Here is a 144,179-nt window from a genome sequence, read left to right as displayed (position 1 = left end):
TCCTGTCCAGCCAGACATGGGGACTGCATCCTTCCACCATCCTTCACACCTACTAATCCTTGATCTGCCAGCTTTGCTTGGATTTCCGCCCCTCCCAGGTTCTATGACGCCCTCCAAATTCTCGAGCGCCATGCACTCCGCCTCGCCTTCCATATCCACCTTCCATCACCATGCGCATCCTCTATGACTTCACCCCATTCCCCAACCTTCTCCTTTTCCTTGAACCCATCTGCAGCCTGTATATTGCCCACCGACTCGATCCCCCTCCCATCCCATGCTGTCCCCCTTCCTTTCCACCCCCAGCCCATTGCCATGTCTTTACTGATACGTCCTGTCTTCTCTCCATCCCCTTTCCCAACGCAACTTCCAGCACCTACCCCTCCCAGATGATGAACCTCGCCCTGATTTCTACCCCTCCTACCAACTCTAACCCCACCTTCCTCCTGCCTCCTGCTTCGGGCTCCCTTTCCTCCCCCTCCCCTGTCCTGAGCTACTTTGCCCCTCCTACACCCCCTCCCTCTCCCATGTTCCGCTTCAGTGTCTCTGCACTCTTTCCTGTAATGTCTTCGCTCTTCGTCCCCCACCCTGCCTGTCTCTTTTGGTGCACCCTCTGTCCCCCCTTTTTCCTCTTACTCCCATCCCCCATACCCCCTCCCCTCTTTTTCCCTCCTCTCCGACCTCCAGTCCCTTGGCAGGACCCTACCAGTGGTTTTTTGTTCTTTTGAGTGTTTCATCGTTTCTAGTGGTTTTGTTTTTTAAGTGTTCACTCTGTGTGAATTTTATACTGTGGCTGACATTTACCTTGTGTTTGACTCCAGTGATTTTAAGTATGCAACGAACTGCCAGCTGTGTTCTGTTAACTTTATAACGACTTTTTAATTGTCCCCCAATGTCCCCATATTAGTGCATATTTTAACTCCCATCATCTCCATTTATTGTGTTTTTATGTTCCCCTTTTTACCCCCATTTTCTATGTAAGAGTTCCGCTTGTGTTTTCTGTTAATGCCATTTGGCTGAATGGCAGTGGACTGTGCCACTGCCAGCCCTCCCCTGCCCATATGGGGCAGGGGAATGAATTTACAATAAAGAAAAAAAAATCTCTCAAATTCAATGCAGTCTTTCTAACGACGACCACACACATTTCTGAAATTGGTTTGGGCTTTTCGCAGTCCTCTAGTGTATTAACAACGATATTTTCGCCAGAAGTATGTAAAGAATTGTATCAACTGTTACAGATTCTTTGAGTAAAGCCTTGTTCAGTGCCTCTAGGGCAGTCGACATGTCTCTGCCAATATTCATGCCTGCAACAGAATGCCCACTGTGTGATAAGCAGTACTATTTCTTTATGGCAAGTTACATGGAGGAAGAATCCCTCTGCCGTTCCAAATCTTTTTATACCAATGAGCTTTTCAGCAGCCACAAGTATCCCAGCTTAACCATCGACAAAATGGTGCCAGATTTGGTGGAATGTTCGTCGAATATTCCTGCTTTCAGGGGTCAGATGCTCCTGGCTGGATGTCATCTACCTACCTGGAGGTTCCAACAACAGAGAAATTACACAAGAGCGCTGCAACATCAAACACTGTCCCTGTCTGCAAGTGTGTCAGTTACACTACTCCATCATGTGTACATTAATTTGTTTTAACCAAAATGAAATTTCGTGGCGGAAGGGAAAAAATTGGCTTTAATTACCTGAACGAAATGGACAATTACATGTTTTAATGTAATTCTGCAGCGGACTGGCTATGTTCCCAGGAATCAAACACTAGTCGTATCTTGGTACGTGGCTAATATCACCCATTTTACGATAGCCACAGCTCCTCCGCATCTGCCTCTACATCTGCATAGATACTCCGCAGGCCACCATACGGTGCATGGCGGGAAGTATGTGAGGCAACATATTATAAATAATTTTATTCCGATGGTTTGTTGTCCTTTCTGTTCTTAACAATAGAGTGCTATTAATTTTGTGGGATTTTTGGATAGCACTGTCTTTTACAGGTGTATGAAAATTATTTGTACAGGCAGCTAGGAAGTGATGGTGAATCTTTGGTCATAATGTACAGTAACTCTACAACAAAGCTCGTTGAAAGTGAAGTAAGACGTTCTAATTTTCGATTTATAAGAGAGGGGAGTCGGGTACTACAAGTCTGTACGTTCAATAAAAGTTCACATGCACGAGTGATATTTTTGTAATTCATTAAAATTTCCCTATCGTGATCAGCACTCGACATGGTTCAGAGACTACTTCTACTCAAAGTTCCAAGTATTTCTAATTATCGCCCCATCTGTTAATTTTGTATAGTTAATTGATCGCTTACAAATGCCAAATGAGCTGCACCATTTGCCTCACGGTTTCCTACATCACTACGGGCGGCACACGATACAAAACATCGATAACGAAATCCTCACTTTCCAATAAATTATTAATCCACAAAAGTTCGCTTTTACACATTTACACAGAATATGCGCTATAACTGATTCGACTGAAAACATTCAAGTAGGACGTCTTGAAAGCATGATGCACACAGTTGCAGATAGAATTCACGCTCATTCTGAAGCCTAGCGAGGTACGAGTGGCCTGAAATAAGTAATGCAAAACATTTTCTCGACTAGTTTCAGTTGAAAAATGCAGAATTTGTTGAGAGACATGGTGGAATATTCCCGCTTCAGCCCCTATAGTTTCCGGAAGTTCCGGTAGGCGGAGGAGCTATAGATACCCCTCAAAATGGCGTCTGTAATGGACGTGTTTACCAAGCAGAGGGCTGTCATTGAGTTTGTCTCGGAGGAAAACCAGAATATTGAAAACATCCATAGTCTTTATAGAATGTGTACGGAGATCTGAGAACGAACAGAAGCACAGCGACTCATTGGGCGAGGCTTCTGTCATCATTGCAGCAAGATCGCACAGAACTAGTCGATCTCCCACGTGTTGGCTGGCCGCACACAGCTGTGGCTCTTACAGTACAGGAACATGTGGACAGTCTCATTCGTGGTGATTGACTGATCACAATCAAATATCTCTTTTTCTACCGGTAGTGCTCACACACTCGTCCACTAGTTACAGTACTCAAAGGTGTGTGCCAGCTGAGTTCCTAGCCACCTAACAGAAGACCATAAGGAACAACGCAGGACCACCTGTGCGCAATTGCTTGCTCGTTACAAAGCTGATCATGCCAATTTTCTGTCGAACATCTTCGCATGTTATGAAACATGAGTCCATCACATCGAACCGGAAACAAAACGACAACCCATGGAGTGGAGTTCCAACTGTTTGGTCCAACGAAGGAGGCATTCCACGGAAAGCAGTACTCGGATGACTAGAGGTTGTTAATGCACCATGACGCTGGCTGAGAAGTCGACAAGCAGGGTAATACTATTCAGGCATACAAGCCCTCCCAATGCGGTAGCGAGAGGCCATCGCACTGGAGTTTATGTTGCAGAACAGTGTTTTGTAGCCAAAAGAATGGGGAATAATATAGTTTATTGGAATCCTGAATAAAACCAACCTACTTTCAGAAAAAAAGTGTTGCATTGCTTATTGAATCCCCTCATACATCATAGGTGACTGGCGATGATTGACTCACCTCCAATACATCACTAAAGTGTTCCTTTTATGGCCTCAGAAAAGAGAACACATTTCCCTATTCCAATTTTTCTATGAACAAAATTGTACTCTGTTTATGTTCTATAAAACTTTGAATTATATAACTCTTAAATTACGACTCCTAGATTTTTTACAGTGAAACAATGTAGATTGTAACATCTGAACTGTAGTTACTCTACCATCTGTACCTCTGCAAAGTTACATGATTGTCTCGTAATTGGGTACATTACATCATTACTTTGTGCAAACGTGGTCCTGTAGTTTCATCATTGTAACTTATTTTTGAAGGCTGTTTAATATACAAACGTTTACCACTTTTAGCACAGAAATGAGGGTTTACTGAATAACTTGAAAATCAAAAGCGGTAACTCCACAGAAACATCCACACTATGTTTTTGTGTTAAATGCAGCCTAATTCCTAAAGTACAACTTCCTTCATTGAATACTACACACTTTTGAAAATTCGTAAAAAAGGTGTTTTGTGAAAACAAATGAGCAGATCGTGATGGAACTCAAAATTCTTCACACTTGTGTGCATTTACATCATCTGGCAAATAATTGTGACATTATTTAAACATGTAATTTCACTTTAAATTTTTGTGGAAAGCTTCGTGTGGCTGCCCGTGCACCTGTGGAGCATAGCCAGCTTGGCCTTGGGACTGGTGATGAGGAAGTCGCGATTTCACTTGCCCGCTACCATTAATACGGAATCACAGCAGTTGCTTTCCCACTTAATTCCCAAATTTATTTTGCGATTAAAGTGTTTTTCCTTGTTATTCAGTTAGTTTTAGTCACTATTCCACAAAGAGAAGAAACACACACTTCACACATGCCAGTACTCATTTATTTCTTTAACGAGTGTAAGCACTTAAGAGAATGTCATAACACGCTTTCATTCACTACTTACATCGGGTAGAGGGGGGGGGGGGCGACCGACACTCGAACTCAGGACTTTTGCCTTTCGCGGGCAAGTGCTCTACCAACTAAGCTCAGTCCGGCAGACAGTTTTAATCTGCTAGGAAGTTTCACATTTTCGCGTCTCTGTCGTAATTGTTCGTTAACAAACTCTTTTCTGTTATTATTATGATTATTTGCGTTATTATTATTTTTGTAACAACGCATATATGAAAAGAGCCGCGAAATATCTGTTAGTAATGATGTGCTTTGAATTTCTTTATCATCATTACCTTTTAACAAAATAAAATATATATATTGAGATCTTATTGTTCTGTATCTGGCCTACAATTAAAGGAACGTTTTTTCGTGACTGTAACTCATTCTAAAAATCAACATATCTTCCCTACTTTATAGTTATTGAAAATTGAAATTACTTTGCTATGAACACTGATGTTACAGTTCGTATGATCGTTCAACAACAAAATTTTTGCAGTGGATTTTGTTTCTCGGTAAAACACCATTCAATACCACGACTAGCGCAAGAACATGAGACTCTTATTGAAAAAATACGTTTTCACTATAAAGTTTGCCAGACCAGAACGGAGCACAGCAAGATTCCTATTAGATTTTGAAGGTACATTAACTTATTTGTACTGTGAATTATATACTATCAGCAGCCCGCGTCAACCTGCAACACATCATAAAATCTGCTGATCTGCACTGCAAGTCTGGAAGCTAAAAGAAATAATATTATTTTACTATTACTTTACCGCTTCCTTGCGGTATGATATACTATATTGGAAGTCGTTTGAATACGCCGCGGCAGCGGCTCTTTCGTTCGCCACGCAGCTCAGAACCACAGATAATATTTATATAACTGAAAAATGTCTCAACAGGATGGGATAATAGGCAAGCAAGCTTTAACAATTAATAATGCAAGTTTTCATTTAAATAACTCTATTAAAACATTTAAGTATTTCAATTGTTACACACCTTTATGAATTCACATGTAATGGCGTACATCTCTTAGTCTCGACAAAGGAATGCTACACTAGCGTTCGCTACTACGACACAGGATATCTTACTCGCTCGACTCCCAGATGAATAAGACAAAGAAATTAATGTTCATCACGTATTATATACTAGTTACTTATTTTAATCTTTGTTCGACATTTATCGTCTGTGGCGGTTTCATTACTCGCCGACGCAGATGTGCTCAAAAATAAATAATAAAAAAAATACATAATTTTATACAATAACACAATATGATACATATAATTTTCTCATTACTACATAATATGTTGTTTTTGTTTCTTACTAGACGTTACAATGCCCCCTGGCAGCAATTGACTAACGTTAAGAATGTTCGGCAATATGCTGCCACTAACGTCTGTTTGGTTATTGTCTGTTACTTCGGTTGGAACATTCACTTTACACTTCTTAGTTCTTTTGCACTGTAGTTTTAATTACACTTTTTATACTGTTCTTACACTTTGCGAGGTGACCGTAAACCTAGTCCCAGGGTCATTACAGTTATCTGGCTCCCCCATTCGGGCTACGTGCGATCAGAAAACCTGGGAAAACTGCGCCGGAGCCATGGTCATCTCGCCTGGTTTGTTTTAATACCCAGTTTGATCACAAAAAGTTCAGACTCTATCCAATGTTCACAGATAACAAAGGCTATTTATGACAACATGTTACACTTTTAGTCTCTTTGTTACCAATATACTTTCTACCCTTTTTCACATTTGTGTTCTGTATTGCAATGAAAGTCACTCATTAAACAGTTTTACAGTAGTATAATGAATCGTCTCTGCACTTACTCACGACAATTGTTTTAAAATGTTCTAGCATTCGTGCAAGTTTACTTCATTAACATGACGCAAACATATTATATCTATACATCACTGAACCAATGAATACTTTGAGTCTGCATCGAGTAACTCAAGAAAAAACAAATGTTTGTCACGTCATTTCGTGTCCAAAAAACCATGTTCATATTAGTGTATTAACCACATAGTTGATAGTTCATTTGAATGACAACAATGTTGTACGGAGCGGGCGGCGCGAAGCAATTGTTGAGTAGCGTTGTCTGGAACGCCGCGTGCCGACGGTCGCTGGGGTCGGCGACCGGCTCTCAGTAACAGCGACGTCGTGCTGACGTGGCGCCCAAGCAGTCGCGAACCGCGCCGAACCATTCGCCGATGTCGGCGAGTTGCAGTGGTTTACCGCGACTGGCTGGCTGGCGGCACGGCACTCGTCTCTGCTTCTCCGCATGGCTCCCCGTCGTAGCGCATGAAACAAACATTCCACAACGGTGTACTGTCTTTAAGGACACAGATTACTAGCTGTGGAAGAAAATGCAATTTGTTTAAAAGCGTTTATTGTTCAGTAAGCCGTCGCTTCACTGGTATGCACAGGATGTTTTAGCGTGATAACAGGTTTCTTGTGGCATTGTGACACTGGTATTCAGGGTTCGTCACACGCACATTGTACTACACACTTTCACTCACTCTCACGGTTGATACACTGTCAGAGCGTCTTTCAACACGCGAAAATGTTTCGGTACACACATGCTAAATGTCTCCGTCGAGCGATGTTTGTTTGAATCGACTCCGAACGGATCAATAACTACTGTTTTTATACACTGTCTATTGTTCATTGAGCACTGCACTATGACAGTCTGTCACTCAACACTTGACCTATATCGACGTATATATTGGTGCAGATACAACAGTCATTTTCTGTCCCTACTACACACAATATTCCGTCCTTTCCTCAATTGTTTATGCACACAGTTTATTTTTAATGCATTTTAACTGTTCTTAGCATAATTCCTACATTGCGTCCATTGTTTTTACCTTATCACAACACACTTTTAATGCTATTACTAGGCGTATATGGCCCTTTTGTAAATTTTTTAAAGGTGTGTGATTTTTTTTTACATAGTTTTCCTTTCCTTATTTCAGTGTAGCTTGCCTGGTTATCACCCATCTAGCAAACAGATTTTACCATGTGCATGACAGCTTGACTTGGGCATATTGCTCAATAAATACTTCATTTAGTACTAGCATTATTTTTAATGATTTTTCCTACATGACTACAGTGTAGGTTCCGCGTTGATTGACTTAATTCGCGTATCGCGTACTGAATATTCAAGGGCGTGTACCAAGTACACAGGCTTCAATTGAAGCTTCGATATATACAAATAGGAGTTTACACGGAACGGGCTTGTTTTTGATTAGATTCTGCTCCAGTGTCGTTCTCAGATCACTACTGGCAGCAAACATCACATCACACAATTGTTTCATATTACAAAGTCAATTTTTGGCTAGTAGAGACTCTCTCTCTCAGGGTTCCTTAAGTCTAATACAATTACAACTGTTACCTTACTATATATACACTCCTGGAAATGGAAAAAAGAACACATTGACACTGGTGTGTCAGACCCACCATACTTGCTCCGGAAACTGCGAGAGGGCTGTACAAGCAATGATCACACGCACGGCACAGCGGACACACCAGGAACCGCGGTGTTGGCCGTCGAATGGCGCTAGCTGCGCAGCATTTGTGCAACGCCGCCGTCAGTGTCAGCCAGTTTGCCGTGGCATACGGAGCTCCATCGCAGTCTTTAACACTGGTAGCATGCCGCGACAGCGTGGACGTGAACTGTATGTGCAGTTGACGGACTTTGAGCGAGGGCGTATAGTGGGCATGCGGGAGGCCGGGTGGACGTACCGCCGAATTGCTCAACACGTGGGGCGTGAGGTCTCCACAGCACATCAATGTTGTCGCCAGTGGTCGGCGGAAGGTGCACGTGCCCGTCGACCTGGGACCGGACCGCAGCGACGCACGGATGCACGCCAAGACCGTAGGATCCTACGCAGTGCCGTAGGGGACAGCACCGCCACTTCCCAGCAAATTAGGGACACTGTTGCTCCTGGGGTATCGGCGAGGACCATTCGCAACCGTCTCCATGAAGCTGGGCTACGGTCCCGCACACCGTTAGGCCGTCTTCCGCTCACGCCCCAACATCGTGCAGCCCGCCTCCAGTGGTGTCGCGACAGGCGTGAATGGAGGGACGAATGGAGACGTGTCGTCTTCAGCGATGAGAGTCGCTTCTGCCTTGGTGCCAATGATGGTCGTATGCGTGTTTGGCGCCGTGCAGGTGAGCGCCACAATCAGGACTGCATACGACCGAGGCACACAGGGCCAACACCCGGCATCATGGTGTGGGAAGCGATCTCCTACACTGGCCGTACACCACTGGTGATCGTCTAGGGGACACTGAATAGTGCACGGTACATCCAAACCGTCATCGAACCCATCGTTCTACCATTCCTAGACCGGCAAGGGAACTTGCTGTTCCAACAGGACAATGCACGTCCGCATGTATCCCGTGCCACCGAACGTGCTCTAGAAGGTGTAAGTCAACTACCCTGGCCAGCAAGATCTCCGGATCTGTCCCCCATTGAGCATGTTTGGGACTGGATGAAGCGTCGTCTCACGCGGTCTGCACGTCCAGCACGAACGCTGGTCCAACTGAAGCGCCAGGTGGAAATGGCATGGCAAGCCGTTCCACAGGACTACATCCAGCATCTCTACGATCGTCTCCATGGGAGAATAGCAGCCTGCATTGCTGCGAAAGGTGGATATACACTGTACTAGTGCCGACATTGTGCATGCTCTGTTGCCTGTGTCTATGTGCCTGTGGTTCTGTCAGTGTGATCATGTGATGTATCTGACCCCAGGAATGTGTCAATAAAGTTTCCCCTTCCTGGGACAATGAATTCACGGTGTTCTTATTTCAATTTCCAGGAGTGTAGATTGCATCATTAATTGTACTTACATACTACACATAGAAAATGATTCAAGAAATTAATCCTTTGTAAAATGATTCAAGAAATTAATCCTCACTTTATCAACAAGAAGATTGTTCGTTACTTGATGAGCATATAGTATTTTAATGACTCTAATTGTCTTTAAACAATGCTATTGCTCACTTTCCTGATTCCACTTCCTCCACGTTTAATTACACACAAATTTCTTTCTTAATACTAACATACTTATACTCTAAAACACAATTAAAATCTTCTTACAACTATTACTCCTGATATGTGGCATGTCACTGAATAAATAACTTTACATCTTTACGTGGATACAATCCTTTTATCTTCCCCGTATGGGGATGTGCTAACAAATAGCTACATTCGTGTGGCACGCTTATTACTTCAAATGGGCCTGAATATAGCAATTGCCACTTACTATTTTGTTTTAAGGTGGCTGAGGATTTAGGGTGGTTACGAATAAGTACCAGGTCCCCTACATTATATTTCTATTCCTTAGTTACACCTCGATCGTACCTCTTTTTTTTTTTTTCTCTTTGGCCACTACTTCCCTCCTTGACCAAGGGATGGAGTAAGTTGCGCGACAGTATGTTTTATGGGGCATCACCTCTATGTGATAGTGGTACCCTTTGACTATTCCTGGTCGGTCGGTAAATACCATAGTATATTCCGATAGCAGCTGCGTCAACTGTTGCTTTTGTGTATCGCTTAAACCTTCGGATTCCTGCACTTTGGTTTGAAATGTCTCAACATTTGTTTCAAAATTTCGATCCTCTAAATTCGGGTAATAGAGGTCTGCTACATGTGAACAATCATCTATTTGTAGTACCCAGGGGTTCCTACATTTGATATTAATTCGATTACAACAGGGCACAAGTACCTCCTTCGATCTCATCATAGATAATTCAATCCACCTACCTTTATTAACTATGCTTAGTTTCCCCAAGGAGAGGTCGATCACTGCGTCCCTCTCACGGAGAAAATCTACTCCCAGAATGCAGGCCACCTTTAAACCTTTAACAATGAGGAACGAGCTCACTATGGCTTCGCCCTCCTTACAAATCTCTACCTGCACCTGGTACTTAACTAATTGGCTCTGTGCACTTATGGCTCCAGACACCTTACAATTATTAACCGGGAAAGTCGGTATGCTACGTCCTTTTCCCAGTGCTTTAAATAACTCTATACTCATTACACTTACTGAGGCACCTGTGTCGATGATTATATTCACTGCAACATCATTGATTTTCGCTTCTATTATGGCTTGCACATTTTCGTTATTATCTTTCTTACATTCGTGCGGTTCGTTCAGTAGATCTTTATCCATACTGATACCGTCGTTGTATCGCAGCATGCATATTCCAGGTATATTATTATCATTCGTGTTGCTCTCACTCCACCCCTCGGCCAGCGATGGAGAGCATATCGAGGCCGATTCTAGTTTGTTGGATTGCTTACTTGTGAGGTACTTGGACGGCTATTGTCCGCGACCTCCACTATATGTACATTCTGATTTGTAGGCCGCCACGGCTGCGCAATAGGCGCGTTTTGCGGTGGTGGTCTATTGTTGTCATACCGGTCATTACCCTGTCGCTCTGGGCTTGTTCTCTGATTCTGGTGCCAATTTCGATTACTATCGCTATAATTGCTATGCCACTGACCTCGCGCATTTTTCCAGCGGTTGGTCCCTGACATTCCAGATTCGTACCGGTCGTCAAATCGACGCTTTTTGTTATAAGTTGGTTGCCCATACCCGTTCTGGCTTCTACCATTACTACCATTTTGCGAATGCTCTTGCCGCTTGTTACCACCCCCACCATTTCCATGGTTGTGGTTTTGCGCACTATTGTTTCTGTCATGTTTACACCCTGATCCATTATTCCGCGAGTGATCGCACGCTGATTTTGCATCTTCCTGGATCAAGTCTATTGAATCTAGAACAGACAGGAAGTGTTCCATGTCGCTTTCTGGTACGTGTATTAATTTCTCTTTAATATGAATGGGTAAATGTGATTTTAGTAGTCTTATTATGTCTCTTGGTGATATAGGCTCGTCCCAGTAGCGCGTTTTGTTTATATACTTTTCAAAATACCGTCTCAAATTCCCAAGACGGGGTGAGTACGGTTCGGGATTGTATACTTCTTTTCTTAGCCGCTCTTGTATACAAGGCGACCAATATTTCGACAGAAACGCTCTTTCGAACTGTTCATATGTCATGCAGCTGTCCGCTACTTCCGTAGCCCACAACGCTGCATCACCCTGAATGTATGACATTACGTATTGAATTTTCTGTGCTTTGTTCCACACACTAGGCAAGATATTTTTAAAGCTTTTTATGAATACTACTGGGTGTACTGACTTCCGTTCAGTAGTAAACGTTTGAAACTGCCTATTTTTGATTAAACTTTCTTCAACTAATATTTTTGAACTATATGGGTTTGCTCCTGGGACATTTGCTGTCTGCTCCGAGCCTAAGCTACAGCTCTTCGCATTATCGACTACAGATTCCCCATTGTTGTGTCGCGTATAAGTTTGTGCGTTGCCAAAAACATTGGCTGTTGGCGACATAGGTTCCTGTTCCAGATGTTTTCTGCTTTGTGCTAAACACTTTTCCAAGTCGGATATCCGTTTGTTAACATTCACTTGCCACTGCGGAATATCCTCACTGAGTATTTGTTTGATGGTTTGCACGTCGTTCTGTACCTGACTATTTACTGCGGTACTGAACGATTCGGAATTTCTATCTGCTATGGCTGCTTGTACTTTAGAATTAATATTTTTATCAATCTCACTCTCCTTCACTTCTAGCCATGAGTTGAATTCGGTTTCAATTTTAGTTGCTTGTTCGTTCCACTTCTGCTCTACAAGCTGTGTGGAATCTATTTCTAGCTTTTCTACTCGGTTGGCTAATACACCTATTTCGTCTACCCTGTTAGCGTTTGCTACTTGCAGGTTGTTGACCTGTTCAGTCAACTCCTGCACGGCCTTAGGTATCGACTCATAACTCTGTTTCATACAGGCAATCTCTTTTTTCATATTTTCTAACGATTGCACAAGTTGCTGGTCTCGCTCAGCTTGCTGGCGATCCCTCTCAGCCTGCTGGGCAAGTAACTTTTCCTCTAGCCTGCGATCTCGCTCAGCTTGCTGACGATCTCGCTCAGCTTGCTGACGATCTCGCTCAGCTTGCTGTTGGGCAAATTCTGCCTGGTAATTTAGCACACGCTCTAATATAGCCTGAAGTGAATACCCCCCAGGCAGATTACCACTCTCTGGTTCCTGCTTTTCTGGAGGTGGTGTAATTTCTCTATCTACATCTCCTTGAGCACTATTGGGCGGTGGCACCACTTCCTGTGCCCCTGCCCCCACATTTTCGCACGTTATATCCTCAAAGAGAGTACTTGTACTGCTTAAAGTACCCGGTTCTACATTTCCTGCACTAACTAATTGCTGTTCCTCAGTATCCATATTGCTCGGACGTTGACTACGCAATTTAACCATATTCCTAAATTGTCTACTCAAACACAAAATCTGACAGTTTTGCCACTTGCACACAAAATACGTTAATTTAGCTACACTACACTGCACACTAAAAATTACTATCTACCATCAACTTTGTCCTGTCATAACACTAACATCAAACTACGCACAATATGCACACCACTAGCGATATGAGATCACTTCACTGGAGTTCAGCTTCTACAAACAGGACAACTACACTGTAGTCTTACCTTTAGTTAATCTGATCTCGGGGTTCGGCTGCCCCCGGATTACGTAGTCGTTACAGTTTCTCAGTACTATCAGGATCGTCTTCTCTGACTCGCTTGCAGTAGTACGTTTTTTCATGAAAGAGTGGTTGCACATTCATTAATACATTGCATTAATCATGATACACATACATACATTGATCACTAAATACATATATATATACATATATAACAATACACACTGAAAGAAAAATACATAAAAAATTTTATTTTTGTGGCCACTGCAAAATCGGGCCCCGCGTTTTTGCGCGACAGTTTCGCGTCTCTGTCGTAAATTAAATCTCTATTTATTTATTTTGGTTTTGTTTTTGTTATTGCTCGCGTAATAACGCATATATGAAAAGAGCCGCGAAATACTTTTTAGCAATGCTGTGCTTTGAATTTCTTTATCATCATTACCTTTTAACAAAATAAAATATATATATTGAGATCTTATTGTTCTGTATCTGGCCTACAATTAAAGGAACGTTTTTTCGTGACTGTAACTCATTCTAAAAATCAACATATCTTCCCTACTTTATAGTTATTGAAAATTGAAATTACTTTGCTATGAACACTGATGTTACAGTTCGTATGATCGTTCAACAACAAAATTTTTGCAGTGGATTTTGTTTCTCGGTAAAACACCATTCAATACCACGACTAGCACAAAAACATGAGACTCTTATTGAAAAAATACGTTTTCACTATAAAGTTTGCCAGACCAGAACGGAGCACAGCAAGATTCCTATTAGATTTTGAAGGTACATTAACTTATTTGTACTGTGAATTATATACTATCAGCAGCCCACGTCAACCTGCAACACATCATAAAATCTGCTGATCTGCACTGCAAGTCTGGAAGCTAAAAGAAATAATATTATTTTACTATTACTTTACCGCTTCCTTGCGGTATGATATACTATATTGGAAGTCGTTTGAATACGCCGCGGCAGTGGCTCTTTCGTTCGCCACGCAGCTCAGAACCACAGATAATATTTATATAACTGAAAAATGTCTCAACAGGATGGGATGATAGGCAAGCAAGCTTTAACAATTAATAATGCAAGTTTTCAGTTAAATAACTCTATTAAAACATTTAAGTATTTCAATTGTTACACACCTTTATGAATTCACATGTAATGGCGTACATCTCTTAGTCTCGACAAAGGAATGCTACACTAGCGTTCGCTACTACGACACAGGATATCTTACTCGCTCGACTCCCAGATGAAGAAGACAAAGAAATTAATGTTCATCACGTATTATATACTAGTTACTTATTTTAATCTTTGTTCGACATTTATCGTCTGTGGCGGTTTCATTACTCGCCGATGCAGATGTGCTCAAAAATAAATAATAAAAAAAATACATAATTTTATACAATAACACAATATGATACATATAATTTTCTCATTACTGCATAATATGTTGTTTTTGTTTCTTACTAGACGTTACAATATCAGAGCACACTCCGCTGTAGAGTGAAAATTTCATTCTATCCCTCTAATATTTATCCTGTATCGTATTACAGTTTTGAAGGTCTGAAGAAATCATATGATGATCGAAACTGGATAGATCCTATTGAATGTGCTTTTCTGATCTAGACTGCTTTACATTTAATTTCAAGTCTTTTCAAAAGTAAATGTATTATTTTTCTTTTTATTTACATACTTGTAGTAAATCTTAAGACAAAGAAGCTTCTGTTTACAGTTATTTTATTTCCTCAAAACAACTATTCTTGATAATACATTGCTTCAAAATAAATGATGCTGTTACTGTCATCCCAATTCTTTATTTTATGGCAGGGCTTGATTCAAAAACTCTACTCTCTACAAAAATTCTACTTATCTTTTTATATACCATCACTGATAGTTTACCATATATCCACTAGATCACATTATACAGGGTGATTCAAAAAGAATACCACAACTTTAAAAATGTGTATTTAATGTAAGAAACATAATATAACCTTCTGTTATACATCACTACAAAGATTATTTAAAAAGGTTTTTTTTCACTCAAAGGCAAGTTCAGAGATGTTCAATATGGCCCCCTCCAGACACTCGAGCAATATCAACCCGATACTCCAACTCGTTCCACACTCTCTGTAGCATATCAGGCGTAACAGTTTGGATAGCTGCTGTTATTTCTCGTTTCAAATCATCAATGGTGGCTGGGAGAGGTGGCCGAAACACCATATCCTTAACATACCCCCATAAGAAAAATGCTTGCTGGATGCGTGCTACATTTTCATCACTCGTTCTCGGTCGTCCAGAACTTTTCCCTTTGCACAAACACCCATCCTCTGTAAACTGTTTATACCAACGTTTAATACACCACCTATCAGGAGGTTTAACACCATACTTCGTTCGAAATGCACGCTGAACAACTGTCGTCGATTCACTTCTGCCGTACTCAATAACACAAAAAGCTTTCTGTTGAGCGGTCGCCATCTTAGCATCAACTGACGCTGACGCCTAGTCAACAGCGCCTCAAGCGAACAAATGTACAACTAAATGAAACTTTATAGCTCCCTTAATTCGCCGACAGATAGTGCTTAGCTCTGCCTTTTGTCGTTGCAGAGCTTTAAATTCCTGAAGTTGTGGTAATCTGTTTGAATCACCCTGTATTATTACATCAGTTGTTTCTTTGTTTCATAAAAGTGAGTAACCTCAGTGAGCTATCTGTGTACAGTTCAATAAGAATATGAATTAGCTTACTGCGAAAGTCATTTCATGTCAGGTGCAACTTTGTATTCCCAAATCCTTTATCAAATGCCTTTTTAAATAATCTATATTTCTTAACACATTTTATCTGCCCATACTATATTTTGTGTTTGTAACTTCCTACATCTCAATTGGGTTTTAGTCTTATAGTAAGTATACACTTTTTTAAAACACTTTCTTGAGGTGTAAGTATAAACTTAAACCACCTAACATACTCTCCATTTCCATTTCTTCATACAATATGTTTTTCATTTCATTCATAAGCCTACTGGCCTACTTGCACAAATTTCTGGCTTGTGTATCAAGTCATTGCCTTGCATCTCCTTCAAATAATATCAAAATGCTTCAGCTTCCTTCTGTGTGGCCCAGTCTTTCCAAACTCTCTTAATTACAGACAACATAATTACCAACTTTAAAATGCACATTTCATTTCTACAGATTCCAGAATCTTTAGCATTTGCATTTTTAATGCAAAGTACCAATACACTAAGTTACTAATCAAGCTTTCAGATTTTATAACCCATTTTTAATGTTATCTTTTCCTCTCTTGTCCAGAGTTAAAATTTTAAATTCACTAATACAAAATCTCATCTTATGGTTACTATTTTGCAAATCAGCTACATCAAAATCAGTGAATAATTGTTACACTATTAAGTCCTTACACAGTAATAGTCTATAAACACATATGAAGACACAAATCACTATGAACAGAAAAGGAGGAGGTATGAAACAAGAAAGTGGAAGTAAGGTTTCACTCAGCTGAGACTGCACAGTGGGTCAAACTGTGTATCTACCAAAGAGTGGCAGATTCCCTTCAGACATTTAATTTCTAATGTCTGTAAATTTCTTCAAATGCATTTTTTTCTAAGTCCTGACTCTTTCCTAGTCTTTGGATACTCAGGTCTGTAAGAATTTGAATGTGGCTTAGCTATTATTCTTAGTAGTTCTTGATACACATGAATAAATTCAAGTACCCCTTATTTTTCATTACTCTAATAGGTAGTTCCCATGTTCCATTAATATTAACAATATGCTTTCCAATAAAACACACAGTAATTACATGAGAGTTTGACAAAGTTAACACTATTTGGTTCTGGTTAAAGTCAATCTTTCCTTGGCACTTTGATAAGAAATCAGTGCCAGTTAACATATCCACACTTAAACCCAATACAATTAAACAATGATAATCAGTTATTACATCATGTAAACCCATTGGTATCAAAGCTTCTTGTTTTTCAGGTCTAGACATTGTTGTGTACCAGCACAGGATAGAGGGAATAGAGAGTGTTACAGGTCTGTCTGCAATTTCCAAGCGATTAGGAGCAAATGTAGAAAGGCAAACTTCCAGTGAAGGCTGGTCGATTGTTTGCAGTAGCGCCAAGCACTGACACAAGGCACCAAAAAGAGGTGCAAATTTTAAGACTCGCTAGGATAATCGCAGCAGGAGACTCAAGTATACTTGGGGGTCTGATTAACACTATTTGTTTGCAGTCAAACAAACTACTACACTGAGGCTATTTCCAAACATTAGAAAAAGCAAAGGCTGTAGCTGAGAAGGGTGTCTGAGCCCTTGGAGTGAGAATTGACATGTGCAGCGAACACTAGCAGCATTTTAAGTACAAAGTTTGAGAGCAGCACTCCAAGTGAGAGAAACAGGTTTGTCAGAGCTTACTAAGCTGGCAATGAGCGACACAGAGTTGGCATCCCAATGATCCGACTGAGAACTGTATCTGAGTGCAAAGGATTGTGGCGGCGCATTATTTCTCCCTTCTTATAGTCAGCCCAGCAATCCACTGGCACTACACCTCTATGGCCCCTCTGTCCAATCACATCCAGATTTCTCCCTTTCTCCCACTCAGTAGGTAAGGATGTACCTGGACTTTACATTAACAAACTCCTGGTTTGGTAGCAACAGCATTCAGCTGAAAGCTAAACATCTCTGCCCTTCCTCTTATGGCCAGCAACAATAGTGTTTTGCGCCACTTGGCCCCGCCCAGAGGTCTTTCGTGAGTGAGGACCACTATTGTGGCACTCTAGCCAGTGTAAACCCACAGACGTTGCGATTCTCAGGGGAAAATATCAAGCTCGCTGTGTCTGCTGAAACGTGCGTTTTTGTGGCTCTCTCGTACTGTGACGCTTTACAACAGCATCTAGTCGATGGATGGAGTTACCACATAATTCTCTGAAGTGAAAATTCTCGCCTGGAACATTTGCCCGGACTGTCTCCAGTTTGCAAGACTCTAGCTCTGCCGTTGACCTCTGTTAAAGTAAACACGACTGCTTTTGCTTTTCTCAGTCTGCTTCCATCTAAATAAGTGTCTTTAAATTGCAATTACATTTACATATATACTCATAGAGTTGTCAGTATTCACATTTGCAGTTGTCTTTCATAGCCTGTCCACCAATTTCAGACGATAGTAGTTGATGAATTCTTCTGCCATCATTTGCTGCATGATAGCAAAACTTTTTGAGCAATGGCATACCTTCACACCACTGCTATTTAAATCATCATTTGCCTCAACTCCATTTGACTAGCTAGCACAAATCATAGGTCCTTTGATGTTATTACATTTGCAACCTCATTCATATACTAACTCTTCCTTCTCAAGATTTTGCAATACTGAGTTTACTCCCTCCAGAGGAAATTTAGTATGTAGATTTTCATCACTATCGTAAGTGTAAGCCTTTATTTCACCTTCGTTACCATCTGTTGCATTTAAACTATTTGACTCTTCGTTATGGGATATGCAATCAAATTTATAATCCACAGTAAAGAAAAAAATCCATTGTAAGTAGTTTGTCCTCAGAAATGCATACCTAACAGTGGGAAGTACAGATCTATTTAAACACAGTTTCCATAACAAAGGCGAGTAATGGTAGCTGAATTTAATAAGTGGCTGTCAGAAAAGCATTTCCAGATTAATGAAAAACTAAATACAGAGTTACTTGATATTAACAGCAAGTAGTTCACAGAACATGTTAGGAGAAATCGGAATACTGAGACTTTTAAAGCAGAATGTCACCAGATTAAACAAGATTTACCACAGTGGCAGGAGCACATGAATAAGAGAATGACAGAGGTACAATAAGAAATAAAAGGTGTTATGAATATGGCACAGCCTAATACACACTCATATACTCACATGACTAACACATATCACACAAGCAATCTGCATGAATCGTCAGATTGGCAGTAAATAGAGCAAAGTAATGTAGCTCGCCTGATATTGTGGGAGTAATGAGTTCCGTCTCCATAATATTAGCTGAGGAGGGCCTAATAAGGAACAAACATTTTCAAGCTTTTATCCCAGAGAAGGAAAAACCCACATTCAATTGTGTTCATAAAAGGATTTAAAGATGCCTTGCCACAAAACTGGACAGAGTAACAGAGTTCGCAGTAGCATATTTTCAGGGAGACGCTGTTTATTGGGCTATCAAGGCAGCTGAACGATGTTACACATTCGCGTAGTTCAAGAAGAAGACTTTTCAAGCCAAATATTGGTAGACCTCCACACAAGAAGAATTACGAAAAGAAGTGTACAACTCAGAACCATACGACCAAAAGCAGGAAAACACCAAGCAAATATTTCGGAAACTACATAAATAAAACAAAGTAATGGGATGAACCTATCTTGTACAGAGATGTGCTAAGAATTCTGAAGGAGAAACAACTACTTAATTTTAAAGAGAAGTTAATTAATGTATCTCAAACAAATTTGGACAATTACTGTTCATACTGGATTCCATAGACTTACTACACAATGGTAGTGAGCAACACCATCATAATAGTAATCTATAGTTGCAGTCTTCAAGTTACAACAACGACAACCGTAAGAAAAAAAGAAACCAACATTATAGTAATAACAAATCAAACATGGACCAGGTCAGATGGTAACTCCTTGTGCCTCACTTTAACAACAATTATTCGCCTAATGCAAATCACAGGCGAGGAAATGGCAATAAATAGCACCCCAGTTACAGTCCACATTACAATAACGGTAATGGTAATCGAAAGTCTTACAAAAACCCATGGCAACATCCAGGTTCATAACAATGGTGACAAAATATTGGTCCATCACCCATGCAGAATGAACTTATGCAGAACTTGAATTTCAAACAATTTGAAGTCGAGGACGACAGCTGCCAAATACATCAGCACAAACTAGATGTGATAGAATTGTGCACTGCAATGTTGGTCGTGGACTAGGATAGGGATCACGTCCACACACATAAATCTACACAGAAAAACATTTGTGACAATAAGAACACTAATAAAAGCTGTTTGGACAACATAGTTGTGGAGTGACAGCGATTAATATAAATTAACTTAGTATTAAGAAAACAGTCTTAATTACGATTAAGAATGTTTTCTTAATACTAAACTAATAAAAGTGTATATATTCTCAGGTACAGTGTTGGAAAGGAGATGAAAGAAGATTTGTTCACTGAACTTATGAAGTACAAAGAACAGAATATTAAGATAGCACAAGCTGCAGTCTGGGCTAGTACATGTGGTATGCCTTGGTACAATTATACTCGACACAGGAGCTACTATAAACGTAATGTAAAAAGATAAGTAGTGGGAATAATACACCTAACTTATCAGTACACAATTGTAATGTGACTGGTGCTATTGGTGCCAGGTCGCAACGTGCTAAGGAGCAGACACAGGTAGAAGTTAGAATGGGAAGTGCACTTTCCTGGCAGAAATAAAATTATCTGTAACCTAGGTCTTGAGCACCTTATGAGAAAAGGCCAAGACTCGAATTTGTTAAGGGTAAATGTTTCATTAGAGACAGAGGTGAAGAGGCAGTACTGGATTTGATCAAAACGCCTTTGATTTGATTAGAATGTATTCTCAGGGAACTCATTACATTTGTTAAGACTTAATGCTGCACATAAATAGATTAAATGAGTGTAATACAAGAAACCATATGAACAGATTGTTAATCTTTTTCCATATTTTTCAACAACATATTCACTTGCAGAATTTCTGTTACAACAGAAAGAACCAAATGATTGGTTAAACCCATTACCAAAAATACACAGAGAGAAAAATCACTGAAAAGACAAAATACGAAAAGTACTTACTGAGAGGGCTAAATCTAGGAAAATATGATGTGACAGAAAACTATGTAACATTCAAACATATAAGATAAAGAGAAAGGTACTATTAAAAGCCTACCCCAAATCTTCACAGCCCAAGTATAAGTTTGTAAAACAAAAAGAAAACTATATCTGTCAATCCGAAACATTTCCAATGTTGATGCTATAGCACATTACAAGAAATACTGCAAAATATTAAAGACTGTAATACGGATGTCAAAGCAAATATATTACAAGGAAAAGATAGTCATATCAGATAACAAAATAAAGACAATATGGGATATAGTGAAGGAGGAGACCGGTAGAACCATACATGAAGAGGAACAAATAGCATTAAGAGTGAATGATACATTGGTGACAGATGTGTATAGTGTTGCAGAACTTTTTAACAAACATTTTATAACTGTTACTGAAAAGATGGGGTTGTCAGGTTCGGTAGATGCTGCTATGGATTACCTTAGACCAGACATTTCAAGTAACTTCCATAATATGAATTTGACCCTCACTAGCCCAACAGAAATAATGTCCATGATAAAATCTTTAAAATCAAAAACATCTAGTGTGTATGGTGAAATATCAACAAAGTTAATTAAAGAATGTGATTCTGAGCTAAGTAACATATTAAGCTATCTGTGTAACGAGTCGTTTATCAGTGGAATATTTCCTGAATGGCTGAAATATGCTGAAGTTAAGCCACTGTTTAAGAAGGGAGATAAAGAAACAGCATCAAATTTCCGTCCAATTTCACTGTTGCCAGCATTCTCAAAAATTTTCGAAAAAGTAATGTACAGTCGTCTTTATAACCATCTTATCTCAAATAACATACTGTCAAAGTCACAGTTTGGATTTCTAAAAGGTTCTGATATTGAGAAGGCTATCTACACTTACAGTGAAAATGTGCTTAATTCATTAGACAAAAAATTGCAGGCAACTGGTATATTTTGTGATCTGTCAAAGGCATTTGACTGTGTAAATCACAATATCCTTTTAAGTAAACTAGAATATTATAGTGTAACAGGAAAATGCAAAATGGTTCAAATCTTATATCTCTGGCAGGAAACAAAGGGTGTTATTAGGAAAGAGACATGTATCAAGCTATCAGGCATCATCCAACTGGGAACTAATTACATGTGGGGTCCCACAAGGTTCCATTTTGGGGCCCTTACTTTTTCTTGTGTATATTAATGACCTTTCATCAGTAACATTACCAGATGCCAAGTTTGTTTTGTTTGCCGATGATACAAACATTGCAATAAATAGAAAATCAAGTGTAGTCTTAGAAAGATCAGCCAATAAAATATTTGTGGACATTAATCACTGGTTCCTAGCCAATTCTTTGTCACTAAACTTTGGAAAAACACACTACATGCAGTTCAGAACTTGTAAGGGGTGTCCCAAGAGTATATGTCTAACATACGATGACAAGAAGATAGAAGAAGTGGACAGTGTTAAATTCTTGGGATTACAGCTTGATAATAAATTCAACTGGGAGGAGCACACCACAGAACTGCTGAAGCGTCTTAACAAATCTCTGTTTGCAATGCGAATTTTGTCAGACATAGGGGATATAAAAATGAAAAAGCTGGCATACTATGCTTACTTTCATTCCATAATGTCATATGGGATTATTTTTTTGGGTAATTCATCAAGCCAAGCTAAAGTTTTCCGGGCACAAAAACGTGCAGTATGAGTTATATGTGGTGTGAACTCAAGAACATCCTGCAGAAGCCTGTTTAGGGAACTAGGGATACTAACTACTGCTTCCCAATATATTTATTCCTTAATGAAATTTTTCATTAAAAATATATCACTTTTTCAAACCAACAGCTCAATTCATGTAATCAATACTAGAAGTAAGAATAATCTTCACAAGGATTTAAAGCCACTTAGTCTTGTACAAAAAGGTGTGCATTATTCAGGAACACACATTTTCAGTAACTTGCCAGCAGCCATAAAAAGCTTAACAACCAATGAAATTCAGTTTAAGAGAAGCCTAAAGGATTTATTGGTGGCCAACTCCTTCTACTCCATTGATGAATTTCTTAGTAAAACCAACTGATTTGTATATAAGTACAACATAACTTCTGCACAATTTCAGTGCAGTAATGTGTTCATTGAAAATTTGTGTGTGTGTGTGTATGTGTGTGTGTGTGTGTGTGTGTGTGTGTGTGTGTGTGTGTGTGTGTGTGTGTAAGTATAATCTAACTTCTGCACCATTTCAGTGCAGTAATGTGTTCATTGTAAATAACTATTACAGTGGTTGTATTACATGTTTATTACCTTATAAATAAATAAAAAACTTTTTTATTTTAAATTCAGTGCATTAGTATTTGTAAAATGACTCTTAGTGTTCATTAAAAAATGACGATCATTCCACTTGGGACCTGTGGAATGGTAAATTAGCTTATTTGTTTTAGTTGTAAATATTTGTCATGTATTGTTGTTTTTCTGAAACGTTCCACATCCTGGAGGACCTCCTCACTACGGATCAATTGGAATAAAAGCAAATCTAATCTAAAAAATGGATTTGTATACAGAACATTTTCAGTTACCAATATATGGCACAATGGAAGTTATTTTCTTGTAAATCCTAGAGCCTTGAAGTAAAAGGGGCTATACCATCACAATGATTTGAAAAAAATATTCATTAGTGATTTTTGTTATGTAGTTCTAAGGTTTTTTCATTGAGTTGAATCATTTACTTAACTAGCTAAGAGAAGTTTTTGCATTAGATATTAATATTTTTCTGAAGTTAACATAGGTCAATGACCTATGATTCAAGAGAACATTTGAAAAAACAATGGAGATTTTTGTCTTGAGCAAATTAAGTTGTACGTATGTATATACTTGCTACAAAGTAGTATTTCAGTGTTTCCATTTCTGGGAATTAGTGTGTTAGTTCAGGCTCATAAATGTGCTTAAGTTTAATTCACAAAATTATTGTGAAATAATTTACCTAGCACAACTCATATTACAAAAATACAGTAGATACGTGCTTTATCCTCCTCAAGCTGAAGTCTGATTTATAACAGAATACTACAAGACGTATCTTAAATGAAAAACTTATGATATTTCTTTTATATTTAACTGATTAATGATGTCATGTCTATTTTTGAAGTGAAGGTCATCGACATGATTCACTGCGTTTAAGCAATGATAATGAGTTGTGATTAACTGTACACAATTTCATAGGTACTTAGGAAACAGAAACATGAACCATGGAGTGTCTGGATCACAGTTTAATTTTGTCAAGAACACATTTATTTGGTCATTTTTGGTTCAGAGTACTATTTTCTGCTTTACTACAGAGCTCCCATAACGTGAGACTCCATCCATTTAGGGCTTTTTCCCCTCTATCAGAAGCCTGAACATTGATGCCCAGAGTATCTTAAAACGATATTCATGACACAAAACAGACATTGCTTATTTGAAGGTCTTAAGCTCAAGCCGAAGTTCACTTGTTCACTATGGACACATGGCCAATGTCAAACCAGTCTTATATGAATACAAAATTTTGTAATGAGATTGTAATCAAGACACGAACTTTACGAAAAAGGTGTATTAATGCTTCATTTTTATAGTGATGTTTGACTGACACTGTTATGAATTCAGACAATTTCCATCGAAAGGGGCGATGTGAGCTTTTGTGGAAGGGGACACTGGGCTGAAAGAATCCCCTATCTTTGATTGGAGCTGCCAAGTTCAGGCACATGTACATTATCTATACGACGGGTAGAGACTTGGGGTGAGCATCGCTTGTAGCTTGCAGCGCAAATTCTTCACTGAAGTAAAGTAGCATGAAAGACATTGAGTGGACTTTAAGGTGCTCATGCAACAATAGGAACAACGCTGGACTAACAGTTGCACAGGAATAGAGTGCCCATTGGTAAATTGTATAAAAATAAAAGTAATGGCGTTTCATGGATAAAGTGACTGTACAAGGACACAGGTAAGTGCATGTTCCCTCTGTAACAGTATAAAATATCTATGAGCTTGCAGAGCGAATTATGAAATACATACAATAATCACACATTTGAAATTACTACATTTTTATTGCAAAACTCAGTGTTATATCTATATATGACAAATACTAATGAACCCCATTACACACAGCTAGAAACTAAACTATTAACAATGTTATTCTGTATTTTATAATGCATTAGGAGAAAAACCTCCCTACACAATGTAGATGTTTTTTGCCCAAAAGCAATCTGATATTGCTGTATGGTTTGGATGTTCACAGATCTCAGCGAGCTGCCTGTCAACCCTGATGCTGCCAACACGCCACTACTGCGAAACCATCTTCGCTAGTGGCTGGCAGGCTGAGACGTCGCAAGGTTGCCGCCGCATCAGAGGTTCGGACGTCACACCTATGTCATGCATGTTCCATCGTACGCTCGCCAGTCCAACCAGCAACACAATGATCGACATTGAATAACCAAACCATGTAACAATGGCAAAGCATTATCCACACATAATTGACATTGGTATCAAAATCATTCTATGAACATTTTACTGAACAACATAACCAGAAACTAAAAGAAAACAGAATTACACTCACAGACTCTTGAGCTGCGAGTGGCTCATCTTGCAGCCATAATGTATTTTACACCCTATTTTTAACATACTTCCACCTCACTACGTTAATTTAAATTACTACTGTCACTGAGTTGCTACTTTGCCTGACCATGACCGGCGCTAGTAGCGCGTATCGATATATCCCCTCTCGTAGTATCTTTGCTCGAGTGCTATTACTTCCCAGTCATTGTCTATCGTAAGCAATTTTTGGTCGCGAGTTCGGGCTGCCAGTCAGTTGGAACTCTTCTGGAACGCAGCCCGGAACTGCCAGTCAGGGAGTTGCAATGCGGCACTGGTGCAGTCAGGTTGGAGCAACAGTGAGGTCTCCGTCGACATGGCTCGCCCGACCATTGCCGCCACGAATCACTTGAGCTAGGCCATGGTCTTGGTATATTGTCAGTCGGTCGTCTTACAGGAGGACGCATTATGGCTCGCCAATTGTTCATGAGTCGGCCGTGTGTGTGTGTGCATCGGCTCCAGATTTGTCTTCGTGTGCGCTTAGTTACTGTTGGGTATCAGGTCTTCGTGCAAGTGTTTGTCAGGTTGTGTGTGTAGTTGGCATTATTTCGACTGACGACTGTTTTAGATGTTGTCGGCATTTTGCGGCGAGTCGGTCGGTTGCCGCGGACCAGGGAAGTTACCTCTGAGCGGTGCAGTCGGCTGGGTCCACTGGCAGTCCCTGTGCAGTGACAGAGCATGTGTGGAGCGGTCCAATTGGTATGAGCTTCGTGGTTCACCGACCCAGGACGTCAAAGCTGAGTAGTGATTTCAACTACCCAAGCTATGTACATTCATGTTGTGTGGTTAGTTTCGGTGGTTCACAGTTGAGGAGGTTTTCCTGTGAGCAACACCGAGTGTTTCTATTGCTGAAATTTAGCCGCCATGTGGTGCAATAAATTATATGGGTTGACTACAATGCGAGTGCACCAGAGGAATTTTCTGCCTTGTGGCCGTTAGTGTTCGGTTATCTGCCCTGGCCATTGACATAAGTTCAGGCAGTGTTCCTTTCGGGTGAAGTATCTATATTACTGTATTTCAAATTCAATAGTATCAGCGGAATTTTCTGCCTTGTGGGCGTTAGTGTTTCGGTTACCTGCCCTGGCCACTAACCTAATTTCAGGCAGCGTCCTTTCCTCAACTGATGTCACTGTCCAACATGGTGTATAATTTTGACAGCTAATACATATTTCATTGTGGATAATCACGTTCGTAACCTTTTGTGTTTGAGTTCTCATGTACTGATTGGTGGCAAGCAAGTCGTTGTGTCAGTCGGTCCATGGGTGCCCCCTGGTTGGGTTCCGACAGATCAAGTGTAGTTGGGCTCACCACTTGTCTCACCTAAGTGAATGAGGGAAGACCAACCTCCCTGGAGGCTTTTGAGTGCCATTTTCTTTATTGTCCTTCTCATTGGTGTTTAATTCTCTGTTAATAATCTATCATAGCCAATGATTTAAAATGTCTTGTTTTTACTGGACTTTATGTATTTTGAATTTTGATAAATCAATTTTGGGCCTTAAGCCACTTGAAACTTTATTCTTGAAATTACCCCTTAAGCAACAACATTATGGCCTTCTGCCTTAAAAGATTATGGTAATATATTTTAAAATTTTCAAATTTTATTGTGGCCCTCTGCCACTTGTATTGCACCTTGCATACGTTCATTCTATCCACTTTGCCTTGAAGCTTTCCAGCCTAGCTGTGATACCATATGTATTTTAATTATTTTATTTGCTATTTTAACTGCATTTTTATTTTGTTGACTTCATGATTTCATGTTTGGAGGCCCTCAGCCATGAAAAAATTGCCTTTTTGAAACTCGTAGTTCTAAAGGTTCGGCTATGTGCCGTTATGGTTTAAAGGTGTTACTAAATTATAATAAATTACAATTTTGAGTGAACCTGACTGACACCTTATTTGGCCCTTCCCACAGTCCTAATCACCTGTTCTGTCTGCGGGTTTAGTGGACGTTTCAACTCTTATGAAAAAAATATCTACTACGCAATTTAATGAAAATCAAATTGAACTGTATTGTAAAATCAACTTTTTGATGAAAGATGCACTTTTAAAGCTAATTTTTCTGAAAATAATTAATATCAATGAAAAATTCATCATGTATTTCATGAAATATTGTGAATTAAATGTGGTGGGTAAAGGCTTATACCTCCATCCTGGTACTTAGCTCAGGTTTTTCCAGAGACCATGCCCAAATGGGGGAATTTGTTTCTCGATCGATTTTCCTAACCAGTGTAAATATTTCTTTTACTCTACCCTTCAGGCCTGGTAGTGTAATGCAGGAACATGTCGAGAAGTATATTACATGTACCTATGTATGTCTCATAAAGAGTAAATATTCACATAAAATTTTGAGAAGTGAAGGGATAAATCCCAATGTGAATGACTAGTGAAGTCGACCCATAATCCAAACTTTAGCAGAGGATGCTACAGATGAGACTGATTCACAACAACGTACAAAAATATTCTTGACACATGTCAAAAAGACTGTTCACACAAGTGCCGGCTTGAGTGGCCGAGTGGTTCTAGGCGCTACAGTCTGGAACTGCACTACCGCTACGGTCGCAGGTTCGAATCCTGCCTTGGGCATGGATGTGTGTGATGTTCTTAGGTTAGTTAGGTTTAAGTAGTTCTAAGTTCTAGGGGACTGATGACATCAGAAGTTAAGTACCATAGTACTCAGAGCCATTTGAACCATTTTGAACTGTTCACACAAGTATACAACACTAAATATCATGTGCCTAAAGAAACTGAACATGTAGCAGAGGACTACAAAGCAAAGCATAATTTCTGTGGAAAGAAAATAATGATTAAACTTAAAAAAACCTCAGTCACCCAGTTTTAAAGAATTATTTATCAGTGCTTTTCAAAAATACAGTACATAATTCATTTTGGTTTGAATATTGATAGCAAGATGTTTCATACTAATGCTTTCATCTTTCAAGGGAGTTTTGTGGCGCATATTGTCCAGATTTAAGTTATTTTTCGTATTTTTATTCGTGTTTACTTCCTTATAAGTAAAAATATGTACAAACAATCCTGTTGGAGGAACATTCGCAACCAAGCATTATACCAGAGGTTGAAAATACCACTTCAGTTGTAAAGCTCTTTTGTTATCACACGACCAGTTTCAGGCTCTATACGCCCACCTTCAGGTGTCATACTGAAATAACAAGAAATGGGAGATAATTTTTACACACAGCAATACACATAAAAAACGAAACAGCTTATAAAAATTTTAAAAACATTTCAAAACCGCAGGCTATGCTAGGTGCTGTGAAACGTATGTCAGTGCGAAAGTGACACCAGATAATACTACGAATGACTGCCTGGGTAGAGAAAGTCGACAGCTAATTGAGACTTACATAAGATAAGAACTGAGACACATGTTACATGACGAAAGACAGGTAAATTTTAAATTAGTGAGGACACAGATAATAATGCAGCACAATCATGCACCATAATCATAGGATAAAATGAAAATGATGCAACTTCTATTAAGAGAGGACAATTTCACAACTATGTAAAATGAACGAATGTACGGCATATGCCTGTTTCCTAAAGTGAGGTCTACAAGGTCCACCCAATTCATTTTACATACCTGTAAAATTGTCCTCTCTTAATAGAAATTTCAGGGTTATCATTTTATCCTATGACTATGGTGCATTATGATGCTGCGTCATTACCTGTGTCCTCACTAATTTAAAATTTACCTGTTTTTCATGAGGTAACATGTCTCTCAGGTCTTATCTTATGTAAGCCTTGTACACGTCTACCACGCACTGAGGGGCCACAGCACCAAGTGTAAGTATCCTGATATTCTTTGTATATTTCTCTAACCAGACAGTCGTTTGTAGTACTGCCTGGTGTCACTTTCGTATTGACATAGGTTTCACAGCACCTAGTGCGACTGGCAGTTTTGAAATGTTTTTGAAAATTATTATGAAATGTTATGTTATCTTGCTATTTCAGTATAACACCTGGAGATGGGCATATAGAGCCCAAACCCCATCGTCTGATAATAAAAGAACTTTACAACTTAAGGGTATTTTCTAACTTTGCTAAGAAATTGTAATTAATAATGAGCCAAAGTGCCTGAGATTGTAAATTTACAGAGTAAAGAATTATTACTTAACCAGAGACATGATGTATGATATGTCATAACAGGCTGAAATTGTTTCTTTTGTAGAAGTATAAATGTCATGAAACAATTTAAAATCATTCACCTCTCTCGAGATTTCTATTAAGACTGCTGTTGTTATGGTTCATTGTTGATTCATGTAGTATATTCAAGTTGAAAATATAATTTCAAAGCAAATTATTTCTGTAAGTCATGTGCATTAGTTAGATATCAAGAGTCACGTTCTATTTTCAAATAATTACTAAAAATTGGAAGGAACACATAGAAAATGTTGTAGGGAAGGCTAACCAAAGACTGCTTTTAAATGGCAGGACACTTAGAAACGTAGCAGATCTATTAAGAAGACTGCCTACACTAGTCCATCAAAGCAATATAAATTCCCTGGATCTGGTAGCGCATTGCCTTTATAAGTATGTTATACAAAAATTTAACAGATTTAAGTGAAAAACAGTAAATATTTTACACAAATTGGTTGTACATTAAATGACACAAATTCTTCCTTTGCAAAAAATAGTATATATTTTACACAGGTTTTTTGCAGTTAATGATAAAGAATTATTCCTTCTAGTAATTTGTTTGGGCCATCAAACACATAATTGTTGACAGTTACTTTCTCTATAGTAAATCAGAAGAAACAATTATTTAACCTACTTTGCTGTGCCACCTTTTCAGCAGTTCTTTTGCCATCTGCACTATCATCACTGTTTCACTTAACCTCTTTCAGCTACCCCTTTCATGGACCATCCTTTCAGCAGGTCTATTGCTGTCCATACTATTACCACAATTTTGCCTCACCTCCACCACACAAGAAAGGTATAGAGAAAATACTTCATAGTAATGGCTATTCTATTCTTATCTTTAAACAAAGTCTTAACATGAAACATATTTGGGAACAATAACTTCAATACAACAGATTATGCAAATAATTGGCAATGCTATAATTTCTATTAAATCGTTAATATACAAATCTGAAACTAATGTGATTGTCAAGAAATAAGTTTCAGGAGGAACGGATATTTATTATACCATAGACTGTATTTATGTATTTTAACAACTATTATTAATATTGCAAATAAAATGAAGATACCTTGTTACACTACCGGCCATCATAATTTCTACACCAAGAAGAAATGCAGATGATAAACGGGTATTCATTGGACAAATATATTATACTAGAACTGACATGTGATTACATTTTCGCGCAATTTGGGTGCATAGATCATGAGTAATCAGTACCCAGAACAACCACCTCTGGCCGTAATAACAGCCTTGATCCGCCTGGGCATTGAGTCAAACAGAGCTTGGATGGCGTGTACAGGTACAGCTGCCCATGCAGCTTCAACACGATACCACAGTTCATCAAGAGCAGTGATTGGCATGTTGTGATGAGCCTGTTGCTCGGCCACCATTGACCAGACGTTTTCAATTGGTGAGATATCTGGAGAATGTGACCAAGAGATGAATACACTAAACAGATTCAGAAGGATGTAGGTTGCAGTAGGTACTGGGAGATGAAGCAGCTTGCACAGGATAGAGTAGCATAGAGAGCTGTATCAAGCCAGACTCAGGACTGAAGACCACAACAACAACTGGAGAATGTGCTGGCCAGGGCAGCAGTCGAAAATTTTCTGTATTCAGAAAGGCAACATGCGGTCGTGCATTATCCGGCTGAAATGTAGGCTTTCGCAGTGATCGAATGAAGGGTAGAGCCACGGGTCGTAACACATCTGAAATGTAACATCCACTGTTCAAACTGCCATCAATGCGAATAAGAGGTGACCGAGACGTGTAACCAATGGCACCCCATACCATCACGCCGGGTGATACGCCAATATGGTGATGACAAATACACGCTTCCAATGTGCGTTCACCGCGATATCGCCAAACACGGATGCGACCATTATGATGCTGGAAACAGAACCAGGATTCATCCGAAAAAATGACATTTTGCCATTCGTGCAACCAGGTTCGTCACTGAGTACACCATCGCAGGCGCTCCCGTCTGTGGTGCAGCGTCAAGGGTAATTGCAGCCATGGTCTCCGAGCTGATAGTCCATGCTGGTGCAAACGTCGTCGAACTGTTCGTGCAAATGGTTATTGTCTTGAAAACGTCCCCATTTGTTGACTCAGGGATCGAGACGTGGCTGCACGATCCGTTACAGCCATGCGGATAAGATGCCTGTAATCTCGACTGCTAGTGATACGAGGTCGTTGGGATTCAGCACGTCGTTCCATGTCATTGGATCTCGACCAACGTGAGCAGCAATGTCGCGATACGATAAACCGCAATCGCGATAGGCTACAATCCGACCTTTATCAAAGTCGGAAACGTGATGGTACGCATTTCTCCTCCTTACACGAGGCTGCACAACAACGTTTCACCAGGCAAAGCCAGTCAACTGCTGTTTGTGTATGAGAAATCGGTTGGCAACTTTCCTCACGTCAGCACGTTGTAGGTGTCGCCATCGGCGCCAACCTTGTGTGAATGCTCTGAAATGCTAATCATTTGCATATCACAGCATCTTCTTCCTGTCAGTTAAATTTCGCGTCTGTAACACGTCATCATCGTGGTGTAGCAATTTTAATGGCCAGTAGTGTAATTATTGCGACCAGTCCTCATGCTGTTAGTTGAAACTATGGAATGGTGGAATGGCTGATGGAGGCTGTGGCTGAGGTTGCTGTTGTTGTATTAGCTGCATCATGGCTTGCAGCAAGTTGTGGATTTGCTTGCTCTGTAACTGAATAACATTGCATTAGAGTACTGTCCTGTGACACAGAAGCCATGCCTATAAGGAATTTGGATTAGACGTCACACACAAAATTACAGAATCGTTTCAGTAACAGTGTCTGAGTCAAAAACCCACACATTAATGTGCTAGACAAATAAAAAGAAATAGCAAGAAATAAACTACAAGTAAAATGGGTGGGTGGGTGGCCAAAAGCTAAAATTAAACCTGTAACTTGGCCAGATCCTATCCCTCCTTGGTGCCAGTTGTTGCATTGTACTTTGGATACAATCACAGAAGGAGGCTTTACTTGTCACTACACTCAAATATTTACTATGCGCTGAGGGAAAAACTATGAGGGGAGAACGAGAAGAACACTGATACACTGATAATGATTAGTGACGAGAACACACACATTTATTGGCGAGTACTCAACTTTGTACAAATTGGCTCAGGCAGCATATCCTGATGTTCAATTACTATTTGAGAAACTAAGGATGGATAGCAAACAGTTCTTGCCCCACTAGAATGCCACTGTTGCAACTTCTTCTTGCACCAATGGCTGGCTGGACTATACACCGTCTCTGGAGTGGGTTGTCGACCTACCGACCCCTGTGATTGTGCTTACTATACTACATATGGCAATTAAATAAAATATTGCTTTCTGTAGTCTATCTTCACCGAAAATCATACCTTAGATGGTGAGGCAAGATGAAACGTTATTGTGCCAAAATATTTCTGTTCCTCTGATGCTTGCATCTGTCATTTCACACGTCGCTAGACGAAACTCGCCAACTATATGAAGTACTGTATCCTGTCTATTGTTAATCGAAGATTGCTATAGTCTTTTCACATTGAGCCAAGATGAAGCACCCCCAATTAATACAATGTCATTTGTTATTAATCAAAATAGCAGCCTAGTTTTAATTTTGATGCGATCATTACCTAATGGTTAAGAGCTCATCGGACTTAACTGCTTCAGGAATTGTTTCTAATTAGGATGAGGCTGCTCAACAATTATTTTCATCATGGCAAAGACCACAGCAACCGTTATGAAATTGTCTCGACTGCTCAACAGTGTTTACACAATGATCAAGTGTGTTTCAGTAACCAATCCCACGATGTTTTACGCTATTTGACTAAATTATTTTGATTAAACACAATTTTGAGGCAGACACTAATTTTGTCTAACATTTATAATTTCGGTTAGTCTCACCACAGGTCAATATTTCTGACATTGCAACACACACTATGACAATGGTTAATACACACTGCATTCTAATTTGTGCCAGTGCAATTGATGTGAACTTCGATATTTGGCACACTGTAAGCATTTAAGACGCTTATCAAAAAACATAATTTGTTGTGAATATCATCTGTCACGAATTGGTAATGTTTTGCTGAAGGTCGACCCACAGCAGCGGAGACTCTCTCAGCTAGAACGACACTATGTGTAGGTCATGCTTCAACTCGGACTCGATGAACTCCAAACTCAAACTCCACTGACACCACACACACTTGATGCTAGTAACACTTGACAATCAGTTTTACCTGTCATCGACCTGTGTGAGGCAAAAACATTTTTACCATTGGGAAGGGATAATGGACCCTTACATAAGTCATGAGTCAGGTGGGGTTTTTAAGTCTGGCCATGTTATTCAAAAGGAGTAGGCTATATGCTGGCACAGGGTTTCACATTCTCCTTTCTGTAATCATCATTATAGATCACAAACATAACACTACACTATAAATGCCTCCAATACACTCACCTGCACTCTAAAAATATACATGTGGGACACCTCCCTCATATCCAGCAGGGAATGGGCCAGAAGAAGAACAGTATTTCCAGCAGGCAGCTGAACCCATCCCATGAGATATCCAAGCCAACAATGGCATACAGCATTTAGGGGAGTACAGTGTCAACCCCATACCATTTCATGCTGTGTCTGAATGACACCATATGGCAGAGGATGATGTGTGAAATGGTCAGAATTGTGTGGTCCTCTGGGCTGATCATGGTGTTATTTAGTTTGTTAAATACTGAATTTATTAAGTTTACTGGTTTTTCAAACTAAGAATGATTCTTAACTATAAACTTCAGGATGTAAATGTATTGTGAGACCATTCAAAGTTAAAGTGCTTTCCTCTCTAAATAAGAGCTACCCAGATTATGATACCATCAGACTTAAATGAATGACAATGGGAAAAGTAAGTCAGCTGTTTGAAATTTTCATCTCTAAATTCTGTTACTATCTGTAATATGTCTTACTGAGCTTAGGCATTTGAGAAAAATCTGTAACATGTGACTTCCAGTTCAGGTTCTTGTCAATATAAAAACATCTGACACTTACGAATAATCCATTTAGTTTGTTGATTTACCCTCACACATTCTTTCAAACAATTTGCTAAAGTACAGAATTGCATGTATTGTGTTTTATTTACTGTAAGTTAAGTGACAGTCCACTTGCAGTCAAGCACTTATAATTTTCAAGAAATAATAGTTATACTTGTAATTCATAAACCTTATTCATTAGGCTTGATTATAATACTTCCATCATCAATTGTGATAACTGTTTTGGCTTCTCAGGTACTTGATTGAAGGTTATTTATCTGTACTACCATATAAAGGCAAGGAGTTGGTTAATGTGTTAAAACAATTCGTCATTTAACGTTGTTACCAAAATTTCTAAAGTTCTTGCCCAATTTACTTCACAATTTTACACAACACTCTAATAAACGTTTGAACAGACATATCTACACACTTCTTTAACGTATAAGGCACATAAATACACACACACACACACACACACACACACACACACATATATATATATATATATATATATATATATATATATATATATATACTTCAAATTTTACATGATACTCTAATAAACATTTGGAGGACCATAGGCCAAAGTTATACATATATATAAAGAGGGAAGTGCTGTTAGCAAAAATATCAGCACATTATTGACCAATTTTCTTCGAATTTTTGCTAGATACTCAATTAAACATATGAATGGAGATAGGCTATACACATTCTTTATATATATATATATATATATATATATATATATATATATATATATATGGCTACACACACACACACACACACATATATATATATAGGATGTTACAAAATGGCATGGCCAAACTTTCAGGAAACATTCCCCACACACAAAAAAAGAAAAGATGTTATGTGGACATGTGTCTGAAAACGCTTAATTTCCATGTTAGAGCTCATTTTAGTTTCGTCAGTATGTGCTGTACTTCCTCGATTCACCGCCAGTTGGCCCAATTGAAGGAAGGTAATGTTGACTTCGGTGCTTGTCTTGACATGCGACTCATTGCTCTACAGTACTAGCATCAAGCACATCAGTACATAGCATCAGCAGGTTAGTGTTCATCACGAATGTGGTTTTGCAGTTAGTGCAATGTTTACAAATGCGGAGTTGGCAGATGTCCATTTGATGTATGGATTAGCATGGAGCAATAGCCGTGGCGCGGTAAGTTTGTATCGAGACAGATTTCCAGAACGAAGGTGTCCCAACAGGAAGACATTCGAAGCAATTGATCGGCGTCTTATGGAGCACGGAATTTTCCAGCCTATGACTCGCGACTGGGGAGGACCTAGAACGACGAGGACACCTGCAATGGACGAGGCAATTCTTCGTGCAGTTGACGATAACCCTAATGTCAGCGTCAGAGAAGTTGCTACTGTACAAGGTAACGTTGACCACGTCACTGTATGGAGAGTGCTACGGGAGAACCAGTTGTTTCCCTACCATGCGCAGTGTGTGCAGGCACTATCAGCAGCTGATTGGCCTCCACGGGTACACTTCTGCGAATGGTTCACATGATCAAATTGTAAATTTTCACAACCAACATGTGTGGGCTGACGAGAATCCGCACGCAATTGTGCAATCACGTCATCAACACAGATTTTCTGTGAACGTTTGGGCAGGCATTGTTGGTGATGTCTTGATTGTGCCCCATGTTCTTCCACCTACGCTCAGTGGAGCACATTATCATGATTTTACATGGGATACTCTACCTGTGCTGCTAGAACATGTGCCTTTACAAGTACGACACAACATGTGGTTTATGCACAATGGAGCTCCTGCACATTTCAGTCAAAGTGTTCATACGCTTCTCAACAACAGATTTGGTGACCGATGAATTGGTAGAGGCGGACCAATTCCATGGCCTCCACGCTCTCCTGACCTCAACCCTCTTGACTTTCATTTATGGGGGCATTTGAAAGCTCTTGTCTACGCAACCCCGGTACCAAATGTAGAGACTCTTGGTGCTCGTATTGTGGATCGCTGTGATACAATACGCCATTCTCCAGGGCTGCATCAGCGCATCAGGGATTCCATGCGACGGAGGGTGGATGCATATATTCTAGCTAATGGAGGACATTTTGAACATTTCCTGTAACAAAGTGTTTGAAGTCACGCTGGTACGTTCTGTTGCTGTGTGTTTCCATTCCATGATTAATGTGATTTGAAGAGAACTAATAAAATGAGGTCTAACAAGGAAAATAAGCATTTCCGAACACATGTCCACATAACATATTTTCTTTCTTTGTGTGTGAGGAATGTTTCCTGAAAGTTTGGCCATACCTTTTTGTAACACCCTATATATATATATATATATATATATATATATATATATATATATATATATATATATTGCGTGCATTTCCACCGAATGTTCGAAACACGGTCCTATTGCACTAACTCAGGTCGTTCTGTTTCTGCACGTTTTGCAGAAGGTGCTGGATATGGCTTTCTTCGACTTATATATATATAGGTTACACACATTCTTTGTATATGGCTATGGCAAGGAAAGTGTTTCTGAAGAGAAGAAATCTGTTAACAGAAAGTATAGATTTAAGTGTCAGGAAGTCTTTTCTGGAAGTATTTTGATGGAGTGTAGCCATGTATGGAAGTGAAACATTGATGATAACTAGTTTAGACAAGAAGAGAACAGAAGCTTTCAAAATGTTGTGTTACAGGAGAATGCTGCAGATTAGATGGATAGATCACGTAACTAATGAGGAATTACGGAATACATTTGGGGAGAAGAGGAATTTGTGGCACAACTTGATTACAAGAAGGGATTCGTGATAGGACACAATCTAAGGAATCAAGGGATCACCAATTGGATGGAAGAGTGGAGTGTATAAATCGTAGAGAGAGACGAAGAGATAAATACACTAAGCAGATTCAGAAGTTTGTATGTTAAAATAGTTATTCAGAAATGAGATGAGGAGACTTGCACAGGATAGGACATGTTCAGACACACTTAATTTAAACACTTATTTAATCTATATTGTATATAAGAACACATATACATAAAAATGAAAATGATTTTGCAAAAATGTTAGAAACTTCCTGACAGAATTACTTCAAAGTTTTAAATGATACTCTGATAAATGTGCAGAGGGACATAGGTTACATTTTTATTGTATATGTATATATAAAATACAATGTTAGTAAGAATATTAATAAGTTCCTGACCACTCTACAACAAATTAGTACATGAAATGGTCAGATAGGCATAGCCTACACACTTCAGTAATATATATAGCATAGAAATATATACGGATATACTACAAAAAGGGGAAAGTTTAAAGTAAAAACTTCTTGATCGGTTTAATCGAAGTCTTTATATTAAGACAAGTCATTGTTTAATAGTGTTACCAATATTATTGATAAGTTCACAACTATTTACTTCAAAATTTTACACAATACTCTAATTAGTGTTCAGGCTGACATAGGTTGAATATTTTTAAATGTTTGTGGTATAATAATATGTATGTAGCATATAATGGTAAAAGATCATTAGCAAAAATATCTAAAAGTTCTTAAAAAATTGCTTCAGTATTTAGCCAATCCTCTAACAAATATGTAGACATAGCTGACACACTTCTTTAATATATATATATATATATATATATATATATATATATATATATATATATATATATATATATATATATTGTAAGCAAAAACCTCGAGAAGTTCTCAATCAATTTATTTCAAATATTTAGATGATATTATAATAAACACATGGGCAGTCGAAGGCTGTATATATACATTGTGCCCCACCTAAACTTTTCACCGCCAATACCTCTGGAATCACTACAGATACTGACAACAGTTTTCACGGGATGAATGTATGGCAGGGACTCACGAAAGTAAATACCATGAGAGATTCTAAACTGTGTTTTCTTTTTTTATATAGAAACCCACATTATTCCATATGCAATCAATAATATGAGTAATCACGACAATAATGGCGCCAGTTGCATCACAACACATCAATTACATCCTAATAAAATTAGAATGCAAAGTTGATGTGTGAAGTGAATGAAACACACTGCTCTTGCACTTCCTGCGATGCAAGCATGACCCACACTTGTAATCATGATATGATTGATGTACTATGATGCAATGTTGTACTTACATATTGCTATGTACAATGTTAGTATGTAGCATGGGAAACATATGGTTGTCTAGTCACCCACAATGAAAACAATGACATGGTTTAGTCAAACGTGCTTTATTGAACCTTTCGACACTACTACAATGGAGATCATGGTAACGAAATGCCGATAACTACCAGCCAGAGTAAGCAAAATTAATAGCTGTCAAAGAGTCGCACAGAGGGATACATGCTATTTGTACGTAGTTGTACATCAATTACACAATGGTACACGCCACATACAGGACATGTCACTGAAGTTCCTTAATTATTGCGACACAATTGAACCATCGCACATGGTGCAATGCATACACAAAAATACAGTAGTATCAACAAAACAAACATACTTCTCCATAATACACAAAACGTATGCTGGTGTGCAGTCACAAGTCTCACAGTCAAAACAATACAACATATGTTCGATGAGATCGCCATTTGCATGGCAACACCAATGTTTGCGCTCCTCAACGGATCAACTCAAGGCTGTCAGAATTTGTGGTGTTATTGCAGAACATGCAGTGGTAATATTGGCTTTCACGTGGCCATTGTTCTTGGGACATGCTGATACACCACATTTTTCACATGTTCCCAGAGAAGTAAGTCCATTGGGGTGAGGTCCAGTTACCATACTGGAAATCCCTGATTGGAACTGGCTCGTCAAATCCATTGATGTGTGAAAGAAACTTCCTGGAAGATTAAAACTGTGAGCCAGACCGAGACTCGAACTCGAGACATTTGCCTTTCGCGGGCAAGTGCTCTACCAACTGAGCTACCCAAGCACAACTCACGCCCCATCCTCACAGCTTTACTTCCGCTGTGAGGACTGGGCGTGAGTCATGCTTGGGTAGCTCAGTTGGAAGAGCACTTGCCTGCAAAAGGCAAAGGTCCCGAGTTCGAGTCTCGTTCTGGCACACAGCTTTAATCTGCCAGGAAGTTTCATATCAGTGCACACTCCGCTGCAGAGTGAAAATCTCATTCTAGCCATTGATATGTGAATCGTTGGTTTAGGACCTGTCATACGACCATTACATTATGCACAGGGCATCCATGATGTTGATGCCACATTATTTGATGCAAATGAGGGGATAGGTCTTTCATCAGTTGGAGTAAGGTAGATCTCAGAAACCGCTCATACTGTCGCCTTAGTAAGAGTGCCATCAATGATGTGGCGTCCTACAATACCACACTATACAGTGACACTGCCATGATACTGATATTCAATCTGGCGAATCTGGTGGTTTTCTGTTGATCAGTAGTGCATATTGTGTAGGTTGATATTCCCATAGTTTGTAAACACGGCCTTGTGGGTAAACAGTACCCAACACATAAAGTCATGACCTTGCCACCGAACCCACTGACAATATTTCAGGCGATTGTGAACATCGTTGCCTTGGAGGCCATAGTGTAGTGCCACATGATATGGGTGGCATCCCTGTCTGTGCAGAATATGAATCACGTTTGTTTGAGGGGTTCCCATCTGTCTCTCCAGTTCATGAATACTTGCATGACGGCTTTCCGCAACGCCCATCGGAACAGCTACCCCTGCCACTTCATGTGTTACACCTCTGCTCCAGGTCTTGTCGTGCAATACCTTCTAAGAATATTCATGAAAGTAGGGGAGGTTGGATGTCATCTGTTAGGGTACCACTGGCCATTCAGTTGGGCCACATGTGTGCCATTTTAGTGACATTCTCTGTGCAGTAGTATCATGTCAACCATTTTCTCATTTGTGAGTACCATGTCAAATGCCTAGAATGGATGGACAGGTAAATTAATATCACAATTACAGCAGTACACTAGCACCATGTGCCTGTATGTAATTCCACACAGAAAACCTGCTTCGTTCCCATACACAGTGCTGATTGTTGCCTGTTCCTGTAGACAATTGTAGAGCCAAACGGTTGACTTCGGCAGAGTAACGGAGCAGCGTACACCAGCCAGTACCATTCTGTAGTCTGTACTTAGATAAATACAACATGCGCAAGGGACGCTGTTATGTACATATCAGTGTTTCTGGCAGGAATTCCTGTTCTTACTTTCAGCCCTCATGATACCAGTGAAGGTAAGAATATGTACATCAGTCACATCGCGATTAAGAGCAATGTGTGGGTCACACTTGCATTGTGAAAGTGCAATATTAGCGGGTTTCGTTTCATTTTACATGTCAGTTTCACATTCCAATTTCTCGGGATGTAATTGTTGTATTGAAATGCAACAAACTCACTGTTATTCGAATTCCTCATGTTCTTGATTTCATGTAGAATAATATGGGGTGTCTAGTTAAAAAATATAAGTTTGTGCTGAAACCAATATTTGCACAGAGTTCAGAATGTCTCATAGTAATTACTTCCGTGTCTGTCCAAATCTTGTCTAGAATATCACATAAATATTTCAAGTAAACTGGTTGAGAACTTTTTGAGATTTTTACTTACAACTTTTCCATAGACACACACACACAAATATATATATATATATATATATATATATATATATATATATATATATATATATATATATATATATATATATATATATATAGTGGTCCATGGATCGTGACCGGGGCCAAATATCGCACGAAATAAGCGTCAAACGAAAAATCTACAAAGAACGAAACTTGTCTAGCTTGAAGGGGGGAACCAGATGGCGCTATTGTTGGCCCATTAGATGACGCTGCCATAGGTCAAATGGATATCAACTGCGTTTTTTTTAATAGGAACCACCATTTTTTATTACATATTCGTGTAATACATAAAGAAATATTAATGTTTTAGTTGGACCACTTTTTTCACATTGTGATAGATGGCGCTGTAATAGTCACAAACATATGGCTCACAATTTTAGACAAGCAATTGGTAATAGGCAGGTTTTTTAAATTAAAATACAGAACATAGATGCGTTTGAACATTTTATTTCGGTTGTTCCAATGTGATACACGGACCTTTGTGAACTTATCATTTCTCAGATCGCATGCTGTTACAGCGTGATTATCTCAAATACCACATTAATGCAATAAATCCTCAAAATGATGTCCGTCAACCTCAATGCATTTGGCAATACGTGTAACGACATTCCTCTCAATAGCGAGTAGTTCGCCTTCCATAATGTTCGCACATGCATTCACAATGCGCTGATGCATGTTGTCAGGCGTTTTCGGTGGATCACGATAGCAAATATTCTTCAACTTTCCCCACAGAAAGAAATCCGAGGACGTCAGATCCGATGAACGTGCAGGCCATGGTATGGTGCTTCGACGACCAATCCACCTGTTATGAAATATGCTATTCAGTACCGCTACAACCACATGCGAGCTATGTGCTGGACATCCATCATGTTGGAAGTACATCGCCATTCTTTTATGCAGTGAAACGGCTTATAGTAACATTGGTAGAACATTATGTAGGAAATCAGCATACATTGCACCATTTAGATTGACATTGATAAAATGGGGGCCAATTATCCTTCCTCCTGTAATGCCGCACCACCCATTAACCCACCAAGGTCACTGTTGTTCCACTTGTCGCAGCCATCGTGGATTTTCCGTTGCCTGATAGTGCATATTATGCCGGTTTACGTTACCGCTGTTGGTGAATGACACTTCGTCGCTAAACAGAATGCGTGCAAAAAATCGGTCATCGTCCCGTAAAGGACATGCATAATTTACACCATACGTACAACACTCAAGGGAAAAGTGTCCATCACTCATTATTGAAGCTGTTAGCAGCTCAGAATCGAATTCAGTATGCAGCAACAAAAAATTTTGATCATTTGTCCAATAACATAAAACATCTGCCTTGAAGCAAAGGAAATTTTAAATTCCACTTAATATCATTTCTCTTGGACAACTCTTTCTATTCAATTGACGAATTTCGACTTAAAAGCTGGTAGTCATCAAAAAGCCTTCTTTTTAAGTGTATTTGCATGAGGAGGACTAAAAAACTAATCAATTCGTTAATGTTAACACTGGTTGTGTATACATATACTGCAAACTCACTCGTTACACATCATTTCGATAAAAGAATCGTTCACATGATTTAAATCTTGTGGCTGTTTAATCCTGTGTCAGCCTTCTCCACTAACTTAAACCACTGGATGCATTTTGACACCGAAGTACAGGAAATGACACATTGGATGCATGTGATGGTTTCAGCACTAAATGGGTTCATTCTGAAATGATCTTTATATTTATTCAATAGAATTGATGTTTCTGCAATAAGTCTCTGTATGCATGTACTTCTACAACTTCCCAGGATAACTTTGTGACAGCAGAATGTGACAGTGTTCAGAAATTGTTCGTGTCATTACAGAATAAGTTGAATGGTTATGATCTTCTCATCTAACAGACTCGTGAATTTTTTAAAAATTTGCCTTTTCGAAATTGTGTCTTCACTTGAAACTCATAGTTTGTGACTGGACTTCTGATGTAACTGGCATATTACTGGACAGTATTATATATGAGGAACTGGTAGGTATGCATATTGATTCGATGCTTTGCTGGGACAGGTATTCATGAACAAAAATAAGATCAGGATTTTAACCATTTTTCCCTTTGCCACTGTTGAATGATAGCGGTATTTTGTTATCATGGATAAGTGATAGCTGATGATGTTCCGCCCATCCTAGAATGGCCTCTCTATTTGTTTCATTTTGAGAGTATCCAAACGCAATGCTGTGACCACTGAAATCGACAATGACAACAGAATTTTCGTGCTGTTGAAAGTACGAGGAGGACTGAAAGAAAAGTCTTCATTTGGCCATTTCTAGATGGTTGAAACTACCAAGTTACTAAATTTGGCTCTGAGATTTCACTGTTGTTGTGTTCTGCAAATGAAGTTGATAGAATCCGGTGGTCTGATTTGCCAAAAATGGCACTACCATAGTGTGTGTGAAATCTTTCCGTGGTTAATTTCATTCCTGGAACTTTAGGACGACGCTGGTTATACCCCTTGCAAGCTTCTAAGATATGTGGTAGATCAAATTTGTTAGAGTGGCACAAATTGTGTAACAGCTGTTCCTTACACTTAAATACTCCTTCAATGTTCATAGAAATGATTGTAATGCCTGATTCTATGAGTGTTTCAAAACTTTTGGAGATCTTCATTATCTGATACATGCATTAACTACTAGTTCAGTTCTAATTATGGTATCGGGACATTTAAACCATTAGACAAAGTGTGTCTTCCATATATATTATTTCTCCTAATATATACCTAATATATAATTTATACAAAAACTGTATACACAACACTGTGCTACTGTTTCCTTCCTTTCAGTCAGTTCTAACAGAAAACAGGAAAATCGTATTTATGACTTGTCGGCTCGTTGTTAGAATATTGCCATGATATCTGAATTGTCTGAAACATCGTAATCCTACCTGGTTCATATTAAAACTATGTGAAATGCTGTCGCTGGAGTTATTATCCTTATAGAGACATCATCAGGAGAGATTACTCTCATAGTCCATACACCAATGATCCTAAAAGACTTATCAATTCACTTTAAATAACTTTACCTCCAAATAAAAGTTTAGTTTGCAATACCAGTAAGAAAACGGTCCAGGGCAGAAATAGGGGGAAGAGAAGATGGGCAGTGATGGGAAAAGATGAGATAGATAGCGGCAATGGAGACAAAGGAAGGAGGAGAAGATGGACAGAGAGAGGGGAGAAGGATTTAGGATATACATTCAACTCCTATAGATATTTAGCAATTGTGAGGCATTGCCAGCCTTGCTAGTAAATAATAAGAACAACAGACCCATTATCAATCCCTGTGATAGAAATATGGTGAAATTTCTCCATCCTGAAGATGTCTGTTCATTGTGTAAACCCTCTGTGCTTCTTAATACGGGTCTCTATATGTTTTTAGTTAGATAGGATAAAAACAAGATATTAGCAACACCTCTGATAACTTAATACTGAGATTCTCTTCAAGAATAATTTGAACTACACAACCAGAAGCTTTTGGCAAACCACAGAAAAATATTAGTTAGAAATATTTTGTCATTTAAGTTTGTATAATCTGATTTATTAATTATAAATGGCATGTTCTGAGGAGAGGCCCATTTGAAATCCAAATTGACATTGACTAAATACCTTATTTTGAGAGAGATATGTAGCAGCTCTTGTGTACATTAGCTATTCCAGTACCTTCAAAGAGACTGTTCCAAACTGTGAAAGTTTTTCGTTTTTAATTTATTATAAATTTTCATAGCCATGTATTGAGGAGATGAGGAGCAGAGTTTGAGTCTAAGAGCTAGCAGTATGAGTTTATCTATGTTCATTGTGTCATACACACAGTCAAAAAAAGGTTCGCATCACTTTGGTTCCACGAGTTTTGGAAATTGTGCAGAAAATTGGAGTAGAGATCAACATAAACATCATTTCCGCCCTTTTTATTGCTCATGAAAACTACACTTTGCATGTTGTACCCCCGTACAGCGAGAACTTCAGAGGTTATAATACCAAGTAACACGTCCTCTTGCATTGACACATGCCTGTATTCGTCATGGCATACTATCCACAAGTTCATCAAATCGTCCATGAAGACGAAAGCCTCGCCAATATGCTGCTGATATGGTTGAACAATCAGTCAGACGATGACATTCACATACCGTACAGCCGTTACAGCGTCTTCCACGTCCACTAGCGGCATACGTCGGCCCCACATAATGCCACCCCAAAACAGCAGAGAACCTCCACCTTGCTGCACTCGCTGGACAGTGTGTCTAAGGCTTTCAGCCTGACCAGATTGCCTCCACACATGTCTTCGATGATTGTCTGGTTGGAGGCATATGCAACACTCATTGGTGAAGAGAATGTGATGCCAACCCTGAGCAGTACATTCGGCATGTTGTTGAGCCCATCTGTACCACGCTGTTGGTGTCGTGGTTGCAAAGATGGACGTCGGCATGGGCGTTGGAAGTGAAGTTGCGCATCATGCAGCCTATTGCGCTCAGTTTGAGTCGTAACACGACGTCCTGTGGCTGCACGAAAAGTGTTATTCAACATGATGGCGTTGCTTTCAGGGTTCCTCCGAGCCATAATCCATAGGTAGCGGTCATCCACTGCAATAGTAGCCCTTGGGCGGCTTGAGCGAGGCATGTCATCGACAGTTCTGGTCTCTCTGTATCTCCTCCATGTCCGAACAACATTGCTCTAGTTCACTCTGAGATGTCTGGACACTTCCCTTGTTGAAAGCCCTTCCTGGCACAAAGTAACAATGCAGACGCGATGGAACCGCGATATTGACCGTCTAGGCATGGTTGAACTACAAGCAACACGAGCTATGTACCTCCTTCCTGGTGGAATGTCTGGATCTGATTAATAGGCGCTGCTCATGTATGGCTGTTTACATCTTTGTGTGGGTTTAGTGACATCTCTGAACAGTCAGAGGGACTGTGTGTGACGCAATATCAACAGTCAACGTATATCTTCTGGAGTTCTGGGAACCAGGGTGATGCAAAACTTTATATATATATATATATATATATATATATATATATATATATATATATATATATATGTGTGTGTGTGTGTGTGTGTGTGTGTGTGTGTGTGTGTGTGTGTGTGTGTGTGTGTGTGTGTGTGTGTGCTGATAATGGTTTTTATAAATAATTTTGGATTGATACTGACAAAGCCAAAAAGTTCACAAATGTAATTACATGGAACAGGTAAAATATTAGATCTCTGAATAAAGGTCAGCATGACCCTCTGGGCTTAATATTACACATATTTTAATGGTAATTCTTTGTAGTAATGATATTCTGTTTACACTATTCGCTTTCCCTCAAAGGTTCAGGATAGGTTTCCTAGTGTTCAAGTCACTTACATAGGACAATATTCTCATTGCAAATGCAAGACTGTTTAGCTTGTTTGCTAAGTAGTTTATATAAGAAGATCAAGACAAATTTTGCTTTTCTAAAAATGTTCCCAGGCATTTGACAGATTCTGCCTCCCTGAGCTCAAGATTTTTATAGGTGATTTTTAAGTCACTTGATTGTGATCGTTTAGTTTTAAACTCTGTAAGTAATTTTTTTTTCATGTTTAGTTTTAATCCATTTACATCAAACCAATGTTCTACACTATTTAGGGATCAGTGATTCTTTTATAAATTTGTTCCATGTCTCACTTTCAATAAGTACAGATGTGTCAACTGCAAAAAAAACTGAGTGGGATGTTTTATTTAACGGTAAATCATTTCTAGAAAATATAAACATGACTGGGCTTAAGATGGAACCTTGCAGGACACACAGAGAAATAATTTTCGATTGTGAGGAACAATTTCCTGTACCTGACGTTGCAACTACCCTTTGCTTTCTGTCTGTTAAATACGATGTCAACCTTCTCAAAGCACTACTGTTTATTTCGTATCCTTACTAATTTATGTAACAATAGAGAGTAATTTATGCAATCAGAAGCCTTTATACAATCACAAAAAATTCGTGTGATTTTTGGAATTTATCCAGAGACAAGCAAATTTTCTCAACTAATTTGTTGATGGCGCCTATTTTACTCTCCTATAATTTAATGTGATTGATAGGTTGTTGTATGGGAAAACTTAACCAAAATGTAAGGTAAGCAGAGCTCAAAGGCTGCAGGGAGTGAAAGCATAGACCCAAATGAGGTTACAGTTTCAAACACAATTTAATTTTACTAAACATTAAAAAACACTTGTTCACTGGTAGAAATATAGGACTGCTGAATGTTCGCAACTGTAATGTCAGAATGACAACCTTAAGATTCCACATAAGGAGATAATCACGGTCTGAAGGACCCAGCATTTTTGATTAATTATTGACCAATACAATAAGTTACTGAAAGGAATTAAATCATTCGGCCAGAAGGGCCAATCAAATGTAATCACAAATGCTGTTTTGATAATGCTACAAGAATGCAAAACCAACAGTTAATTAACTTTGTCCAAAGGAGCAGTAAAGACCAAAAGACAAATTCATATACCAAAGGTCTTTTTTAATGAAGCAAGCTAACAAGATAAAATTAATAACCAAAAAGGGGTAGTGACGTCGCCACTGGGCATGAAGGGCCTGAATATCAGTAGTAATAAATATTTGAGAATGGTTGAATTTAGTGAGTCAGCACTTAAAACCAGCCCATGCCCCTACCACAAGGAAAAATTTACAATCAGCTGAGCTAGGACTGCCTGCTTTAGCAATATGGCACAGACCTGCAGAACAAATAGAAACTTCACCAGCTTGGCGAATCGTACACATAGGGCATGACAGCAACTCTCTATAACACATAAAATAAAAATTACTAAACATTGAAACACATGGTTCAAAATATAAGGCCTATCTAGGCAGGAACTGTTAATGACGCCCACTGGCCTTCGTAAATCTTCGAATTAGTAAATGTGACAGCCAGTACTAAATAATAATACCACTCAACAAATTGTAAAATACAAGATCGTTATTGCACTTGGATCAGAAACAAATTTCAACCACAGATAACATATTAGGTTCAGTTATTAAGGCACAGAGAGTTAACACTCTTTTCTAGTGATAGCTACACTTCACAATATAACAGCAGATCATTGAATCGGGATTTTGTGCACGCCTGAGCCTACTAAAATTGCTAAACACCATGGCACACGAAATTAGAGCAAAACACACCCGACGATACGGGCAGAGATTGAGTGAGACACATCAAGTCAAGAAATTCTCACCATTGGTCCAGAAGGCAGACAAGCATTCGGCGACAGGTTGCAACCAGCACCAACTCGAGTTATGTCAATCGCCCCAGTTCCGCCATAGCAACACGGACACGCCACGTCAACAGTTGCCATGCCGAGCTTCCTTATCACACAGCCCGTCCAGAACGACTGCCGCCGTCCAGAGTACACACGCTCGTAGCAATCACGTGCATTCACAGGAAGTTATACCACTTTTCCCGCAACATTGCGCTGCCACACAACTGGAAACGCAACTCCCCATCTCACTCCGGCAGCAGCACTCGATACTCTCGTCGACAGCAGGTCTCTCCCCAGAAAGCAGCGCCCTCCGAAATTTAAAAGCAAACGGACCAATCATGGCAGAGGAAAGCCAAGGCTCCACACCTAGGTAAAGATGAAGATGATACGGTTCAGTGATAATATTAGATTTTGCTATGAAATTTGCCAACTGGTTTGCTCCATTTCGAATACTTTTGAAAGTACTGGAAGAAGACCTACTGGTTGGTAGTTTCCTACATCTTCTTTTGAGCCTTTCTCAAGTAAAGGCTTTACTATTGTGTACTTTAGTGATGTCACCCCCCCCCCCCCGTGACACATGGTCGTTGCTGTTGGTGGGGAGGCCTGCATGCCTCAGCGATATACAGATAGCCATATCGTACGTGCAACCACAACACACAACAGAGGGGTATCTGTTGAGAGGCCAGACAAACTTGTGATTCCTGAAGAGGGCCAGCAGCCTTTTCAGTAGTTGCAGGGGCAACAGTCTGGATGATTGATTGATCTGGCCTTGTAATACTAAGCAAAATGGCCTTGCTGTGCTGGCGTCCTCTTGGGTAAAATATTCCGGAGGTAAAATAGTCCCCCGTTTGGATCTCCAGGTGGGGACTATTCAGGAGGACGGTGTTATCAGGAGAAAGAAAACTGGCGTTCTATGGATTGGAGCATGGATCGTCAGATCCCTTAATCAGACACGTAGGTTAGAAAATTTAAAAATGGAAATGGATAGGTTAAAGTTAGATATAGTGGGAATTAGTGAAGTTCGGTAGCAGGAGGAACAAGACTTCTGGTCAGGTGAATACAGGATTATAAACACAAAATCAAATAGGGGTAATGGAGGAGTAGGTTTAATAATGAAAAGGAAAGTAGGAATGCGGGTAAGCTACTACAAACAGCATAGTGAATGCATCATTGTGGGCAAGATAGATATGAAGCCCACGCCTACCACAGTAGTACAAGTTCATATGCCAACTAGCTCCACAGATTTCGCAGAGACTGATGAAATGTTTGATGAGATAAAAGAAATTATTCAGATAGTGAAGGGAGACGAAAATTTAATATTCATGGGTGACTGGAATTCGATAGTAGGAAAAGGGAGAGAAGGAAATGTAGTAGGTGAATATAGATTGGGGGGAAGAAATGAAAGAGGAAGCCGCCTGGTAGAATTTTGCACAGAGCATAACTTAATCATAGCTAACACTTGGTTGAAGATCATAAAAGAAGGTTGCATACATGGAAGAAGCCTGGAGATACTAGAAGGTATCAGATACATTATACAGGGTGGTCCATTGATTGTGACCAGGCCAAATATCTCACGAAATAAGCGTCAAACGAAAAAGCTACAAAGAACGAAATTTGTCTAGCTTGAAGAGGGAAACCAGATAGCGCTATGTTTGGCCCGCTAGACGGCACTGTCATAGGTCAAACGGATATCAACTGCGTATTTTTTAAATAGGAACCCCAATTTTTATTACATATTCGTGTAGTACGTAAAGAAATATAAATGTTTTAGTTGGACCACTTTCTTCACTTTGTGATAAATGGTGCTGTAATAGTCACAAACATATGGCCCACAATTTTAGATGAATAGTTAGTAACAGGTTGTTGTTGTGGTCTTCAGTCCTGAGACTGGTTTGATGCAGCTCTCCATGCTACTCTATCCTGTGCAAGCTTCTTCATCTCCCAGTACCTACTGCAACCTACATCCTTCTGAATCTGCTTAGTGTATTGATCTCTTGGTCTCCCTCTACGATTTTTACCCTCCACGCTGCCCTCCAATGCTAAATTTGTGATCCCTTGATGCCTCAAAACATGTCCTACCAACCGATCCCTTCTTTTAGTCAAGTTGTGCCACAAACTTCTCTTCTCCCCAATCCTATTCAATACCTCCTCATTAGTTACGTGATCTACCCACCTTATCTTCAGCATTCTTCTGTAGCACCACATTTCGAAAGCTTCTATTCTCTTCTTGTCCAAACTAGTTATCGTCCATGTCTCACTTCCATACATGGCTACACTCCATACAAATACTTTCAGAAACGACTTCCTGACACCTAAATCTATACTCGATGTTAACAAATTTCTCTTCTTGAGAAACGCTTTCCTTGCCATTGCCAGTCTACATTTTATATCCTCTCTACTTCGACCATCATCGGTTATTTTACTCCCTAAATAGCAAAACTCCTTTACTACTTTAAGGGTCTCATTTCCTAATCTAATTCCCTCAGCATCACCCGACTTAATTTGACTACATTCCATTATCCTCGTTTTGCTTTTGTTGATGTTCATCAGGTAGGTTTTTTAAATTAAAATACAGAACGTAGGTACGTTTGAACATTTTATTTCGGTTGTTCCAATGTGATACATGGACCTTTGTGAACTTATCATTTCTCAGATCGCATGCTGTTACAGCGTGATTATCTCAAATACCACATTAATGCAATAAATGCTCAAAATGATGTCCGTCAACCTCAATGCATTTGGCAATACGTGTAACGACATTCCTCTCAATAGCGAGTAGTACGCCTTCCATAATGTTCGCACATGCATTGACAATGCGCTGATACATGTTGTCAGGCGTTTTCGGTGGATCACGATAGCAAATATCATTCAACTTTCGCCACAGAAAGAACTCCGGGGACGTCAAATCCGGTGAACGCGCGGGCCATGGTATTGTGCTTCGACGACCAATCCACCTGTCATGAAATATGCTATTCAATACCGCTTCAACCGCACGTGAGTCATGTGCCGGACATCCACCATGTTTGAAGTACATCGCCATTCTGTCATGCAGTGAAACATATTGTAGTAACATCGGTAGAACATTACGTAGGAAATCAGCATACATTGCACCATTTAGACTGACATCGATAAAATGGGGGCCAATTATCCTTCCTCCCATAATGCCGCACCACACATTAACCCGCAAACGTCGCTGATGTTCCACTTGTCGCAGCCATCGTGGATTTTCCGTTACCCAATGGTGCATATTATGCCGGTTTACGTTACTGCTGTTGGTGAATGACACTTCGTCGTTAAATAGAATGCGTGCAAAAAATCTATCATCGTCCCATAATTTCTCTTGTGCCCAGTGGCAGAACTGTGCACTACGTTTAAAGTCGTCGCCATGCAATTCCTAGTGCATAGAAATATGCTACGGGTGCAATCGATGTTGCTATAGCATTCTCAACACCGACATTTTTCATATTCCCGATTCTCGCGCAATTTGTCTGCTACTGACGTGCGGATTAGCCGCGACAGCAGCTAAAACACCTACTTGGGCATCATCATTTATTACAGGTCATGGTTGACGTTTCACATGTGGATGAACACTTTCTGTTTCCTTAAATAACGTAACTATCCGCCGAACGGTCCGGACACTTGGATGATGTCGTCCAGGATACCGAGCAGCATACATAGCACGCACCTGTTGGGGATTTTGATCACAATAGCCATACATCAACACGACATCGACATTTCCGCAATTGGTAAATGGTCCATTTTAACACGAGTAATGTATCACGAAGCAAATACCATCCGCACTGGCGGAATGTTACGTGATACCACGTACTTATACATTTGTGACCATTACAGCGCCAGCTATCACAAGGCGATAAAAGTGGTCCAACTAAAACATTCACATTTCTTTACGTACTACACGAATATGTAATAAAAATGGGGGTTCCTATTTTTAAAAAACGCAGTAGATATCCGGTTGACCTATGGCAGTGCCATCTAGTGAGCCGACCGTAGCGCCATCAAGCTAGACGAGTTTCGTTCTTTGCAGTTTTTTCGTTTGATGCTTATTTCGTGAGATATTTGGCCCCTTTATAATGGTAAGACAGAGATTCAGGAACCCGGTTTTAAATTGTAGTACATTTCCAGTGACAGATGTGGATTCTGACCACAATCTATTGGTTATGAACTGTAGATTAAAACTGAAGAAACTGAAAAAAGGTGGGAATTTGAGGAGATAGGACCTGGATAAACTGAAAGAACCAGGGGTTCTAGTGAACTTCAGGGAGAGCATTAGGGAACGATTGACAAGAATGGGTAGCTTTGAGAGAAGAAATAGTGAAAATAGCATTGTATCAAGTAGGTAAAAAGACCAGTTCTAATAGAAATCCTTGGGTAACAGAAGAGATATTGAATTTAATTGATGAAAGGAGAAAAAATAAAAATGCAGTAAATGAAGCAGGCAAAAAGGAATACAAACGTCTCAAAAATGAGATCGACAGGAAGTGCAAAATGGCTAAGCAGGCATGGCTAGAGGACAAATGTAAGGATGTAGAAGCTTATCTCACTAGAGGTAACATAGATACTGCCTACAGGAAAATTAATGAGACCTTTGGAAAAAAAAGAGAACCACTTGCATGAACATCAAGAGCTCAGATGGAAACCCAGTTCGAAGCAACGAAGGGACAGCAGAAAGGTGGAAGGAGTATATAGAGGTTCTATACAAGGGCGATGTTCTTGAGGACAGTATTATAGAAATGGAAGAGAATGTAGATGAAGATGAAATAGGAGATATGATACTGCGTGAAGAGTTTGACAGAGCACTGAAAGACCTAAGTCGAAATAAGGCCCCGGAAATAGACAACATTCCATTAGAACTACTGACAGCCTAGGGAGAGCCAGGCCTAATAAAACTCTACTATCTAGTGAGCAAGATGTATGAGACAGGCGAAATACCCTCAGACTTCAAGAAGAATATAATAATTACAATCCCAAAGAAAGTGGGTGTTGACAGATGTGAAAATTACCGTTTCATACGCCATGGCTGCAAAATACTAACATGAATTCCTTACAGATGAATGGAAAAACTGGTAGAAGCCGACCTCAGGGAAGATCAGTTTGGATTCCGTAGAAATGTTGGAAAACGTGATGCAAAACTGACCCTACAACTTATCTTAGAAAATAGATTAAGGAAAGGTAAACCTACATTTCTAGCATTTATAGACTTAGAGAAAGCTTTTGACAATGTTGACTCTCTTTCAAATTTTGAAGGTGGCAGGGGTAAAATACAGGGAGCGAAAGGCTATTTACAATTTGTACAGAAGGCAGATGGCAGTTATAAGATTCAAGGGACATTAAAGAGAAGCAGTGGTTGGGAAGAGAGTGAGACAGGGTTGTTGATTCTGTATATTGAGCAAGCAGTAAAGGAAACAAAAGAAAAATTCGGAGCTGGAATTAAAATCCATGGAGAAGAATAAAAAACTTTGAGGTTCGCCATTGACATTGTAATTCTTTCAGAGACAGCATAGGACCTGGAAGAGCAGTTGAACAGAATGGATAGTGTCTTGAAAGGAGGATATAAGATGAACATCAACAAAAGCCAAACGAGAATAATGGAACATAGTCGAATTAAATCGGGTGATGCTGCGGGAATTAGATTACGAAATTAGACACTTAAAGTAGTAAAGGAGTTTTGCTATTTGGGGAGCAAAATAACTGATGATGGTTGAAGTGGAGAGGATATAAAATGTAGACTGGCAATGGCAAGGGAAGCATTTCTGAAGAAGAGATATTTGTTAACATCGAGTATAGATTTAAGTGTCAGGTAGTCGTTTCTGAAAGTATTTATATGGAGTGTAGCCATGTATGGAAGTGAAACATGGACGATAAATAGTTTAGACAAGAAGAGAATAGAAGCTTTCGAAATGTGGTGCTACAGAAGAATGCTGAAGATTAAATGGGTAGATCACAAAACTAATGAGGAGCTGTTCAACAAAATTGAAGAGAGGAAAATTTGTGGCACAACTTGACTAGAAGAAGGGATAGGTTGGTAGGGCATATTCTGAAGCATCAGGGGATCACCAGTTTAGTATTGGAGGGCAGCGTGGATGGTAAAAATCGTAGAGGGAGACCAAAAGATGAATACACTAAACAGATTCAGAAGGATATAGGTTCCAGTAGGTACTGGGAGACAGGAATGGGGGAAAGAACTACAGTAGAAGAAGAATGGGTAGCTTTGAGGGATGAAGTAGCGAAGGCAGCAGAGGATCAAGTAGGTAAAAAGACGAGGGCTAGTAGAAATCCTTGGGTAACAGAAGAAATATTGAATTTAATTGATGAAAGGAGAAAATATAAAAATGCAGTAAATGAAGCAGGCAAAAAGGAATACAAACGTCTCAAAAATAAGAGCGACAGGAAGTGCAAAATGGCTAAGCAGGGATGGCTAGAGGACAAATGTAAGGATGTAGAGGCCTATCTCACTAGGGGTAAGATAGATACTGCCTACAGGAAAATTAAAGAGACCGTTGGAGATAAGAGAACGACTTGTATGAATATCAAGAGCTCAGAAGGAAACCCAGTTCTAAGCAAAGAAGGGAAAGCAGAAAGGTGGAAGGAGTATATAGAGGGTCTATACAAGGGAGATGCAATTGAGGACAATATTATGGAAATGGAAGAGGATGTAGATGAAGATGAAATGGGAGATATGATATTGTGTGAAGAGTTTGACAGAGCACTGAAAGACCTGAGTCGAAACAAGGCCCCCGGAGTAGACAACATTCCATTGGAACTACTGACGGCCTTGGAAGAGCCAGTCCTGACAAAACTCTACCATCTGGTGAGCAAGATGTATGAAACAGGCGAAATACCCTCAGACTTCAAGAAGAATATAATAATTCCAATCCCAAAGAAAGCAGGTGTTGACAGATGTGAAAATTACCGAACTATCAGTTTAATAAGTCACAGCTGCAAAATACTAACACAAATTCTTTACAGACGAATGGAAAAACTAGTAGAAGCCAACCTCAGGGAAGATCTGTTTGGATTCTGTAGAAACACTGGAACACGTGAGGCAATACTGACCTTACGACTTATCTTAGAAGAAAGATTAAGGAAAGGCAAACCTACGTTTCTAGCATTTGTAGACTTGGAGAAAGCTTTTGACAATGTTGACTGGAATACTCTCTTTCAATTTCTAAAGGTGGCAGGGGTAAAATAAAGGGAGCGAAAGGCTATTTACAATTTGTACAGAAACCAGATGGCAGTTATAAGAGTCGAGGGACATGAAAGGGAAGCAGTGGTTGGGAAGGGAGTAAGACAGGGTTGTAGCCTCTCCCCGATGTTGTTCAATCTGTATATTGAGCAAGCAATAAAGGAAACAAAAGAAAAATTCGGAGTAGGTATTAAAATTCATGGAGAAGAAATAAAAACTTTGAGGTTCGCCGATGACATTGTAATCCTGTCAGAGACAGCAAAGGACTTGGAAGAACAGTTGAATGGAATGGACAGTGTCTTGAAAGGAGGATATAAGATGAACATCAACAAAAGCAAAACGAGGATAATGGAATGTAGTCTAATTAAGTCGGGTGATGCTGAGGGAATTAGATTAGGAAATGAGACACTTAAAGTAGTAAAGGAGTTTTGCTATTTGGGGAGCAAAATAACTGATGATGGTCGAAGTAGAGAGGATATAAAATGTAGACTGGCAATGGCAAGGAAAGCGTTTCTGAAGAAGAGAAATTTGTTAACATCGAGTATAGATTTAAGTGTCAGGAAGTCGTTTCTGAAAGTATTTGTATGGAGTGTAGCCATGTATGGAAGTGAAACATGGACGGTAAATAGTTTGGACAAGAAGAGAATAGAAGCTTTCGAAATGTGGTGCTACAGAAGAATGCTGAAGATTAGATGGGTAGATCACGTAACTAATGAGGAGGTATTGAATAGGATTGGGGAGAAGAGATGTTTGTGGCACAACTTGACTAGAAGAAGGGATCGGTTGGTAGGACATGTCCTGAGGAATCAAGGGATCACAAATTTAGTATTGGAGGGCAGCGTGGAGAGTAAAAATCGTAGAGGGAGACCAAGAGATGAATACACTAAGCAGATTCAGAAGGATGTATGTTGCAGTAGGTACTGGGAGATGAAAAAGCTTGCACAGGCTAGAGTAGCATGGAGAGCTGCATCAAACCAGTCTCAGGACTGAAGACCACAAAACAACAACAACAACAGGTACTGGGAGATGAAGAAGCTTGCACAGGATAGAATAGCATGGAGAGATGCATCAAACTAGTCTCTGGACTGAAGACCACAACAACAACAACAGTGTATCTTCTTCAAATGACTGGTTTATTGTTTCAGATAGGGGTCCTGGTATTGTGTTTTTATTACACTAGTGCATATTTCAGTTCAAGCATACGAAATTTTATTCTTAAGGGAGAGTACAATACTGATTGAAACCATACTGCCATTGATTTACTTATGTGGCTCATAATACATTTTTGTGTGCCTTTTCTTTTGCTGCCTTTAGCATCTTTCTAAATACAGTTTTATTATATCTTTTTACGTCGTTTACCAAAATCTAAATCTGTATTACTCTTTAGTTCATTATGTGAGTGTCTTTTTCTGGCACTTGACACTTTTATACCAGCAGTTATCCATCCTACTGTACTAGTGATTTTTATTACAGACTGTAGGGGATAACATTTCGTCAAAAAAATCCAAAAAACTTGTCGAGATATGCGTTATAATTTGTAGAACTTGTAATACAATGATCCACTGGCCAATTTACTTCTTTAAGCCTACAGTAAAATAGGTTTATATTTTCCTTGTTGATACATCATTTGTTGCACATTTTTCTAATGTCTGGTTCATTTATTTTTCGTAGCTCCAAAACCAGTTTCGAATGATCGGAAGTACCTTAATCAACGCAGAATCGTTACTGAGTGAGGCGGAACAGTGGTTAACAAACTGGACTCGAATTTGGGAGGACGGCGATTCAAACCCGCGTGTGGCCATAGTGGTTTAGATTTTCCGTAACTTCCCTAAACCGCGCCAGGTAAATGCCAGTATGGGTCCTTGGAAAGGGTACGGCCGATTTCCTTTCCTCTCCTTCCCTAATCCAATGGGACCGATAACCTCGCATTTTGTCTCAACCCCCAAACCAACCAACAAACCAGCAGAATCGCTTCGGATCATCAAATGAATAATGTGATTATTAACTACTTTGATTACTATTATATATTGTTTGGCTGTTTTCTTTAACCAAGTAGTCCTCGCATTTCTTACCTGAGCTCCAAGTTTCGTATTGTTTATTGCTGAGGTAGATTTAATTCTATTATCTGAATTATTAACTTCAGACTGATTTGTCTTTTTAATAATGGTGATAATTAAGCCCACGCATTAGGATATACTAAGAAATTGTCCCGATATAGCCTTTATGGCTCATGCATGGAACATAATTTATTTTATTATATTGTTTCTTTCGAACTGTTTCATTTAATTAGCTGTTAATAGGCGATACTGCATTTTTGTCCAGAAAATTAACGTTCCTGTTTGTCAATAATTATTGCAGGAGAAATGTAGAATCGAACTGAAGTCTTATAACAAAGATTTAATAACCACAGCACGAACTGTTGTTTACTTACAGCATTAAAAAACAATTGTCACTAATATACTGGAACGCTGTGCATCAGACGTCAACATGTTTCGACTTGTGGATAGTCATATGTTAGTGACGACTGGAAGGGCTTCCGCATCCGTAACTGTGGTAATATGTAAAATGGACGGCACTGTGAGAGGAAAGCTGACAGTTTCTAATGTTCACAAAATGTGAAGATAGAAGTAAGCATAATAATTATTTGTAATATGAGTTGATGATTCGTATGTAACAGTTTATTTGTCTGTATCGTGTAAAATCGATTAACTTACAAGAAAGTATCAATGTTTATAATTCGTAGCTTCTGTTTACATCTGACGTTTCTCAGTTTCAGTGAAGATAACAGGTAGTTGTAACCATGGGACTGAGCTACCCGCTAAACAACCTGAAAGGGTTCGCATCTAGTCGACCGCCGTTAGTGGTTTTCACGTTGTGTGTGACAGCATTTGCATTGACCACTCTTTCGTTAGCATACTTCATCAAGAACTCTGATTCTGTACCAAACCCTGATGCCGCAATAGTAAGTAAATATTTATACATTAAGATTGTTGCTTGTCGAAAGACGTATATTGCTGTGAAACGAACATTTCATAGAGTATGTCTTGGCTACTGGTAGCTCTAGACAGTGGAAGCTATTGATTAACAAGACGTCGATATACTGGCGACGGAAGTCGCACTGAAACAATATGTTCCAGAACCCGATTTGTTGGCGTTAGTGCTAGAAATTTTCCTTCATGTTGTTGTTGCCATATTTCAATGGGTGGTCGAATCCAGAGGGTGAAAATTTTATTGTGACATGCTTCTATGTTTCATTGGCCATTTAATAAAATTTTAATTTTTAGAAACATTTTGTCAGTGTTTTGATGATCCATCCAATGGAAGATTTCTCACTAAGGTAATAGAATATCTGGTCGAGTCACTGTAATTGTCCTTCAGTTTATTTTTTTCAAAGATTAATATAGCTTAATCTGGAGTTCTCACCTAAGAAAATAAATCAGTGATGCTTTTAGTACATGTGTGTAAGACTTTTAAATGTTGAATCAATTTGTAATTTAGATTAAAATTATTTAGTATTTTTATAATAAGTCAATCACCGTCTTTTTAAAATGAATGTTGTATGTTCCAAAAAACTAAAGCCTTTGTTTATACTTACTTTGCCCGGAATTGCCTTCTTAGCCAGTGCTAGTGTGCTTTTTATGTCCCTTCTGCTACAGTCGTCGTATGTTGCAGAACGTCATAGGTAGCAGAATTCGGTCACTTTGTCTAATTGTGGTCACCAGTTTTGATAACTTCAAAATTGAAAATCTTATTTCTGCTACTCCTCATTACTTGGGTCTTTCTAGCCAGTCTGTAGTCTGTACTCGTTCGACTGTTCATTCCAGTCAATGGTTCTGTAATTCTTTTCACTTTAACTGATGATAGCAATGTCATTAGTGAATCTTATTATTGATATGCTTTCCCCCAAATTATAATCCCACTCCTGAATCCTTTTTATTTCTGCCATTGTTTCTTTGATACATAGATTGAATACTAGTAGATCAACAAATTCTTTGAAAAGTCTTGATTTTTCTTAAGTCTTGGTCCCATTATCAAATGCATCATCAGAACTACATCTCAGGTGCTTTTACCTTTACTGAAGTCAAACAGTTCATAATCTAACAACTCCTAAATTTCAGTCGATCCAGTCTTCTATATATTTTTCTTGTCAACAACTTGGATGTACCCTATGAGATATTAAGCTGACTGTGCAGTAGTTGTGCCACTTATCTGTCCTTGCTATCTTTGAGGATATTCTGAATGAAACTTTCCTGGAAATGTGATGGTATGTCTCCAGTCAAATATACTTGTGTACAACAATGGTAGTCATCCTGGTCCCTACTGCTCACTAATGGGTGTTCTAGCTTTTATGGTGTGCAGCAGGTGGTACAGGTTTTAAAAGTATTTTAATTAGGTTTTTCATAAAATTTTGACAAAGTATTTTGTAGGTAATTATTACTGTATGCTTTACTGTAACTCTGCTGTATAAATTTTATAAAGTGATGTTACTGCCCTACTTTATAAATCCCCATTGCTGTGGAACCAGTGCACAATTAGAAAATTTTATTACTAAGAGAGGTTCAAAAGTGGGCAGTAGGTAAAAAAGGTATACACCAACTTGAATTGTTGTTTGGATCCCACTTTCCCTAGTGATCACAGTAATTCTGAAGTTTTGGTGTTTATGTCTTCTGCCTTACATGGTCGGAAGTCTTCCAAATCTTTATTTAATTCTGACACCAAATTGGATCCCGTCTTCCTTATTGACTCCTATTCCCTTTTCTCTTATGCCATGGGACAAGTCCTACCCATCGTAAAGGCCTTTAGTGTACTCTTTCCACCTATCTGCTCACTCCTCTGCATTTAACTGTGGAATTTTCATGCTCTTGATGTTGATGTCCTTGTTTTCTAATTTCACTGAAGGTTGTTTAGCATTTTCAGTGTGCTAAAAGTCATTCCAACAACAATTTTTTAGATTTCTTCACATTTTGCCTGAAACCATTTTGCATTGGCTTTACTACACTTCCTATTTACATATTTCATTACAAAGTGACTTATATTGATGTACTTTTCCTGAAAATTGTTTGACTTTCTTTCGTAGATAAATGGAAATATTTCTTTTGTTACAAAAGGTTTTTCTGCAGGTGTTTCCCTTGTACTTATGTTTATCTGTCCATCATATGTGATAGCAATTTTTATAGCTAGCCATTCCTCTTCAATTGAATTGGCTACTGTAATATTCATTATCATAAAATCTACAGCCGTAGAGAATATTAAACACATCTTGTCATTTCTCAGTATTTCGGTATTCCACTCCTTTCCCGTCTGAATCTTCTGGATGACTCTCCTGAACTTAAACCTGCTGTTCATAATTACTAAATTGTGATCCAGGTCTGTATCTGCTTGTGGATGTGCCTTACAATCCAGCATCCGATTTTAGAATCTCTGTCTGACACTGGTATAATCCAGCTGCAATCTTCCCATGTGTCTGGGACTTAAAAGTATACCTGCTCTTACTGTGATTTTTGAACAGTGTCTTTGCTATGGCTAACAAATATTTTGCAGAACTCAGTTAGTCTCTCTCCTCTCTCATTCCTACTACCAAGCCCATAATCTCCCATACCTCCATTTCCTTGACTTGCTGCTGCACTCCAATCCCCCATGATATTAAATTGTCATCTCTCTTTCCCTACTTAATTACCCATTCAGTATCCTCATATGCTTTTATCTCATCACCTTCTGCTTGTGATGTTGACATTTATACCAGATTTATTACTGTTTGCATTGGTTTGCTGTCAGTTCTGAATGGAACAACCCTATCACTGAACTATTCACAGTAACTCACTCTCTACCCTACCTTCATATTCATAATGAATCCTGCTCCGGGTATACTATTTTCTTCTGCTGTTTATACTACCCGTATTCATCTGAGCATCCATTTCTCTTTTCAGATTTCCTAGTTTCCATGCTACAATGAGAAGTCTGATATTCCACACTCTTACTCCTAGAATGTTACATTTTTGTCTGTTAAACGATGGAAAGTCCAGCATGGAATAACAACAATATTATGAATAGATTGCGACTCACCATATAGAGAAGCTGTTGAGTTACAGACAGACACAACAAAAAGACTGTTACATATTTTAGCTCTTGCCCAAAGGGCCGTCTTCTGATGTAGTGTGCACCACCACCCCATCTACCACCCCCCCCCCCACACACACACACACAAATAAGACCACTGTCCCTGGTTGCTGTGGCCAGATAAAGTGATTATGTGTGTTTGACTTATGCTAGTGTGAATGTGTATATCTTTTCTACTTCAGGAGATGGACTTTTGGGTGAAAGCTAAAATGTGTAGCAGTTTGTGTCTGTCTGCGACTGAACATCCCCTCTGTGTAGTGAGTAGCAATCTATCGTTGTCATAATATTTTTGTTGCTATTCAGTCATCGTGTTGTGGTTATCTCCCACTGGGCAATCCATCCCTCCTGGAGACCTGGGTCGAGGACTAGGCAGGAATGTTTTGCCAATGGAGATACTATCATGACACTTTTTCAGTTACAGGCCACATGCCATACTCATTGTGATGCTGTGGTTTCCATTGGCTTGTGCGTCCTTATGCCATTGATCATTACTGATTAGTCCACCTTGCTGAATGTCTTCAGCTACTATTGCTGATGGATTTTATTCAGAATTTAAACGGTGGTTGGGTTCAAACGTGAGACCCGGAATGTTTTGATTTCTAGTCAGACATCACTGCCAGACCACTACCCATTAGCAGTGCTATTATATAATTGCAAATGACTTACCAGTATTTATGAGGGGTGTTTGAAAAGCCCGTGCAAAAATAAAAACTACTTAAATGTTTGGGGTAAACCCTTTTTATTTTTCGACAGTCTCCTTTTAGACTTATTCACTTCATCCAATGCTGTTCTAATTTGTTGATCCTTTCTGAATAATAGGAATTGTCGAAGTCTGTAAAATAGCTATTAGTTGCTGCAATCACCTCCTTGTTTGAATAAAATCTTTGTCCCGCCAGCCATTTTTTCAAATTGGGGAACAAATAGTAGTCTGAGGGAGTCAAGTCTGGAGAATAGGGAGGATGTGAATTGAGTTGAAATCCTATTTCCATTAATTATGCGACCACAACTGCTGAGGTGTATGCTGGTGCATTGTCATGATGGAAAAGTACTTTTTTGCAGTCCAATCACCGGTGTTTTTCTTGCAGTTCGGATTTCAAACGGTCCAATAACAATGAATAATACGCACCTGTAATAGTTTTACTCTTTTCCAGATAGACGATGAGGATTATCCCTTGCAAAGCCCAAAAAACAGTTGCCATAATCTTTCCGGCCAAAGGAATGGTCTCCCACCTTTTTTGGTGCACATTATCCCTTGGTAATCCATTGGGTAGATTGTTGTTTGGTCTCAGGAGTATAGTAATGTATCCATGTTTCATCCGAAGTGACGAAATGACACTTAAAGTCTTGGGGATTCTTCCTGAAGAGCTGCAAACCATCCTTGCAACACTTCACATGATTCCATTTTTGGTCAAGTGTGAGCAATCTCGGAACCCATCTTGCGGATATCTTTTTAGTGTCCAAATGTTTTATGCAAAATATTATGTACCCGTTCATTCGAGATGCCCACAGCACTAGCAGTCTCGAGCACGTTAACTCTGTCATCCATCACCATATCGTGGATTTTATCAATGATTTCTGGAGTCGTATCCTCCACAGGGCGTCCAGAACATTCAGCATCACTTGTGCCCATATGGCCACTCCAAAAATTTTGAAACCACTTATAAACTGTTCTAATCGAAGATGCAGAGTCGCCGTAATGTTTATCGAGCGTCTCTTAAGTCTCCTGAGGCATATTGCCTTTCATAAAGTAATGTTTAATCACCACATGAAATTCTTTTTCATCCATTTTTTGACAATCCCTTGACTTCCTTGATTCACATGAATGCCAAACACAAAGAAATAGACCAATATGGCTGAAACTTTGTGTGTGTTCTTTCCAAACATGCTAACTAACTAAACATGACATTGATACGTGCCGGTGGTGCCGTGTCTCGGACTTTTCAAATGCCCCCCATACTTCGTAATGCCAGTAAATCCAGATTACAGTAGACAAAAATTATTTTTGGAACTAATAGTTTTTTCTAATTGAGAATAGACATGCAGTTTGTGGAAGGATAAAAATAAGTGAAACTTTTCCATGCCTGTGTACACTGAGCTGCAGTGTGAAAATTTTATTCTGGATAAAAATGAGTGTAGTGTTTCTCAGTCCCGAAGTTGAGAGGGCAAGTTTTGCACAGTACGTGGTCAAAAATAGTACGATGGTAAGCACTGTGACAGATTTGGTTTAGATATGATAGGACAAAGTGAGAATTGAACACGGAGTAAGTGGAAGCGAAATGAGAAGTAACATAAAAGTGCAATTGAGGATTAGGGGTAACAGAAAAGGAGATAGGAGGAAAACGTGAATGTTTCTGAGGGCGAACATTTGAAGTTAAAAAAGTAAGCTTTAATAGAGTATAATGTTGAGTAAATAGTGATATTACCAGGAGATGTCAGATCGTGAGGATGTGTTGGAGGAAAAGTTCCCATCTCTGGACCAAGCAGTATAGCGTAGTGGTTAGCAGACTGCACTCACACTAGGGAGGATAACTGTTTAAATCCACGTCCAGCCATCCTGATATAGGTTTTCCACAATTTCCTTAAATCACTTCAGGCAGATGCTGGGATGGTTGCTTGGACAGGGCATGGCCAACTTCCTTCCCCACCTTTCCCTAATCTGATGTGGCCAATGACCACGCTGTTTGATCCCTTACCCCAAATTGAGCAATCCTATCTTTGGAGATCAGTGAAACTTGTGCTGGCTTGGAGGGGAGGCACGCAGCAAGCAGTTATATACTTCGTCATGCTGCAGAGCATGTTCAGCAGCTGGGTATTGGATGTCCCCAAGGCAGACAGTTCTTCTGTATCCTTTCATGCGCATAGCCATTTTAATGATAGTTATTACTATATAAAACAGAGTGGACACATGTTCATTTATAAATGACATGTTGTTCACAAGTTACACTACTTTTGATATTTTGCACTAATTCTTGTATTAGCGTTAACTGTATTGTGTGCGCATGAGATCAGTGATGAAGCAGTCAGTACAAAACCTGAATATTGCTCGTCTTTCCGTTTTGTACAGACCAGTGTCTCTTTTGAATATGTATGTTCGGATTTGATAGTACTTTAATACTTTACAGGATTGGCCAACATTCCTGAGGCACTTGAGCAGCTTGGATCTCTGCGTATTGCCGGATGAGAACACCTCGGTGACACACGTCACAGCAAACAGTAGTGGGAGCCCTTCTACGACAACTGCAATCTATGACGAGCAGTTGTCTGACAGCTATGGAAATGTCTCTATTGCAGTGACTGCATCTCTGAGCCTTAGGGAACAGCTGCCACAAAATGTGACATTCCTTTCTGGGTCCCTCCCACTTAGTGGTAAGTCAGTGATCTCTTTAGTCTGGATCTGTTGGACTGTATAACATGCTGTTCTCAGTTTGTCCTTTGACTTCAACACTTTGAAGCTTTGTGCAGGTACTATTTTAAGTTGTTTAGCTGAGAAATCGTCAAACTACAACACACTTTCTTAAGCTAATTAATGCTACTGACATTTATCATTAATCTTGTCAGCTCTGTGACATTGACAATGCTTAATATTCTCTATATGATGGATTTAAAAATATTTTCTTTAGAACTAGTCGTGGCCCTCCAGTTCTGAGTCAGGCAGAAGGCTTGAACCAGGAACTGTGAAAGATTTGCGATGAACTAGGCTGAAACTTCGTGCATTTAACTTCATACGGTTGAGAACTGCATGGCCTACCTAAATGTGTCGACAGTGCACTACACATCAAAGGCTGCAACATAAGTAACTGACTGTATATGGAGTGTGTACAAGTTTCTTCCCATTCCAAATAGTAACAGTAGGAAATCGGGAATATTAGTGTAAGATCCAAAGAAATGCACCTCAGAAATGAAATCACAAATGCCCTGAGCAACTACCACCATCTGAAACAGTATCTCAGTTTGAAACACTTCAGAAAGGCAATGCCGCTCATGTAATAGTACAAAAAAATCCTTTTTAATGAATCTCTGGGAATCGAAATATTTTTTTCTTAAACAGGGGTTTTCCTTCAGTGATCTAGAGACTTAAAGTTGATTGTAAAATTATTTGTGTTGAGATAAATCATTGGGTGATTATATGTATAGAAACAGTAACTCAGTACATTTTTTCACAAATGATCACTCTGTTAACTCACGTGGCACATGTCCAGTCTGTAGTCCAATTTGGTGCATACTCACCCAAAAAGTGTCCATGTCTGTGCCAATTGCAACTGCCACAATTAGTGCCATTACAAAGACATCCTGTTTCCTTAAAATTCTGTGCATACTCGTAAATGGATTATCTGGTAGGTGGATCCTCATTGAATGTACATAGTCCAACAAACTGCAGTGCAGATTCTCTTGCAGAACTCAGTGATACGAAATGCCTCCTTTGTTGGTCTGGTAGCCATGCTGCTGGAGATTACCATACCAAAAAACTCCTCAAGTTGCTGTAATCCCTTATTAATCATGGTGTTGTACTGTTCTTCCAATGGTTTACAGTTTCTATGTCCACAGCCTCAATCTCTCCACTTACTCTAAAGTGAAAGATTATTATGTTTCTTAAAATGATATAACCAGCCGTTCGATGGACTGAAATTTTCAATACTGATCTTCAGGACGATTTCCTGAACCTTCTCTTGTAGAATGTTTTCACTTAACGGAAATGCTGCTACTTCTTATTCCATGAAAACATTTTAAAAGAATAGGTTCCACATCAGTAAACATTGACATGTGCTCATTCTTTCTCTTGCATCCAAAACCAGTAGCAGCAGTTACCACTCCCTTATTTTTAAGAAAGGCACCCCGTGCAGACTGTACCAAATAGTGCTACTAATTAAGTGTGGAAAGTTTTATGCTGTGATTGTCCTTAGCATCACGGATGATCATCAGATTCTGCTGAATCGTAAGCTTTCTGTGTTTGCAGGCAATAACTCCACAAAAGTAAAACTGATAAATTCAACAATAACAAAGACAACTCTTCATGGCTCGCGATTCATTACTCTGCGACTGTGATGTCAGATCACGTGACCAGAGTTGCACAGCAGGCAGCACGGAAATCGCTTTCAGATTTGTTTGATGCTTTTTCTGTATCACTACAATGGAATTCAATCTAGATACCTGTCAACCGAAAGGATCGATTACCGTACACTGCCATCACTTGACACAGTGTATCTTTGTGAAACTGAAAGAAATCAAAAACTCACTTGCACACATTAGGAATTGCATGAGAAGTGATTTTAATTTGCAGAATACTTCGTGTTCATTCCTTAAAAGTGAATTTTTTTTCTTAAAGCGGGGTTTTTTAAAAGTGGGGAGCAATAACATTGATTTTATTTTTAACAGAGAGAGTTAAGCGGGTACGTTAATTTGGATTTTGCTGTGGATACAGAAAGCTGGCTAAAACTCAAAATTGACAGCAGTAAGATGTTTGATGTAAATCTAAATGTATATTGGAATGACAGACTGATGGGAAATACATGTGGTGTATTTGTTGGAGTATACAAGAACTTCAGTTCCACAGATACAGGTAATGGCAAACATATGGAAAGACCAGAAACACAACACATTACCACACATCATTCACTTTAGAAAAACCGTTGGCATTTGAAACAACTTCCAGTCATTTTGGAGTGGATAAATGCTGATAGTGTATGGTTTTTAAGGGAATCTTATACCTTTTGTCCAGCAAAATACTGTTAAGGTCAGGTACCGATGGTGAAGGTAGATAGCGATCTCGCACTTTTCTCTCCAAAGTAGAAAACGAAGGCTCGGTAACATTGTCTGGGGACTTTATTGGTCAGAGGAGATGTGAAATTTCATTGTCACACTCACAAATCCAGTCCTGTTCCTTCGGAGCCATGAGAACAGGGTCCCTGTCGTCCTGGAATGCAGGATCACCTTTGGAGAACGAACACTGTACCACGGGATGGATCTGATCAGTCAAAATGGTCACATAATCCTTGACAGTAATGCAACATGCAGAATACCCGTGGGGCCCGTGGAATCGCATAATATTGCTATACAAGTCATCACTGAATCCCGCCATGTTTTGCTCTCAAAATGTAAACTTGGCCAGAAGTTGGAAACATTCTGACATTCTGAAACAAGTGTCACGTGGCCAAATGACTTTCTTCCATTGTTCTGTAATCCAGGTTTTATGGCTCCAGCACCATGTTTTTCCTGTTATGGTCATTTGTATCATACTTTGGGAATTCCAGCTCGCCCTGCAATTCTCGGGCTACGAAGGTCCGTTCGTGTAATTCTGGGAGTGACAGGGTTTGCGAGTGTGACATTCAGTTCTCTGCAGGTATTATCTAATTTATTGTCACAATCCTGTTCAATGACTGTCTGTCACAATCACTCGAGACACATTTTTGTCTGCATTGCAACTTAGTGGATGATGATTTTTCCATTTTCCCTCTAAGTGGTATGAATCTTCAATTAGTACCTCTTGAAACATGAAACACACTTCAGCTACCTCGGTTACAGAAGCACCCTCCATACGAGCACCTACAATTTGCCAGAACTCAAATTCACTTGCAAAGACATCACACAGGTGCCATTCGTGGCCAAATACAACAGTGCAATCTGCAGGCTCGACTAGCGTCTGCATTTATACTCCAGCACGCATTTCTTGTGGTGTTTCCATACTTTAATTTGACCCCTGCAGAAATTGAAGCTACATTCAGGATTTTTCGGCCAAGACTCCGTATCAAGCAGGTATAATTTGTAATTGGATCTTTGTATCGACCACAAGGATCGACCTGTATGTAGATAAAAACATAACCCCAAGCGTTTCCTTTCTTCCCCCCCCCCCCCCCTGCCTTTTTGATAGGGACAAGCAAAAGTAGTGTAATATTTTGGCCAATTTCAGTGTCGTATTTGGCCAATTTGGGATTATACAGTGTACTCCCAATGATTTGTGTGCAGGTTATACTGTTTCTAGATTATTCACGAATCTAGAAAAAATACTATCCCCTTCCTCCTGCCATTTCCTCCAATATCATTTCCATTGTTTAAACAACTGCCACATGACAACAGAATAATGTGTTCATTGTTTCAGTAAAATCTTCTTGGTTTACAGGAAGGAAAAAAAAAATCACTCAAGTTTGATAGCTCTCTCTGCCATCGTCATTGAGACTTGAAGTCACTGATTGTAAACCAAGAAGATTTTACTGAAGCAGTAGACATGGTACTTGGTCATAATGAGGCACACGTTTAAACACTGGAAGTGACATTTATGGTCACACGGGTGGGAGTTGTTTATTACAGTTTGATAGTAATTTTTAGATTCCTGTGTAATCTGCACACAAATAATTGGGCAAAAATGATGCATATATTGGCTAAACTATTAAATTACTTTAGTCTGTCCCTATCAACAAGGTAAAAAAAAAATTCAAGGGAACTCTTGTGGTGATGTAAACCGAGAAGATTTTACTGCCACGAAATATTCCATAGTTATCAGCCAGCCTGTTCTGTGTAAATCAAAAACAGATTCGATTTTCTGATGTTAATCATCGTGTAATAGTCACCAAAGAAATTTAAAACAAATGTGTAAGATGACAGAGAAATGACAAGAGAATCAAAAGAAATATGTTGAAATTAAAACAACAATTTAGAATTAATGGAAAGATTTGATAAGATGGAAAAATGTTGCAAAACTAAGTGCTGATTATGGTATTGGGATGCAGACTATTCGTGAGATTAAAAAGAATAAGCAGAAAATAGCGAATTTTGTCAGGAAATGCAATTCTCGTTCTGGACCATCTGCACAGAAAAGCATATAGAAATATACATTTAATGAATTAAATTCTGATCTTTTGCAGTGATTTAGCCAAAAATAAGCGGAACGTGTCAGTTTAGGTGTGATGCGTGCCAAAAAGCTAAATTTTTTCATGATGATGTAGGTTTATGGGGTGACTTTAATGCCTCATCTGGATAGCTAACCAGATTCAAACAATGTCACATGATTCACAGAATTACTGTGCGAGGAGAGTAGCTTAGTTCAAATGTTGGGGCAGCTGGTTCCTTCTGCAAACAGTCCCAGAAATTTGTGGGAGAAGAGTAGTTCAAACCAGACCAAATTTATCATACAGATAAAAGTGCTCTATATTGGAAATATCTACCAACCAGAACCCTTGCTTTTAAGAGTGACGTTCATGCTCCTGGATATGTATCGCTTAAAGAATGCATTAAAAGTTTTGTGCACTGCTAATTCATCTGGGAACCACAAAATGAAACTTCTAGTGAGTAGAAAATTTAAAAAAAATATTGCAGCTAAGTATCTCCCTTTGCATTATTACAACCAAAAAGGAGCAAGGATGGGTAGTGAGAGTTTCAAAAACTGTTTCCACTCACATTTTGTAGCAAAATTTGGTGATTTCTAGAAAAGAGGGTTGCTACAGAAGGCTGTTCTATTGCTCAGTAATATTACTTCATGTCCCAATGAGAGAATTATTGTTTGTGATGATGGGCTCATCGTAACTAAGTTCTTACCTCCTAAAGTGAGTGCCATGATACAGCCAATGTACCACGGCGTAATTAGATCAGTAACACAGCGCTACTGGCCTGATCTCTACGCGTATTTTTATGAAAAGGACAGTCGCTACCCATCATATAGAGGAGATGCTGAGTCGCAGATAGACACAACAAAAAGACTGTTGCAAAATAAACTTTTGGCCAACAAGGTCTTTGTCAAAAATAGACAAGACTCATAGACGTGTGTGCGTACACACACACACACACACACACACACACGCACACGCGCGCATATGTAAGTTCCCCAGTCATACGGTAATCATTGGTGAAGACTTTAATCATCCAACAATTGATTGAGAAAATTACAGTTCTGTTGGTGGTGGGAGTGCCAAGGCATCATGTGAAATGCTGCTAAATGCCTTCTCTGAAAACTACCTAAAACAGATAGATAGGGACGCCACTCGTGACAGAAATGTATTGGCTCAAATGGCAATAAACAGACCTGACCTCTTGGGGGTTTTCCACATCAAAACTGGTATTGAACACAATGATACAATGATTACCAAAGTACAAAGGACAACTAAAACGAGTAAAAAGATGTACACTGAAGAGCCAAAGAAACTGGTACACCTGCCTAATATTGCGTAGGGTCCCCGTGAGCACGCAGAAGTGGCATGGACCCATCTAATGTCTGAAGTAATGCTGGAGGAAACTGAAACCATGAATCCTGTGATCCCGTGGGGCTCTCCATAAATCCAGATATGCTCAATAATGTTCATGTCTAGGGAGTTTGGTGGCCAGCAGGTGTGTTTACATTCAAAAGTGTTCCTGGAGCCACCCTATAGCAATTCTGAACGTGTGGGTTGTCGCATTGTTCAGCTGAAATTGCATAAGTCCATTGGAATACACAATGGACATGAATAGATGCAGGTGTTCAGATGGGATGCTTACATACATGTCCCCTGTTAGTCGTATCTAGGCAGATCAGGGTTCATTATCACTCCAACTGCACACGCCCCACACCATTACAGAGCCTCCACCAGCTTGAACAGTACTCTGCCCACATGCAGGGCCCATGGATTCATGAGGTTGTCTCCAAACTCGTACACATCGATCTGCTTGATACAATTTGAAATGAGACAGGCAACATGTTTCCAGTCATCAACAGTCCAATGTCAGTGTTGACAGGCCCAGATGAGGTGTAAAGCTTTGTGTCATGCAGTCATCAAGGGTACACAAGTGAGTGTTTTGGTCCGAAAACCCATATCGATGACATTTTGTTGAATGGTTCAGCGTTGAAATCTGCAGCAATTTAAAGAAGGGTGCACTTATGTCACGTGAAACGATTCTCTTCAGTCATCATTGGTCACCTTCTAGCAGAATCTTTTTCCAGCCACAGCAGTGTTTGAGATTTGATGTTTTACCAGATTCCTGATAGTCCCAGCACATACGTGAAATGGTCGTTCAGGAAAATCCCCACTCCATCACTAAACATCACTTCCAAACTCGTGTAAATCTTGATAACCTGCCATTGTAGCAGCAGTAACCAGTCTAACAACTATGCCAGACACTTTGTCGTCGTATATAGGCATTGCCGACCACAGTGTCATATTCTGTCTGTTTACATCTCTCTGTATTTGTATATGCATGCCTTTACCAGTTTCTCTGACACTTCAGTGTCTATATTCAATAAACAAGATAAAAAAATGAGTAATGTCATATCTAAGTGAGGAACTTGAAACTTTCAGCACAGGGCAGAAGCATGTAGAAGAACTGTGGCTCTAGGTTAAAAGAATAATTGACCATGCACTGGATAGATATGTACTGAGTAGGAAAGTATATAATGGGAGGGAATCTCCATTGAATACAGTCACTTTAATGGAATGTCTAAAGAAATAGAAACTACTGCATAACTAGGTGTAAAAGTGTGGGGCTATAGATAGAGAGATGCTGAATGAAACAATTTTGGCTGTTAAGAGAGCAATGTGTGATGCATTTAATGACTACTGTTGCAGAATATTATCAAATAATATTTCACAAAATGCAAAGAAATTCTGGTTTTATGTAAAGACTGTTAGTGACACCAGAGTTAGTGTCCAGTCCATAATGAAAGAGGCAGGAATTGAAATTGAGGGTAACAAAGCAAATGCTGAAATGCTTAACTCCATTTTCAAATGTTCATTTACAAAGGAAAATTCAAAAGAATTGCCCCAGTTTAATCCTCATACCACTGAAAATATGAATAAAATAAATGTTAGCATCAGTGGTGTTGAGAAACAGCTGAAATCGTTAAAAATGAATAAAGCTCTGGGGCCCAAGAGAATCTCTCTGATTCTATGCTGAATTTTAGGCTGAGTTAGCTCCTCTTCTAACTGTAATCTATCGTAGATCCCTCGAACAAGGAACAAAAGAAATAGAAGTGAGCCAATATCCTTGATATCAATTTGTTGGTAAACCTTAGAACATATACTGAGCTCAGCAGAATGAGGTATCTTGAACAGAATAATCTCCTCACTGCCAAGCAGCATGGATTCAGAAAACATGAATGATGTGAAATCCAACTCACGCTTTCTTACATGACGTGCTGAAAGCTTCGGACCAAAGCGGTCAGGTAGATGCAGTATTTCTTGATTTCAGAAAAGCATTTGACTCAGTACCACACCTAAACTTACTGTCAAAAGTACAGTAATATCAGGCGTCAAGTGAAATTTGTGACTGGATTGAGAACTTTTTGGTAGGGAGGACACAGCTTATTACTTTGGGTGGAGAGTCATTACATGTAGAAGTAATATCAGGTGTGCCCCCAGGGAAGTGTGTTGGGACCCTTGCTGTCATGCTGTATATTAATGACATTGAAGACATTATTAACATCAACTTTTTGCGGATGATGCAGTTATCTTTAAGGAAGTACTGTCAGAAGAAAGCTGCACAAATATTCAGTCAGACCTGCATAACATTTCAAAGTGGTGCAAAGATTGGCAACTTGCTTTAAACGTTCAGAAATATAAAATTTTGCACTTCACAAAAGAAAAAAAAATGTAGTATCCTATGACTACAATATCGATGAGTTACTGTTGGAATCAGCCAACTCAAACAAATATCTGGATGTAATATTTTGTATGGATATGAAATGGAATGATCACATAGGTTCAGTTGTAGGTAAAGCAGGTGGTAGACATAGATTTATTTGTTGAATACTGGGAAAGTGTCATCAATCTACAAAGGAGACTGCTTACAAATCACTCGTGTGACTGGTTCTAGAATGTTGCTCAAGTGTGTGGGACCTGTACCAAATAGGACTAGCAGGTGATATTGAACATATACAAAGAAGAGCAGCATGAATGGTCACAGGTTTGTTCAGTCCATGGGAGAGTCACACAGAAATACTGAAGGAACTGAACGGGGAGACTCTTGAAGACAGACGTAAACTATCCTGAGAAAGTCTGTTAACAAAGTTTCAAGAATTGGCTTTAAATGATGATTCTAGGAATATGTTACAATCTCCTGCATATCACTCATGTAGGAATTGTGAGAATAAAACTAGAACAATTACTGCATGTGTGGAGGCATTCGAACAGCCATTCTTCCCGTGCTCCGTATGTGAATGAATGAAACGGGAAGAAACCCTAATAATTGGTATAATGGGACATATCCTCTGCCTTGCACATCACAGTGGTTTACGGAGTGTAGATGCAGATGCAGACACAAAGGACAACATTTTGAAGGGTTCCAATTTTTGTGTACCCGAAATGTGAAAAATTTTAATACAGTGGCCACAATTTTTAACCCATTGCACTGTTTTTATTATTCTGAGGAAAAAATCTGTCAGTTAATAGTCACATTTCATTCATGATCAACTCACTACATTTATTGTAGTGAACTACATTAAAATGGTGTAATCTTAAGGTATAGTAGCTACTAATGTAACTACACAATTGCATGTAAGGGGAATTAGCCCCCCACAATATTTTTGTGAAACTACATAAGGTTTTTCTTTTTTTTTTTTTTTTTTCTTTTTTTTTCTTTTTTTTCCCTCCCCCCCCCCCCCCTGGCATGTTCAACATACAAGAGTACTACACTGAAGCGCCAAAGAAACTACACTCCTGGAAATTGAAATAAGAACACCGTGAATTCATTGTCCCAGGAAGGGGAAACTTTATTGACACATTCCTGGGGTCAGATACAGCATATGATCACACTGACAGAACCACAGGCACATAGACACAGGCAACAGAGCATGCACAATGTCGGCACTAGTACAGTGTATATCCACCTTTCGCAGCAATGCAGGCTGCTATTCTCCCATGGAGACGATCGTAGAGATGCTGGATGTAGTCCTGTGGAACGGCTTGCCATGCCATTTCCACCTGGCGCCTCAGTTGGACCAGCGTTCGTGCTGGATGTGCAGACCGCGTGAGACGACGCTTCATCCAGTCCCAAACATGCTCAATGGGGGACAGATCCGGAGATCTTGCTGGCCAGGGTAGTTGACTTACACCTTGTAGAGCACGTTGGGTGGCACGGGATACATGCGGACGTGCATTGTCCTGTTGGAACAGCAAGTTCCCTTGCCGGTCTAGGAATGGTAGAACGATGGGTTCGATGACGGTTTGGATGTACCGTGCACTATTCAGTGTCCCCTCGACGATCACCAGTGGTGCACGGCCAGTGTAAGAGATCGCTCCCCACACCATGATGCCGGGTGTTGGCCCTGTGTGCCTCGGTCGTATGCAGTCCTGATTGTGGCGCTCACCTGCACGGCGCCAAACACGCATACGACCATCATTGGCACCAAGGCAGAAGCGACTCTCATCGCTGAAGACGACACGTCTCCATTCGTCCCTCCATTCACGCCTGTCGCGACTCCACTGGAGGCGGGCTGCACGGTGTTGGGGCGTGAGCGGAAGACGGCCTAACGGTGTGCGGGACCGTAGCCCAGCTTCATGGAGACGGTTGCGAATGGTCCTCGCCGATACCCCAGGAGCAACAGTGTCCCTAATTTGCTGGGAAGTGGCGGTGCGGTCCCCTACGGCACTGCGTAGGATCCTACGGTCTTGGCGTGCATCCGTGCGTCGCTGCGGTCCGGTCCCAGGTCGACGGGCACGTGCACCTTCCGCCGACCACTGGCGACAACATCGATGTACTGTGGAGACCTCACGCCCCACGTGTTGAGCAATTCGGCGGTACGTCCACCCGGCCTGCCGCATGCCCACTATACGCCCTCTCTCAAAGTCCGTCAACTGCACATACGGTTCACGTCCACACTGTCGCGGCATGCTACCAGTGTTAAAGACTGCGATGGAGCTCCGTATGCCACGGCAAACTGGCTGACACTGACGGCGGCGGTGCACAAATGCTGCGCAGCTAGCGCCATTCGACGGCCAACACCGCGGTTCCTGGTGTGTCCGCTGTGCCGTGCGTGCGATCATTGCTTGTACAGCCCTCTCGCAGTGTCCGGAGCAAGTATGGTGGGTCTGACACACCGGTGTCAATGTGTTCTTTTTTCCATTTCCAGGAGTGTAGTATAGGCATGTGTATTCAAATACAGAGATAAGCAAAAGGCAGAATACGGCACTGTGGTCGGCAACGCCTGTGAAGACCAATGTCTGGCGCAGTAGTTAGATCAGTAACTGCTGCTACAATGGCAGGTTATCAAGATTTACGTGAGTTTGAAAGTGGAGTTATTGACAGCCCACGAGTGATGTGACACAGCATCTCCGAGGTAGAGACGAAGTGGGGATTTTCCCATTTGACCATTTCACAAGTGTACCATGAATATCAGAAATCCAGTAAAACATCAAATCTGACATCGCTGTTGCCGGAAAAACGAACGTGACCAACAACGACTGAAGTGAATCATTCATTGTGACAGAAGGGCATCCCTTCCTCAGATTGCTGCAGATTCCCATGCTGGGCCATCAACAAGTGTCAGCATGCAAACCATTCAACAAAACATCATTAACATTGGGCTTTCGGACCAAAAGGCTCACTCATGTACCCTTGATAACTGCACAATAGAAAGCTTTATGCTTTGCCTGGGCCCATCAACACAAACATTGGACTGTTGATGACTGGAAACATGTTGCCTGTTTCATTTCAAATTATATCGAGCGGATAGACGTGTACGGGTATGGAGACTTCCTCATGAATCCATGGAACCTGCATGTCAGCAGAGCACTATTCAAGCTAGTGGAGGCTCTGTAATGGTATGGGGCATGTGCAGCTGGATTGATATCAGACACCTGATACGTCTAGATACAACTCTTACAGGTGGCACGCACATACGCATCCTATCTGATCACTTGCGTCCATTCATGTCCATTGTGCATTCCAACGGACTTGGACAATTCCAGCAGGACAATACGACACCCCACATGTCCAGAATTGCTACAGAGTGGCTTCAGGAAAACTTTTGTAAATTTAAACACACCTAATTGGCCACCAAACTCCCCAGACATGAACATTATTGAGCATATCTGGGATGCCTTGCAACTTGCTGTTCAGAAGAGATCTCCACCCCTCATATGCTTACGGATTTATGGGTAGCCCCACAGGATTAATGGTTTCAGTTTCCTCTAGCACTACTTCAAACATTAGTCGAGTCCATGCCACATCATGTCGGTGCACTTCTGCATGCTCGGGGGAACGCTACACAATATTAGGCAGGTGTGCCAGTTTCTTTGGCTCTTCAGCATATATCTGCTTACTATAGGCCTGTCGAATGGGCAGCATATCTGATCTAAACATATTGTTCTGGAATGTGATTGTATAGTTTCCTTTTGTGAATGTGTAATTTAGCAAATTGATTTATCATACCTAATTTATATGTTGCTGTTGCCATTTATAGCATAGTGAATAAATGTCACGTACATTTAATTATGGTTTTTCCTTATAAGAGACAGGGATATTAAAATTTATGACCAAGAGGTTCAAACTAGAATGAACGTATTATCATAACAGCTTACTTGTAGAAAACATACTGGATTTCTACAGAGAAATTCTTCACATTTTATGCATTTTGTGTTGGACAACAGTGATGATAAAAACAAATTAAAGTCATGTGAATTATTCTAGGTACACTTGTCATATTAATGCTCTATGAAATCCACACTTTTGGCAATATCCACCATTGTCTTTGCAGGAGAGAACCTCATTGTTGGAGTAGTAAAGGTATCGCATGAACTTAGTAGTACCCACTGTGGTCAGAGGTCACATTAGCATGTAGAACATATGATACAGGCTAATGTGTGGATCTGAAAGAGAAGTTCACAATCATATATATAATATAGTTGACACTTACACTGTAACATACCACTTTTTTAGTCTAGATAGTATATTTACAATCTGACATATGTGATAAGGCAATTGTCACTAGTAAAAAGTCATTTCTGTTCTCTCAAAACATAAAAAGAATGTAAATTTGTAATTTTCCACCCAAAATTGGCAGTGTGAGCTTTCGAAATTCGTAACATAATAACAAATAAGTCATCAATGAAGAACTCTCGTTCATTTCAAGTCTGTCTGATTTTGTGTTCAAATTGTTATTTATACCACTAAACAGAGTGAAAATGTTGAGTTCCGCAATTTTTTTTTGTTTTTTACTCCCATGTCAGCCAAGTGGAATGGAATGTAATGGAGTACTTGGTAGTGTTGATAAAAAAAATTCAGTCTTTAGTATGTGATACTCTTGCCCTTCCACCAGTCCGAAATGAAAAAATATCCATACAATCATGTGATAATGAAGGTGAGAAAATAAAACCAAGTACCCTTCATTCACTCAAAATTATGTTTAAGAAGTTCCTGAAATATACTCATTATAATGCATGCAAGTACAAAGTGTAATTAACACACTTTAAAGAGTACCTAGAACTTCGCATTTTCGTGTATGTTTTGTTTCTCTTCAGTTACCAGTTTCCTTGGGAAAGTGTAAAACTAGTAAATAGTGTGTTGCTAGTAAGCTGTTGCTTGAGTAGTTCCAAATTTTGATAGTAATTAACTTCAGGTGGCAAACCCATGAAGACTATTTACAACACATCCACCAAGAAAGCTTGTAAAGTCATAATTAGCTTCATGGTATGAACAATATTCAGAATATTTATTTGCAGTAAATGGGCTGATGGAAAAAGTAAAACATAAGAAAACTCTCATGGTTACTTAAATCAGTGCTTCGTGTGTACTAATAATCACAGAAATACAAGGAGAAAACTGCCTGATCTTCATCAACAATAATGTATGTAATTTTGTTGTTATTTCTTTTTTGTAAATACGAGGGGGTATCCAAAAATACGAGTTATTTTTTAAAAACTATATATTTTCAAACTTTGTACAAAACAACCTTATCCCCTTCAAAATACTCTCCATTATAACCAACCCATTTGTCCCACCTGTGCTTCCACTGTTCAAAACATTTTTTCTAGTCATATTTAGAAATGGCTGACAGCTCTTCGCTCGTTTTTCTCTTGACTTCTTTAGTGTTGTCAAATAAGTGTCTTTCATGCCCCATTTCTTGCGTGGAAATAAGAATAAGTCACACGGAGTCAGGTCAGGTAAGTAAGGTGTGTGGGGCAGCAGAACCGTGCCATTTTTTAGCCAAAAACTGTCTTAGATGACTGTGTGCAGGTGCATTGACGTGATGGAAGGACCGTCTCCTGTTTGTCACAAATAGAGCTCCAAAATAACCCACTAATCTCTGAGAGTCGATCAGTTGTCTGTCAAAGATCTGTGAGCACTAGCTCTCAAATGTTTTCAATGTTTTTGTCGAATCATCGAGAAATAGATGTCCAGAACAAGGTCTGTCATCAGTCGACATGTAGCCATTTTTAAATTGAGCAAACCACTTGTACACTTGAGTTTTTCCCCATAGTGTCATTTTGGTAATCTGTTTTAAACATTAAAACAGTTTCAGCAGCTTTTTTACTGAGAAGAAAAGAAAAATTTCACAGCTCACATTGTTCACTTAAACTTGCCACCATGAAAGAAACAAGAACAAAACAGTCCTTGCAAAAACAATCTCTGCAGATCAACAAAATAAGCCAGGCCAACAACATAGGCCTCACTGAACTGGCAATGAGTTGTACTATACACACCTATCACCAGAAATACATACTACACAAACTCCACCCACGACAATGTTGTTCCGTTTTTTTTTTGGGGTACCCCCTCATACGTTGACAACATTCAATGTTCAAAAGCTAATTTATATATAAAAGCTAATTTTTATATTTTTCCCACGTGGAATTTTTCCCTATATATATATATATATAAAATAGAGGGAAAAATTCCATGTGGGAAAAATATATCTAAAAACAAAGATGATGTGACTTACCGAACGAAAGCACTGGCAGGTCGATAGACACACAAACAAACACACACACACACAAAATTCAAGCTTTCACAACAAACTGTTGCCTCATCAGGAAAGAGGGAAGGAGAGGGAAAGACGAAAGGATGTGGGTTTTAAGGGAGAGGGTAAGGAGTCATTCCAATCCCGGGAGCGGAAAGACTTACCTTAGGGGGGAAAAAAGGACAGGTATACACTCGCGCGCGCACACACACACATATCCATCCACACAGGAATTTCTGACTTCCAGCCTTGCCTCTCAATCCTTCTTAAACCTTAATCCTACTCCCAACATCACCATTGCTGAAGCCCAGGCTATCCGTGATCCGAAGGCTGACCGGTCCATCGTCATTCTTCCGGCAGACAAGGGTTCCACGACCGTGGTACTTGATCGTCGGGAGTATGTGGCTGAGGGACTGCGTCAGCTTTCAGACAACACCACATACAAAGTTTACCAAGGTAATCCCATTCCTGATGTCCAGGCGGAGCTTCAAGGAATCCTCAGAACCTTAGGCCCCCTACAAAACCTTTCACCTGACTCCATCAACCTCCTGACCCCACCGACACCCCGCACCCCTACCTTCTACCTTCTTCCTAAAATTCACAAACCCAATCATCCTGGCCGCCCCATTGTAGCTGGTTACCGAGCCCCCACAGAACGTATCTCTGCCTACGTAGATCAACACCTTCAACCCATTACATGCAGTCTCCCATCCTTCATCAAAGACACCAACCACTTTCTCGAACACCTGGAATCCTTACCCAATCCGTTACCCCCAGAAACCATCCTTGTAACCATTGATGCCACTTCCTTATACACAAATCTCCCGCACGTCCAGGGCCTCGCTGCGATGGAGCACTTCCTTTCACGCCGATCACCTGCCACCCTACCTAAAACCTCTTTCCTCATTACCTTAGCCAGCTTCATCCTGACCCACAACTTCTTCACTTTTGGAGACCAGACATACCAACAATTAAAGGGAACAGCCATGGGTACCAGGATGGCCCCTTCGTACGCCAACCTATTCATGGGTCGCTTAGTGGAAGCCTTCTTGGTTACCCAGGCCTGCCAACCCAAAGTTTGGTACAGATTTATTGATGACATCTTCATGATCTGGACTCACAGTGAAGAAGAACTCCAGAATTTCCTCTCCAACCTCAACTCCTTTGGTTCCATCAGATTCACCTGGTCCTACTCCAAATCCCATGCCACTTTCCTTGATGTTGACCTCCACCTGTCCAATGGCCAGCTTCACATGTCCGTCCACATCAAACCCACCAACAAGCAACAGTACCTCCATTACGACAGCTGCCACCCATTCCACATCAAACGGTCCCTTCCCTACAGCCTAGGTCTTCGTGGCAAACGAATCTGCTCCAGTCCGGAATCCCTGAAGCATTACACCAACAACCTGACAACAGCTTTCGCATCCCGCAACTACCCTCCCGACCTGGTACAGAAGCAAATAACCAGAGCCACTTCCTCATCCTCTCAAACCCAGAACCTCCCACAGAAGAACCACAAAAGTGCCCCACTTTCCGGGACTGGATCAGATTCTGAAAGTGGCTCTCCAGCAGGGATACGACTTCCTCAAATCCTGCCCTGAAATGAGATCCATCCTTCATGAAATCCTCCCCACTCCACCAAGAGTGTCTTTCCGCCGTCCACCTAACCTTCGTAACCTCTTAGTTCATCCCTATGAAATCCCCAAACCACCTTCCCTACCCTCTGGCTCCTACCCTTGTAACCGCCCCCGGTGTAAAACCTGTCCCATGCACCCTCCCACCACCACCTACTCCAGTCCTGTAACCCGGAAGGTGTACACGATCAAAGGCAGAGCCACGTGTGAAAGCACCCACGTGATCTACCAACTGACCTGCCTACACTGTGACGCATTCTATGTGGGAATGACCAGCAACAAACTGTCCATTCGCATGAATGGACACAGGCAGACAGTGTTTGTTGGTAATAAGGATCACCCTGTGGCTAAACATGCCTTGGTGCACGGCCAGCACATCTTGGCACAGTGTTACACCGTCCGGGTTATCTGGATACTTCCCACTAACACCAACCTATCCGAACTCCGGAGATGGGAACTTGCTCTTCAATATATCCTCTCTTCCCGTTATCCACCAGGCCTCAATCTCTGCTAATTTCAAGTTGCCGCCACTCATACCTCACCTGTCATTCAACATCTTTGCCTCTGCACTTCTGCCTCGACTGACATCTCTGCCCAAACTCTTTGTCTTTAAATATGTCTGCTTGTGTCTGTATATGTGTGGATGGATATATGTGTGTGTGTGTGTGTGCGCGAGTGTATACCCGTCCTTTTTTCCCCCCTAAGGTAAGTCTTTCCGCTCCCGGGATTGGAATGACTCCTTACCCTCTCCCTTAAAACCCACATCCTTTCGTCTTTCCCTTTCCTTCCCTCTTTCCTGATGAGGCAACAGTTTGTTGCGAAAGCTTGAATTCTGTGTGTATGTTTGTTTGTTTGTTTGTGTGTCTGTCGACCTGCCAGCACTTTCATTTGGTAAGTCACATCATCTTATATATGTGTGTGTGTGTGTGTGTGTGTGTGTGTGTGTGTGTGTGTGTGTGTGTGTGTGTGACATTCCACCTAACTGACAGATACCTCTTTCCTCTCCTCTCACAAGTCAATCAGTTTAATTTTCTCACTGTCCAGTCACATTAGGCAGAGTCATTGCCTAATGGCTTCATAATGTCTTATACCATTTTAGTGAGATTGCTCCCTTTAGTGCAGCTGTGTGTTGCCTATGATCTGTAGTATGCCATATAATTAGGTGTTGTCTCCAATGAACCAGGAAAGAAAATATAGGAATTTTCATTGCAGAATGGGCTCAGTCGTGCTGCACAGGTGAGGCAGACAGCACCTTCTCCGGGACTACGAATCTCAATGTGACGGTGCTGTTGCCCCCTAATCCGGCCTCCGTGACCGCCAACGGTTCTGCAACGAACTCTCGCGAAGTCTGCGTGACATTCTCCGGCCCGCGTTCCATGCTGCCCGCTGCCCAGCACTCGCCACCGACCTGCGGTAGTGGCGGTCTGAGTCTTTACACGGCGAGTGGCAGCACGGCGAGGCTGGTGGCCAGGAGCGGTGACCCAGCCGCCCTCGGCGAGAGGGTGGGTGATGGCTGGTGTGCGGGTGGGGCGCAGGTGCGCCTCAGCTACAGGGCTGGCCCGGGCTTCTCAGTCACACTTACCGTGGTGAGTAGCTTGCCTGTATCTGTGTACTTACTTGCCAGAATGTGGCTGAGTGCACACCTTGTCCCAGATTAATTCTTCTTCCTCTCTCAAATTTATTTATTTATTTAGTTTTATGAGGAGATCCGTTGGGTCCTCAACTGCTCTGCCAACGTCGTCATCTCGGAGTAGCATTAGCACCCTACATTTTCAGTTATTTGTTGAATCTATACCAATCTTTCGTTCTGCTACAGTGTCTATCCCCTACAGCTCTGTAAAGTACTGTGAAAGCTATTCCTTGCTCTCTTAATATGTGTCCTAATTTCTGCCCTTACTTCGTGTCAGTATTTTCCACACGTTCTTCAACTTGCTGTTGCTGTAGAGAACTTCCTCATTTCTAACCTTATCAGTCCACATAATTTTTGACACCCTCATATAGCAACACATCTGAAACATTCTTTTTCTTCTTTCCTCATTTTCCACAGTCTGTGATTCACTTCCAAACAGTGATATGCTCCTAATTTTTTTCAGAAATTTCTTCTGATATCAATAGACTATATTTTGTTGAGGAATACCCATTTTGCCTGTGCTACTCTGCTTATTGCACTTTCCTTGTTCTGTGTGACAAGAGTAAATTGTCCACAAAGATAATGGAATTACTTCACTACATCTACTCCATAATTTAATGTGAAGTTTATTGCTAATCTCCTCTCGGCTGCTCTTCATCAGTTTCAGGTTCTATCTTGTGTTTACTGCAGTGCGCTCTTTAGTTTGTCCTAGAGTTAATGCGGTACCAAAATTACAGAGTAGTAGTTTTTGTACAGTACATATGTGCCCAGTAGGTTTACCAGTAACATTGGTAGAATTGGTAGGGAAAGAAATATAAATTAATATTTAAGAGAGGAACTGAGAGCCAATGACTTACCTTTATTTTTTTGTTTATTTTGCACATAATTAGAACTGCATATTGTTCAGCAATACACACCTTTGTGTATTGTATGTCCTTGAAAATATAAATTGCATGTACTAACTAATAAAAACAAGTTGGCCATGTAACTTCTGTGTTTCTATGTAAGTAAAGCAGTTACTTTTGATGCAACTACAGTTTATGTGTACAACAATAAAATCTATATAGTTATTGTTGTTATTTTGTACTCTATATAACATTCTTTTATCGTGATCAAAGACAAGAGTTTCCAGTTATTACTGATATCTGCGAAAGTTTTAAGAAAATTGAATTTTCTGTCTCTATGTGATATTGGTTTTCCTTTTTCTTCCTCTTCCCCCCCCCCCCCCCCCAGTCGATGTCCCTCTGTTTCACGTTTTTAAGTAAAATCTGAATTAAACATGGATGTCTTCAATTTTGCTATATATACTATATTATTAAGTAACAGACAGGAGGATAACTGTAGGTTACATGGCCCTTTACATATCCTCACATAGTTTCTAGACAGTTCATTGCTTCCAGTTTTTAGGGGAATCTAGTAAGACGATGATTGCATACACATAGAAAGTGATCGAAATCAGGTAGCACCCAATGGGTGTAACACACACCTAATGTAGAGGTAACGTGATTGTGATCTTAACAGACCTAGGCTACTAGAAAACTATCATGACCTGTGCTTGCTTATGGTAGCCTAAGGTACTGTTCATTCCATTCTACAAGTTCTGTAATTATTCATCACTTTCACTGGGATAGCAATGTCATCAGTGAAGCTTATCATTGATATCCTTTCATCCTAAATGCTAATCCAACTCCTGAACCTCTCTTTTATTTCAAATAGTATGTGAGAATAAAAATTGTTGGTAGCTCAAGAAGCCCAAAATATTCTGCAAATTTATCATCGTGATCATAATGTGAGCTTTTTGTTGCAGGAAGTACTATGCTTATTGACTCCTACCAGCATGTGGATTCTAGGAATTGTACAAAAGCCGCATTCTGCAATGCATGGTGCTTTTCTTGCAGTATCTTCTACTGGAACTTCCTTAGCCTTTCTGCTAAACTTTGTGTCCCAGATTGGTAAACAGTACCCAGTAGTTGGATGAACTCTGTAGGCAACTGACTTTATGGATTACACTTCCTGGAGGTTCTTCTGAAAAATCTTATTACTTACACAAGCCACTCATTTATGAGGCATCAAATTGCAATATACTTCTGTGTCCTTACCAGTTACAGCATTGCTGAGTTTGTATTCAAATGGTATCAACCAGTCTAATTTATTGAATATAATAGAGGGAAACATTCCACGTGGGAGAAATATATACAGGCTGTATACGACCCGAGAGATCCGGGAAAAACCCGGGAATTTTTTCATCCGGGAGAAAACCGGGAAAAACCCGGGAATTGTTTAGAATTCCGTGAATTTTCCATTGTTTTAGTTTTCAGTTAAATTTTTGTGATTTTGACTGGTAAGAACCAATACTCTAACAAAGGATGTTACTGTATCCCGCTACTGCAGAATAATACTGCAGCAACAAAACATTAACGAGAGAAAAAAGAAAACGAAAATAATAAAACTTAAGTTGCAAAGGAAATGCGCCGTATACAACAAAAAAACAGTGCTTATACAAGCGTCTGCCAACAGGAAAGTGTGTCAAAGGCTTTAGGAAGACTATGCAATGCTTTATAACAACAAACTGCCTCCAATGAGCGTGACGTGACAACTGTTTAAATTAGATTCGTTTGAGCTGTTGCGGGCGGGCTCTTGCACATGCGCAGTTGAGTCGCGTATGAGTAGTACCTTCTCCCGCTTCTGGTTACAGAAGTGTGGCTGGACGCCACTACTTAATACGGTTCGGAAATATGGTAAATCTGGGGCTGATGCACAGAGCAGTCTGAGTTGTGGTGGGTCGTCTCCACGTGACCTGTGTTTACGTTTAGTGATTTTGTTGTGTCCTCTTCGTTTATTGCTCTCACGTTAAATGATAACAAAACGGAATTTCGTGGCCGGGAGCTATCAAATGAATTAAAATACGTTCGCATAATTCTAAAATATGTTATTAGTTTCAGATTTTATTTCCACCTTTCTGACAGAACAATGAAGTTATTTTTGCCGGTTTGGTAAAGAGATTTGGCTTTTATTAATCTTTTCTGTTGAGGCAGTCAATTTATTTGAAACGAAATGTTTAATTTCACACTATTGGCTAGTTTCAACTGTTCGCTGCATTTCAAGTGCACGTATGGCATTGTGCCATAATAAAGAACCAAACATGAGATAATACAGTACTGGTACTCCAAGAAAATTTACATACGAATGTGCATTTTAAGCCAAATTATGCGTTTTAGTATGGTTCACGAAATTCCGACGCTCTTGAACTATCATCTGATGTCTTGTTTCTTTTATGCCATACGTAAGATCTTTTAATGTTTTCCTGCGTCATCGTAGCTGTGCAAGCGCGGTGACACCCGTTATTTGGCAGTTCTCTTGGAACTGCTGAAACGAGCCTACTTCTAACAGGCCGCGGGAAAATATTGCGAATGGTGGTTTGAAAAGCGTTACATTCAAAACAGATTTCATTTTACGCAAGATGAACTATGTGTGAGAATGTACGATGAATTTCTTAAATTGCAAAGCGTTTGACTCTCATTTAAAAATCAACTCTTTGAGGACGACCATTTAGAAGAATTTCGAGCCCAAAAGATCAGACATTTACGTCGTTTTAGTGGCACATTTGTGTGATGTAGCTTAAAGTGCAACACGAGCAAAAAACATCAACATTATATGTGGAAGCTTAGCTTCTCTTCCAGCTTATTAATCTTCAAGACCAATATTATATGTGAATGCTATGTATATTAATTTAAACCATTAACTTTTCTTACTTGTGTGTTCGCGCTACTTATGAGTGATCCTGCTATTGGCTGACTACATCACATGTCCTATGCTGTCATCATCAGCTGGCGAGATCACATGACAGGAGCTATGACTGTCTTACAAAAGTGCATTGCAATCTCAATTTCAATGTTTCGGAAAGTAACATGCGGTGTTCGGTGGAATTCAAATTTATACCTTCGTAATACGAAAATATGCAGCGTAGATGTTGCTGCACATCAAAGGTCTTTCAAAATGTGTTTTCCCCCCCTCCGAGTTTCGTTTTCTAAAGTACTGGGAAATTCTACTCCTGCATATAAAACGATAGGACTGATGAGTTTCACAGCGCCGAGGAAGAGTATACTGTCACTTAACACGGAAAAAGTGTATTTTCATCCGGGAGAAAGTGTATTTTTAACTGGGAAATACGGGAAAAATCCGGGAATTTTTTTTCCTTGTCCACGTATACACCCTGATATATAAAAAACAAAGATGCTGTGACTTACCAAACGAGAAAGCTCTGGCAGATAGACGCAATCAAAACCACACAAACACACATACAAATTTCAAGCTTTCGCAACCCAAAGTTGCTTCATCAGGAAAGAGGGAAGGAGAGGGAAAGACGAAAGGATGTGGGTTTTAAGGGAGAGGGTAAGGAGTCATTCCAGTCCTGTCAATCGGAAGTATTCAGATAACCCGGACGGTGCACCAAGGCATGTTTAGCCACAGGGTGACCCTCATTACCAACAAACACTGTTCGCCTGTGTCCGTTCATGCGAATGGACAGTTTGTTGCTGGTCATTCACAGTGTAGGCATGTCAGTTGGTAAATCACGTGGGTGCTTTCACACGTGGTTCTGCCTTTGATCGTGTACACCTTCCGGGTTACAGGACTGGAGTAGGTGGTGGTGGGAGGGTGCACGGGACTGGTTTTACACCGGGGGCGGTTACGAGGGTAGGAGCCAGAGGGTAGGGAAGGTGGTTTGGGGATTTCATAGGGATGAACCAAGAGGTTGCGAAGGTTAGGTGGACGGCAGAAAGACACTCTCGGTGAAGTGGGGAGGATTTCATGAAGGATGGATCTCATTTCACGGCAGGATTTGAGGAAGTCGTATCCCTGCTGGAGAGCCACATTCAGAGTCTGATCCAGTCCAGGAAAATATTCTGTCACAAGTGGGGGCACCTTTGGGGTTCTTCTGTGGGAGGTTCTGGGTTTGAGGGGATGAGGAAGTGGCTCTGGTTATTTGCTTCTGTACCAGGTCAGGAGGGTAGTTGCGGGATGCGAAAGCTGTTTTCAGGTTATTGGTGTAATGGTTCAGGGATTCAGGACTGGAGCAGGGTTCTGGGTGAGTTTTCCAAACTGTAGTCCTTTGTCTAAGCCTCTCCAGTCCTTTTCCTTCACCTCTCTTCCTTCCCCTGCAACTCTTCTGCTAGAAGAAGGAGCCACTGGCTCCTAAAGCTTGCATAAGGTAAACCTACCTACCTACCTACCTACCTACCTCCCTCCCTCCCTCCCTGTGTGTGTGTGTGTGTGTGTGTGTGTGTGTGTGTGTGTGTGTGTGTGTGTGTGTGTGTGTGCGCGCGTTGCAGGTGGTATTTCCAACAGGACCAAAATGTAAGACTAAGGCCCAGTTAGTGATTGTAAAGGATGGTCATGCTTTGTGTGAGGCAGATTTTGATTATATCCTGTGCATTTGTGCCATGTCTTGTCAGTCAGACCATCGGAACCATGGATTTGCCAGTGGATAGAACATACGTGTCACACACACCTGCAACAGTGTAGCAGATCTGCAGTTGCTGAACATTTCCGTTGTACTAGTCATCCTCTGGAACATAACACACAGATTCTGGCACGTACTTCTAGTTATTAGGATAGTTTACTTTAAGGATGCTGTTGTAATTAAACTAGCAAGTGTCCTTAGCTTAAATTCTGCCTGGAATCCTGCTCGCTCCCTGGTAAAACTACATATGGAAGGAGTTAGCATTAATTGCTCACCTATTGTGAATTACTATTTCACAGCTGATAAAATGTAACTTTGTGTGATGGTGTTAGTTGTTTTACAGCGATTATCTTTCTGCACACATAATCTTTTGTTTCCTGTTTGGCATAGCAACTGAGGCTTTAAGTTACTGCACGCAGCAATCTCTCATTTTGTTTGAGCCTTGAAATTGACTGTGATCACCTATCAAAATATTGACAGTTGTTAATGACATTACTTTGCTGTATTCCAGTGAGTTTGATACACTTAGAGTACCTCAAATTCAACAAATTTAATGATGTTACACAAAGTTCCTGATTACAAAGTACTTTCCTTGCTCCTACTGCACTTGCATGCATCTCAAAAAAGAGAGCAATAACACAAATGAGAGACAGATTCTGTTACATCAGAAATGTGTTAGTTGTTTTCCTCACACATTTATAATTCAGTTAAATATATCATTTCCAGTTCTTTTATATTACTGTGCACTTTTGTATTCACTGCTCTTTCTGTGACTGGAACAGTGCAACATACACTCTGCTGCACACTCCACAGTGAATCTGAGAGTATAGGTGTCTATTGGTTTTTCCAATTCTAACAGTTGATGTCTTACCAAATGTGAACTGTTAAATAGAAGTGTGTGTTTTCCCCTCCCCGTTTATAGGTGGTGGCTCCATCTATGAGGTACAGTCACAGAGCATATCGTTTGTAGGCCTCTGTGCGAACTGTTATTCACGTCATTTTATCTGCTCAATTGCTAAGGGATAGATGTGTAGGAGGCTAAGGAATATTCATAGTTTCTGCTGTGAGGGTCAGTTCTAAAAGTTTTATAAACAGGTTTTCAGAGGATGTACACTCTTTGCTTCAAGTGTTTGCCAATCAAGTTTCTCAACATTTTAGTGGAACTCTTCTGCTAATCAAGCACCTTCCCTTGTATGTATTCAGTGTCCTGTTAGGCTGACCGGAAATACTGTAGGTACCATACACTTAAGCAATAATTGGGTAAGGACTATATAAATGTTCACTATTCAGTTTCCTTTGTAGACATGCATAGTTTCCCAGTTTTCTCCCAACAAATTTCCTTCATGTACAACTAAATCTCTATAGTAGTTCCACTAAATAAATCTACAAATTTTCGAATTTCTCTATTCCTCCTTTATTTCTTTTATTGTTTGTTCAATATACAGATTGTATAATATGGGTGATAGGCTGCAACCAAGTTGTGCTTGCTTCTCAATTAAAGGCACCTCTTCCCCCATTTCATGCCACTTATAACAGTATTTTAAAAATGCAATGGTTTACAGCTCTTAGGAAATGGTGAAAACCCATGAATGCATACAGCTTGCAGTGTTCTGCTGGTTCTTATCTGTGATCTGGGATAGCAAAGTAAATTCTGACCGGAAACTAAGATTTTCTATTATTCAATCTTACTCGCCTTACTATTTCAGCACACTCACAACCTCTTCCAATTGAACTTCATTTCCTGAAGTGCTGCAGTTACTGCTGAAAGTTAAGTGTACAAATCCAACATCCAATCCTCAAAATAAATACAATGCTGATGATAATCAATATATAGTATATTGTACTCATGTGTACAGTGACTGTTAATTTTAATGTTGTTTTAACATTTTAATGTTTGGAGAATCACAATCACATAGAAAAGGACTATGTTCACGAATGGTCTCTTGTTGAATGGATTCGAATTGAGTGAATGTATAATAAGTTTTCTCTTATCCCTGTGACATTATAGGCATTGTCACAGCTGCTCTTCCTGTGTGGCTTGCACGATATATCGAAGGACATGTGCCATTATGAGGTTTCTAGGTTGGTTGTATGTTGCCATCAGTATGTACCAATGTGTGCTGTAACTTGCCACTCCAAATGACATTTTCCGCGTTTTCAGCACTGAATGATTGTGTTACTGCATCAAACTTATGCTCTGTGATATGATAACAAGAGGTTTGTGTGTGTTAGCACTCGATTCTGTACATCAGAAGCAGATCCAGGTGGTTACTAGTTATTGTTGTCCAGCATCTAATCAGTGAGTGATTCGCTGCTTTTCGGCTGGCCCGTCAGCTGTTATTGTACTGTTATCTTACGTATCATCATTAAATACAAACAATGAAAACAATAAATTTTCACAAAATAATTTAACTGAATGGATAAAAATTGTACTCGCCAAGTGGTGGCAGAACAAACACGTAAATGAAGGTTGTAATTGTCCAAGCTTTTGGAGCCAGTGGCTCCTTCTTCAGGGAGAGGGGTTAAAGAGTAAGAAAGAGGGGTGGTAGAAAAGGACTGGAGGAGTCTAGGAAAAGGCATAGATTTTGGGAAAGTCACCCAGAACTGTGGGTCAGGGGGCACTTACCACACAGGATGAGAAGGAAACGCTGATTCTGTCTTTCCTTGCGGCCTAAGCCACCTTCGGTCTTTCCTTCTAATAAAGTCTTTCAGTTTGGCCAAACCCTTCTTAAGTCTTTCCTTCTCATCCCGCGTGGTAAGTTTCCCCCGACCCGCAGTTCTGGGTGACTTCTGAAGTCTACCCCTTTTCCTAAACCTCTCCAGTCCTTTTCCATCACCCGCCTTCCTGCCCCTTCACCCCTTCTGGCTGAAGGAGGAGCCGCTGGCCCAGAAAGCTTGGCGAATTACAACCTTCTTTTATGTGTGTGTTTTGCCACCACTTGGTGAGTAGATTGCATCATTATATATATGTGCACAAAACATTAAACCCAATTCATAGTGCTCATAAGTAGCTATCATAAAATTACAGTGTCAAAATTAGAGTGGAAAAATGCCTGTATAACCATTATAAACCACTATATGACTGTACAGGCCTGGTACTTCCTCTATTATTCACAGTTACAAGAGGAACAACAAAATGCAATATTCCATGAGATTAGAAACTACCAAATATTAAAAAGATTAGCCCTATACTTAGAGAAAGAACACCATATGAAGTAAACCATAAATTGTATTCGAAGTCTCTATATATAAATGAAGAAGGCTTAGTTTAGTTTTAGTTATGTCATGTTCCATAGATTATTTTATCAATATGATGTGGAACAAGTCAGATTACAAGATATACACTCCTGGAAATTGAAATAAGAACACCGTGAATTCATTGTCCCAGGAAGGGGAAACTTTGTTGACACATTCCTGGGGTCAGATACATCACATGATCACACTGACAGAACCACAGGCACATACACAGGCAACAGAGCATGCACAATGTCGGCACTAGTACAGTGTATATCCACCTTTCGCAGCAATGCAGGCTGCTATTCTCCCATGGAGACGATCGTAGAGATGCTGGATGTAGTCCTGTGGAACGGCTTGCCATGCCATTTCCACCTGGCGCCTCAGTTGGACCAGCGTTCGTGCTGGACGTGCAGACCGCGTGAGACGACGCTTCATCCAGTCCCAAACATGCTCAATGGGGGACAGATCCGGAGATCTTGCTGGCCAGGGTAGTTGACTTACACCTTGTAGAGCACGTTGGGTGGCACGGGATACATGCGGACGTGCATTGTCCTGTTGGAACAGCAAGTTCCCTTGCCGGTCTATGAATGGTAGAACGATGGGTTCGATGACGGTTTGGATGTACCGTGCACTATACAGTGTCCCCTCGACGATCACCAGTGGTGTACGGCCAGTGTAGGAGATTGCTCCCCACACCATGATGCCGGGTGTTGGCCCTGTGTGCCTCGGTCGTATGCAGTCCTGATTGTGGCGCTCACCTTCACGGCGCAAAACACGCATACGACGATCATTGGCACCAAGGCAGAAGCGACTCTCATCGCTGAAGACGACGCGTCTCCATTCATCCCTCCATTCACGCCTGTCGCGACACCACTGGAGGCGGGCTGCACGGTGTTGGGGCGTGAGCGGAAGACGGCCTAACGGTGTGCGGGACCGTAGCCCAGCTTCATGGAGACGGTTGCGAATGGTCCTCGCCGATACCCCAGGAGCAACAGTGTCCCTAATTTGCTGGGAAGTGGCGGTGCGGTCCCCTACGGCACTGCGTAGGATCCTACGGTCTTGGCGTGCATCCGTGCGTCGCTGCGGTCCGGTCCCAGGTCGACGGGCACGTGCACCTTCCGCCGACCACTGGCGACAACATCGATGTACTGTGGAGACCTCACGCCCCACGTGTTGAGCAATTCGGCGGTACGTCCACCCGGCCTGCCGCATGCCCACTATACGCCCTCTCTCAAAGTCCGTCAACTGCACATACGGTTCACGTCCACGCTGTCGCGGCATGCTACCAGTGTTAAAGACTGCGATGGAGCTCCGTATGCCACGGCAAACTGGCTGACACTGACGGCGGCGGTGCACAAATGCTGTGCCGTGCGTGCGATCATTGCTTGTACAGCCCTCTCGCAGTGTCCGGAGCAAGTATGGTGGGTCTGACACACCGGTGTCAATGTGTTCTTTTTTCCATTTCCAGGAGTGTGTATATATATATATATATATACACACACACACACACACACACACACACACACACACACACACACACACACACACACACATGAATAGTGCTAATATTAATGTTACTGAAATTTTTAGTTCTACACATGCAACTACATTTAGAGGTATGATTCTTATCCTCTCTCTCTCTCTCTCTCTCTCTCTCTCTCTCTCTCTCTCTCTCTCTCATTTCTGAAACAGAAATTTGTCCATGGAGTAGGAGTAGTTGTCCAAAAGAAATGATTTTAAGCTAGATTTAAAACTTGATCTGCTACCTGCCAAACACTTTATGTTGTTGTGCAAATGATCAAAGATTTTTGTTGCTGAATAATGTACTCCTTTTTGAACAACTGACATCTTCAATAACGGATAGGCAAGGTCATTTGTCCCTCTAGTGTTGTACGTATGAACATCACTGTTCTTCGCGAATTGAGATGGATTATTTGTAATGAATTTCATTAGCGAATATATGTACTCTGATGGTGCAGTTAAAATACCTAACTCCTTGAAAAGATGCCTATATGACCTTCTTGGGTGAACACCACTAATTATTCTCACTGCTCTCTTTTGTGCAATCAATACTTTGTCTAAATGGTAAGTTACCCCAGAAAACTATTTCATAAGACATTATTGAGTGGAAATATGCAAAGTACATTTGGAGGCTGATCTGTTTATTACCAAGACTAGCGATTAAATGAAGAGCGAAAGAAGCTGAACTTAGTTGTTTGAGAAACTCAGTAATATGCTTCTTCCAGTTCAAATTGTCATCAATGTCAATACCCAAAAATTTGGAGAAATCTACCCTGTTAACTGAGCCCTGTTCATATGCTACATCAATTGTCCGTAGGACTCTATGCGGTGTACAGAACTGGATATAGTGAGTTTTTCCAAAATTAAGGGAGAGTCCATTTTCTGAGAATCACTTAATAATTCTTTGAGACATCCTTAACAATATCTTCAACTACTTTTTCTGGAATGGGATTTATTATAAAACTCATGTCATCTGCAAAAAGTACTAGTTCTGCTTGCTGAAAGTTAAGTGAGAGGTCATTCATATGAATAAGAAACAGCAGAGGACCTAAAATTGAACCCTTTGGGACTCCCTTTGTGATAACTCCCCATTCACTAGAATTTACCACCCTCCCAACATTATTTGTGCTATTCAGCACAACTTTTTGCTTTCTGTTCATTAAGTATGATTCAAACCAGCTGTGTGTATAGCCTTGAATTCCATAAAACCTGAGTTTTTCTAATAGTGTGACATGATCCACGCAGTCAAATGCCTTGGAGAGATCACAAAAAAGCAACTGGCGATAATTTGTTATTTAGGGCTTGTACTATTTGATGGGTAAATGTGTAGATAGCATTCTCGGTCAAGTAACCCTTCCGGAATCTGAACTGTGACATGCTAAGTAAATTATTTTCACTTAAATGTGAGACTACTCTTGAATACATAACTTTTTTCGAGTATTTTAGAAAATGAAGTCAGCAATGAGATTGGTCTACAATTATTTAAGTCACTCTTGCCCCCCTTTCTTATGATGGGAAAATTCCCTGTGCCAGTGAAGCATTACATATATCGCTGAGGACTCCACGTATTAAATTAGAACAACACTTCAAAATTCTGTTAGAGACTCCCTCAACACCACATGAGCTCTTGTTTTTTAGTATATTTATAATTCTCTTAATTTCAGTGGGGGATGTTGGTGCTATTTCTAAATGCCTAAAGTCCTGGGAATGATATTTTTAACATATTTTTTTGCTTCTTCAACTGAACCCTTTAACCCTCATTTTGCTGCTACATTCAGAAAGTGATTGTTAAAAATACTTGCAACTTGTGAATTATCACTAACATCACCATTTAGCTTTATTGCTATGGTGTGCTGTGCACTGACGGGCTGCCCCGTCTCCTGTTTCACAATATTCCATATAGTTTTAATCTTATTATCCGCATTATTAATTTCTGTCAGAACACATAAGCTTCTCGACTTATTAATGACTTTCCTTAAAATATTACATTATCTTTTGTAGTAAGCAAGTAACGTAGGATCCTGACTTATTCTGGCCTGTCCAAATATTTCCCTCTTCCTCTTACACGATATCTAAATTCCGTTAGTAATCCATGGATTACTCGACTTTGTAATGGCGTTTTTGGATAACGTTTCAGGAAAGCAACTCTCAAATATTGAGGAAAATTTACGGTGGAATAAATTGAATTTGGCATCAGCATCATTTTCTGTATATACTTCATCCCATTCTACCTCTTCTAGGCTGCACTTTATAAAGCTCTCTATCCTGTTTGCATTAATAAGCCTCCCTGCCTTGTATGAACCTGCCTGAATCCTGTAAGGTGCTATATGTGTTATTTCCATTAACTGTGCGTCATGATCACAGGGTGTATACGACCCGGGACAACCGGGGAAAAACCTGGGAATTTTTTAGAGTCCCGGGAATTTTTCATTGATTTAGTTTTCAGTTAAATTTTTGTAATTTTGACTGGTAAGAACCAATACTCTGACAAAAGATATTTCTGTATCCCGCTACTGCAGAATAATACTGCAGCATTAAAATATGAACAATAGAAAAAAAAATTAAACCTAAATTGCAAAGGAAATGCACCAAATAAAATAACACAGTGCTCGTACAAGTGTCTGCCAGCAGCAAAATGTGTCAATGGCTTTTGAAAGGCTATGCAATGCCTCATAACAACAAATTGCCTTTGATGAGAGTGACGTCACAAACTGTTTACATTAGACTCATTTAATCAGTTACGAGCGGGCTCATGCACACAAGCAGTTGAGTCGCGTAAGAGTAGTACCTTCTCCCGCTTCTGGCTAAAAAAAAAAAATGTGGCTGTTGGCTGTGTAACCAGCAGTAGCAGTAACCAGCCACATGGTACCTGGAAAAATTTTACTGGCACGCCCAAGCTGCCAGATTCATGGGTGTGCTGCAGGCCCGGATCTAGTGGGTAGTGGGGGCAAACCGGGGTATCTGAACCGGGTGGCAATTTTGGGGGGAGGGGGCAAATTCATATTCTTTAGGGGGGAAAAAACCTTGTTTCACAAAGCACCTAGCATCCTGCGCCCATCGGTCTATAGATTATTATATGATTTTGAAACACATCCCTGCTGCTTTTTGAAAACAATAGAAGTTGATTTTTGAAAGCGTGCATAGTTTGCATGATGTCTCTGCCAGGGGAATCCTCGTCACATCTAGAAATAAACTTTCCTGCAGACAAAACGGGATGGTGCTATACGAGCTGAGCAGAATAAAGCTGAACCGGTGAATGCTAACTGCTGCTTGTTTATGTGGTTGATTCGGTTTGCGAATGTCCATCCTTGTTATAATTACTAGTGAAATCCATACATTCAGACTACCAGAATGGAAATAAATTACTTACAGGCAAGAAAGATTACGTATTATCTTCTCGGTGTATCCAAGAAAGTGAAATTTTGACAGAAATTTTTTGGCCAGATCGCTAGACTAGACAGGGCCAGTTGTAGTCCTGGGCTAGCAGTCGCTTAAGTTCCATTCTGGGAGTAGCGCGGAAAACGGATTGTATGAACACTAATAACGCCTAACGGGAGAATAATTGCTGGACAAATAAACTGTGATTGTGGCAGTGTTCGTAAAGTTAACTGGAGAATGAGTTTTGACAGTGGTAGGAATAGTTACAGAATTAGTGATGACAAGACTGTTTGTTAGAACGAGGAAGGAGAAGAAACAGGGACATCACACAAATTATGGAAGAATATGACGATTCCAAATTTATATAAAAATTTCTTTCTACTACTTTTCGGTCTCATGCATGAGAAACTGGGGCATATGAATGAAATGTGAAACTATTTCCTAACGTAAAGCTTTTTGCCTGTAGTAGACCAAATAGGTATTTCGTGAATTATATTCTGACGTATTATAAAAATGATCGTTATTGCCAAAACAGTCTCGCTTATTTTGTGTGTATTACAATTGCTGCAACATTAGAAATGGCTATTTTGTTTTCTCCAGCACACAGTGATAAAATAGGTGTAATCAGATTGAGAAACCACACAAGTCTTGGGTACTATTTGTATAACAGCTTTTTCAGTATTAGACAACAACATTTCTATTTTTCATGTAGCAAAATGTTTGATGAACTTCGCTAAGGTAATAGTTCTTCTGCAGAAAAGAAAGCACACCATGTAAAACTGTAGCAAGATTAGAGAGAAAAATTGCTGGGACCTAAGGATTGAAGAAATGTTTACTGTCTTGCCTGTCTCTTGTCTTTGCTGGTTTTAGGTGTCCTATATTTAATTTTATGTCGCACAGAAGAGCAAGTTATTGGCTAATAGGCAATAAAGAGTCCAGATTTTCTGAAGAGTTCTTGTTCTCCTGGTTACAAATAATGCTATCCGGTATTAATTGTGAGGCCTTTTTTTACAACAACAAAAAAGAGGGGCAGGATGTCTAACCGGCCAACTGGGAGCAGAAGAGACGCTACAGGACATTTTAATTTCCACCATCCTGAAATAGTTTGATGGCATCCATTACAAAATATACACGTTTGAGTTCCACAGAGCGAAATACAGTGACATGCGGTGTGACAATGTTGTTTGAAGATGGGTGGCACCGCACTGCACACTTAAGACCAAATAACATGTCTTACATTTCCTCGAAGATATATGTTTTATGTATCAGACTCTTCAGAAGGATGTGTGCTGGAAAATTAACTTATTTTTTAAAAGTCCTTTTTTTTCCGCAGAGCAGCCTGAGTTACAGAGAGAGAGTGTGTGTGGGGGGGGGGGGGGGGTAAAGTAGTCTCCACGTGACCCTTTTTTACATTTAGTGATTTTTCTGTTTCCTCGTTGTTTATTACTCTCATGTCAAATGAAAACAAGACGGATTTCTGTGGCTGGGAGCTATTAAGTGAATTAAAATACATTCACATAATTACGGAAGGCTAAAATATGTTACTAGTTTCAGATTTTATTTTATTTCCACCTTTCTGACAGTCAAGCGTTAATCGCCTTGCAGAACAATGAAGTTATTTTTGTCGGTTTGATAAATAAATTTGGCTTTTATTAAGCTTTCCTGCTGAGGCAGTCAATTTATTCCACACTGTTGGCCAGTTTCAACTGTTCGCTGCATTTCAGGTGCACGTTTTCATTTTCTAGCACGTATGGCATTTTTTTCCCCCCCTGAGTATCATTTTTTAAAGTGCCGGGAAATTCTACGTTGCTGTATAAAACCATATCCTTTAAAAGGATAAGTTTTACAGTTCTAAGGGAAAGTATACTCTCACTTAACATGGCAAAAGTGTGTTTTCACCCAGGAGAAAATGTATTTTCACTGCTGAGAAAATGTATTTTTAACCGATAGATCCTGGAAAAATTTGGGAACTTTTTTACCTTGTCCGCGTATACACCCTGGATCAGATAACCCATTAACAACTGGGTACACATTAATTGTTTCTGCCTGAGCACTACATATGAAAATGTTATCGATAAGTGACCTACTATCCTGCTGCACACGAGTTGGAAAATTTACAACAGATACTAGATTGAAACAACCAAACAAAGATACTAGCTCATTTGTCCTATCCGTATCTTTCAAGGAAATATACATTAAAATCACCGCAAACCACTAACTGCTTCTTCTTGTCTGACAGGTAGCTGAATAATGCCTCGAGATTTTTCATGAGTAGCTGAAAGTTACCTTGAGGAGATCTGTAGATTGTTACAATTAGTATAGAAGTATATTGCAGTAGCAACTCACAAGCACATACTTCAAGGATCTGATCTACACAAAAACTATATGTTTCAATATTTTTCACTTTGTGTCCAGTTTTTATATAAGCAGCAACTCCTCCTTTTTCCATGTTGATTCTACATGAATAAGATGCTGATCTGTAATCCCTTAAATTTAACTTCTCCATCCCTGCAGTTACATGGTGTTCAGAGAGACACAAAACATCTATACCTTCAGAATTTACTCCATTTTCTAGGCATACAAAAAGCTCATCTATCTTATTTTTCAGTCCTCTAATGTTCTGATGAAACACACCGATTTTATTTCTTTGGATACTGCTACAGACATTATGGCACTGTTCTGTTTTAATCTCTTTCAATACTCTGTCTGTAACCTGACTCTAACCTAAGAAATGCGTCCTTCTGACTCCAGTAATCACAGGTATTTTGTCTTGTGTGCATGTGGCCCCCCTTACATTTTCTGCAAGATGATCAACTAATCTATCCTTCCCCCTCCTATTCAGGTGCAGGCCATGACTAGTGTAACCCCACCTCCCAATTGCATCAACAGGCACAGCACAGATATGAGATTTAGGCTATTGTGCATATGGTGACAACTCTTGTGAACACCTATACTGCATTATGTGGTATAACAGCAACCAGTACCAATATGTACAGTTTGTCAGTTAACAGATCCTACTCAGTTATCAGTGTTTTTGAATTCTCACATCTTACACGATATGAGCTAATTGGATGGCATGTGAAAGTAAGAGATGCTGCATCTGCTTTTGTTCTGGAGGTAAATGGAGCGGTTGGCTTGGCCATGACGATTTACAATGGTTATTATTTGTACCACATTTGCTTAAAATTTCAGTGTGTAAATTCACAGTAAATTGTCTATGTTGACTCCTACATTTAAGATTTTCTTTTGTGATGACGCTTTTAGCCTTATTTTGGTTTTGTGTTGTATGCAGACACCAGAAGATGGTCTGGAAACAACTGAAACCAGTTGTGTGATAAACTTTGGAGTCATACAGCTGCTTGCAATCATGAGTTTTAACACTACTCTGGTTTCTATACAAATTGTAGATAACATTTTCTTCTTTTGTATACCATTGCAACCTTCAGAATCTGAAAGCATGTAATCCAATAAACATTGTCAAATGCTTTTTATAAATTTGAAAGTGCTATAAATATAGGCTTTTCTTCTCAACTTCTAAGATAATATGAAGCGTCTGGTTACCAACTGAAACAATTAGTAATACTCACATTTGAAATTGTCTTCAGTGACAATATCCCAATTATACTTCATTTTTTATGCTGACAAAAATGATTTAATTTATTTCAGAATTTTCATATTTAAGGTAGTGTTCAGATTTTATTGCCGACTGCTATTTTACTATTTGTTACAGCGTGATCGTTCATTGATCAATCTCCACTTGATACACACGAGTTACTTCTTGTTTGTGATGGCCATGACCCTGATATGCTATGCCATTATCAAAGGAAAGCCAAAGCAAAAGACTATTATCATAGAAAAGGTAAATAAATGTCTCAGTTTAATGAGAATAATTATAGCATGTGAAATGTTTAACATAATTTTGTAGTTTGTGCAGTATTTGAATAATTTGATTTACTAACTTCTTGTTTCTTTCTAGATGTAAAAATGTGTTGTTTTTTTATTGTGTTTGGCACAACAATGCCTTGCACTGCGTGTATTCTCTCTCTCTCTCTCTCTCTCTCTCTCTCTCTCTCTCTCTCTCTCTCTCTCTCTCTCTCTAATCACCAGAGGATTATGCTATTCATATTTTCTCTCTGCTGTAGTATTTTCATCCTAGCTGCATGTCATCTCTCATTTTCTTTCAATTAACAGCAGGTATTGGAGAAAAATTAAAGGAAATATAGAAAATTATAGTTCTGGAAAAAACTCAAATATAAGAGAAAATCAAACCAATGGACTATGAGAGACTTTACGCACACTAAGCAGTATATTTCACACTGATCCTAGAATTTAAATGCATTATGGTATTTGGAAGTCACTGTATTGTGGAGAAAAGCACAATAAATAACCAAATAGTCAAGCAGAAGTATTAACAGCGAGAGGAAAAATACAACTCGGTTGATTTTAAAAACTGAGCAGAATTCTGAGAAACTGGGACAGTAAAAATTTATTCTGTATTATAATAAATGTATTTCTGAAAAGTTCAGTGCTATTTTTCAACAGCATTTTCTCTGTTTTTGGTGTTACATCGTTGTTTTTATGTGCAGTGAAACCCCACTTTCATAGTTTTCAAGGGACTTCATAAAAATGGTTTACTTTGCAGGAAAATGTAAAATGTGTGAAATAATGTTTTAAGCTGTAAAAGTTACTTGTAGAGTAGCCCTTGCATTTTTGCTCTTTGTGTATGATATATGTACTTTTTTGTCATCAGTCTTCTGACTGGTTAGATACAGCCCGCCACGAATTCCTCTCCTGTGCTAACCTCTTCATCTCAGCTTAGCACTTGGAACCTATGTCCTCAATTATTTACTGGGTGTATTCCAGTCTTGTCTTCCTCTACAATTTTTGCCCTCAACAGCTCCCTCTAGTACCATGGAAGCCATTCCCTCATGTCTTAAGATGTCCTATCATCCTGACCCTTCTCCTTAACAGTGTTTGCCACATATTTCTTTCCTCTCCGATTCTGCTCAGAACCACCTCATTCCTTAACTTATCAGTCCACCTAATTTTCAACATTCGACTGTAGCACCACATCTCAAATGCTTCGATTCTCTTCTGTTCTGGTTTTCCTACAGTCCATGTTTCACTACCATACAATGATGTACTCCAGATGTATATTTTCAGAAATTTATTGCTCAAACTAAGGCCAATATTTGATATTAGTAGACTTCTCTTGGCCAGGAATGCCCTTTTTGCCATTGCTAGTCTGCTTTTGATGTCCTCCTTGCTCTGTACGTCATTGGTTATTTTACTGCGTAGGTAGCAGAATTCCTTAACTTCATCTACTTCGTGACACTAAGTTTCTCGCTGTTGTCATTTCTACTACTTCTCATTACCTTCGTCTTTCTTCGATTTACTCTCAGTCCATACTCTGTACGCATTAGACTGTTTATTCCATTCAGCAGTTCATGTAATTCTTCTTCACTTTCACTCAGGATAGCAATGTCATCAGCAAATCGTATCATTGATATCCTTTCACCTTGTATTTTAATTCCACTTCTGAACTTTTCTTTTATTTCCATCATTGCTTCCTTGATGTACAGATTGAACACTAGGGGCGAAAGGCTACATCCTTGGCTTACACCCTTTTTATCTTATATCACCCATCTTCCTTATAGCTTACCCTTACTTTTTTCAGAATTTCGAACATCTTGCACCATTTTACATTGTTGAATGCTTTTTCCAGGTTGACAAATCCTATGAACATGTCTTGATTTTTCTTTAGTCTTGCTTCGATTATTAACCACAACGTGAGAATTGCCTCTTGCCTTTACCTTTCCTAAAGCCAAACTGATAGACATCTAGAGCCTCCTCAGTTTTCTTTTCCATTCTTTTGTGTATTATTCTTGTAACCAACTTGGATGCATAAACTGTTAAACTGATTGTGCTGTGATCATTCTTGCACTTATCAGCTCCTCGCGTCTTCGGAATTGTGTGGATGATGTTTTTCAGAAAGTCAGATGGTATGTCGACAGACTCGTACATTCTACACACCAACGTGAATAGTCGTTTTGTTGTCAGTTCCCCCACTGATTTTGGAAATTCTCGTGGAATGTTATCTATCTCTTCTGCCTTATTTGATGTTAAGTCCTCCAAAGCTCTCATAAATTCTGATTCTAATACTGGATCCCCTATCTCTTCTAAATCGACTCCTGTTTCTTCTTCTATAACATCAGACAAATCGTCTCTCTCAAGAGGCTTTCAGTGTATTCTTTCCACCTATCCACTCTCTCCTCTGCATTTAACATTGGAATTCACATTGCACTTTTAATGTTATCACACTTGCTTTTAATGTCACGGAAGGTTGTTTTGACTTTCTCATATGCTAAGTCTGTCCTGACCAAAATTTCTTTTTTGATGTTTTCACATTTTTCCTGCAGCCATTTCATCCTCACTTCCCTGCATTTCCTATTTATTTCATTCCTCAGCGAATTGTATTTCTGTATTCCTGAGTTTCCTGGAACATTTTTGTACTTCCTCCTTTCATCAATCAACTGGAGTATTTCTTCTGTTATCCATGGTTTCTTTGCAATTACCTTCTTTGTACCTATGTTGTCCTTCCCAACTTCTGTGATGGCCCTCTTTAGAGATGTCCATTCCTCTTCAACTTTACTGCCTACTGAGTTATTCTGTATTGCTGTATATATAGCCTTAGAGAACTTCGTATCCCACTTCTTTGTGCATTGATTCTTCCTGACTAATGTCTTAAACTTCAGCCTATTCTTCATCACTACTATATTGTGATCTGAGTCTATATCTGCTCCTGGGTATGCCTTACAATCCAGTATCTGATTTCAGAATCTCTGTCTATGATGTAATCTAACTGAAGTCTTCCCGTGTCACCCGGCCTTTTCCAAGTATGCCACCTCCTCTTGTGATTCCAGAACAGAGTATTCACTATCACTAGCTGAAATGTGTTACAGAACTCAATCAGTCTTTCTCCTCTCTCATTCCTTGTTCCTAGCCCATACTCTCCTGTAACCTTTCATTCTACTCCTTCCCCTACAACTGCATTCCAGTCCTCCATGACTATTAGATTTTCATTCCCCTTCACATACTGTATTACCCTTTCAATATCCTCCTACACTTTCTCTCTCTCTTCATCTTCAGCTTGCAACGTCGGCATGTATACCTGAACTATCATTGTCGATGTTGGTTTGCTGTAGATTCTGATAAGAACGACCCTATCACTGGTCTGTTCACTGTAACACACTCTGCCCTACCTTCCTATTCATAACTAATCCTACACCCGTTGTACTATTTTCTGGTGCGGTTGATATTACCTTATACTCATCTGACCAGAAATCATTATCTCCTTTCCATTTCACTTTGCTGGCCCCTACTTTATCTAGATTGAGTCTTTGCATTTCCCTTTTCAGATTTTCTAGTTTCCCTACCACATTCATGTTTCTGACATTCCGTGCTCCAACTCGTGGAACACTATCCTTCCATTGGTTATTCATTCTCTCTCTCATGGTCACCTTTGCCTTCTAAGTCCCCTCCCGGAGGTCTGAGTGGGGGGACTATTCCGGAATCTTTTGCCAATGGAGAGATCATCATGATACTTCTTCAGTTACGGGCCACATGTCCTGTGGATACGCATTACACATCTTTAATGCAGAAGTTTCCATTGCCTTCTGCATCCTTATGCCATTGATCATTGCTGATTCTTCTACCTTTATTGGCAGTTTTCCACCCCTAGGACAAGAGTGTGCCCTGAACCTTTGTCCGCTCCTCTGTCCTCTTTGACAAGGATGTTGGCAGAATGAGGGCGACTTCTTATGCTGGAAGTCGTCTTCTGCCTATGCGGATTCTTAATTAAAATTTAAGCAGCAGCGGGATTTGAACCTGGGACCAAAGACGTTTCGATTATTAATCAGAGATGCTACCCCTGGACCATGGGAAGCAATATGTACACTCTTTGACATAAAACTCGACCGGCGGCCGGCCGCTTCAGAGGCTAAGTCCGCGCCGATCGCGACATGGGACAAAAAAACTGGCCAACTCGCTAATTCTCTAAGTCCGGTTATCTGCACAATCTGGCAACACTGTAGACTGCGGCACTTCCTGGAGGAAAACTTGTCCCAAGATAGAGAAACTCTAGGCTGATTACGCCTGTGGTCTAGTGGTAGCGTGCGTTGTTTTTGTTCATAATGCCAGTGGATCGAGAGCAGCTGGCATAAAATATTTTTATAGCCTCTTCTGTCTGAATGCTGAAGACGTGAATGTAATGGTAGCGCAGATTCAATCTATTTCGCTTTGTGACACACCGATATCAAAATTTTATCCAGTAACGATTTTGCGGCAGATTTCCTGCAGACTGTCCTCCTCTGGACGCCGTATGCGGCAAAGCTCCGGGATCCATTTGCTGGCTACTGGCAGCGGCCGTGGCGACAGCAGCGGCGCTGCACTCCCCCGTTCTTTATCGAAAGCGCCTGCTACCGCTCATCGCTTTTGATGATTTAAAACGCTTTATTATTAAATGTTGCTCCACAGAAAATTTCTACAATTTCCATTCACGCTCAAAAGCAAAGGAGACAGACGCCCTGATTAGTAGGCGGGTAATCGGCAAGAGCTGAGTATGGCCCGAAATTAATTTTATAGACTGGGACGAAATTAAACCACCTCACTACATTCGATGGATTTATAAATGCTTCATACCTCGTTTCTTTTCCTTTCAAACTTAATTATTTGTGCAACTTTTGGTCAATGTTTGGATGTTTTCGTCAAGCCAGAGTGAGCGTCTGTGGTGTAAAGTGTATTACAGTTCTTGTTTCATTCCTTATGGTAAGTCTATGCGATAAACTGTGTGAATACCTTACAATGCATGCTCTGTAGCAGTGCAGGCACACTGCACATTTGGAGTTCCATGTGTGGGTTCATGAAGTATTTATTGTTGATCGGAAGTGATAGTTAAGGTCATCAGATTTAAACCAGAAAAATTTGTCGTTTTGAAGGTTTCAGAGAACGGAAAGGAATTGCTAACGCCGGTGTTAGAAAACGTTTACAGTTAAATGCTATTGCAAAAATTTAGAAGAAGGGAACTATATTAATGAACATGTGCACTTCATAAACAACCTTCTGACATGTTAGACCTATATGACGAACAAAGCTCAAATTTATATCGTTGACAGTCGGTTTGAATCTTTTCAGGACCTATTTTACAGTGAAGCACCTTGGAATTTGCAAAGCAGAAATCCATGATATTAACTTAATTTACTAAGTCGAAATCGGACGAAGATTGATGTTTAAAGGCATTCTTCAGATTTCGCATAAGAAATTTTTACTAGCAGTTTGCAACTCCATTAATTAAAATGGAAAATAAAAGGTTGTAGTCAGCGGCTTCTACCGTGATTCGAACTTATAGTAGAAGCACTGCAACGCACAAGGGAACCTCTGAGCTAACGACACACTGGCGGCCAGAGGCGGACTATAGTCACTGCGATGTTGCCTGAGCCTCAAAACGCAACCTTAAACACACAAAAAGAGGAGGTGGAGATTACTGTTTTAACGTCCCGTCGACAACGATGTCATTAGAGACGGAGCACAAGCTCGGATTAGGGAAGGATGGGGAAGGAAATCGGCCGTGCCTTTCCTAAGGAACCATCCCGGCATTTGCCTGAAGCGATTTAGGGAAATCATTGAAAACCGAAATCAGGATGGCCGGGCGCGGGATTGCACCGTCGTCCTCCCGAAGGCACACACAAACAGGTGTTACTTATGTGAAGAACGCCGTTCTTGGAGTCCAGAAATTAAATATACTTTCTAATTGTGTCATCTTGCAGTGGATTATATCGTACGAGTCTTCGATGTGGAAAACGAATGTCAAGTGAATTTAGCGAGGTAACGCCGACCTACAACCGGAAGTAAATGCACTATCAGAGTGTTGACAAATACTTGCTACGACGCTGCCATTTCTCGGCTCTCTGACGAGGCAGCTCTTCAGCGAAATGCTTGCCGTGATTCTCCGATACGGTTCTTCAGAGTGGAGACGCGCGCGCACGTTTGGTTTTTATGCGGTGTTCTCCCCTGATGGTTTCTGACGTCGCCTTGTGGGCTATGTAATACATATGAGACATTCAATTATCATTAATCCAGAATGATACAAGTTTCAGCTTCCGGCGTGGAAGAAGGCTGTTGACGCCGACATTATATCATTTCAACGTAGGGAAAGCAAAACGGATCATTCAATGTTTCTCATTCAACATAAAGCATGTGAGATAAATTTCCGTAACGTTCTTAATCATCTAAAAATACAAACGAAGTAAAAATACACCAGAAGCTTATTCGAATTGAATATAATGTAAGAAACCAAACGCTTTGCACCTCGATGTCGAATTTGTCCACTTGCAATCGTTTGCAGCATGCACATAGAATGTCATGATTACCACGAGAATGAAGAAATATGTTGGTAAGGATGGAAGCAAGAAGAGACGCAGTCAACAAATATTCTATTCCTCATGGCATTCATTTCATTTGACACGTAAGAAGAGGTAAAGCGGTTCAAAAATGGTTCAAATGGCTCTGAGCACTATGGGACTCAACTGCTGAGGTCATTAGTCCCCTAGAACTTAGAACTAGTTAAACCTAACTAACCTAAGGACATCACAAACATCCATGCCCGAGGCAGGATTCGAACCTGCGACCGTAGCGGTTTTGCGGTTCCAGACTGCAGCGCCTTTAACCGCACGGCCACTTCGGCCGGCGAGGTAAAGAGGGAATTTACTTTCGTTAACACGAAAGATATGCCGCACATATTGATAACGAGGAAGTCTGCGTCTTCATACGTTTCCTCCTTGAAATCTGTATGTTCTATTATATACTAAGTAGCCCGATCATTGTTTCAGTAATGTTACCCTCTTGTTTGACCCCGTAACGATGAACAGATTCCAAATGCATGTCTCTGCGTGAAAGTAGCTGTTCGAACCCTTCCTGGTTTTTTTTGTGTTTTATTGCTTGGAATTCCTGAAGCAGACCACTGTGCCTTCCCCCCTCGTGGGTTAGGTCTCAAAACTAAACCGCTTTGTATCCAATGGCATAATTTATTCATACAACATCAGCATAAGACTCTAGCGAGTGAGAGAATGACAATAACAATCGTAACAAGAACAAGCAAATAATGAATGATGTTTATTCCAACGCAGAACGAGAATGGCTTTAAATATAAAAATCTATATCTATGTCCATATCTATTGATCTTTGAGTTGGCACAATGCAAATATATTCTTAGCATTTAGTTACTGAATTTAGTTCTGGATGTTTGCAGAGAAAAGGAAAAGTCGGTACTTCTCGCTTGTGTAATATAATGTGAACCAGCAACTACCCTTTCCTTAGAACACGACTCAAGCAGGTCCTCAAATAGGCACTGCTGCATTGTGTTCCCTGACATTGCTCTGATGACGGTTAATGCAGATAGTTCCGATTATGAAATACAAAACGTATTGCAGGTTAGTTCCTAGGATAGTAACATTAAATTTGCGTTGTAGACGGCACATGAACGTGACGACTATCCATATTACTCATCAATATAAAAAGACAATATTTTGGGAATTTAGCAGGATTACTCAAAATGAATTCTGAAATTGGGTGACTGACCGCACAGGTGCTAAACGTCGTCAAGAGTATGCGATGTCCTAATCGCATTAGGAATATGAAGATCGACTTCGACAGCTCGCAACTTTCACATTGCTATCTCCACCCTACTCCAGACAGCTCTCGGTGGAGTTGCACTACGTTGCCGATGTTATGGAAGGCCTTCAAACCGACAACAGACCACATATTGAAAAATACAAGCGAATTCTCTTGCAGCGTAAGCTTATTGTAACTAATCTAAAAATTATTGGAGAGGAACATTGTCCTATTCAAAAAAAGTAAAATGTTACACACTGTTGACGTCAAACAGACATTATCTATGTCCTGTCTTGTGTCCTACTCATCTATAATATCAAGTGTACTATGAAAATGATTATATATAATGGATTATAAGGTAATGCATTGATACCAGATGGTAGATGGTGGGGGCCGGCCGATGTGGCCGTGCGGTTCTAGGCGCTTCAGTCTGGAACCGCGTGACCGCTACGGTCGCAGGTTCGAATCCTGCCTCGGGCATGGATGTGTGTGATGTCCTTAGGTTAGTTAGGTTTAAGTAGTTCTAAGTTCTAGGGGACTGATGACCTTAGAAGTTAAGTCCCATACTGCTCAGAGCCATTTGAACCATTTGAACTATTTAACACAAAATGACATTAAAAATTTAAGTTATTCACGAGCAGCTAGTTGAGAATATGTATGAACATTAAATGACACGACGAACCGTCTTGTTCTGCATATGGATTCAAACCCAGCTCATGCAGACTAAGCAAAGATGTCGTGACTGACTGAAACTAACAGTCATTCCTGATTAGGAATACAGAGAGTGATATACCCCGATTTTAGACAGTATCAGTTGGCAAATATCAACTTTAAATTGCATAACGCAAACATTTTTAACAGACGCGAATTCCTACCCAGCATCTATTGTCCCTGTTAACGAACTACGAGAGATGTTAAATATTGCTTCTTCACAAGTAACTTACTTGAAATGCCGTGAGGTAAAGCTGTGTGTTGGACACGGATTTAAACCCGGAACCTAATCGGATTGCTATCGAAGCACAGTCAAATGTGACATATCGGAATTTCGCGGCAGTAGCTAGATGTTTTAACTGAAATGACGAGACGAAACATTAATTTTTTCCTTCCCAGGACTCCAACCCGGCACCTATCGCTGTTATATTCTAGAGAAAACGAACGTTAAATATGGGTTTGTTGCACCAGCAGTGACATGTGAGCATGTTTGAACTGAAATAATATGACGAAGAGTTCAGCGCTCACTGGGAATAGAGCCCCACACATATCGTTGTTGACTACACACAAAGAGACGTCAGCTACCGAATTTTTCTCCACCAGCTGCTCAGAATAGCATCTTGAACTTACAGTCATCTCGCAAATAGTTCTGTGTCTCACTGGGAGTTAAAAACGTCAGATATCGTTAGTGTTGACAGCGAATGAAAATACATTAAAAATCAAAATTATTATCCACCAGCAGATAGGTGGTTCAAATGGCTCTGAGCACTATGGGACTCAACTGCTGAGGTTATTAGTCCCCTAGAACTTAGAACTAGTTAAACCTAACTAACCTAAGGACATCACAAACATCCATGCCCGAGGCAGGATTCGAACCTGCGACCGTAGCGCAGGTAGGTGTTCTCATGCTAGAGCTTGATAATACATAATTAAATCTTTAGTGCCGGGCCAGGATTCGATACCATTCACGCATAATATGTGAAGGTGTTGAGGAATCTGCAGTTTTGAACAAACAACAAATTGTAGCCGAGCTGTATTGCCACGAAGGGATCAAATTCCGCGTTAAGGGCGGTCTGAGTTGCATTCCCAGTTCAGAACCAATTTTATCGACATACAGAAGCTCAAATAAAAGATGGAATAAGTGTCCCGTGACCATACATAGCGTTTGTGTCGTCACTTGAAATAAATAACTAGTATAAGAAAGGTTACTGGTGATAGAGTTTCTACATGTCGCCACTCCAGACTTTATTGTGGTTCAACCTACCGTCTACTTGGTAAAGAAGGAATATCATCTTTAATGTGAATTTTCAGACCACGCAGCCATTATATCTTCTTCACTTGGTGTAGCCAGGAGAGAATGGAATCTGTCTCTCCCTATCTAAAATCATTGACAGAAGTGGGAATCGAACCCAGACCATAGGTATAACAACCTACCATCCGTCCAACAGACCACGAAATCCTCTTCTCTGCGAGTCATTTTTCTATCGTAACGCAGTTGCGCCACACTGGATGAGAATTCTGACACACAGGCTCCCTGTAGTAATTTGCAGCATGTTCAGTAAATTCATTTACTTGGTTGACCGAATCACCATGAACTAGCTGCCTCGGCTACCCAGTGCATACATTCGACTATTTTGTAATCACAGAAATAAAATCACGTAACTGCCACCTACACACAACTGCCAACATTGTAGGATGCAGAAGTTTAAATAGGAAGTGTTCCTTTCCCCTTGAGCTATTCTATTGCGCTATCTGTTACTAGAAAACGTCGTTCAGTCCAAAAGAAAAGCTGTAACTGTTTGTCTCTCAGAAGTCAAGACCTGGCCATATGCATAATCTCACAGTGCTGTGGAATCCAAAAGTTCTGGAGGAATAGTTGCCGAGCTCTGGAGCTGTTGTAGCTACGTGTCAGCTTGTAGCATAGATAAGATGTCGCGAGTTCGAATACATTCAGTGCTACATTATTTAAAACGCAATTCTGCTCTCTGTTGAAGTTATCAATCTAATGGAACTTTGAACATAATTCCCTTCACTTCTCAACCCAAAGTAGTCGCATGTGGAAAAAGGACTAACTACTGTGACATTTTGTTCTATTCAGGTTTAACAGACAGGAGGCAGCAGATGCATCTCGAAGATGTGCAGGGAGAGCGCATCGTGCCATAATATGAGGCACTGAGAGCACAAGCGGACTAACCCCGGAGAAGTCAATATGGAGGAAACAGGTCTCATAATACGGGCCCACAAATAATGTATGTTTGTGATACATTGCAGCCTTGTAACATGCATATGATGTAACTGTGGTTTTATTGAACAATATTTTGACATAGATAAATTACAAAAGTACTATATAGTAGAATATTAGCAGTTTTGTTGTGGCTTAGTCCATTTTCGCTCCAAGTAGTTGAACATTCTCAATGACAGGTCCGTTAGTACGCTGATGCATGTGACAATAGTATTCATTACTAGTATACATTGTACACATTACATGTAACATTTTACATTGGTTTCTGTAATGTTACGCATTGTGTTACATTTCAAAATCATCCACAGGCAATGTTTCTACAGCATTTGATGACGTTTGTAAAGTTTTGTAGAAATCATGATGAAGTGGAGGTACATACGGAAGCAAACTTAGCAGATCCTTCTTTTTTGCCTCTGTAATTACATTTCCATTAGGATAAAGCAGTTCGAGATTGCTGATGCATGTGGATGTTCGTTTGGCCACATCAATTTCCTGAAATGGCTCTTGGTTTTGGTTCGAGTATTTATACAATATTTTGAATCTGTTGGTTGCTTCATACCGCAGCCACTGTATGTTCAACCATTGTACTTTACAATTGCCAGAAGACATTTTTCGATTCGTGATGTTTCTTTCGAGTTGTTTTGTTGAAAAGAAACATTCCGCATTCATATTAATTACCTTGAATGGATTCCTTTTTCTGGCACTCACTACCACATCATTCCAGTGTTTAGGACGGTAAATATTAGGAAAATACTTTTTTCGTTTCTGAACTAAGCCAAAATCCTGATCACAGGGCAGGTACGAGTGTCCGCTAACTAAAAATTTATGGTCTATTTCCTTCACAGAGAACTCTGAGCTGTTGACAATGTATTGGCACAGTACAGCAACCTTTATGTTTCTATTCTGGCCTCCGCACTGATCAGAGTACATAATTAGTTTTTCAGTCCTGACAAAATTGCGTATGAAGTACAGCAAACAAGAACCAATTTCTTGTGGCCCTCTCGACGCAATGGATTCATGCCACAGAAACATGTATACATCATCATTGTGCATATTGTGGATGCCAAAGCAATATGTCCACAACTGACGTTTGTAATAGCAAACTCCAGTTGAGATGATCGGTGTAGGCAAAGTTTTCATCAAATCAAATGTTATCACTGTAACGTTACCATCTGATTTGCTAAGCAATGTATCACTATGTAAACCTGCCCGTGCATACTCAGCTTTTTGCTGATGGAATTCACGTTCTGCAATTAACTCCGTCCTCTCCTTATCATTATCGGCAGCTGTTATTTTTACCTGCAAAGCATCACATGTTCGACAAGAGTCGGACACTGGTGGATGAAATGACAAATTGAAGTTTTCGTAAAAAATTTTGCGGAAAATAAAATGAGAAACGGGCATTTGCTCCTCTGCACAGTACAGTGAATACATGACTGATAAATTTAAATCTGGTCCTAAATACTTTCTACCGTTATTTTTATGATACGCATAATGGCTTTCATATGCCGGGAATTTTTCTATGAAACGTTTTACTACATCAACTTTGTGGCGAGGTGTTTTATTACCAGGTTCACCTTTACCTCTACCATCACGAGGAGGGGTGGCTTTTTCCCCTTTATTCTTGAGTACCCTATCGATTCTTCCAGCAGATACGGCTAAAGTATTCTGAAAGAATCTTTTGCACACCCTCGTTTCAGACCCATTTGAATTGAGCAAGTAATACAATCTCGTCTTCTCCCTACGTGAATGTTGCTGACCTACGTAAGACCGTGCTTTATCAACGACTTTAATCATGGTAAACAGGAAAGCCGACTGCAGATCGTGGCTGCCTAAATTATAAAACTCATTGAACACTTGTTCCTGCTGTTCTTCGTTGATGTGTTTGTGGCACTCATACCGGCACGTACACTCGCTGATTTTCCGCAATTCCTTTCGAGGTACAAGGTTACCCTTACGGTTTACATACTCTTGACCTAGAGCTCTCCGTTCTTTCCTAACGTTACGAAGCCATTTATCTTCGTTTCTAAGGCGCTTCTTTCCTCGGCTCCGTACCACGGCATCGTCGTTCGTCTCTGGCACGTCCTCTGGAACAGTTGTTGCTGCAGCCGTGCTCGCTCTCGCGTCTCCCGGCACTTCCCCATCGGACGCAAACATCTCTGTAATAACAATATCCATCCCTCAATGTAATATTAACTACACTACAATAATGGTCAACGTGTGCATTGGTATCCACAGGCGAAGCAATTGCTCAACACAACTCGGCGGGCGGTAAAACATTGTTGTACACATAACATTACAAGTGATCGTTACTTGATTACACAAAATAGCAATACATAAAGTATTGTTTGTATGTCATTCTGTTTTCGTATGGAAAACAACCTGCATTTTCTGAACAAAGTCACCATTCGAGATACGGTACATCTAGACGTGTTTGCATATGAACGCGTTAGTGTACAATCGACAATGTTATCCGCAAAAAAGGAATGGAACACAATAAAAACTAACCTTCCAATTGCTCCTCCACGCTTTTCGCAGGGGCTGCCATGCTGATCAACTGAAATACACGTCCACGTGGTCACTGGTCCAATACGTTGTTCCACACTAAATACACAAGTCTTTCGTTCGCCGGCGTCACGCGCAATGGCAGTGGACGGAGAGCATAGAGCACAAATGGACTATGACGCATAGTCCACTCCTGCTCTCAACGGTATCTATCGGCGGTTGAGTGCAACAGCAATGTTTACGTTGCTACATTAGACAAACCTTCAGATAAACAAACAGATCAACATGCATTGCATAATACTCGTATACTGTTATCACAACATGTCAATACCTCAAATTCACAAAAAGTGTGGGTTAGTCCGCTTGTGCTCTCAGTGCCTCATATGTCAGAAAAGTATTTTCTACATTAGCCGTCGTGTGGTAGTGATATTTTATTCTTCTTCAAACTTTGACTGACAGCTTTAACTCAGAACAAGTTTTCTACATGCATGTAATCAATAAACTGCATGTGCATTGTCAGACTGTCATAGGTAACATCAGAGAATTCGCATATATCGTTGATGATTAATTTCTCTCTCATGTTTACTATTGTTTTAACAACACTAAAGGAAACCTTACGAAAATTGTGCACTGTATTATAAGAAATGAAATAAAACTAACCATGATAACCTTACGACGAAAGTATCTGTACACAAGCATGCCTCTATCGACACGAATTAGTAAAATACTACTCACTTAGATTTTGATTGGGTCTGTGTTTAATTGGTATGCTGTGTCATACTCAAGAGGTATGCAAATGTGGCATTTCATAAATATAGTTACGTATTCCTAGAAACCCAAAATTCGCTTGTCAGCAGCGGAAAGAGGCGTTACCTGTTGTGCAGCATTGTAAGTTTTTCAACATTGCACTATGAGCTGAAAGCATTTTCTTGCGATTTTCTCATTGACGTTTGATCTGGCTGCTTGTAGCTCTTTCACAGAAGGGATAAAAACGTCACAGTCAGTGAGACTGGAACTGCGAACCGTAACAGACGCTGTTTCACAGGTCAGCACGTTACCACAGAGCTGGCGAGGAGGTATGGGTCTCAGCTTCCTATTACGACGGCAATAGTAACTAGAACTCGTAAACCGCTATTTAAAGGTCGAGATTAGTTGCGATTTACACCTGCAACGACTTTCCTGGGCTGAAAACCGTAAATTTTCAATCTTTTGTTAACCTCCAAGCTATAATAACTCAGATTATTCAATGGAAATGACAGGTAAAATCAAGTGAACTTTGAGGCTTAATTCCGTGCACACCAGGAAGTAACTCTGATTATCACTGCTAGCATTCAACCGCGATTCTTATACATATTTTAACAACGCGTTTCAAGAGACAATGCTCTCATCATCAGGTTGTAAAATCTATGTCATGAATTAAACGGACTAAAAAGACCAAATATGTTAAAATATGTATAAGAATCGCGGTTGAATGCTAGCAGTGATAATCAGTATAACGACAACTGCTACCTCGACTCCATAATGGATTATATATAAAAAAAAAAAAAAGAAAGGAAGTAACTCGTCGATCACAGAGTTGCCAAACATACGTTGCCTTGTTGCCAAATCTCAGTTACAGTACCAGCAGGAAGAAGACGAACCGATGTGATCCTACAGCGGTCTGGGAAGTGACCATAGCTGGTGTCTCCAAGTCGCGGCTGCTACGGCCTGGAATACGTAATGCGTCTGATTCGCTTTCTGTAACTAGGTTTAGGGACTGGAGCGTAGTTACTAATAATACTCAGAACTGACTGCAAACTGAGCATCATAAATCAGTAACTCTCATTGTTGTTTTTATATTTCTTTTGTAAGTGCACTCAAAACTAAGAAAGTCAATCACAGGCGTTTTCGTGCCTCGCCGATAGTCGAGCACAACATACAAATAAAAATAAAAAGGAATGTGTGTGTGTGTGTGTGTGTGTGTGTGTGTGTGTGTGTGTGTGTGAGAGAGAGAGAGAGAGAGAGAGAGAGAGAGAGAGAGAGAGAGAGAAATAAAAAGCAATGAGAGAGAGTGTAAAAAATTCTTGTAAAGAAATTGAATCATGGTATTTAAAGAAATCTTTCATTAAAATGACACGTTCCACATCATTACGAAATGTATCAATGGAACAAGAGTTAATCTAATGTAATCTAATCTAATCTAATCACATCATATTGATGAATAGCCATGAAGAGTCATGAATTACCGAAATTTTTGCCAATACCAGTAACCAAATCTAAACTTGAAAATAAAAGACGACAATTTTTGTAATAAACCGTGACTCCTATCAAGACCCTTTCATCCCTGTTATCTAACCTCGAAAGATGTCTGATATACCTCCATTCTGAAGTAACAAAGTGTGCATGCATTTAAAGATGAAGTGCATGATGTGAAGTTCTGTGACGGAGATACGAACCCAACACGTAATCCGATTGTTAACTAAGAAAAATCAAATGTTACGTATCGGTTTTTCTTACGAGCCGCTAGGTGTCTGAATCTAAAATAAGGATACAAACTTTTGTGCCTAAGCGACAATCGAACTGCACACCTACCGTGCATCCACGAATATAGCTTAAGTATCAGTTGCTTACTCATGAACAGTAGGATGTGTGCGTGTTTGACCAGAAATAACGACACCTGTTGCGATTGTTGGCAACACATGAACAGACATTGAAATTGCGCGTTAATTTTCACTAGCAGGTGGGTGTGCACTTGATAAAGCTAGAAATGAAATTATGAATATTTTTGTACTGGATCAGGTTTCAGACCCACATACTTACCTTTGGAGGAGACCTAGAGAAGATTGCAGTCTTGGGAAAAGGAACGAAATGACTGAACTACTGTTCCGAGAGAGTCAGATCCTCGAAAGAGGAGATACGAATTCGAATCACAGTCCAGCACCAAATTTTTAAACATCTCTAGTTCAATCAAGTACAAGTAAAATAAGAGCCCTGTCCCCTTAAATGCTATCGGTTCATCAAATAAAATAAAATTTTCTAATGTAAGTAAGCTTACTGGCGACTGTATTTCTGTTTACCATGACTTCCGCTGTGTCATTTCCCAACGTAAACCGGCTCTGCCCAGTTGGTAATGAAGGAACATGATGTTTAATGCGGATTCTGGATTATCACGTCTTTCTCTTGAGGTTACCAGAGGTAAAATAAACCTGTTTGTGCCTCTTAAAAGTAAATGCCTGAACCCACGCATGGCACCTGTGATAGCTCGTTCCACCAGACCATTGTGGCCACATTACCCAGCCCCAGGAGTGTGCTGTAACGGATGATGTGCTTAGCTTACAAAATTAGTCACGGTGGAAAAAATGCGAGTCTATTAAATGGTCAAGTAGAAGCAAGCTTCTGACGCAGAGATTATGCTATTCTCATGTCAGCAGGATGTAAAGACTCTTCTAGGCATCATAGGCTGGATGTGAAGCCATTTTGATTTTTCACAAATTCAGCAAATTTCTTAGTTCGAGAAAATCCACTGTGAAGTGTGAAGTTGCCGGAAAATTCGATTATTACTGTTATTATTAATATCATTTTATTCATACCGCTGCTGTAACACAAGTGCTTGAACATCATTTAGTGCCTTTTGGTCACTATAGAAGTAGTTTCCCAAGAACAGGTTCTTTCCCTGTCTACGGAATCCTTTTCATGTTAATATCAAACACCAGCAATTACTCGTAGATTACATTAAAACTAAAGTAATTGACGAAGACGTTACTTGGTAACAAAAACGCACTGCCTTTCTTCATTTACTTTCGCCTAGAAATGGCTATCGAGTACTGACAAACCAAAAGGCAAGAGATCTTACTGCCTTCCGATATACGTTCCTCTTAGTTCTTCCACATGATTTGGTCGACATGACCTGTTTCAAGTAGTGTATGACACACAGTGTTTTAGAAAATCTATTGTTTCCCTTTGCAATAAACAGAATTATTTTCATTCTAAGTTGTCCAAGTACAAAATTTTCGCAGTATTAGTTCAAATTTAATATTCGCTTCTATAATGTAGGAAAGTATTTCACAGTCGCAAAACTCGCATCCGAAACGTTGACCTTACACTTAGTCGCTGACCATAAATTCTAGCTCAGAGTGACACCAGTTTAAATAACCTAATGTAGCGAAGACTGTTTGCCAGTGCTCTTTCTCAACGGAAAATACGCAATTGACTCATTTGGCTCCATAAGTACACTGTAACAGTAATTTCTGTGTGAAATTTGTCAGGAAGCTTTCGCCTTCCAACCGGCAAAATACGGTCGGTAAACAATTCACAAACCACGATTTAGTGCCGATAAGACGATTTCTTTAAACATTGTCGAAGCTGAGGGAATTTAGTTTATGCTTAAATTGTCTTAAGCAGCAACGTTCATAGATATCTCAAATAGGAAAAAGCTGAATATCCAGGTACGAAGGTTGTAAAACAAACTTTCCACAGTTTGTGTCAGGTTGATCTTTTCGTCTGATAACACTGCTTAAGTATTTTGTCTAAGAGGTATCACAAGTAGTATCCCTGTAGCTGTGGGAATCATTGGTTGAAAACGAGTTTAACACCAATGGGTACAGTGCTGCTAAATTTTCAAAATTATTATCAACCTAAGTCTTTCATCCACAAACTGAGGCGTATTTATAACATTGAAGCTAGACTGTGTATCCTTGTCTTTCTTGAGTGGTCATTGGAAGGCGTTTACACACACGTATACAATACTATGAATACTTCGAACGCTATGGTTAACGTTGCTCTCATGAACTACTTTTTTTTTTTAATTCTTCTGGTAAGCGTGCAATATGTGTTGTAGATACAGTCTCAGACCAAAAAATTGACCGCCGAGTCGTTCACGTAAGGTGGACAATACAGTCATGCTCCACTCAGAATTCTATGTCTGGCAATATGCTCGATCTAGCAACATGTAGACTGCGGCACTTCCCTGAGGAAGTCTCGACTCCGGTCTTAGTACATTACTCTTGACTACGACCGCAGTCTTGAGGTAAAACGCGAGACCAGCTAATATGAAATTGTAGATTCGCTTGAATTACACTCATAGCTTCAGCACCGAGAGGAAAGGGGCGATATAAATTTTGTCGATATGTGCTTTCAGTCTCCAGACGTCATATTAGCTGGTCTCGCGTTTTACCTCAAGACTACGGTCGTGTTCCATCAGCGGTATGAATAAAATGATAGTAATAATAACAGTAATAATCGAATTATCCGGCAACTTCACACTTCACAGTGGATTTTCTCGAACTAAGAAATTTGCTGAATTTGTGAAAAATCAAAATCGCTTCACATCCAGCCTATGATGCCTAGAAGAGTCTTTACATCCTGCTGACATGAGAATAGCATAATCTCTGCGTCAGAAGCTTGCTTCTACTTGACCATTTAATAGACTCGCATTTTTTCCACCGTGACTAATTTTGTAAGCTAAGCACATCATCCGTTACAGCACACTCCTGGGGCTGGGTAATGTGGCCACAATGGTCTGGTGGAACGAGCTATCACAGGTGCCATGCGTGGGTTCAGGCATTTACTTTTAAGAGGCACAAACAGGTTTATTTTACCTCTGGTAACCTCAAGAGAAAGACGTGATAATCCAGAATCCGCATTAAACATCATGTTCCTTCATTACCAACTGGGCAGAGCCGGTTTACGTTGGGAAATGACACAGCGGAAGTCATGGTAAACAGAAATACAGTCGCCAGTAAGCTTACTTACATTAGAAAATTTTATTTTATTTGATGAACCGATAGCATTTAAGGGGACAGGGCTCTTATTTTACTTGTACTTGATTGAACTAGAGATGTTTAAAAATTTGGTGCTGGACTGTGATTCGAATTCGTATCTCCTCTTTCGAGGATCTGACTCTCTCGGAACAGTAGTTCAGTCATTTCGTTCCTTTTCCCAAGACTGCAATCTTCTCTAGGTCTCCTCCAAAGGTAAGTATGTGGGTCTGAAACCTGATCCAGTACAAAAATATTCATAATTTCATTTCTAGCTTTATCAAGTGCACACCCACCTGCTAGTGAAAATTAACGCGCAATTTCAATGTCTGTTCATGTGTTGCCAACAATCGCAACAGGTGTCGTTATTTCTGGTCAAACACGCACACATCCTACTGTTCATGAGTAAGCAACTGATACTTAAGCTATATTCGTGGATGCACGGTAGGTGTGCAGTTCGATTGTCGCTTAGGCACAAAAGTTTGTATCCTTATTTTAGATTCAGACACCTAGCGGCTCGTAAGAAAAACCGATACGTAACATTTGATTTTTCTTAGTTAACAATCGGATTACGTGTTGGGTTCGTATCTCCGTCACAGAACTTCACATCATGCACTTCATCTTTAAATGCATGCACACTTTGTTACTTCAGAATGGAGGTATATCAGACATCTTTCGAGGTTAGATAACAGGGATGAAAGGGTCTTGATAGGAGTCACGGTTTATTACAAAAATTGTCGTCTTTTATTTTCAAGTTTAGATTTGGTTACTGGTATTGGCAAAAATTTCGGTAATTCATGACTCTTCATGGCTATTCATCAATATGATGTGATTAGATTAGATTAGATTACATTAGATTAACTCTTGTTCCATTGATACATTTCGTAATGATGTGGAACGTGTCATTTTAATGAAAGATTTCTTTAAATACCATGATTCAATTTCTTTACAAGAATTTTTTACACTCTCTCTCATTGCTTTTTATTTCTCTCTCTCTCTCTCTCTCTCTCTCTCTCTCTCTCTCTCTCTCTCTCACACACACACACACACACACACACACACACACACACACATTCCTTTTTATTTTTATTTGTATGTTGTGCTCGACTATCGGCGAGGCACGAAAACGCCTGTGATTGACTTTCTTAGTTTTGAGTGCACTTACAAAAGAAATATAAAAACAACAATGAGAGTTACTGATTTATGATGCTCAGTTTGCAGTCAGTTCTGAGTATTATTAGTAACTACGCTCCAGTCCCTAAACCTAGTTACAGAAAGCGAATCAGACGCATTACGTATTCCAGGCCGTAGCAGCCGCGACTTGGAGACACCAGCTATGGTCACTTCCCAGACCGCTGTAGGATCACATCGGTTCGTCTTCTTCCTGCTGGTACTGTAACTGAGATTTGGCAACAAGGCAACGTATGTTTGGCAACTCTGTGATCGACGAGTTACTTCCTGGTGTACACGGAATTAAGCCTCAAAGTTCACTTGATTTTACCTGTCATTTCCATTGAATAATCTGAGTTATTATAGCTTGAAGGGTAACAAAAGATTGAAAATTTACGGTTTTCAGCCCAGGAAAGTCGTTGCAGGTGTAAATCGCAACTAATCTCGACCTTTAAATAGCGGTTTACGAGTTCTAGTTACTATTGCCGTCGTAATAGGAAGCTGAGACCCATACCTCCTCGCCAGCTCTGTGGTAACGTGCTGACCTGTGAAACAGCGTCTGTTACGGTTCGCAGTTCGTCTCACTGACTGTGGCGTTTTTATCCCTTCTGTGAAAGAGCTACAAGCAGCCAGATCAAACATCAATGAGAAAATCGCAAGAAAATGCTTTCAGCTCATAGTGCAATGTTGAAAAACTTACAATGCTGCACAACAGGTAACGCCTCTTTCCGCTGCTGACATGCGAATTTTGGGTTTCTAGGAATACGTAACTATATTTATGAAATGCCACATTTGCATACCTCTTGAGTATGACACAGCATACCAATTAAACACAGACCCAATCAAAATCTAAGTGAGTAGTATTTTACTAATTCGTGTCGATAGAGGCATGCTTGTGTACAGATACTTTCGTCGTAAGGTTATCATGGTTAGTTTTATTTCATTTCTTATAATACAGTGCACAATTTTCGTAAGGTTTCCTTTAGTGTTGTTAAAACAATAGTAAACATGAGAGAGAAATTAATCATCAACGATATATGCGAATTCTCTGATGTTACCTATGACAGTCTGACGATGCACATGCAGTTTATTGATTACATACATGTAGAAAACTTGTTCTGAGTTAAAGCTGTCAATCAAAGTTTGAAGAAGAATAAAATATCACTACCACACGACGGCTAATGTAGAAAATACTTTTCTGACATATTATGGCACGATGCGCTCTCCCTGCACATCTTCGAGATGCATCTGCTGCCTCCTGTCTGTTAAACCTGAATAGAACAAAATGTCACAGTAGTTAGTCCTTTTTCCACATGCGACTACTTTGGGTTGAGAAGTGAAGGGAATTATGTTCAAAGTTCCATTAGATTGATAACTTCAACAGAGAGCAGAATTGCGTTTTAAATAATGTAGCACTGAATGTATTCGAACTCGCGACATCTTATCTATGCTACAAGCTGACACGTAGCTACAACAGCTCCAGAGCTCGGCAACTATTCCTCCAGAACTTTTGGATTCCACAGCACTGTGAGATTATGCATATGGCCAGGTCTTGACTTCTGAGAGACAAACAGTTACAGCTTTTCTTTTGGACTGAACGACGTTTTCTAGTAACAGATAGCGCAATAGAATAGCTCAAGGGGAAAGGAACACTTCCTATTTAAACTTCTGCATCCTACAATGTTGGCAGTTGTGTGTAGGTGGCAGTTACGTGATTTTATTTCTGTGATTACAAAATAGTCGAATGTATGCACTGGGTAGCCGAGGCAGCTAGTTCATGGTGATTCGGTCAACCAAGTAAATGAATTTACTGAACATGCTGCAAATTACTACAGGGAGCCTGTGTGTCAGAATTCTCATCCAGTGTGGCGCAACTGCGTTACGATAGAAAAATGACTCGCAGAGAAGAGGATTTCGTGGTCTGTTGGACGGATGGTAGGTTGTTATACCTATGGTCTGGGTTCGATTCCCACTTCTGTCAATGATTTTAGATAGGGAGAGACAGATTCCATTCTCTCCTGGCTACACCAAGTGAAGAAGATATAATGGCTGCGTGGTCTGAAAATTCACATTAAAGATGATATTCCTTCTTTACCAAGTAGACGGTAGGTTGAACCACAATAAAGTCTGGAGTGGCGACATGTAGAAACTCTATCACCAGTAACCTTTCTTATACTAGTTATTTATTTCAAGTGACGACACAAACGCTATGTATGGTCACGGGACACTTATTCCATCTTTTATTTGAGCTTCTGTATGTCGATAAAATTGGTTCTGAACTGGGAATGCAACTCAGACCGCCCTTAACGCGGAATTTGATCCCTTCGTGGCAATACAGCTCGGCTACAATTTGTTGTTTGTTCAAAACTGCAGATTCCTCAACACCTTCACATATTATGCGTGAATGGTATCGAATCCTGGCCCGGCACTAAAGATTTAATTATGTATTATCAAGCTCTAGCATGAGAACACCTATCTGCTGGTGGATAATAATTTTTATTTTTAATGTATTTTCATTCGCTGTCAACACTAACGATATCTGACGTTTTTAACTCCCAGTGAGACACAGAACTATTTGCGAGATGACTGTAAGTTCAAGATGCTATTCTGAGCAGCTGGTGGAGAAAAATTCGGTAGCTGACGTCTCTTTGTGTGTAGTCAACAACGATATGTGTGGGGCTCTATTCCCAGTGAGCGCTGAACTCTTCGTCATATTATTTCAGTTCAAACATGCTCACATGTCACTGCTGGTGCAACAAACCCATATTTAACGTTCGTTTTCTCTAGAATATAATAGCGATAGGTGCCGGGTTGGAGTCCTGGGAAGGAAAAAATTAATGTTTCGTCTCGTCATTTCAATTAAAACATCTAGCTACTGCCGCGAAATTCCGATATGTCACATTTGACTGTGCTTCGATAGCAATCCGATTAGGTTCCGGGTTTAAATCCGTGTCCAACACACAGCTTTACCTCACGGCATTTCAAGTAAGTTACTTGTGAAGAAGCAATATTTAACATCTCTCGTAGTTCGTTAACAGGGACAATAGATGCTGGGTAGGAATTCGCGTCTGTTAAAAATGTTTGCGTTATGCAATTTAAAGTTGATATTTGCCAACTGATACTGTCTAAAATCGGGGTATATCACTCTCTGTATTCCTAATCAGGAATGACTGTTAGTTTCCGTCAGTCACGACATCTTTGCCTAGTCTGCATGAGCTGGGTTTGAATCCATATGCAGAACAAGACGGTTCGTCGTGTCATTTAATGTTCATACATATTCTCAACTAGCTGCTCGTGAATAACTTAAATTTTTAATGTCATTTTGTGTTAAATAGTTCAAATGGTTCAAATGGCTCTGAGCACTATGGGACTTAACTTCTAAGGTCATCAGTCCCCTAGAACTTAGAACTACTTAAACCTAACTAACCTAAGGACATCACACACATCCATGCCCGAGGCAGGATTCGAACCTGCGACCGTAGCGGTCACGCGGTTCCAGACTGAAGCGCCTAGAACCGCACGGCCACATCGGCCGGCCCCCACCATCTACCATCTGGTATCAATGCATTACCTTATAATCCATTATATATAATCATTTTCATAGTACACTTGATATTATAGATGAGTAGGACACAAGACAGGACATAGATAATGTCCGTTTGACGTCAACAGTGTGTAACATTTTACTTTTTTTGAATAGGACAATGTTCCTCTCCAATAATTTTTAGATTAGTTACAATAAGCTTACGCTGCAAGAGAATTCACTTATATTTTTCAATATGTGGTCTGTTGTCGGTTTGAAGGCCTTCCATAACATCGGCAACGTAGTGCAACTCCACCGAGAGCTGTCTGGAGTAGGGTGGAGATAGCAATGTGAAAGTTGCGAGCTGTCGAAGACGATCTTCATATTCCTAATGCGATTAGGACATCGCATACTCTTGACGACGTTTAGCACCTGTGCGGTCAGTCACCCAATTTCAGAATTCATTTTGAGTAATCCTGCTAAATTCCCAAAATATTGTCTTTTTATATTGATGAGTAATATGGATAGTCGTCACGTTCATGTGCCGTCTACAACGCAAATTTAATGTTACTATCCTAGGAACTAACCTGCAATACGTTTTGTATTTCATAATCGGAACTATCTGCATTAACCGTCATCAGAGCAATGTCAGGGAACACAACGCAGCAGTGCCTACTTGAGGACCTGCTTGAGTCGTGTTCTAAGGAAAGGGTAGTTGCTGGTTCGCATTATATTACACTAGCGAGAAGTACCGACTTTTCCTTTTCTCTGCAAACATCCAGAACTAAATTCAGTAACTAAATGCTAAGAATATATTTGCATTGTGCCAACTCAAGGTCAATAGATATGGATATAGATATAGATTTTTATATTTAAAGCCATTCTCGTTCTGCGTTGGAATAAACATCATTCATTATTTGCTTGTTCTTGTTACGATTGTTATTGTCATGCTCTCACTCGCAAGAGTCTTATGCTGATATTGTATGAATAAATTATGCCATTGGATACAAAACGGTTTAGTTTTGAGACCTAACCCACGAGGGGGGAAGGCACAGTGGTCTGCTTCAGAAATTCCAAGCAATAAAACACAAAAAAAAACAGGAAGGGTTCGAACAGCTACTTTCACGCAGAGACATGCATTTGGAATCTGTTCATCGTTACGGGGTCAAACAAGAGGGTAACATTACTGAAACAATGATCGGGCTACTTAGTATATAATAGAGCATACAGATTTCAAGGAGGAAACGTATGAAGACGCAGACTTCCTCGTTATCAATATGTGCGGCATATCTTTCGTGTTAACGAAAGTAAATTCCCGCTTTACCTCTTCTTACGTGTCAAATGAAATGAATGCCATGAGGAATAGAATATTTGTTGACTGCGTCTCTTCTTGCTTCCATCCTTACCAACATATTTCTTCATTAACGTGGTAATCATGACATTCTATGTGCATGCTGCAAACGATTGCAAGTGGACAAATTCGACATCGAGGTGCAAAGCGTTTGGTATCTTACATTATATTCAATTCGAATAAGCTTCTGGTGTATTTTTACTTCGTTTGTATTTTTAGATGATTAAGAACGTTACGGAAATTTATCTCACATGCTTTATGTTGAATGAGAAACATTGAATGATCCGTTTTGCTTTCCCTACGTTGAAATGATATAATGTCGGCGTCAACAGCCTTCTTCCACGCCGGAAGCTGAAACTTGTATCATTCTGGATTAATGATAATTGAATGTCTCATATGTATTACATAGCCCACAAGGCGACGTCAGAAACCATCAGGGGAGAACACCGCATAAAAACCAAACGTGCGCGCGCGTCTCCACTCTGAAGAACCGTATCGGAGAATCACGGCAAGCATTTCGCTGAAGAGCTGCCTCGTCAGAGAGCCGAGAAATGGCAGCGTCGTAGCAAGTATTTGTCAACACTCTGATAGTGCATTTACTTCCGGTTGTAGGTCGGCGTTACCTCGCTAAATTCACTTGACATTCGTTTTCCACATCGAAGACTCGTACGATATAATCCACTGCAAGATGACACAATTAGAAAGTATATTTAATTTCTGGACTCCAAGAACGGCGTTCTTCACATAAGTAACACCTGTTTGTGTGTGCCTTCGGGAGGACGACGGTGCAATCCCGCGCCCGGCCATCCTGATTTCGGTTTTCAATGATTTCCCTAAATCGCTTCAGGCAAATGCCGGGATGGTTCCTTAGGAAAGGCACGGCCGATTTCCTTCCCCATCCTTCCCTAATCCGAGCTTGTGCTCCGTCTCTAATGACATCGTTGTCGACGGGACGTTAAAACAGTAATCTCCACCTCCTCTTTTTGTGTGTTTAAGGTTGCGTTTTGAGGCTCAGGCAACATCGCAGTGACTATAGTCCGCCTCTGGCCGCCAGTGTGTCGTTAGCTCAGAGGTTCCCTTGTGCGTTGCAGTGCTTCTACTATAAGTTCGAATCACGGTAGAAGCCGCTGACTACAACCTTTTATTTTCCATTTTAATTAATGGAGTTGCAAACTGCTAGTAAAAATTTCTTATGCGAAATCTGAAGAATGCCTTTAAACATCAATCTTCGTCCGATTTCGACTTAGTAAATTAAGTTAATATCATGGATTTCTGCTTTGCAAATTCCAAGGTGCTTCACTGTAAAATAGGTCCTGAAAAGATTCAAACCGACTGTCAACGATATAAATTTGAGCTTTGTTCGTCATATAGGTCTAACATGTCAGAAGGTTGTTTATGAAGTGCACATGTTCATTAATATAGTTCCCTTCTTCTAAATTTTTGCAATAGCATTTAACTGTAAACGTTTTCTAACACCGGCGTTAGCAATTCCTTTCCGTTCTCTGAAACCTTCAAAACGACAAATTTTTCTGGTTTAAATCTGATGACCTTAACTATCACTTCCGATCAACAATAAATACTTCATGAATCCACACATGGAACTCCAAATGTGCAGTGTGCCTGCACTGCTACAGAGCATGCATTGTAAGGTATTCACACAGTTTATCGCATAGACTTACCATAAGGAATGAAACAAGAACTGTAATACACTTTACACCACAGACGCTCACTCTGGCTTGACGAAAACATCCAAACATTGACCAAAAGTTGCACAAATAATTAAGTTTGAAAGGAAAAGAAACGAGGTATGAAGCATTTATAAATCCATCGAATGTAGTGAGGTGGTTTAATTTCGTTCCAGTCTATAAAATTAATTTCGGGCCATACTCAGCTCTTGCCGATTACCCGCCTACTAATCAGGGCGTCTGTCTCCTTTGCTTTTGAGCGTGAATGGAAATTGTAGAAATTTTCTGTGGAGCAACATTTAATAATAAAGCGTTTTAAATCATCAAAAGCGATGAGCGGTAGCAGGCGCTTTCGATAAAGAACGGGGGAGTGCAGCGCCGCTGCTGTCGCCACGGCCGCTGCCAGTAGCCAGCAAATGGATCCCGGAGCTTTGCCGCATACGGCGTCCAGAGGAGGACAGTCTGCAGGAAATCTGCCGCAAAATCGTTACTGGATAAAATTTTGATATCGGTGTGTCACAAAGCGAAATAGATTGAATCTGCGCTACCATTACATTCACGTCTTCAGCATTCAGACAGAAGAGGCTATAAAAATATTTTATGCCAGCTGCTCTCGATCCACTGGCATTATGAACAAAAACAACGCACGCTACCACTAGACCACAGGCGTAATCAGCCTAGAGTTTCTCTATCTTGGGACAAGTTTTCCTCCAGGAAGTGCCGCAGTCTACAGTGTTGCCAGATTGTGCAGATAACCGGACTTAGAGAATTAGCGAGTTGGCCAGTTTTTTTGTCCCATGTCGCGATCGGCGCGGACTTAGCCTCTGAAGCGGCCGGCCGCCGGTCGAGTTTTATGTCAAAGAGTGTACATAATAGGCATCAAAATCCTTGTCAGGGATTTGTTTACTATCTAATAAAGGTTTATTATCTAACAAAACCCGCTGATGTAACTGGAACTGATGGCTGGCTGGGAATTAGCAACATTTGACTCAATTTCATATGTCATAATCGGTGTCTTTGGAAAGCCTGCAGCCATCATTAATTATTTAAATAATGAAACACTGCAGTAGTTACCCCCCTTTTTTTAAGCACAATGTTTTGAGAATTTTTTCTTGTCAAGTGCAATTATGTACATAAGTATTTTCTGTGGTGTTAGCACGTGTGGTGTTCTGTGTATCTTGCACTGTAGTAGTCTTTTTAGGTTATCGTGTACTGTGCCTCCTCAGTTATGTGGAAATCCAAACATGCAAACTATCACTCACATTCTTTGTTTGTGTAACTTCAATAAAACAAAAAACAAAAATCGTAAAAACTTCACTTGACAATGAGAATAAGTTCTTGAAATATGGTTTGCTCAGCATGAAAAAATACGTAATAGGTGCTGTTTAAACCAGAAACATTTGAGCAACAAAAAGTGAGTGATTACGTCAGCTAGCAGTACAAGTGGCCAAATCAAGAGACACACTAAATATGGTTCGACAAAGGTGTCACAATGATCACAACAATGACAAAACTATGTATGCACAGGAAAGACAGTTTGGAAATGCTTGGGATTGATCACAAGTTCCTTATCCAAACGAATCTAGTTACTCCCATCAGTTACCACACTGAGTAGAGCTTGAGAGCGGCAGGAGATTCGGCATGAATTGTTCAGCTTTTACGTGTTTATTGGTTCAAATCTGCTGAGTGAAGTGCCCTGGTGTCAAGAAACTTAATCCTGTAATGTTTGTAAACACTACTTGACAGCCAATATTATACCAGCATTATTTTCTGTCAGTTTTTTTCTCCAAGAATATGTTTTTATAATGTACAAATCGCAGAAAAATTATAAATTTGTTAATGCAAAATCAGGTGCAAATTAACATTGTGCATGTAAGAAATTTGATAGGAGCAATAAAAAAGGTTCGTAAATGGCATGGAAACGTTAATTCCAGGCATGTAAATGTGGGGTTATACTGTATTTTAACAAAATTTGTACCACATTTATCTAGGAAACTGTTCCTTACACCTAGAAAATTTAAGGAAAAATAATGTAAACAAGTAGGTCTCCAAGTTAACACTTCTGACTCTTTTTCCCAAATGAAATTCTATCCTGAGAAATTTTCACAAAAATAAACTGGGATTGAGGAATTTCGTGAGAACATCAACCACTTAAGCATGAAATCTTAGGTAATCGACATACTTACTTGATTTCAGCTAAAATACTATGTGTTGTGACAGTGTGGTAAGACCTTGTACTCAGTCAGAGGAATGCGTTTCAGATCATTGTCATGTTGTCCACTGTAGGTTTCCCATTGTTTCTCTAAATCACTTAGAGCAAATGCTGGGACAGTTCCTTTGAGGACATACACTATGTGGTAAAAAGTATCCGGACACGCCCAACAACATACGTTTTTCATATTAGGTGCATTGTGCTGCCACCTACTGACAGGTACTCCATATCAGCGACCTCAGTAGGCATTAGACATTGAGAGAGAACAGAATGGGGCACTCCGCGGAACTCACGGACTTTGAATGTGGTCAGGTCATTGGGTGTCACTTGTTTCATACTTCTGTACCTGAGATTACAAGACTCCTAAACATCCTTAGGTCCACTGTTTCTGATGTGATAGTGAAGTGGAAACGTGAAGGGACACGTACGACACAAAAGCGTACAGGCTGACCTTGTCTGTTGACTGACAGAGACCGCCAACAGTTGAAGAGGGTCGTAATGTGTAATAGGCAGACATCTGTCCAGACCATCACACAGGAATTACAAACTACATCAGGATCCACTGCAAGTACTATGACAGTCAGGCGAGAGGTGAGAAAACTTGGATTTCATGGTTGAGTGGCTGCTCATAAGCCACACATCACACCAATAAATGCCAAATGACACGTCGCTTGGTGTAAGGAGCATAAGCATTGGATGATTGAACAATGGAAAAACATTGTGTGGAGTGACGAATCATGGTACACAGTGTGGCGATCCGATGGCAGGGTGTGGGTGTGGCGAATGCCCTGTGGACGTCATCTGCAATCGTGTGTAGTGCCAACAGTAAAATTCAGAGGTGGCGATGTTATAGCGTAGTCGTGTTTTTCATGCAGGGGGCTTGCACCCCTTGTTTTTTTGTGTGGCACTATCACTGCACAGGCCTACATTAATGTTTTAAGCATCTTCTTGCTTACCACAGTTGAAGAGCAATTCGGAGAGGGTGATTGCATCTTTCTACACAATCGAGCACCTGTTCATAATGTACGGCCTCTGGTGGAATGTTACACAACAATAACATCCCTGTAATGGAGTGGCCTGCACAGAGTCCTGACCTGAATCCTATAGAACACGTTTGGGATAGTTTGGAATGCCAACTTCATGCCAGGCCTCACCGACTGACATTGCTACATCTCCTCAGTGCAGCGCTCCATGCAGAATGGGCTACCATTCCCCAAGAAACCTTCCGGTACCTGACTGAATGTATGCCTGCGTGTGAGTGGACGCTGTCATCAAGGCTAAGGGTGGGCCAACACCATATTGAATTCCAGCATTACCAATGGAGGGTGCCATGAACTTGTAAGTAATTTTCAGCCAGGTGTCCGGATACTTTTGATCACATATTGTAGGTAACTTCTTTCTCCCATCCCGCATTTGGGCTGTCTGTAATGACTTCTTTATCAACCGAACTGTAAACCCTAATTTCCATTTCAGCTAATTTTGTAGCTACTGTCATTGCCAAGTAAGATAAATAACAAACAAAATAGTGAAGTGTAACAACAAAACTAAGTACTTAATGGCACACCAAGTACTAGCAGAGCAATAATTAAATTAGACAAATAGCTAAATTTATGAGATTGACAACAAGCCCAGATTGGATGGATGGATCATGTGACAGCCATAATACTCCCTCCTAACAATATTCGCTATTCTTGACAGCTGTTTTCCAACATTAATTTAGTCAGACACATAATGTGGTTAGATTTTATGTTTCTTATAGAGTGCAATTATTGTTTATTGAATTATTTGGTATGAAATGTCAGATGAAAATCTGCATCTAGACAGGAGAAGCAAAGATTTTCACACAGAGTATAGTATAAAGCCCATATTCGCCAACTGCTTCTCGGTGATAATTTTTTATTTGGAAACAGATGAAATGTTATGTTGCTGTTGTTAAAAAATTATGTGAAGGTATATCAATCAAATAGTTTTGCTGGACAACACAGGAAACTATTTCCTCAAAAGTTTGGAACTTCTCATATTTAGATCTGTATTCCTTTGAATTTACAGTGGGATTGATATTCTAAAAGCATGTGGAAATTCATGATATAAAAAGGAATTGTGAGGGCCCATGTTAGATACGATAAGGAACAGTTAGGACACACAATTATAAATTTAGAAATCCCTATACAATAGTGTTAAGCAGTCATTAGTACATACAAAGATCAGATTGTTGCTCAAAATCTTAATCATATATATTTGGGTATGTAGTAGTTGGTAGAGTTTGCTTGTTGATTCCATACTGCAATTTAATATGTGTAGGTAGTGTCATACCATCTTCTCAGCATGTACCAAAATTGTGTTTCTATACAATTACCTAAAGTGTGTATATTTTCTTATTTGAAGATTTAGACTTGTAACAAGGTTCTTGTGAATGTCATTGCAAATTGTAATTCTTACATTCCAGGTTCCGCTGGATCCATAAGCTATAAACACAAGATGAAAAGTCATTTCTCATCAATTTTGGACAGTAACTTGGACTTTTTTGTCTCAGGACTTTGTGCTACAGGTTCTTAGTCTACACAGCCATTTTGTTGTCTCTAGTTTGGAGATTAAGCACCAACAATGTAAGAAGTCAACAATGTGCTAGCAGTAATTATTCTGTGTGTTTAAAATGTCCTCTTATGGGCCTAACTTGGACAAGACATTGTCAGTAGAGAGAAGTGTATTTAAAGTTATTCTTGTTTAGAAACCTTAATCAGCAAGTTGTTGAACTAGATACACTTGAATAGTGATGGTATTATTGAGAGCTATTTATGTGAAAATTAATGGAACTGAAGAGGAGTTGCTTGTCAACTTTTGTGTAAATACATGTGTTGTATCATCCTGATTTATTGTTCAGAAATGGCCTTTGTAATCAGACTGTAAGAGCTTTAGCATTGTAAGAATACAGTGTTGGTGTGAACAGTATTACTGTCTTAAGTGGATGTCCTCATTTCTGTGCTACATTTTTAAGTTTTCATGAATTTATTACGCGGCAGTGGGAGAGCCGTGCAGTGTATATGTGACTCATCATGTGTGCCATTATGAAATACAATATTAAGATAGTGTGACAAATATTCATTTCCCTAAGTGTTCCGACAAATTCTGTTACTTAATTGTACATAAAAGCAGCAAAATTATGAAATCACTGTAGAAGTTTTGCCTTACTTTTTCTCCAAGTGCTGACATTAATATCCAACATGCAAACGAATTGTGACATGGAAACTAATTATCTCCGTAATTGCTGCAAATATGAATATGATGCTCAGAGTTGGTTCTAGCATACATTATTGATCCAACAGTAAAAATCCTGTCTTTACAGCTCTCATATTGCCCATCATACTTCCGTTTCTTGTTCTACACATCTACGTAAAATTCCACAACTGCCGACAAAAATAAAATATGTAACTAGACCAGAGGAGAAGACATGTTCATATTAATGGCACCTAAATTTCACATAAGGGCATCAGGAGCATGAGTAAGACAAGTGCAAGTGCTTTATTTTGTAACTGGAACAGTAAAATTTAGCCAGGGATATAGAATGTTGGCAGAGATTGTAAAATTAAGGAGTAGTGACAGACAGACAGGTGGATAGGGAGGGAGACAGGGAAAACAACAAGTGTGTCCAAAATCACAAAGTGTAAGAACGGGTTTCTTTCAACAATGTGCTCGGATATGTGTCCAGGTCACCATCACAGACCAGGAAGATTTATTGCACATCTATGGGTGAACATTGTAGCTAAAAATGCCTCGGAATATCGTCGCAGATTGCACTACCTCACAGTGTCCTAGGTGACCCAACAGTTGCAGCTGCGTGCAATCGTTGGGCCTATTAACATTTTCCTCGGATAAGCAATGTGACAGTGTATTTATTTGAAGTGGGTGGTACCGAGTGTTGTGGCCCAGTGGAAATGCTTCTGAACTTGGATTCAAAAGGTTTGAGGTTCATATCCTCATCCTACTACCGAGATTTAGGTTTTCCATGATTTCCCTAAATTGATTAAGCCAAATGCCAGGGTGGTTCCTTTGAAAGAGACTGGGAGGTGTACATCCCCAGTGTGAACTGGAGCTCTGTCTCCAATGACTCCATTGATGGATGGTACACTAAGCCCTAACCTTCCTGCATTCCATTTTAAAGTCAGTGGTGGCTCTTAAGATATCCTGCGCATCTGTGTCCAAACACGCGTCGAATAATGCAAAGACATGATTGGACTTTGTTTCATCAGAAGTAACATATGCTGGGACAAACTGGCTTTTTAGTCCTAAAAAATCACAATGAAAGGTTATTTTACCAGTATAATTGTGGTGGTGGTGGTGGTGGTGGTGGTGGTGGTGGTGGGATGACTACTGTGTTACATGCACTCACATCAGTGTTCATAGGAGTGGTTATCATAGTGAGTATTGCTAGCGGAGGTGGTTGTGATAACATTTAGACAACATTTGATGCAACCGGATTCATATGACATAGTTGCTGTGGCCTGGCTTACATAACACAAGTGCTGCAAACAGTTATGTTTGATTCAGATGACATTGGAGAACAGCAAAGTGTCATGAGTTTTAATGGTAACTTTTACACATTACAAAATAGCAAGGCAGGCAACAACCAGAGAATTAGTGTCTGGTTTATCAAAAGAATATGTTGTGGCATATGGTCATGTTTCATAATCCATGCAACCCTCATGATGAGTGTTGCAAAAAATAATGTATTGAAAGAAGATCCAATAAATTTACTTGTACAGGCAAAGTATATTCCTCCATCAGATATCAGTTTTGCTGGCTCTTAAGTAGCAGAGAGAAAAAAAATCTTAGGTCACTAAAAAGTAGCAACTCTTACTGGCTAAGAATTTTATATTTCAGATATGCTCAACCATCACTTAGAAATATTGCCTTTTGGAAGACAATTTGAGAAGGAAGGTAATAGTGAAACTAGTTTATAGTTATTGATATCTTATCCTACAACTGTTCTTAAACTTCTGTCTGTCTGGAAAGACACCTAGTGAAAGTGATTCATTAAATATGTTGCTCAGTACAGTAGCTTCATTTGAACAACATGATTCCACTATTTTGTTTTAAATGTTATTAACCCCTATGAGCTACTTAATAAATTCGTGTTATCTCAGATTGATGGAATTCATGCGGTATTGATTATTGCATAAACTGAAGCGCTTTTTTTCTTTTGAACTAAGTACAGAGTTTCTCTGTTACAATTAGAAAGATGTTGTTAAAAGGGCTTGTTATATACTGCGTATCATGAATCATTTAGTCTTTATTTTTAAATGCAAGCTTTTTGATTTTCTTAACTATTCTCAATAATACACTCCTGGAAATTGAAATAAGAACACCGTGAATTCATTGTCCCAGGAAGGGGAAACTTTATTGACACATTCCTGGGGTCAGATACATCACATGATCACACTGACAGAACCACAGGCACATAGACACAGGCAACAGAGCATGCACAATGTCGGCACTAGTACAGTGTATATCCACCTTTCGCAGCAATGCAGGCTGCTATTCTCCCATGGAGACGATCGTAGAGATGCTGGATGTAGTCCTGTGGAACGGCTTGCCATGCCATTTCCACCTGGCGCCTCAGTTGGACCAGCGTTCGTGCTGGACGTGCAGACCGCGTGAGACGACGCTTCATCCAGTCCCAAACATGCTCAATGGGGGACAACAGATCCGGAGATCTTGCTGGCCAGGGTAGTTGACTTACACCTTGTAGAGCACGTTGGGTGGCACGGGATACATGCGGACGTGCATTGTCCTGTTGGAACAGCAAGTTCCCTTGCCGGTCTAGGAATGGTAGAACGATGGGTTCGATGACGGTTTGGATGTACCGTGCACTATTCAGTGTCCCCTCGACGATCACCAGTGGTGTACGGCCAGTGTAGGAGATCGCTCCCCACACCATGATGCCGGGTGTTGGCCCTGTGTGCCTCGGTCGTATGCAGTCCTGATTGTGGCGCTCACCTGCACGGCGCCAAACACTCATACGACCATCATTGGCACCAAGGCAGAAGTGACTCTCATCGCTGAAGACGACACGTCTCCATTCGTCCCTCCATTCACGCCTGTCACGACACCACTGGAGGCGGGCTGCACGATGTTGGGGCGTGAGCGGAAGACGGCCTAATGGTGTGCGGGACCGTAGCCCAGCTTCATGGAACGGTTGCGAATGGTCCTCGCCGATACCCCAGGAGCAACAGTGTCCCTAATTTGCTGGGAAGTGGCGGTGCGGTCCCCTACGGCACTGCGTAGGATCCTACGGTCTTGGCGTGCATCCGTGCGTCGCTGCGGTCCGGTCCCAGGTCGACGGGCACGTGCACCTTCCGCCGACCACTGGCGACAACATCGATGTACTGTGGAGACCTCACGCCCCACATGTTGAGCAATTCGGCGGTACGTCCACCCGGCCTCCCGCATGCCCACTATACGCCCTCGCTCAAAGTCCGGCAACTGCACATACGGTTCACGTCCACGCTGTCGCGGCATGCTACCAGTGTTAAAGACTGCGATGGAGCTCCGTATGCCACGGCAAACTGGCTGACACTGACGGCGGCGGTGCACAAATGCTGCGCAGCTAGCGCCATTCGACGGCCAACACCGCGGTTCCTGGTGTGTCCGCTGTGCCGTGCGTATGATCATTGCTTGTACAGCCCTCTCGCAGTGTCCGGAGCAAGTATGGTGGGTCTGACACACCGGTGTCAATGTGTTCTTTTTTCCATTTCCAGGAGTGTAGAAAATGCCTTCTACAGTATGAAAGCCTTAGTGCATCTGTGCTTATCCTGACCATTATATGTAGCTCTCCCTTTCTGCCACATGATACTTCAGTGCCTTTTGTTAACCGCTATTTCTGCGGTACACCACTAGTGTCATAGTTCAGTTTTCATTGACAAACAGCTTTTTTTTAAATCAAAAAACGACTTGGATCTAGATTAGAAGTAAAGTTATATGATACATGTGGTCTTGCAAGGGAAATACCAGAAGTTGGCAATGCAATAGAACTCTGCTTTTATACTTTTCAAGGGACTTAAAAAGTGTAAAATGTGAAGAATAACTTCTTAAGTGGTAAAAATTACATTTAGGATCTCCTGCCCTTCCTTTCTCATAGTTTATGTATGATGCGTGTACATAATAGGAATTAAAATATTTGCTGGGGACTTATTATCTAATAGATTTCAGTATCTGAATTTTGTTCTGTGTTTAGCTGCTGATGAAACAAACTGGCAACTGACTGGGAAGTAGAAACAGTATTATGAAAAGAATAGATCTCTGCTCATTGTCCTACAGATGACACAGTGAGTTGCCTACAGGTACAACGGAAAGACTGTTACATAAAAGCTTTTAGTCAAAGCCCCCATCTGTCCTGTCACTTCCTTCCAATTCACATCCCCCCCACCCTCATTGTGTTCCACTCTCTGCCAATACACTCACTGGTCTTTCCCCTTCAGTGCTTCTCTTCTCCCCCCCCCCCCCCCCCACCACCACCACACACACACACACACACACACACACACACACACACACACACACACACACACACAGTCTCCCAACACTTGGCATGTGTCATCTTTACAGTGAGAAGCAATCTGTCCTTTTTATGATATATATATTCTCCAATCTAGAATTTCCATTGTTTGGGAAGTAGAAGCATTTAACTTAATTTCAGTCATCATAACTGATGTTTCTGGAAAACCAGAAACTGTGTCAGTCATTATTTAAGTAATGAAACACTACACCAGTTACATTATTTTTAGTACTTTACATGACACATTTTGAGAATTTATTCTCGTTTTCAAGTGCAAATATTTATGTAATGATGCTGTCTCATGTTTTCATCTGCCTCTATTGCACTGTAGTCATTTCTTTAAGGTTACAAAGTGTACTATGCCTACTCCACTATGCAGAAAACCACACACACACACACACACACACACACACACACACACACACTCTGTTTGTTTGTGAAGCATCACAAAAAGTACTTAAGTATTTGCACTTGACAATAAGAATAAAGCCTCAAAAAGTGCTATGCTAATAGAAAAAAATCGTAACCGGTGCAGTGTTTAACGTTACTCCCATCAGCCACCACACCAAGTAGAATGGTGACAGGACACAAAGCACAAATTATTGAGACTTTTACCGATTCAGATCTGCTGAATAGAGCACCTTTGTGTCAAGAAACTTAACCACGTAACACCACCTGGAGGCCAATGTCATGCCAATGTTATTTTATGTTTACTTCACTTTTTTCCCCCACAAACATTGTTTCATAAAGCACTTGAAAATTACAGGTAAGTTAACCTAAAAACAGGTTCAAATTAACGTTGTGTGGCATTCGCTGTGTTATTCAGTGGTTTGGTATTTAACTAACTTGTAAATGGAAATGATAATCTTATTTTATTACACTAAGTAATTACTAAATAATTTTTATCCCAGCCAACGATTTGATCAAGTTGCTAAAGAACTCCAAGTTAACGTTGTGTTAAAGTGTTGTCTGTAAGTTGTGTAACTGTCGCTAAATCACAGTTCATACAACAGATCCTATACAACTATTGATTATGATGGAAACAGTTATCTTCAGCAAAATGATCATTAAAACCATCGAATATCAGATGCGCACAACTCTGACGTATGTTACCTGAAACAATAATTTTCGCAACTGGTGCGTAATTAATTTCAGCTCCATACATCAGCTAGAAAAGTTTGTTATCGATCGTGCTATGAGCACTGTTTTTAAAGAACCAATCTGATTCGAATCATTTTCATTAAAATGAGTTCGTGACCATCAGTGCTTATTTATTTTTACACATTTGTATTACGTTCGGCATTTATGTCTGCAGAGTTGCGTAATTTGAATTTGCCGCTGAGATAATTGTTAAGATGGCGGCAGACAATTGATAGACTTTCTATTGTTAGAGCAAATAAGTATTTTAAATGCTTATTAAACTTTATATAAACTCTACTTTCGTATTGTGCACTATTTAGACTTCATCAAGCAGACATTTGATTTGTTTCTAAGGAAAACACAGACAAAAACGCGATACAAATCGCTATCATCAATGGCTGCACTCCTTGCAGCAGAAAGAAATAATTAACACAGATAAAGCTTACTGAGAGAGGAATTAAAGTTACAAATAATTATTCATTCATATTTATAATAATAATAATGAACTCTATTTTCAAGTAATAATTAACAAATAATTACAATTTCTTAACAGACCTCAGTTTAATATGCGTCCGCAACCTACAAAAGCCAACCAACAAAAGGTAAAAACAAAAGAAGACAAACGCAGATCATAAAAGGAATTTACAATTATCATTGTCTTTGTATGATACACATCGATATGTCCAATTACATCATAGAATATTATATAAATAATTAATATTTATCATCGTTTTCACTATTTTTTTTCATATGTCGAATAGATAATGTTTATAACTGTTACAGGCATAATTTCCTCTCGTCGCACTGTAGCTAAAATTTATCTCGTGGATGTTACAATGCCCCTTGGGCTGAGAAAAAAAATTAGTTTATCTATTGTATAAATTTTTTATCAGTCCACGTAGATTTGCTACTCTCAAAATGCAAATGTTTAGTTTCAATGTTGTATTAGACATGATAAAATTATAGTTGAATTGAGTACTTTAAATTATTTCAGTGACTGTATTATCTCGGAAACTGCTGCAGATACTTCCCGGATTAACTTGTCCCCCCACCCCATTTGGGTTCACTGGACTCGGAAAACCGGGAATAAAACTGTCCAAGGGGCTTCAAGAAAATACAGACACCTACTTTTAACAGTCAGGCTTGACATGAATGTAATAAAATATGCTGGAAAATGCAAATTTATGACTTGTAAGCATCTGAGGTAATGAATGTTTTTTCATGGTGGTATATCATAAAATTTCCAGTCACTCATTTATCGAATGTCTTTAACAAGACTGTCCCCATGTCGAGCCGTTGGAACGCAGACAGGTAGTGGCTGCTGCTGGACCGCCCCCGGCCGAGTCGGTGGGGCGTCGGCTGCCGTCGGCTGCATTGTGGTTTGGATCTGCTGCTGGCTAGAAGTGGCGCTGCAGCAGGTCTTGCTTCTCCTTTCCCACGTCCTTCAGTTTAAGACGGGTACATGAAATATCAAGACATAAGCAGCAGTGACAAGATAATTACTATTCTCATCCTGTGGAAAAGTTTATTAGTGTCCACTTCACTCGCATTCACACGGATGGAATTAGACTGTTTTTGGAGTATGCTCTGTATATTGACACTGTTCAACACAATGTAGTGATTCACATGTAAGTTTATCACAATATGCACATTTTCAACACTGCACCGTTAATCATACAAGTGTCCATAGTGTGCTTTGTTTACTTAAGCGGAATGTAAATATTTTCGCGACTCGCTGCATAGCCAACGTTGCGTTATTGTTTTGCCACGCGGCTTCAGTACAGTCTGCCACATTAAATTTGGCACGCGGAGACGCTTCATATCAAACTACTAAAGGTCATCAATTCAAGTTAATTATTAATACAGTCAACAGTACTCAACATTCATAGTGTTGCTGCTAACTTTGACACTCCAAGAGCGTTCATAAAGTTATGTGATCAGTTTTTATCACTGTTCATCATTATTCACAATGTGATGAAAAGTATCCAGACACCCGGCTGAATATTACTTAAAAGTTCGTGGTGCCCTCCATCGATAATGCTGGAATTCAGTATGGTGTTGGCCCACCCTTAGCCTTGATGACAGTTTACACTCTTGCAGGCATACGTTCAGTAAGGTGCTGATAGGTTTCTTGGGGAATGGCAGCCCATTCTTCATGGAGTGTTGCACTGAGGAGAGGTATCAATGTTGGTCGTTGAGGCCTGGCACGAAGTCGACGTTCCAAAATGTTCCAAAGGTGCTCTACAGGATTCAGGTCAGGACTTTGTGCAGGCCAGCCCATTACAGGGATGTTATCATCATATAACTAGTTCACCACAGGCCGTGCATTATGAACAGATGCTCGATTGTATTGAAATGTGCAACTGCCATCCCATAATAATGGGAAGCAAGAAGGTGCTTAAAACATTGATGTAGGCTGACGCTGTAAGGGTGCCCACCAAAAGAGCAAGGGGTGCAAGCCCACTCCATGAAAAACACGACAACACCACCACCATCTCCTCCTCCTCCTCCTCCTCTTCCGAATTTTACTGTTGACGCTACACATGCTGGCCAATAATGCTTACCAGGCATTTGCCATACCCACACCCTGCCATCGGATCGCCACATTGTGTACCGTGATTTGTCACTCCACACAACATTTTTCCACTGTTCAGTCGTCCAGTGTTTACGCTCCTTACACTAAACAAGGCATCATTTACCGACATGATGTGTGGCTTATGAGCAGCTGCTCGACCTTGAAATCCAAGTTTTCTCGCCTCTCACCTAACTCATAGTACAGTGAATCCTGATGCAGTTTAGAATTCCTGTATGATGGTCTGGATATCTGTCTGCCTATTACACATTACAACCCTCTTAAACTGATGGCAATCTGTCAGTTAACAGACAAGGTAGGCCTGTACGCTTTTGTGCTGTACGTCTCCCATCATGTTTCCACTTAACTTCATATCGGAAACAGTGGACTTAGGGATGTTTAGGAGTGCAGAAATCTCGCGTACAGACGTGTGACACAAGTGACCCCCATCACTTGACAACATTTGAAGTCTGAGAGTTCCACGGAGTGCCCCATTCTGCTCTCACGATGTCTAATGACTACTGAGGTCGCTGATGTGTAGTAGGTGGCAGCACAATGCACCCAATATGAAAAACGTATGTTTTTGGCGGTGTCTGGATACTTTTGATCACATAGTGTAGCTATGACAACCAACAGAGAAAAGGTGTGTAACTCAAAATTTTTTAGAAAGTGCACCATACAGAAGAGGAAGTAAACCATTGTTTTACTTTTGTTTTGCCCCATACAACTGTCAGTTATTAAAATCATCTCCTCCGTTTACTCTGAGTGTCGGATGCTATTTATTAAATGTATCGGTATTGAAATAACCTCATTTTCTAAATATCTCTATATTTTGACATCTACTGTACCCAAATTGTGTATCCCAAAGATATAATACCACAGCAGATGCATGTAGTGGTAAATGAGGGGGGAGAGAAATTCGGCATAAAATCATTCAAGATGCGGTTAACTTTGCCCAGTGAAGCTCTCGTAATAAATGCTTGTGTTTCATCGAAGAAATCCTCCTGTTTTCTGAGATGAATAGCTTTCTATTCCTCAAAAGCTTTACTCTCCGTATCTTGTTTAGCTGTGTTTATTTTTTGCTGAAGCAAATCACATTCTTTGGATGTATCAGATGTAGGACATCCAACATGGCTGTTGAAAGTTTCGCAAATCTGACACTGAAGTTTGTAGGGCACATTTATTTGGTAGACATTAAAGAAATAGTCATGCTCTCCTTGACAGTGAGGTCTTTGGCAAAGTGTCTATTGGGAATATCTCCAAGTGAATAATGGGATTTCTAAACAGGGACGTACATGATACGGGCTTCAGTAACCTGTACAAGCTGTTCTGGAGCTTGGAATGGCCACTTGGAATATTTACCACAATTTTCTGTTAGAGATCTCCCACAATGAACTATGTTATTTTGCAGTCTTCTCAATCTGTCACAATTAACTTTATGCAAACTTAAAAAAGCATTTTTGCGAACATCATCATCTCCTTTTACACACACTCTGTAGGTGAACGTTGTGACCCGAAGGATCATATTCTCTTCTTCATCCATTCTTGGTTGAAAATTCATGATATCAAACCACTGAGGTGAATATCTTGGGTGTCTTTCAGCATCATTTTGTTAAAGTCTTTCGTGATACTGTGCCAGGCTTCTTACTCCACTTCTCAAAGCAGCGCAACCTCAATCACCTAGAAAGAAACATAGAAAAACCTGATTAACTTTTAAAAGGTAAACTGAGTGGGGACTGCAATTTCCTAAGATATGGCAAGTGTACCACAATCAAAGAAATTAGGGGAACCGACAATAACAATGACAATAATTAAGGTGACCATTCGTAATGGTTTTACCAATACAGAACTGGTACTTTGATCACCATCCTGGATTGCTATGAAATAAAACTAATACGGTTGTCAAATAAAGAAAAGATGGGAGCTTTTAAACATCAAATATAAATTTTGTTTTCCAAAATTACTTTCAGGAGTATAAATAAAAATACATTTTATGGAATTCTTTCTATTAAATTTAAAAGAAAGGTAAATACAGATAAAACTGACATCAGAGCTATTTCAGATGTACTAGTTTGAGACTTATAAAAGTGGTCACCTTATGATAATGTATGCGATACCAATGAATAAATGACAATACAATAAATACGTAATGCTGTGAACCTGCAGTCCTCTCCAGCTATTAATTAATGTGTTCCTCACCATACACTTTGGCATCACAAATATTATCCTTATTTTTCATCTTATTTGCTCTCGTCCAGAGGCACTCTGGACCATTTGTGTCCATATTAATGTAAAAACTGGGAGGCAGGAATATAACCTTGAACAACAAGGACACTTGTAAATAAAGTGTTCGTGTATGACTTGTTTTTCGGAAGTTGAGCAAAGTGCAGTCATGGCAGCTGTTTGAAGCACCACTGACTAGTTGTGTTCCTACTGGCAAAAGTCCAGACTTCTGGGGTTTTTGCAGAATCATTGTATTTTTAAAGGTTTATATAGTATGACTTCAGGTGTTTTTGACAAAACCAGTTGTGTAATCGTGTGCATAGTGCTGAACACTGCACGATGGCACCTCTGACTCATTTTTTTTGACCAGTGAGGTTTTTGCAAGCAACCCCTCATGGTTGTACTTGATGTGCAGCTGATCTTCGGTACAGAGATGGAAAATTGCCCAAATAGACTGACACATGTAGCTACTACCATATTCACATGAAAAGTTATCAATGGCTGGGGTCTCTGAGGCCATGGCATCTCTCTGTTTTTTTTTTTTTTTTTTTTTTTTTTTTTTTTTTTTTTTTTTTTTTATATATATGTCTGAAAGACAGGTTTAATCACATGCCTGTTTCAGATTCACCTAATTTTGCTTGATGCTGCACCACAGAATAGAAGGTATGTTCAGTGCTAATCCTCTTGAGTTACTTGGACTTGCGTTTTTTCACAGAGAGTGAACTTGATTTTATGTGGCCGATAGCCATTTCATATGACCAGAAGTTAGACGGTTTATATCCACTGTGAGTTGGTTCTTGTCCAATATGAGTCTAGCTTTGTTTCAGACTGTTGTACAGCTCTACTTTGGGGAGGATGATGGATATTGTGCCCATTGAGGTAGGAAATTCTGCAAGTGTGTTTACGATATATCTAGTGTCTAAGCCAACAAACTTTCGCTCATCTAGAATGTCTAAGAAGGGCTGGAGTAGGTATTAAAATCCAGGGAGAAGAAATAAAAACTTTGAGGTTCGCCGATGACATTGTAATTTTGTCAGAGACAGCAAAGGACTTGGAAGAGCAGTTGAACGGAATGGACAGTGTCTTGAAAGGAGGATATAAGATGAACATCAACAAAAGCAAAACGAGGATAATGGAATGTAGTCGAATTAAGTCGGGTGATGCTGAGGGAATTAGATTAGGAAATGAGACACTTAAAGTAGTAAAGGAGTTTTGCTATTTGGGGAGCAAAATAACTGATGATGGTCGAAGTAGAGAGGATATAAAATGTAG

At 40.0% G+C, this 144,179-nt stretch overlaps 1 protein-coding gene across 1 annotated transcript; it reads left to right on the top strand.

The window, feature by feature from the left end:
* The first annotated feature begins 58,263 nt into the window (after positions 1-58,263).
* LOC126203762 (transmembrane protein 248-like) lies at positions 58,264-132,516 on the top strand. Its single transcript, XM_049938131.1, has 6 exons — positions 58,264-58,414; positions 58,558-58,749; positions 65,027-65,270; positions 82,605-82,978; positions 100,350-100,478; positions 131,867-132,516. Exons 2-6 carry the CDS (start codon positions 58,588-58,590, stop codon positions 131,882-131,884), a joined length of 927 nt encoding a protein of 308 aa, XP_049794088.1. The 5' UTR covers positions 58,264-58,414; positions 58,558-58,587; the 3' UTR covers positions 131,885-132,516.
* The last annotated feature ends 11,663 nt before the right edge of the window (positions 132,517-144,179 follow it).

This window comes from Schistocerca nitens, chromosome 9 (assembly GCF_023898315.1).
Source record: "Schistocerca nitens isolate TAMUIC-IGC-003100 chromosome 9, iqSchNite1.1, whole genome shotgun sequence".
Lineage (NCBI taxonomy): Eukaryota > Metazoa > Arthropoda > Insecta > Orthoptera > Acrididae > Schistocerca > Schistocerca nitens.
This window is presented reverse-complemented; position numbering and strand designations above follow the sequence as displayed.

Bases quoted from the DNA above. Each gene is read 5' to 3' on its own strand.
- LOC126203762 (XM_049938131.1), top strand. From the start codon at position 58,588: ATGGGACTGAGCTACCCGCTAAACAACCTGAAAGGGTTCGCATCTAGT. The intron at 58,750-65,026 runs GTAAGTAAATAT...AATACTTTACAG, and splicing joins CAAACCCTGATGCCGCAATA to GATTGGCCAACATTCCTGAG. The intron at 82,979-100,349 runs GTGAGTAGCTTG...TATTTGTTACAG, and splicing joins TCTCAGTCACACTTACCGTG to CGTGATCGTTCATTGATCAA.